The sequence below is a fragment of the Mesoplodon mirus genome (genome assembly GCF_964341445.2).
Source record: "Mesoplodon mirus genome assembly, chromosome: 12".
NCBI classification, from domain to species: domain Eukaryota; kingdom Metazoa; phylum Chordata; class Mammalia; order Artiodactyla; family Ziphiidae; genus Mesoplodon; species Mesoplodon mirus.
The window spans coordinates 66,680,458-66,820,986 of NC_138988.1; the positions used below are offsets into that span (position 1 = coordinate 66,680,458).

Sequence of the window (140,529 nt, forward strand, 5' to 3'; positions counted from 1 at the left end):
TACAAGAAGGAACTGGAGACCCAGAGAGGTCTGAACCCTCTGCAAAGTCACACAGCAGAGCTGGGGAGAAGTCTCCAGAAGGTAGGTGTGGTGGTGGGGAGCAGGGGAGCATGCTGATGAAGGGGGCCTAGGATTCAGAGCTGGCAGCCCCCCCACACCCTCCAGTTGTCTTATCGCCCCTGCCCCCAACACACACACAAAGTTCCCTCTGCTTCCAGGGGAAGGGTCTGAGCGCCACCCCCCTTGACCCCTCAGGTCTGGGTTGGATGGAGAACAGGGGTGGGTTTCCTGTAGGTCTTCCTGCGGGCGCTTGGAGCTTGGGGAGTGAGACTTTGAATCTCTTTAGTTTTGGTTATAGGTTAAACATCCACATAGTCCAAAATTCAAAAGTTGAAAAAAGAGATACGGTGAAAAGGAATTTTCCCCACGATCCAGCCCCTGCCCCTCAGTTCCCCCTCCTGGGGGCCCCTGCAGTCACTGGCTCCCTGGGAATCCTGAGTTTGGAATTTCTGACCAGAGTGTCCCATCCCATCTGTTTTCCCTCTAGAAGAGGCCTCCCTTGGGAGAGGGTGCTGGGGGTACCCAGTCATGGAGGTTGGGGCCTGAACCAGTTGCCATGAGGATGGTGGTGGCCTCCTTTCTGGGCCTGAACTTGGCCCCAGCTTAAGAGCATCCTACTCAAGCCACTCAGAAGGGGTGCGGCCCATCGGTTCTCCTTTCCAACTGCTTAGAGCACCCCTAGAAGCTCCCACCTCCCACCTGGGGACCCAGGTGTCTGATACCCTGAGCTGAGACTCCCGTAGTCTCCTTTTATCCCCTGGTATAATTTATATACTTTCCCCATCTTCCTGCTCCTTTGACAGTTCAATTACACTCAGATTTAATGAGCACTTATGATATGTCCGGCATGGTCTGGAGACACAAAGTGAAATGGACACAGCCTCCTCCATCCAGGAATTCATGGTCTAGAGGGGGAGGCCAAAAAGGAGAGAGGTCATTACAATTCAAGATGGCTCATGATATGTTCTCTGATACTGGGGGTACAAAGAAATTCCAGGCTAAAAAGCCTGACAATAGCAAGTGTTGGTGAGGGCATGGCTCAGTGGGCATACTTCTAGTGGCCGGTGAGAGGGTGACTTAGAAAGGCCACTTTGGAGCATAATTTGGCGATTCCTAGGCAGTTGACCATGCACCTTCCCTGTGACCCAGCAAGTCCACTTTCTAAGTTTTCACTCTGGAGTAGAGTTTTTCAAACTTTTGGACAGGTATCCTCAATAAGCATGAACTGTGATCCAGAATGTGCCACACACACCTTTCACCCCAATGGTGACTCCAGTGACATGTGATGCACATTATTTTCTAATCAATTTTTTTTTTTTTTTTTTTTTTTTTTGCACACAGGGAAAAACCACTGGACTGCCAGGGAAGTCCCTCTAATCAATTTTGAGTTTTAAAAAATGCTGATCCTGGCTTCCCTGGTGGTGCAGTGGTTGAGAGGCCGCCTGCCGATGCAGGGGACATGGGTTCGTGCCCCGGTCTGGGAAGATCTCACATGCCATGGAGCCAATGCAGGGGACACAGGTTCGGACCCTGGTCCGGGAAGGTCCCACATGCCACGGAGCAACTAAGCCCGTGCACCACAACTACTGAGCCTGAGCTCTGGAGCCCATGAGTCACAACTACTGAGCCCCCGTGCCACAACTACTGAAGCCTGCGTGCCTAGAGCCCATGCTTTGCAACAAGAGAAGCCACCACAATGAGAAGCTTGTGCACCGAAACGAAGAGTAGCCCCTGCTCGCCGCAACTAGAGAAAGCCTGGGCACAGCAACAAAGACCCAACGCAGCCAAAAAAAAAAAAAAAGACCCAGGGATTCCCTGGTGGCGCAGTGGTTGAGAGTCCGCCTGCCAATGCAGGGGACACGGGTTCGTGCCCCAGTCCGGGAGGATCCTGCATGCCGCGGAGCGGCTGGGCCCATGAGCCATGGCTGCTGGACCTGCGCATCCAGAGCCTGTGCTCCACAACGGGAGAGGCCACAACAGTGAGAGGCCCGCATACCGCAAAAAAAAAAAAAAAAAAAAAAAGACCCAATGCAGCCAAAAATTAATTAATTAATTAATTTAAAAAATGCTGATCTTTACCCACTCACTTGATTTCATGACCCACGAATACATCTGAGTCCATAGTTTGAAACACTCTGCCCTAGAGACACTCATGTGTTTGCACAAGGAGACAAGAATGTTCACTGCAACATAGTTGTAATAGCCAAAACCTAGATAGGGCTTTCATGGTCACCGACCAAATAGATAAACAAATTGTGATGTGGTCAGGAAGTGGACTGTCACACCTCTGCTCCAAGTACCAAAGGATACACATGGGGTGATACTATTTATTTAAAAGGTAAAAAACCTGAAGAGTGACAGGGTACATTGTTTATGGATACATCTGTACCTGGTACAAGCATAAATCAGGACAGTGGTTCTTCCTGGAGGGAAGTGTAGTTGGGAGGCATCCATAAGGAACTTCAGCTGAATTTTTTTCACTTTTTTTTTTTTTTTTTTTTTGTGGTACATGGGCCTCTCACTGTTGTGGCCTCTCCTGTTGCGGAGCACAGGCTCCAGACGCGCAGGCTCAGCGGCCATGGCTCACGGGCCCAGCCGCTCTGCGGCACGTGGGATCTTCCCGGACCGGGGCACGAACCCGTGTCCCCTGCATTGGCAAGCGGACTCTCAACCACTGCGCCACCAGGGGAGCCCTTTTTTTCACTTTTTAACTGAATTTTTAAGGTTTAGTTTAAAAATATATATACTGGGACCAAATTTTGCCAAATATTAAGATTTGACAAAGTTGGAGGAAAGGTACAGGGTGCTCACTATATTTTTGATATATTATTTTAAATTTAATAGTATTTCTAAAAATATTTCATAATAAGACTTAAAAGATTGCTGCTCCAGGACATCAGGGAAGGAGACTTTTTTCTGACCCTGGGAATACAAAGAGGGGGGTGGTGGAGGGAACCCCAGGAGCCCGGCTACAGAAGTGGGACTGGACGTGATCCTAGGGAAATGAGGTTGAACATACTCAGTTCTTCTTAACTGGGGGATGCTGTGCTGATGGCTTTATCCCACTTCCCCCACATGTTGGTACAATGTTCTCCCCCATTTAACAGACAAGCAAACAGAGGCCTTTAACAGATGGAAATGGAGGCTGAGAGAATTGCCTCTGGAAAAATGGCAGAGTTGGGCCTCTAACCCAGGCCTATGAGAGTCAAAGCCTGCACAGTTCACAGCTTGGTTCTTGAGGAGTGACCTTTGTGTCTGCCGAGGGTGCCAGAGTGGGGAGGGGAGGGGACAGACAGGGTCTGGTGTGTTGAGCTAAGGCCTGTAGGCTTGATTCTGTGGGTGATGAGGAAATGCAGGAAGGTTTCAAGCAGGGGAGCAGGACAGTGAACTCACTGGAGCTGTATCATCAGTTTCTTAAATTTTATTATTATTTTTTTGACCAACTTGGCTGTGTTGGGTCTTCGTTTCTGTGCGAGGGCTTTCTCTAGTTGCGGCGAGCGGGGGCCACTCTTCATCGCGGTGCGCGGGCCTCTCACTGTCGTGGCCTCTCTTGTTGCAGAGCACAGGCTCCAGACGTGCAGGCTCAGTAGCTGTGGCACACGGGCTTAGTTCCTCCACGGCATGTGGGATCTTCCCGGACCAGGGCTCGAACCCGTGTCCCCTGCATTGGCAGGCAGATTCTCAACCACTGTGCCACCAGGGAGGCCCTGAACCTTTCTTTAAACAAACTCTAACTCAGAACCCAGATACATAAAAGCGCTTACAGTGGAATTGATTTTGCAGAGGCAGGTGACCAGGGGTCTAGAGCCCAGGGGTGGCTCCTCTGGGAACACAGCATGGATGTCGTGGTTCCGAGGAATACACAGAAGCAGTGTGTGTGGTAGGAGGCTGCCAGGGGCATCCCTACCAGGGTTTCTCAGTTGGATGACAGTTGTGTTCCCCTCCTCTGAGTCCTTCTGGTTGGTGGAGGGACAGAGGCTGAGCGCTCCAGATCTGGGGGTGGAGGGAGAACCAGCGGCATGTGCTTTTGGCAAGATAGGCCTGATCTCTACTTCCTGGCTGTAAGACCTTGGCTGAGTTATGGAACCGTCCATTTGAATCTTTTTTGTTTTAATTATTATTTTTGGCTGCGTTGGGTCTTCATTGCTGTGCCTGGGCTTTCTCTACTTGCAGTGAGCTGGGGCTACTCTTTGTTGTGGTGCGCAGGCTTCTCATTGCGGTGGCTTCTCTTGTTGCGGAGCACGGACTCTAGGTGCGTGGGCTTCAGTAGTTGTGGCATGGGGGCTCAGTAGTTGTGGCTCATGGGCTCCAGAGCTCAGGCTCAGTAGTTGTGGCGCACGGGCTTAGTTGCTCCACGGCATGTGGGATCTTCCCGGACCAGGGCTCGAACCCATGTCCCCTGCATTGGCAGACGGATTCTTAACCACTGCGCCACCAGGGAAGTCCCCATCCATTTGAATCTTAGGAGAGGAAGGACATGGACCCCTGGATATGGCTGGGGCAAGGAAGGCATGTGTGCAGAGTGAAGCCACTGGAGGAGTGTTTCCAGCACATTTCTCTTCATCATCACTGTCTGGGGAAGGGGAAAGTCAATTGGGCTGAGGCCGGTGGCTTGATCAGAGCCTGGTGCCCAGCAGAAGCTGGCACATACTAGGCCCTTGATAAATGCTTATGGAACAAATGCATATATTTCCCTTCCATCCGCAGGAAATGCAGTGGAGGCCTGACTTCTAGGAGCAAGTGAAGCTGTTCCAGTGGCTGGCCCTTCCCAGCTAGGCTCCGGGGATGGACAGCTGAGGCTCCAGTGCAGTGTAAGGCAGTGGAGAGAGTACTGGGCTGAAGTCAGGAGCTGGGGGTCAAGGGCTGGGCTTCTGGCTCCAGTTGCCATGAACCGGCTGTATGACCTAGAGGTCTGGTTCATCCTTCTCTGGGCTTTGCTCATCTCTTTTTGGCAGAATGGCCTGGGTGAGGTTTTTCCAACTGCAATTTGCAACCCGTTTGGTACGTTTAAAAGAGCAATTTAGTGGTTCACAATCAGTATTAAAAAACAAACCAAAACACAAACAGAACAGAAAATATCAGAGTGCAATCACAGGTCATAAGGGTAAGTATTGTTTTGTGAAACTATTGTTCTGCTTATATATAGATGAAGGTGCCGACTGGTCTGATGTAAAACTCATTTGCTACTGTGGATCCTGGTGAAAAGACTGTAAGACACTGAATTCAGCAATCCCGGAGGTGTCCTCCTCTCCCACATTCTAGGGGTCTTTGTGAAAAAGCCACAGGCCCAGGGGCTCTTCTTTCCCTCCCCCTGCGTGTCAGCAGCTGTCTCTCTGCTCTTCGCTGCCTCACCCCTCCCCGGGTCTTTCTCCTTCCTGCTTCAGTCCTCAGTCCCCTCCTCCCTTTCTCCCAGGGACAAGCCTCCCCCTTCCCAGGAAGTCAGGGTGGGGTGGGGTGGGGGGTCGGAAGGGAGTAAACGTGATCGAATGGGGAGGGCAGTGAGCACTCTATTCCAGAAGCAAAAATAAAGGACTAGGAAGCAAACACCCAAGCACCCGGGAACAGAACAGAAAGTAGGCGAGCTGGGGACGTGCGTTTGAAGGCAGGACTTCGTGAGCAAGAGCTCAGCGGTGACACCGCAGCGGGTCACTCACGGGGGCCGGCACTGGCCTTGTCCTTGTTGGCGCTCGGGTACGCAATTAACTAGCGAAGGTAGTTTTCACTCCTGCCCCCCTCCCCCCCTTAAAAGAAAAGAAAGAAGAAGCCGGGAGTTTTGGAGCCAACTCCTGGAGAGGGAACGGCTGAACTGATTCGGAAGTTGGATCTCTTTGTACACAGGAATGCGGAGAGAAAAAAACAAAACCCACCCCATTGCTTCATTTCCCCTCCAAGCCCGAGCATTTTCTGTTGTGCAATGAAAAGGCTTTTCACGTTGAGAAAAATGAATCCCGATTTGCGCTGCGAAGGAATGAGCGCGCCTCTCGGCGCGAGACGGCTCTCAGCTGGGCGCGGAGACGGCGCGGTGGCCGCAAGGCGACCGCGGCCTGGGCGCTCGGAGGCACGTCCTCCGCGCGCGACTCAAGGTAGCGCCCGCGGGGTCGTTGGACTCCCCCTTCCGCGGGCTGCTGCACGGCTCTCGGCGACCCGAGGGCCGAGGAGTAGATAGTTCGGGGAACCTCGAGGGCGGAGAGCCCCGACTACGGCTGGGCCTCCTGGGGATGGCGGTTCCGCGAGTCTGGCTGGGGACTCGCCGGAACTGAAGACCTGTCCCGGGAGCCCGCTGGGGCCCCGGGACCCCTCGGAATCGCTGGGGGCAGGAGGCCGGCTCGGCGTCCGGGACACCGGGCCGGGACGCGCTAGGGGCACGGGAGGAGGGCCGGCACACGTGGGTGCCGGCGGGCGGGCCGCAGCCGGGTGCGGGGTGGGGGCGGGGTGTGGCTTCTCCGCCTCCCGGGCGAGATTTACATGTGTGTGTGGCGGCCCCAGACTTCCTGCTCTGCTACGCTGCAGGTACGCGCGGGCCGGGCCCGGCGGGCGGCGGGTGAGCCGAGACGCGGTCACCTCCTCACCCAGACGCCACCGCCGGCTCCCGGGCCGCGCCGCGCAGCCTTCCGCCCCGGGGGCTGCTAGCCCGCCCCGGCCGCGCCGAGCGCCCGGCTCCGAGGTGGGGGCGCGCCCCTCTCGGCCTCCCCGGTCATCTCCGCCCTCTGCACCTAGCCTGGCCGCGCGCCCCTGGGCGCCTCCACCGCCCAGGCTCCCCGGAGGGCCGCAGCCATGAGCGAGATGTCCAGCTTCCTCCACATCGGGGACATCGTCTCCCTGTACGCCGAGGGCTCCGTCAATGGCTTCATCAGCACTCTGGGGTGAGTGAGTTCGGGGCGGGGGGGCGCGGTGGGCCCTGGTGCTAGTTGCGTGCGTCCTGCTGCCTCCCGCCGACAGAGGACCTGGACATCCCCAGCTTTAAGGAGCGGGGGAGCGGCTCGCCTCCTTCTTTCAGAGAAAGGAAGTGAAATGTTTGCCCAGGTAAAGTCGGGCGCCCAGCCTGAGTTGTCAGGAGGCGCCCCCCTTCGCGAAGCCTCCACCCTGGCGCTCTCGCTCTTCTTCAGAAGGGGCGGGGAGGCTGAGACTTCCTCTGCAGGTGGTCCCTGTGCGGGGGCAGGTGGGTGGCTGGGGCGTTAGTTGGGGAAAGGCATCCGGGCCTGGACGTGACCGGCTCTGGGGTGGGGCGGAGCCGTGGGGGTGTGGGCAGGCTCAGCCCGGAGTCCTCTAGTAACAGACCTGTCGCACCTTTGAAGGGTCGCATCTTTTCCTCCTAGCTCTCTTCTGCCCTGCGCACACACCCCCCGCCCCCATCACTAGGAGTGTCTTCGCAGCCCTCCCCTTCCAGGCGTCCCAGGTTTCTGCCGGCTGCCCCCTTCTCCCCGCCTCTCCCTGTCAATTTCCTGAGTAGCTCATCTGGCACCTCTGGGTCCCTGGTCCCAGTATCTCTGGAGCACTTTACCAACATTAATTAATTCTGGCCGCCACCCCCCAGGGTCTGGATAAGCAAGGAATCAGTTCAAGTCCCTGGAGAGAGCCAGGCCTGAAGCTGGCATAGGGCAGGCAAGAATTAGAGCGAATGGGTTTTATCTTCAGAGAGCAGTTGAGTGAGTCGGTGGGGATGGGGGGTAAGACTGATTTTTCCACCTCTCCAGCCTCAGGGCAGGGCCTGTTACCTCTGTCACATTTTCAGTCTGGGGACTTGTGTTAAATGGTCTCATCTTCCCCACCACACCTAGCCATTTTATTTTAGGGTAAACCCACCCTCTTTTGCTGACCCTCCCCTCATCTGGATGCCAATGAGCTGCAAGGTGTCCTCTCCCTGGGGGCTTCGGAGGACAGCCTTGGCACTCTCAACCCAGGGCTGGCTCGCCCTGAGCTGGGGAGGTGGGAGTCACCTGGCTCCCTTGGTGTCTTGTTGCGAGTTTAGCTTTAGTCCTGTGGGAAAGATCGGGAGGGTTGGAGGTCTGGCTTAGCCAACGGGGAATGGATGCTGACTTGGAATTCCAGAATACCTGCGCTCCTTATCTCAGCACCCTCCAGGCCTTCTCATTCTCCTCCCCATTCAGATGTGGACTCCCCAGCCCTGCATCTCCTCCCTGCTACATCTGACTTGTCTTGCTCAGTTTACCAAAGGATGGGGTGAGCTGCATCCCCGGCACATAGTAAACACGTCTGATAGCGCTGAGGGAAGGAGCAGAGACTATGGGGACGTGGGGGATGCAGGGGCAGACGGTGGCCCCCTGCCTGGTGTCTGAACAGTGCTGGGGGCTTTTGGGAAATGACCTTCTCTGTTGCTCTGAGTGCCAGGCTCAGGGCTGAGCGCACTGTGGGGGCTTTTTTAGCACCTGTGAGGATCTAACAGAACCAAGGCCGTCCACACAGGCCTCATCCCCTCACTAGGGATTCCCTCTATTGCTTCCTAGCACAGCTCCCTCCCGCCCTGGCCCTTCCTGCCCCAGGAAGCTGCTTCCTCCAGTCCTGTTTGATTCTGAGGCAGGGCCTGGTGACTGCCCAGAGCCATTCTACTCCAGGGGCCAGTTCCCAGTGCAAACATCTCCAGGAGCTCCCAACTTCCACCGATACATGCACGCCCACCCTCCTGGCACTCCCACCCTGCCAGCCTGGCCTTCTAGCACTGGCATGTGCTGGCCCCAACTTAACTTTCTATTTTTTTCTTCACCACCCCCTTCACGACCCTGACACTCTGGGTGCACCACCTGGATTGGGATTCCTGGAACCTTCCCCACGCTCTTGCGGTCTTGTCTCCGTCTCTTTACCTTTGCTCCTGTTGCCCCTGCCCTTCAGCCAGTCTCCACCTGAGTAAATCTGATCCACCCTCTCCGACCTGGTACAAAGCGGCCCTCCTTTGTGAGATCCAACCCCCCTCCCCCACCCGGGCAGAATTAACCCCTTTTCCCCTGTGCTTCACACTGCTTTATACACATTCCTCTCTGGTGTTAATTGTGTTGTTTTACAATTAGTTGAAGATTTCTCTGTAGGGCCCTCTAACACTGGGCACTTTGCCAGGATTGACTGATTAGTTACCCCATTCGTTCACTGAGGCACTGTGCTGGGCACCTTCTCAGAACTTCACTCAGTGAAGGAATGGTTTCTAAACACCATAAGGCATCGCTACTCAAAGTGTAGTCCTTGGTCCAGCAGCATCAGCATCACTGAGAAGCTTGTTAGAAAATACAGAATCTCAGGGCTTCCCTGGTGACACAGTGGTTGAGAGTCCGCCTGCTGATGCAGGGGACGCGGGTTCGTGCCCCAGTCTGGGAGGATCCCATATGCCGCGGAGCGGCTGGGCCCGTGAGCCATGGCCGCTGAGCCTGCCAAAAAAAAAAAAAAAAAAAAAGAAAGAAAATACAGAATCTCACACCCCTGCCTGCCCTGCTGAATCAGAATCTGCATTTTGAGCCCCAGGGGATTTGGAGCCTTAAAGAGAAGCATTGCTCTTTGTGATTCTCTCTCTGCTCCAGCCTCACCGTAATCTTTCTGCCTCCATCCTCAGCTCTGGTCCCCTTTGCCTTCATCTTGGCTGTTGGTGCCCATGTCTGCGAACCCTGGAGGCTGATTTGACTGAGTTCCTAGGCGATCGCAATGCTTGGTGCCCAAGAGGTGCCCAGTAAGGGCTGGAGAAAATGAATTTGATGAGGACAGGGGCAGCCTTGGTGGACAGTGAGACTGGCTCAGCTGCGGGGGCGGGCATTGTTGGAGGAGGGAGTCTGGGGCAGCTTCAGATTCCAGCCAGGCTCTGCAGAGCCAAGTGGAGGAGGCCAATTAGAGCTGCCTGCGTAATTACAGCTCCTGGTGGAGATTGTACATTAACTCTGGGTTGGGAGGATGGGAGGGGTCTGGGGAGTGGATCCTGGGGCAGGTTGAGACCTCAGCCGGGGAGGGAAAGCAGGCCCACGCCTGTTCTTGGGAGGAGAGCATGGCCGGGGACACTGCCTCATCCCTCACTCCGGGTGGGAGGCAGCAGAGGCCAGGGCTGCAGCGGCGGGTCAGGGCCACTTCAGGTGAAGGATTTACTATGGCTCCCGGCCAGTGACTGTGGGGAACCGGCCCTGCGTGCAGGGTAGACCCCTCAGGGTCTCATGTCCAGGTCCTAGAAGGTCTCTTTTGAGTGCCCAGAGGGGCGGCTCCCAGACCACTGGGATAAGCTGGGGAGTGCAGGTGAACTGGGTCTTGCAGTTGAGCTCCCAGGATTTGTCAGATTGCCTCTGCCTGCACATGGCTGGGCCTTGGAGCACCATTTGGGGGCTCTCAGGGCCTCTGGACCTGTGTCACCCAGGGCTGGGTGATCTCAGGGAGTAGGGTCAGAAATGACCTTGGGATTCCGTGTCTACCTTCCAGCCTGATCTGCTTCCCCAGGAAGGTGGTAATTGGAGGTCAGGACCCAGAAAACGTGGAGGTAAATGTGGAGGAAGTCCCAGGTCCCCAGGGTCAGGACCTGCTTTGTCACTAACTGGATGGGTAATTTTGGCAAGGCCCTCCCTCTCAGAGTCTGTTTCTATCAGCCTGGTTGTCCTCTAAGGTGCTCTGTTTGCACCCGAGAATCTCCCTGTGGGTACTTAAAAAAAATTCCAGCTCCCATGTCCCATGTCAGACCAACTGTAGTAACATTTCTAGGGGTGGGCGTCTGAGGTTTGGATTTTTAAAGCTCCCCAGTGCTTCTAATGTGTACCTGGGGTGGGGGGTCCCTTCTCAGGGCCCTCTCAGGCTGACAGGCTGTGAGGAAGCCTAGCTGTTGGGTCTGCCTGCCCCTTGGTCCAGAGAGCCCATCTCTTAGCCTTCATCAGACTTCATTAAGTCATTCAACAAACATCTAATGAGCACCTACTATGTGCCAGACACTGTTCTAGTCACTGAGGAATTAGTGGTAACCAAGACAGAGTCCAGCCTGTTCCAGTCTGTACAGCAGAGAGCTGGGAGTGATGGTCCTTAAGGGCCCTTTGTGCCTTAAGTCCCTGAGACTCATGTGATTTCAGGAGGGGGCGCTGCCCCTCCCGTGCAGACGACATTCCACGGGCAGATTTCAGACCTGCCCTTGGCTTTCACTTAATTGTGATTTCACTGGAACGAGATGTTGGACTTAGCCCTGTCCTGTGCCCCAAGGCGGGGTCTCAGCCTCCACTGGCCAATCCATACAACTCATGTTTTTTTGGGGGGGGGGGAATGTATATTTTTTTCTTTCTTTCTTTTTTCTTTTTTAAATGAAAAAAATTTTTTGGCCGCGCCCCGTGGCTTTTGGGATCTTAGTTCCCTGACCAGGGATTGAACCCAGGCCCCGGCAGTGAAAGCTCTGAGCCCTAAGCACTGGACTGCCAGGAAATTCCCATACATATTTTTTTCCTGATTAAAAAATAATATATGCTCCATGGAGAAAACTTGAAAAACTAAAATAACATATTATCTGTAATACCACTGTGATTATATTGACAGCCTCTATATGGGCTTTCTAGCCTTTTATGCGCACAAATAAAGATTTACAAAACAATATCACATTGCACATCTGGCTTTGTATCCTGTCTTTTTGGGGGAATACATTAACCTGTATTTTCCCATGCGTGCCAGCCTACGACTGTTGTGGCTACAGTGCATCCCCTGGTATGATGTACCTTCATTTATTTAAGCAACTCTAGTATTGGCCATTCAGCTGGTCTCTAAGTTTTTTGCCGTTCCAAACAATCTGCCCTGAACATCCTAGTCCATACATGCCCGAACACTTGTCCAGTTATCCTCTCAGGATAGATTCCCAGAAATGGAATTCTGAGATCAAAGGGAAGGCACATCTTTATTTATTTATTTTTTCCTGCCGCGCCGCGTAGCTGCGTGGCTTTTGGGATCGTTCCCTGACCACGGATTGAATCTGGGCCCTCAGCAGTGAGAGCTCAGAGTCCTTACCTCTGGACCACAAGGGAATTCCCAAGGCACATCTTTTACCTTGCTGGCTCCCTCTAACTCTGCACATTTCTCTGGTGGTGGAGGAGGGGGAAACGGGGACCCTGCGCCCCTGGAGGTCTGGCCCACTTCACATCATGAGTTTGAGAGAGTTGTGCTAGGGGTGTGGGGAGTAATACCAACCTCTGCCCTCAAGGTTGGGCCAGGTTGGGCGTGGCGGCTGCAGTGGGGAGGGGGTGAAGTAGAGAGATGGGTGGTGTGTGGGTTGCCTGAGGACAGGATCAGCCCCAAGGTCCCACTGAGGGACTCCAGGGACCCAGGCTGCATGCAGCTCCCGGGCCTTAAAGAATCCTGCTGTAGCCACTTGCTCACACTCTGTCCTGCCCTACGTTCCTGACCCCACGTCCCCTCCCCTCCCCTCCCCTTCCTGACTTGGCTCAGTGGGGCTGTGGGGTGGAGGCTTGGGTTGGAGGTGGGGTACTGTGCTGGATTTTAGGGTGGGGTCACAGGAGCTTTCTGCTATCAGTTTAGGGGCAGGTGTCTGGGTTTGAGTTACCCCTGAGCACACGTCTCCTGCAATCTACCCCGAGGCCTGCTCGCCACACTTCACCCCACGTGGAGCTGGGGGTCTCCTGCCTGGAAATGGGGGGCTGTGAGGGAGGTGGGAAGGAGGCCTGGGAGGGGGGGAGGAGAGCAGACCCCAAATCTCCAGTAAGTTCATCACAGGCCTCTGAATGTCAGCTCTGAGCTCCCCCAAGTGCATCACGCGGGTCATGCCCAGTAGTGGCAATGGTTCCCAGCAGTTGTGCCTGTAGCCAGCCTGCTGCAGGGAGGACCCCTCCCTGGCTTAGTGGGGCTAAGCGATTTGCTGGGGGTTGGGGTGGGGGTGGGGGCTGTAAGCCAGCAGGAGCCCCGTGCGCGCCACCGGAGAGGAGGCTGCAGGACTCTTCACACCAGGGCGGAGATGAGACTGGGCGATGAGACTGGGCGCTGACAGCACAGTGCGCCTGGGGTGTGGGCTGGGGGGCGGGAAGGACACACTGCAGAGGGCTTCCCACCTGAGGAGACAGACAGTAGGGACTCCTTGCAGGGGATTGAGTGGGGGAGTAAAATGATTACAGTGGTGTGTAAAGGTACATATTTGTTTTGCTGGCAAGTGGGCAGAGCCAGGAGAGACAGTGAACATAAATCTTAGCCCAGGGGCAGCTGCAGGTGTTTGAGGCAGACACCTGTGCATATTTGGTTCACAGATCCCTCTCCCGTCACTCAGCCGGCCAGCCATCACCCGCTTCTTCCAGCCTGCAGGAGAACCGGCTCTCCATGGTCCGAGTCTAGAAATGGGTGATGGGGGTGATAGAGGTCAGGCGAGGGAGAATTAAGTCTGTGTCTCAGAGATCCTGCTGCTGACGATAGATGGACTTCACCGAGTGTTTACAGCTCTGGCCTGTGCTGTCCCTTTGACCCCTTACCACCAACCGGAGGCATATATATAATTTATAAAAGTAGAGAGAGGGACTTCCCTGGTGGTCCAGTGGTTAAGACTCCATGTTCCCAATGCAGGGGACACGGATTTGATCCTTGGTCAGGGAACTAAGATCCCGCGTGCCCCGTGGTATGGCCAAAAAAAAAAAAAAAGAGAGAGAACCATTTAGAACACCCATATACCCACCACCTAGACTTAATCATTGTTTACATTTTGCCCTATTTGCTATGTTTCTTCTTTGCTAAAGTATTTTATGGTAGATTACATGCATTGTGTTTTTTTCACCTCTACATCCTTCATTTTACAGGAAATAGGCTATGTTCCTGCGTAGCCACAGTGCTGTTATCATACCAATTAGTAATTTCCTAATAGCGTCCGATACCCAATCCATAGTCCAATACACTCAGTTGTTCTCAGTCTAGCCTTGACCGCTGGTTTCTTTAAATTAGGATCTACTCAAGGTCCACGTGTTGATTTAATTCTTATGTCTCTTAAGTCGCCTTTAATCTAAAGCAACGCCGGGCCCCCACCTCTTTCTTCCTCCCCCGATAAGCGGAAGGCTGTAGACTTGTCTCACTTTCTGGAGTCATCAGGGCTGCTTTGCTGCTCTGTTTCCCAGAGAGCCGTGCAGGGGTGTGGAGGAGGGCGGCCTGGGCTTCAGGGCTGCCCTGCTAAGGCTCCTCCAGCCTCAGTTACTATGTCAGGTTTGCGGGACTGAGAGCCCAGTCCCCGCGTGGAGAGCAAGAGAGAGGCCTGGGCAGGGCAAGGCCGACCTGTGAGGGAAGGGTGGGCTGGGTGGCCCAGGGTTGCCCCTCTTCTCGGCCTTTTCTCAGTTCTCTCTTGTGTCTCCTGCTCCCCATCCCTCTTCTCCTTGGCCTAACAGAGACCCCAGGACTCACCAGAGCCCACCCAGTCCTGAGAGCCAGAAACCCAGGCCTGCAGGCAGAGGCAGTGCCCCGAAGGCTTGCGCCCTGGCCAGGGGCCCTTATTTCTGTCGGGCCAAGTTTAGTCACTTTTGCTGCCTCTCTTCCTCACTGGAGAGGCTCTTAGGGGTTCCCTGAGTGTGTGGCTTACTGTCCTTCCTAGACTTAAGCTCTCTGAAGGGATGAGCCATGCTTGTTTTAAATTCCATATACTGGGGGCTTCCCTGGTGGCGCAGTGGTTGAAAGTCCGCCTGCCGATGCAGGGGACACGGGTTCGTGCCCCGGTCTGGGAGGATCCCACATGCCGCGGAGCGGCTGGGCCCGTGAGCCATGGCCACTGAGCGGGCGCGTCCGGAGCCTGTGCTCCGCAGCAGGAGAGGCCACAACAGTGAGAGGCCCGCATACCACAAAAAAAAAAAAAAAAAAAAAATTCCATATACTGGTCCCTCCGGTGGCTCAAAGTGGATCCTTGGCAAAGACCTGTAGAAGTCAAGTAAATGGATGCTTTTGCAGGGATGCAGAAGTGATGTTCTTTTCTCCGACGGGCCAGTGATCCCAGCCAGTGAACCTGGGCTCCTCTTCCAACATTTCTCCCCACCTCTACCTAGTGGATGTGACTTTGGTTATTTGGGGAGGGGGAATCCAAGGCCCCCATCCTCCACCAGCCATTCCCAGTGTTCTGACAGTGCCTGCTTTGGGAGTGGCCTTCTGTGGGTCTAGCCTAGATCTGTGGGGTGGTGGCCAGTGCCCTGGGCTGGGAGTCAGGAGATCTGGGGTCTGGAACTGGCTGTTCTTTAACTTGTTGTGTGACCTGAGCTCGTCAGTTTCCCCCTCCACCCTCTTTTCCACGCTAGATCAGGGAGGGGCAGTCTGGGGACTCTTTGGGATTTCCCTAGTCTGGTGTCCTCCTCCCTTGACTGATTGTCTGATAGTCACTTGCCCCACTTCTAGCGCCCTTCTTCCTCCTATTTATCTAATCTTTCCGGACAGCACTGACCTGCCCCACTGCCTTTTCCATGGCTCCCACCTGGATCTCAAAGTCCACCCTGGTCAGAATGGGGCCAGCCAGGCCCCTGGATGCATGTGCCTTTCCCTCTTCCTTCAGACCAAGGTCTTGGGGTGCAGACCCCAGGGGCATTTCAGGGACAGCGCCCTTCTCCACATCTTTCTAGAGCAGAGATGTCCACCAGCTCCTGCTCAGAGGGTCCAGGGCAGGCCTGCCCACAGGCTTCCTGCCCGACCCTCCCTACCCCTACTACCCCCTCCCCTTGCCCACTCTACTGATGCCCTATTGGGCCCTGCACAGTGCAGGCTCCAACTCATCTTGTGTCACCCAATGGATAGAAGGCTTACAGCAGACTGTCCTCAGGGCTCCTGAGTGTCCACTGGGCTGGGGGGTGGGGTGGGGTTGGGGGGTGGATTGCACAGGTGAAGGTCGTGGCTCCTGTCCTCACAGCACACAGCATGGTGGACGTGAGCTTCCAGAGGGTGGGGACCACACCCAGCACATAATCCCTTTGCAGTAAGATTTTGTTGAACCGATGGAGACCTAGATTGTATAGGTGCCATCACCTGACCAGCTGTGTGGCCCAGTGGTCCCTTTAACTCAGTGAAAGTCACACTGGACTGTGGTAAGAATAGAACGAGGTATCGGGTGTAATTTATAAATTAAGTGTTCTGCACATCGGAGCGTCGGTTTTTCTAAGATGATCTTGGCTGGGGTGCCTTTAGTTAAGGGATGATGCCTCATGTGGTGGAAACGGGGCAGGGAGCTCTGCAGGAGCCTAAGCGCGGCCTTGAAGATGGCAGGACTCAGAGGGGGCTTCTGCGTGTGCAGAGGCGTGGAGGCGGGGACAGCGAGATCAGAGGGCTGGCGGGGCGCGGGAGTGGGCCCTTCCCTGGACCTTGGGCGGAGATGGACGCGCTCAGGAGAGGAGGGGGACAGTGAAGCGACGCGGCAACTTCTCCCAGGAGAACCCGGCTCTGGTTACAGCGCCAGGTGCGCATCAGAAGCCGGACACCAATCCACACAGATACCCCCACCATGAGGGAGAACGGGGGGAGCTACGGCCCGGGATGTAGGTGCCACTGGGTGGGGAGGGGTATTCCGGAGCCGCCTTCCGCGGGCTCCCGGGCGGGGGGAGGAAAGCGCGGGCGCTGGTGGCTCGTCCCGCGCCCAGCCCCTCGCGTCCGCCTCCCACCGCCCCCGGGCGCTCCTGGCACAGGCCCAGCGTCCTGGCAGCGGCTTGCAGTCGGAGGCAGGCCGGGGCGAGGCCGCGCTCGCATCCCCTCCGCGACGAGGCTGGGGCGACGGCCACACACTGGGAGGCGAGTTTCGCTTCTCGGCGGGGGCGGGGCTCGGGCGGGCGGAAAGCTCACTGCAGCCTCGGCGCGTCAGCTGGGTCTCGGCGGGCCGGGGCGGGGTTTCGGAGGGGCGGGGGCGGGGCGCTCGGCGACCACCTCGCTGCCGCTCCCTCTACCCAGAGGGACAGAAGTTCCGGCCGCGCCCTCTGAGGCTCCTCCTCCATCAAAACTTACCTGTCTGCTGTCCCAGCCCTTGCAGCCCATCTGATAAGGGCTTTCCTGCTTATCTGTTAATGGCTTCGCGGGACACTCCTCCCATCCCCTCCCGCCCAGTAGCACCGTCTTGGGATGCCTCAGTCCTAAGGAGTAGGTTCAGAGGAATGGAGGGGAGGCTTGTGAGGGGGCGCTTGGGGACATTTTGCGACTCTCTAAACATCCTGCTGCTGGCTGCCTTCTTTGCCTACGGACTTGGTGGAGGACTGCCCTAAGCTACAGCTAAGAAATGAAATGATGGGGAGGGCGAGGCGCCATCCCTTAGAGGTTGCCCGGGAGGGGTACAGACCGTTCCCAGGGAAGTTGATTTTGCTCATCCAGAACCCACACTTGGAGGAGGGAGGGGGTGGAATATTGGATCCATGAGGAAGTTCTGAAAGTCCCATCTTCCTGACCTTGTTTTCCTGATACCTTGCGGGAGCCCCCTGCCTTTTTTTTTTTTTTTTTAACCGTCCACGTGGCTTGCTTCTCTGTTCTTACCATTCCTGTCCCCTCTTGGCTGCAGGTCTGGGATGTTCTCCTTCCCAACCTTGCTTGAAATTCTCCTCCTGGAGGCCATGCTCCCTTCCTGCCCAGCCCCTCCCCTTTTCTAAGTGGCTTCAGCTTGCGCTCCCAAAGCAGTGCCCTGCTTTGTAAACCACTGGGCACTGGGGAGGGGCTGAGTTGGAGACAGCAGGGTTTCAGAAGCTGTGCCAGGGTGGGCGGGGACAGAAGGACATCCACATAATGACCAGGCAGATTGGTGCCAGGGGGATTAGGAAAAGCACGCCAGGCATCCACTTTTGCATGTCTTTTTCCTGCACTTGTGACCCAGGGGAGGGATGGAGGGCTCGGGGTGAGGATGGGTTTTCCTCACACAGGGAGTCTCTGGGGAGGTGGCCTACACAGGGCCTTGTGCACTGGTCAAGATGGCGGCTGTGGGGACTACGCCAGCCTCTCCTCAGTTGCACCAACTTCCATGATGCCCTGTGGTTGTCCAGCACCCCCAGCAGTGCCAGGTGCCAGGCCCTGGCCGAGGCTTCCTCCCCTTCCCTACCAAAACTTACCCATCCTGTGTCTCCTCCCCTCAGGGCTTTGCCAAGAGACAACCAGCTAATCTGATTCACTAATCGCTTATAGGAAATTCTATGGATTATTCAAGGCTTTGCACAGCTTCTGCCTCTTCTTTGACACCTTGTCTGATTGGCCAAGCTCTGACCTCTCCCTTCCCTGGACGAAATCCGCAGATTGGCACCAATGCATATTCCTTATATCATGAACTCTTTGGAGTATGTGACTTGTCTTCCTGATGAGATTTTAAACTCTCTTAGGGACCTTATCTTTTGCTTCTTGTGGACTTCCCACAGCAGCTAGTAAAATGATTAATTCACTCAATATGTATGTCATGTGTGCCTGCTCTGTGCCAGGCAGGTGGTCCAGATGCTGAGGATACAGGAGGAAGCAGAACAGACACATCCCTGTCCTCATGAATCTTCCATCTCAGGTTGGGGAGGATAGGAACCAAAATAAATAAAATATATAGCAGGCTGGGTGGTGATATGGAGAACAGGGAGGAAGAGGAGAAGTGTGGGAGAGAACAGTTTACAGTTTTTAAAAGGATAGGGAGGGAGGGTGTCCATGGGAATGGGTCATTTGAGGTGAGATCTGAAGGAGGTGAGAGAGGGAGTCAGGACGGTGTCTGGGGCAGAGAGTTCCAGGCAGAGGGAGAAGCCAGGGTCAAATCGCCTGGAATGTTTGAGGAGCCTGGAGGAGGGCTGTGGGCTGGAGCAGAGTGGGCCAGGGGCTTGGGGAGGAGATGAGGTCTGAGAGGTAAGGTGGTAGATCATGTGGGGTCTTTCAGGCCATTGTGAGTTCTTGGGTGGGTGGTTCTCTGAGATGGGTGCCTCTGGAGGGTTCTGAGCAGAGAACTGCCCTGATTTGACTGACCTGTTTTGTTGTTTTGTTTTGTTTTTGCGGTACGCGGGCCTCTCACTGTTGTGGCCTCTCCCGCTGCGGAGCACAGGCTGCAGACGCGCAGTCCCAGTGGCCATGGCTCACGGGCCCAGCTGCTCCGTGGCATGTAGGATCCTTCTGGACTGGGGCACGAACCCGTGTCCCCTGCATCGGCAGGCGGACTCCCAACCACTGCGCCACCAGGGAAGCCCTGACTGACCTTTTAAAGGGATCCCTTTGCTGCTAAGTGGGGAACAGGCTGTAGGGAGATGAGAGGGGGGGCCAGGAGACTAATGGGGAGGCAATTACATCCAGGTGAGAGCTGGTGGGGGCCTAGACAGGGTGGTGGTGGCGGCACGATGAAAAGAGGTCAGATTCCATACATATATATTTTTTTAAATTTTTTAACTTATTTAATTAAATTAATTAATTAATTAATTTTTTATTTTTGGCTGCCTCGGGTCCTAGCTGCGGCACGCGGGCTCCTCGTTGTGGCGTGCGGGCTCCTATCTAGTTGTGGCGAGCAGGCTCCAGGGCTCGTGGGCTCTGTAGTTTGTCGCATGCAGGCTCTCTAGTTGAGGCGCGCGAGCTCAGTAGTTGTGGTGTGCAGGCTTAGTTGCCCCGCGGCATGTGGGAGCTGAGTTCTCTGACCAGGGATCGAGTCCGCGTCCCCTGCATTGTAAGGCGGACTCTTTACCACTGGACCACCAGGAAAGTCCCATCATATGTATATATTTTAAAAAATTTTATTGAAGTATAGTTGATTTACAATGTTGTGTTAATTTCTGCTGTACAATAAAGTGACTCAGTTATCTATATATATTCTTTTCCCTATTTTTTTCCATTATGGTTTATTACAGGATATTGAATATAGTTCCCTGTGCTATACAGTAGGACCTTGTTGTTTATCCATCCTGTATGTAATAGTTTGCATCTGCTCATCCCAAACTCCCAGTCCATCCCTCCTCCATCCCCTCCACCGGCAACCATGTCTGTTTTCTATATCTGTGAGTCTGTTTTTGTTTCGTAGATAGGTTCATTTGTGTCATATTTTAAAGTCAGATTCCATACATATTTTGAAGATAAAGCCCACAGGGTTTCCTCACAGATTAGGTTTGAAGGGTGAGGGGAAGAGAGGACCCAAGGATTGACCCAAGGTTTTTGGCCCAAGCAATTGGGAGGATGGATCAGCTGAGATGGGGAGGACTTCAAGAAGAGCAGGAGCTCAGCTTGTAACATGCTGAGTTTGTGATGTCTGTGGACATCCAAGTGGAGACGTGGAGTAGGCAGTTAGATATACTAATCTGGAGTTTGGGGGAAGAGGGATGGTAGAGGTGGAGGTGCAAGTCATCAGTGAATGTATAAGTGGTGCTTTGAACCCAAGCTTGTGGCCGAGATGGCCAAAGGTCAGTGCTGATGGAGAAGGGGAGAGGGCTAAGGACTGAGCTAGAGGCTGGGGACGGGGAAGGGGACCAAGTGAGTCCTTGCAGCAAGCTGCCCTCTCCCCTCCCCTCCCTGTCACGGAGAGGTCCCCCACAGCAACCCCCCCCCCATGCTGCTGGGACCACCTCTGTAGAGATGAGAGCCCCAGGGACCTTGAGATCAACCGGAGGTTTAGCACAGCTGGGACAAGGAGGTTGTGAGGCTAGCTAGGGAGTGGGTGGAGGTCAGATCACAAAAAACCTTGTTGGCCAATCCAAGGAGGGGAGGCGCAGAAGGAGGCTTTGGAATTAGCTCTGTGGCTTCAGACAAATTATTTAATGTTCAAACCCAGTTTCCTCCTCTGTAAAATGGTGCTCATGACTAGCCCCTTGGGGAAAGTTGGTGAGAATTCAGAGGAAGTGGTTGTGAAATGCTGAGATAGAGTTGGCCTCTGATATGGTGGGTCATCATCATCATCACTTTGTCCTAGAGGCTGGGGTGGCATTGAAGAATGTTAAATGCAGGAATGGGTGGATGGATGGAGGAGTGGGTGTCCTCCAGAGCCTCAGGATTAACCTCAGCCATGGCTGGAAGGGAGGAATTTCAAGCCCAAGGTGTGACCAAAGCAGAGAGTATGAAATGGGCCTGAGTGTGGTCGGGAAGGTGCAAGGTTCACTGTCCTGTCTTTGAGACCTGGAGGCCTGTCCCCGTAGTTTGGTGTCTCATAAGCTTCCCTCATCTGTTTGTCTATCTCTAATCTCTTTCTGCTTCTGTTTCTTATCCTTTCTGACTCTGTCTTTTCTGTCTCTCCCTTCCTCTCTGTGTCTCTGTCTCTCGGTCCCCTTCTCTCTTCCTCCTCCATCACCTGCTGCCTTTTCAGGTCTGGGCAGGGTCTCAGGGCTATGACAGGAGTTATATCCGCAGTGTGTGACAGCCCAGACTGGCAGCAGATCCCCATGGGACAGCTCCAGCTGGGGGGTCAGGGGTGGGCTGGGTGTGTCTCTGAGCTTTTTGTGGGGTCTCCCACATCCCCACCCAGGAGACCTCGCCTTTTAACAGTGGTGCCAGGAAAGGGGATGACCTGATGGCAGGGGGTTGTCAGTGATGCAGAAGTTTCTGTTTTTTTTTTGTTTTTTGTGGTACGCGGGCCCCTCACTGTTGTGGCCTCTCCCGTTGCGGAGCATAGACTCTGGACGCGCAGGCTCAGCAGCCATGGCTCACGGGCCCAGCTGCTCCGCAGCATGTGGGATCTTCCCGGACCAGGGCACGAACCCGTGTCCCCTGCATCGGCAGGCGGACTCTCAACCACTGCGCCACCAGGGAAGCCCTGTTTTGTTTTTTTAATTGAAGTATAGTTGATTTACAATGTTATGTTAATTTGTTCTGTACAGCAAAATGATTCAGTTATACATATATATATACATTCTTTCTTTTTTCATATTCTTTTCCATTATGGTTTATCACAGGATACTGAATATAGTTCTCTGTGCTATACAGTAGGACCTTGTTGTTTATCCATTCTATATATAAAAGCTTGTATCTTCGAACCCTGGCCTCCCTTGAGAGGTTTCTTTGGAGGCCTCCCTGGTGCCCTGGAACCCCCTGCCCTGAGGGAGGGACGCCCGGGGAGGTGGGTGTCTTCTTTCTGCTGACCCAGCTGCCTTGTCCCCCAGGTTGGTGGATGACCGCTGTGTCGTGGAGCCCGCGGCTGGGGACCTGGACAACCCGCCTAAGAAGTTCCGAGGTGAGACCTCTGCTCCCCCCACTAACTCCCCTCCCCCTCCTGGCTGCTGAGTCCTGGACCTCCGACAGAACCCATTCAACCCAGGGGCCCAGTGGGCGGGTTAGGCAAAGTGCCACCCACAGCCCCCTCACACTGCTGTCTGTGGAACCCCCATCGGCTTGAACGCTGCCATCTCGGCAGGATGGCCTCTGCCTTCATTTTCTGGGGGCCACACCCCACTTCTCAAGGGCACACCCACTTCTGGCTGGGGGCCCGTTCTCCCCTGACTTCCCCACCACCCACAAGGCTTTCTTTGTCTGTGTGACTGGGCGTTTTCTGAGGGAACAGGGGAGGAAAAGAGAATCTCCTCAGGTGTTAGGAGGTCCAGGGTAAGAGCCCTTCTCTGTGCCGCACGGTGAGGGGGTTGGACCCCATGGTCCCCGGGCAAGTGCCTTCCCTCTCTGTGTCCTCCGAGGTCATTGCGCACCTCAGCCCTGCCCCACAGGCCCCGGGGCCCTCGTGAGGATGAAATGATAGCCTGTTGTCACTGCGCCCCGCAGGAGAAGGTGTCATTGTGGTGATTACTTGTGAGGCTGAGACAGACAAGCAGACGGAGCCTGGGCGTGGTGGGCAGGTTGGGAGCAGGCAGGAACATGCTAGGCTGTGCCACCTTGGCTGCCCACGTGGCTGCTCCTATGGGGAGAGATCAGCTGGGATTGTCCTCGAGAGGGATGCGGTTGAGGGAGGGGAGTGGCATCCTTGGCGCTCTCTGTCTGCTGGGGGCCTTGCTTATCTGTCGGAGTGTGGAGGAGATAGAAGGGCTCCTCCCAGGCTGCAGGGGGGCCCCACATCTACTGTTCTGCTTCCATCGTGTGCCTCTGAGTGGGGTCTTAGGTCAGGACGTGCCTGGCTCTGTGGGGCCCGCCTCTGGCACTGGCCCTTCCTCACCACTGCAGACCCCTCTGTCCTGCCCCATCTGGCCACACTGCCTCTCACCTCATCACCTACCCCTGGCGCTCCCTTGTTCCCTCTAGCCACACCAGGCCTGCTGCTTTTCCTCACGTTTATTAGCCATGCTCTGGGTAAAGATGGAGGTTTCGGGTGGTCGTGTGGGCTGCCTGCTTGGAGGCACAGCTCTGGCACTTTCCTGGAGCCGGGAATAGGAGAGCTTTGATTTCTGCTCTAGCTGAGGGTTTTGGGTGAATTCTTGGGAAGAACTTAGAACGGAAGAGAGTGGTTGAGGTCCCGAGGCTGGGCTGTGCCAGGGCAGGGAGGGGACCGGGGCTGAAAGGAGAAGGTGGGTGGTGGTGTGTCTCGGTGTGTGCAGTCAGCTGTATGGCATGATCGGTGGTGACAGGGAGGTGGGTGTGGCAGAGGAATATTTGCCCTCGAGTTCCGGTAGACAGAGTTTGGGGCCAATTTTTGACAACAAAACAGCTACTTAGCAGAACAAGTGCTGCTTTGACTTCTTGTCCTCCTCCCACTCCCTCCTTTCTCTTCCTCTTTATTTTCCCAAAGCCCGTGAGCAGGACCCACCCCAGCATCGTGGGCTGCTCCATGTTCCCCGAGGCTGTGCTGGGCCCCACCAGCTCCGGGAGATGCCAGAGGGGCTCAGCCTCCAGCCTCCTCCCCACCCACCCTGCTCTTGGCCTGGCCTGGGTGTCTTGGTGAGGCGGGCAGAGGCCCCTGTGGACCCCCTGTGGCCCAGTGTGGACCTGAGAAGAGCCCACCTTCTGGGACAGAACCAGGTCTCTGTGCAGCCCCTTGGCTGGCGAGTAAGTTGGAGCGTGAGAACCTGGGACAAGAGACACAGACTCCAACCTCTTCAGCTTTGAGGTTGAAGCCCAGAGAAGAAAGGTTGAGCTTGGCCTCCAACCCAGGAGTCCCGGTTCTGATTGTTCCATGTTTCTCCTGCAAACAGCCCCGCCCTGGAGGGAGGTCCCAGCAAGGGCATGGGGACCATGGCAGGCATTTTAGAACTTGGTCAGAGTTCATCAGAGATGGCCAAGGTGTCCTGAGGCCACCCTGGGGTGGGCCCGGCCTTGGCTGGGAACTGTGGTGTCTCCCTCTCTCCCCACATGGCTCGCGCCTCCTTCACCTGACCCCGGAGGCCCCCAGGCTGGGTCGGCCAAGCCCGTGAAGCCCCCGCCCTGCCTCCATCAGCCTCTGGTTAGCTCCCTGTTTGTGGTTTCAGCTCCTGCACCTTCCAAGGCCATCCCAAGCCCCGACATGTTCAGGGAATTTTTTCCAGAGTTTGCAGGGCCCTGGGAGGCCCAGGCTGCCAGTGCCCCAATGTGTAGGGCACCCCACGCCAGCCTAGCCTCCCTGACCTCTGCTTTGTTGTAGGGGTCTTGGGTTATGGCTGCTCAGAATCCTGCTCTCCTGGCCGGGCCGGGTCTGGGCAGGTCCCCTCCCACAGCATGGGCGCGGGAGACCCACTGCAGAAGGACGCACCTCCCCATCCACCTGGGAAGCTCAGTGCTCACACCCCCAGCTAAGGTGACCCCACGAAATGTGTAGCAGTCACTTACCCACATAGTGGGCGGCAGGTGCCGGGGAGGGGGCTGATGAGGGGACCTCCCTGTGCTTGCACCCTGGGTGCCCTCCGCCCCCAGCCTCATGCCTCTGCTCTACCTGCCCGTCTTCCAAGCCCGGTTTATTGTTACTTTTATTAAGATCTGCTTCAACTACTAAAGTGAAAAAGTAAAGAGAAAGATAACACACACCCATGCACCCACTACTGAGCTCTCTCAAATCCTTTTTCCTGTGTTTATTTCAGGTCTTTTTCATTTTTAAAGAGATAGCATCTTATGCATGTAGCCAAAGCCCCCTGTGTCTTCCCCTGACCTCTTTCTCTTCCCCCTCCCCAGAGGCAGACACTCTCAGAAATTGGTATGCCTCATTCAGGGGCCTGTTTTTATGCTTTTGCTTTAATACGTAGAGATATTTCTATGATGAATTATATAGGGTATTCTTTTCCATTTTTCCAACCCTGTATGTTGAAGGTAGCCTTCTGTACAAATCTTTCTGCACTTTTTTCATCGGTGGCTTCTCTTGTTGCAGAGCACAGGCTCTGGGCACGTGGGCTTCAGTAGTTGTGGCACATGGTCTCAGCATTTTGTGGCTCATGGGCTCTGGAGCACAGGCTCAGTAGTTGTGGCACATGGGCTTAGTTACTCCGTGGCATGTGGGATCTTCCTGGGCCAGGGCTCGAACCCCTGTCCCCTGCACTGGCAGGCAGATTCTTAACCACTGCGCCACCAGGAAAGTCCTCTGCACTGTTTCTGAGACTTATCTGTATTGACCCGCATGGCCCTAGTTCATCTGTTTAATTGCTACGTCATATTCCACTGAGTGAGTAAACTGCAATCCTTTTATTGGTTCCCCCGCTGATGGACGTTTATCTCATTTGCAGTTTTTGGTAATTGCCAACAATGCTGCAGTGAGCACCCTGTACACATATGTCTCCCTGGGCTCGTGGGTAAGAGTTTCTTGGGTGTGTTCCAAGGGAGGGTGACCTGGGTGAGAGGCATCTCTCCTGTCTTGCTAGGAACGGCCCTGCCGCCTTCCACGGGGGCTGTGTTTACCCCCACTCCTTGTCCCTGTTCACCCCTGCCAGACTGTGGGTGCATGGGGTGGGGGTGCCCTTGCTGCACCCCTATCTGGCTACACTTGGTTTTGTCCCACTTAAATGTCTTCCAGCCCGCTGGGTGTGAAATGCCCATCTCACTGTGGGTTTTTTTTTTGCGGTATGCGGGCCTGTCACTGTTGTGGCCTCTCCCGTTGCAGAGCACAGGCTCCGGACGTGCAGGCTAAGCGGCCATGGCCCAAGGGCCCAGCCGCTCTGCGGCATGTGGTATCTTCCCGGACCAGGGCATGAACCCGTGTCCCCTGCATCGGCAGGCAGGCGGACTCTCAACCACTGGGCCACCAGGGAAGCCCTCACTGTAGTTTTAATTTGCATTCCTCTGACTACTAGTGAGACATCTTTTCATATGTTTATGGGCCACTTAAAATCTTGTTCTTCATCTTTTCTTTTTCCTCTTCATAAAAGTAATACAAATACAGGCTCTAGGATCCAGATGGGAGCATCCCACCCCATCCTCACTCACCTCCTGTCCCCGTCTCCAGGGACAACCCTACTAGAGAATCCGACTAGGTAGTTTATTCATCCGGTTACACCTCAAAACGTTGTGCAAACATCCATCGAGAATCTGCTCCCACTGCCCTCTCCCATCTCCACTGTTGTCCCTCCAGGTAACCACTTTCTTTAGTTTCTTAAGCATCCTCCCGTGGTCCTTAATGCAACTGCAAACATATGTTCAGACTTCCTTGATTTTCTTACACTGGGGTTAGCATTCTATATGCACTGTTCTATTCTTTGCTGTTTTTTTTTTTTTTTTAAATAAATTTATTTATTTATTTATTTGGCTGTGTTGGGTCTTCATTTCTGTGCAAGGGCTTTCTCTAGTTGCAGAGAGCGGGGGCCACTCTTCGTCGTGGTGCACGGGCCTCTCACTGTCGTGGCCTCTCTTGTTGCAGAGCACAGGCTCCAGACGCGCAGGCTCAGCAGCTGTGGCTCACAGGCCCAGTTGCTCTGCGGCATGTGGGATCTTCCCAGACCAGGGATCGAACTCATGTCCCCTGCATTGGCAGGCAGATTCTCAACCACTGCACCACCAGGGAAGCTCCTCTTTGCTGTTTTTACTTTATGAGTCTTACTGTGGATAGATCCTACTGGAGAGCTTTCTAAATTAGTATACAGAGGTCTTGAACTCTCTTTCTCTCTCTTTTTTTCACTTAAAAACTCATTTTGTCCATATCCTGGACAACTGTGAAAACAGTGTTCCTATGGTTTACATAGTTTTAAGCATTTCAAAAATATTTTTTTTCAACTGTGGTGAATAGCCACGTGAAGTTTACCATCTTAACCACTTTTAAGTATACAGGTCAGTGGCATTAAGCAGTCTCATCAGCCATCACCGCCGTCCATCCACAGAACTGCTTTTCCTCTTGTAAAACTGAAGCTCTATATCCATTAAATAATAACTCCCCATTCCCAACCCATCCCTCACCCCAACCACCATCCAACTTTCCATCTATATGAATCCAACTAGTCTTAAGTACCTCACAGAATCGTACCTTATTTGTCCTTTTGTGGCTTATGTCACTTAGCATAATGGCTTCAAGGTTTACCTGGATTGCAGCCTGTGTCAGGGTTTCTGACCACCCCCCACTCACAGCTCCATAGCTGTCCTTCATGTGGCTCCATCGTAATTTATTTAACTAGTCCCCTCTGATGGGCACGTGGGCTGTTTCTAATCTTTATCATTCCTGACAGTGCAGTGAAGACCCTTGTCCCTTGTCATTTTGTACAAATGCAGCTGTGCTCTTGGAATGAAGGACCCGTGGGGAGATTGCTGTGTCCAAGGGAGGGGGCATCTGTGGCTCTGATCTTTTGTCTTGCGCCTTGTCCAACAGTGTAATAGGAGAAAGCAAACTCATTCACCCTTCTCATCGTTTCTTCTGCTTGCTACCCCAGGTTTTGCTTATTCTGGGAGAGTTTCTCTCTCGGCCCATCCCTCCACTTTCTCCCCTCCCCCTGCCCCCAGCAGCATGCTGTCGCTGTTGTAGATTCTCCATGGTCACCTTTATTAACCCAAGTATCATAGTTGCACCTTAATTTCTCATCCTGTCAACTCCTGCAGTGCTCCGCCTCACGTCTGCCTTCCACCAACCACGCGCCCTTTTAGTTTTACATCAAGACTGAATAAGCTTTGCATTCTCTTCTGTAACCGCAATGGAGCCTTTGTTGTTCTATAAGTTGAGCCTAACTGTTAAAGATTAGAAACAGATGTTTACATGATTTATACAGAGTTTATGTGTAATTGTGGCTGGATAACTTTATTCCCTGTGCTCTCTTCTTGTCTCGAAGCCCCTGCTAGTGCTTTGCAACCTTGGTTGGGCAGCAGAACCATTTGGGATTGGGGGTGGGGGTGGGGTGTGCCTTTCACGATGCATATCTGCAGGCCTTGACCCCTAACAAGATCTATGGGGGAGTTGAGAGGTTTTTTTTTTTTTTTTTTTTTTTTTTTTCGCGGTACGTGGGCCTCTCACTGTTGTGGCCTCTCCCGTTGCGGAGCACAGGCTCCGGACGCGCAGGCTCAGCGGCCATGGCTCACGGGCCCAGCCGCTCTGCTGCATGTGGGATCTTCCCAGACCGGGGCACAAACCCGTGTCCCCTGCATCTCCAGGCGGACTCTCAACCACTGCGCCACCAGGGAAGCCCATGAGAGTTTGTATTTTTTAAATCTTCCCCCGCCCCGATGATTCTGTGCAGTGGTAGTGAGTTTTGGAGTATTGCATACCTTAGTTTCGGGGAATGTCAGCTGACTTTGATAAAGGAATATCCTCTTGTCTGCAGCCTCACCAGCCCTGTGCCCCCGCACCCACAGGTGCATTCCCCCCAGCACACACAGTCCTTACGGTAGGACACCCCCCTGGACCCAGACTTTTCTCTTGGCCTTTGCTGCTGCTGGTCCTACGTGGGCCCGGTCTCCTGGCTACCCTTTCACCCTCTCTCCTCTCTTCCCTTCTGCCCCACGGTTTTGTGAGAAGGAAGGTTCTGGCCCCTCTTGGGTTTTGGACAGGGCTGCCTTTGGGCAAAGAGCACAGCAGAGTAAAAGCATGGAGATGTGCATTGCTCATAGGGGTGGGCCACAAACATTTTAGAGGGCTCAGATCATTTATTCATTTAACAAGCATTTTTTTTTGACTTGTGTTTCTCTTCTTTTTTTTAAACCATTTAAAAAAATTGAAGTATAGTTAATTTACAATGTAGTGTTAGTTCCAGGTATACAACACAGTGATTCAGTTATACATAATGTGCGTGCGTGCGTGTGTGTGTGTGTGTATATATATTCTCTTTCAGATTGTTTTGCATTATAGGTTATACAAGATATTGAATATAGTTCCCTGTGCTATACAGTAGGTCCTTGTTATTTATCTTTTTTTTTTTTTTTTTTTTTTTTTTGCGGTACGCGGGCCTCTCACTTGTTGTGGCCTCTCCCGTTGCAGAGCACAGGCTCCGCGGCCATGGCTCACGGGCCTAGCTGCTCAGTGGCATGTGGGATCTTCCCGGACCGGGGCACGAACCCGTGTCCCCTGCATCGGCAGGCGGACTCTCAACCACTGCGCCACCAGGGAAGCCCCTATTTATCTATTTTATTTTTTATTTTTTTTCTCAGGAAAGAAGTTTTCTTTCCAAACCCCTAGGAAGGCATTACAAATAATGGAGATAGAAACCCAAATTAAACCCTGAAACAAACAGATGGCTGGATATGGGTGGGCCTGCAGGAGCAGAAAGTAGGGGAGATGTGTTCTAGACAGGGACCTCACCCTGGAGCCTGAGTCTGTATATTAATGCGACTCTTCTGGGGAAGGGGAGTTGGGAATCAGAAATCCTCACCCCACCCACCCACAATGTTGCCTGAGATGGTTGGGAGGAAGAGGAGGCAGCACGTGAGGGCAAAGACGTCACCAAGTCTGACCTTGGCATTTACTGCCTGCTCTGATCCCCAACATTACATTAATAAGTTATCCTGCATATCTCAAGTTGAGCTGGGGAGCAAGCAAAATAGCCCCAACCTCTGAAAGCGGAGGCAGGGCAGCCTGGAGCTGAGCGGGGCTACAGGAGGACACAGGCGGACTCTTGCTTCGGCCTTTGCCACACTCGGCAGCTGGGCGTCCAAATGCGGCTCCTGTCCCCTGCGGTGACAGGGCCCGTGCTGACGCGGGCTGGGCTGCTTGGTGCTGTTGGTACACCTCTTGCTGAAGTTGCTGGGCCAGCTCCAGGTCGCTAAGACCCAATGTGCCTCGCGACGGCTGCTGCTGCTACAGGGACAAGGCGATCATGTAGTCCTGGTCCACCTGCTGCTGCTTTTCTGGGGAGCCACTCCCACCTTCTGCTCCAGGTCCCTTGCCCAGGGAGTGACTTAGGTGAAAGCCAGAGTCACAGGAACAGCTGTCTCCGTCCACGTTGTGCAGGCTCTCCCACACCACTCGCTCCTCCTGTAGAAAGCCTTGGTCGGTGACCAGTAGGTACAAGTGACCCTTGTGCTTAGTCATAGTGCTGAAGTGGTTGTTCCGGAAAAAGACGCTAAGTTTGCCCTCCTTGGCAGCTGTTGTTAGCTCACACAGACCATGGTCGGTCAGCTGTGCGGCGGTGGTCTGCAGTCAGGCCTTCTGTCACGAGGTTGGTGTCACTGGAGTGCTTGCAGGTGATGATCTTCTCTACCAGTTGGTTGTAACTCAGTTTCCCAACTGCGCTCACAGCCTCAGGACTCTGTGGATCAACAAGCCAGCCATGGTACAGAGGTATGCCTAGTAGGTCAAAGACACTGCACTCAGGTGTATACTCAGAATCAGAGACACCTGTGAATCGCACATTGACATCCAGACCTGTGGCCAGTTTAGGCAGCACTGTCATCGCATCGTCCACATTCTGCTGAAAATTAAGCTGAAGTCCTTCTGACTTCTCCTGGGGCTTGATGGACAGAAGGCAGTCTCCAAGATGGGCCATGACCTCATCTGATGTGATCACTTCCTTCTGAGGTGGAGCTTCTATTTATCTATTTTATATATAGTAGTGTGTATATGTGAATCCCAAACTCCTAATTTATCTCTCCCCCCAACCCCCCCCATCCCCTTTGGTAACCATAAGTTTGTTTTCTGTGTCTGTGAGTCTCTTTCTGTTTTGTAAATAAGTTCATTTATGTCATTTTTTTAGATTCCATATGTAAGTGATATCGTATGGTATTTGTCTTTCTGACTTACTTCACTTAATATGATAATCTCTAGGTCCATCGATGTTGCTTCAAATGGCATTTTTATTCTTTTTTATGGCTGAGTAATATTCCATTGTGTATATATACCACATCTTCTTTATCCATTCATCTGTTGATGGACATTTAGGTTGCTTCCATGTCCTGGCTATTGTAAATAGTGCTGCTATGAACACTGGGGTGCATGTATTTTTTCAAATTAGAGTTTTCTCCTGATATAAGCCCAGGAGTGGGATCAACAAGCATTATGTGACATATAAATAAAGGAGGCATGAGGCAGGGCCCTGTCTCTGTGATCTGCTCCCCCAGGGGCCCCTGTCCAGGTTCCCAGCACAATAGTCCTGTGTTTCTGCTGCGGGAGCACTGCTGATTGTGGAGGCACTGCGGCCTGGGAGGGGTCTTAGAGGCTGTGAGCCCAGCCCTGTGCCCTCCTGGGATTCCCTCCTGTGACGGGGAGCTCACTGCCTCCCAGCACGGCTCATGCTATCGTCAGGCCCAGTCCCCGTGCCAGCGTTTCACCGGGACCCAGAATCCTCTATCCCTTCACATCACACTTTAGAATAGGATTTTCCAACTCATGCCTCCTTTCCAGAAGTAGAAAAATCTGACATCCTTTCTGGAGTTTGGGCTTATGAAAATCACTGATACTTTATCTGTGTCCAGAATAAAAATCAGGTAATAAAGAACCTGTTTCTGGAATTTTGATTGGCGCTCTCTTAGGTTGAGTTCCCTAGAAGCAGAGTCTACAACGGGAGAATTATTGAGGAGGGGTCCCAGGAGGAGTGTGAGGGCGCCGAGCAAGGAGGTGGTTTCGGGGGAAGAGAGGCCTCAGGCCGATCCCACAGGGACCACTGCAGGCGATCCCCTCCTCCTGCCAGTGGATGGAGGACACCCCTTGGGGGCTGGGGGGAATGTAACTTCCCAGGCATCTGTGGGCAAGATGGGGGTGGGCCAGAGAAAGGATGCTGATGTGAATGGTCAGCTTCCAATGTCCACAAAACCTGGACACAGGGCATGGGGTGGTGGCCCAAGGGCCTCTGATGAATCTCCCGTGGGGAAGAGGGCATGCGTCCGCCTCCCAGGTGAGGTCCCACTCTCAGACCTGCTTCTGGGCCCCTCCATTCTACTCAGCACAATCCAGGATGCTCCGAGTTCCACGGGGGTCTTCTGACCACTGCCTCTCTACCCAAGAATGGGTAGAGCTGGGCTTTGGGGGCAGGGCTGCAGGCCAGGGATTTCCCCTGAGCCCCGCATGAACCGAGCTCCCTCCTTTTGCCCTCCCTCCTCAGACTGCCTCTTCAAGGTGTGTCCCATGAACCGCTACTCGGCCCAGAAGCAGTACTGGAAGGCCAAGCAGACCAAGCAGGACAAGGAGAAGATTGCCGACGTGGTGCTGCTGCAGAAGTTACAGGTGTGTGTGCACAGGTGTGTGCACGCGCAGGTGTGTGTGCCCTGTCCCAGGGCACATGGCTCAGTGAACTGTGGCCTACACTTCAGCTGCCAGCCAGGCCTTCAGCTGGACACCACAGTGCAGTGAACGACCTGTGCAGCTGTACATGGAGTTACCAGGGGCTCCTAGAGACAGTGGCTCCAGTGAACCTGATTTAAGAACTAGTCTTAACCTCACCCCTCATTTTATAGAGTTGGAGCGTGGGGCCCTTCAAGGGGACTGGGCCATTGTGGTCATCCTACGAGTTGGCAGTGGGGCTTAGACGGTCCCTGGGTCTCTGGGCGACCTTGGTGTGTGGTGTGAGGGCCTGGTGGTTGCTCTCAGGCCTCGCAGTTTACATCCTGGGCGGTTCTCTCTGGACAGAGCTCAGGGCGTCCAGCCCAATCCCCATGGAAAAGAGAGTGGGAGGATTGGCTGTGGTCAGCAACTGTTGCAGCCTGCTTCTGAGACCCTCCCCCGGACCTGGGGCCCTGCCCCCCATCAGGCAGACCTTGCTTCCCGGTATCCCTTTCTCTGAGGAGGTGGTGTGAAATGGGGAAAGAGTGGGCCCGGGTGGGCCCCACCCACAGCTGTGAACTGGGCTGGAAAGAGGGGGCTGGGTGTGGGCTCCTGAGCTCTGTTATAAATAAGGCCGTCTCTCATCCTGGGCTGGGGGCTGTCACAGCTTCCTCCTGCTGCCGCCACAGGCCCAGGCTGAGCTGTGGATCTGGCTGGGCGTAGGGCATTCACGTGTGCGCAGACACTCAGAACCACACGTGGTCACACAGCCGTACACTGTAGGTTTGTGGAAAGTCACATGGTACCTGGCATGGCTCCCCAGCAGCCATCCTCCCACCAGCCTCCGGCATGAGGCCCGGATAATGGGAGTGAGGAGATGAAAGGGGCAGAGGGGCCACTGCCCTCAGAGAGAGCCGGTCTGATGGAGGAGACGGAGCCCCCACCTCCAGGACCCCCCAATCTGATGGAGGAGACACAGTGTATCCTCGGGCAGCTTCCAGTCTAATGGGACAGAAGAACCTAAAATGGTGTCCTCAGTGGGATGCAAACCAAATCCTGGAGGCCTCAGGGTTGGATCTGTCAGAGTTGGATGTGGCTTGTCAGGGAAGGCTCCCTGGAGGCAGTGGGCTAGGAGCACACACAGTTTGGGGAGGGAGGGTCACACAGGAGTGAGGGTGGAGGGGAGGAGGAAATGACGCCAAGCACACCTGCCGGCGTCTGGGCTGGGCCAGGGGTCCCCTGTTGGGGCACCAGGAGTCTGGTGAGGCAGGGGAGTGAGGCACAACCTTAGGTTATCTGCTGGGGGTGTTGGGGCGTAGGGGGCTCACAGGCCAGCTGGCTGCCCCTTCCAGAGGGAGGTGGCGAGGAGGGGCCCGAGGGGAGGAATCTGGTGCCGCGGGCTGCGTACTGTACACACTCTGAGCCTCTCGTCGGTAGTGGGAGGACCAGGCCAGATGGCCTCAGGAGGGTCACTCTGGGTGCAGTGCCAGGACCTGCATGTGTGTGTGGGGGTGGGAAGATGTGTCCCTCCAGGAGCAGGCTTCTGGGCCCGCCCTCCACCTCTGTGTGTGTCTGTGCAGCATGCGGCCCAGATGGAGCAGAAGCAGAATGACACAGAGAACAAGAAGGTGCATGGGGACGTCGTGAAGTACGGCAGTGTGATCCAGGTGTGACGCCGGGGCAGGTGTGGGGGTGAGGGGTGCCAGTGCCATGGCACCAGCCAACCCGGGACTGTCTCTGTGACTGCGTGTCTGCCTCTATGTGTGCCCGTTGATGTGTGGCCTGGTTGGCTGTGTGCACGGGTGTGTGTTCAGCACTGTGGCCACCAGCACAGATTCTGGAGCCCTGAGGTCCGGGTTCACATCTTGGCTCTGTGACCTGGGCAAGTTACTTCACTTCCCTGGGCCTCTGTTTCCCCAACTAGACAATCAGGCCAGTGACAGTACTTCCCTCTGGTTGCTGTAAGGTTCCTTGAGCTAATACTCGTAGGGTGTTTAGAACAGCGCTAGCTCTTTGTGTGATCACCCGCGTGCTGGACTGGGTGTGTCATTGTGCGTGTGGCCATGTTTGTCTCGGTCTGTGTGTCCAAGGGTCCAGTGTGCCCCCCAGTCCCCCCCTTTATGATGGGCTGGCCTCCTGGGGTGACCTCACCGCCCCCCCGCCCACTGCTTGGCCCCCCGCCGCCTCGCAGCTCCTGCACATGAAAAGTAACAAGTACCTGACCGTGAACAAGCGGCTGCCGGCCCTGCTGGAGAAGAACGCCATGCGGGTGACACTGGATGCCACGGGCAACGAGGGCTCCTGGCTCTTCATCCAGCCCTTCTGGAAGCTGCGGAGCAACGGGGACAATGTGAGGACAGGGCTGGGGGAGGGGCCTGCTGGAAGGTGCAGGCCACAGCGCCAGGGGGGCTTCTCCAGGGTCTTTGGTGTGGGGGCTGCATGAGCTCATGCCTGTTTCTTAGGGGGCAGACTGGCCAGAGGGAAGCCTGGGGGCCCGGCCGTCCCCACCCTCACTCTGCTCCATCTATCCCCATAGGTGGTTGTGGGGGACAAGGTGATCCTGAACCCTGTCAACGCTGGGCAGCCTCTGCATGCCAGCAACTATGAGCTCAGCGACAATGCTGGCTGCAAGGAGGTGAGCGGGGCGCTGGGCTGAGATAGGCTGGGGTCTGGGGCCCCTCACGGGAGTGCTTGCACCTGGACAAATGTCTCCCGAGCAACAAAATACAAAGAAACTGTAAGGGACTAAACCTACCCGCACCCATGCACAGTCAGGGCAACGATGAACAATAAGATACAAAAACACCAAAAACCAACTGCCACTTCTGAGGTCCCAGGAGCAAAAGCCAGGTACTGCACATGATCCCTGCACCACCAAGGGGGCGCCACCGAGGGGGCGGGCAGATCGCCTAAGCCACGCCTCCGACCTAACCCATGGATCCGCCCCTGACCTCAGCCCATTTAAGGGACCAGCTTGCCTGGCCTCAGGGAGCAAGCAAGGGCACCTGTTCCTTGTTTTCACTCCTCGTGCTGTAGCCTTGCCTGAATTTCTCATCTGGCCTCTTATCTATTCTCCTGATTAAAGAGGCCAAGAACCTGGGTCGGTAACAGGGTGGTGGGCTGATATAGGCTGGGACCTAGGACCCTTTATGGGAGTGCTTGCCCTTGCACCTGGACAAACATCTCCCCGGGCAACAAAATACAAAGAAACTCTAAGAGACTAAAAGGAACTGCACGCGTGCACAGTTGGGGCAAGTTGTGAACAGTAAGGTACAAAAAGGCCAAAAAAACCAACTGCCATTTCTGAGGTGCTGGGAGCAAAAGCAGGGTACTGTGCATGATCCCTGCGCCGGGCACCACCAAGGGGGTGGGCAGGCCACCTAAGCCGCCCCTCTGGCCCCACCCATGAATCCGCCCCCCCATATAAGAAGAGTGAGCAGGGCCACCTGTGACTTGTTTTCCCTCCCTAGTGCTGAAGTAGGAGTCCTGCTAAAGCCTCGCCTGAATTTTTCATCTGGACTCTTATTAATTTCTGTTGATTAGAGTCCAAGGACCCTGGTTGGTAACAGGGCCAGCCCGCAGCGGATGGGTGTCCACGTACCCCCTCCTCCCAGGGTTGCTTCCTCCAGTCCTGTCTACAGCTGGAGGGGCTGGGTGGGCCTCCCTGCTCCCTGCTCCCTGCTCCCTGCCTGTCTCCCAGTGTCTGCCCACATTCTCCACCCCACTGGGTGGCGGCCTCAGGGCAGCTGGGCTGGGGTCTGAGGGCCCTGGTTGGGAGAAGACACCTCCCTGTGCTCTAATGGGGGCTGGGCCGGCCTCCCCTCACCCCCTTCGGGTCTTAAGCACCGGCCCACTCCCCAGCGGCTGGGGGCCTGCCGGGCCTCACGGGTCTCTGTGCGCTTCCGCAGGTCAACTCTGTGAACTGCAACACCAGCTGGAAGATCAACCTGTTTATGCAGTTCCGAGACCACCTGGAGGAGGTGTTGAAAGGGGTAAGGACTGGGAACTCCCCGGAAACAGCCCCGCCCCACCCCCACAGGCCCCCTGCCTGCCTGCCCCCACCTTCCGAGCACCCAGCTCTGCCCCCTGTCTGGCCCTCCCCTCCATGCTGCCCCTTCTCTGCCTCTGCACCCCCATCCGGCCTCCCTCCACTCCCACAGGGCCCTACCCAGCGGCTCCAGCCGGTCCTCCCCTTCTCTTGTCTCTGGCCTCACAACCCCCCTGTCCATCCTTTCCCAGTCCCAGCTGCTCTCACTTTGCTGTCTTGCTAAGGGGGTGGCAGTGGACTGGGGGTCCCCATTCCCCCACCGTGGTGTGGGTCCAGATTCTTTGAGCACCCTGTGCCCTCCCCGACACCTCTCCATGGTTCCAGGCCAGGCCCCCTGCCCTTTGCCCTGTGCCCTCTTGGGCAAGGATGCGAGGCTGTCGGGTCGGGGCCTGTAGGACATAAGGGGTTGGCAGGAGGGGCCGCCCTCTCAGAGGGCTAGGTGTGCACCCCACCCTTAGCTTGCTGGCTCAAGAAGGAGCTGCGCCAGCATCTGAGACAGGTGGGCTCCTCCCCCGGGAGGGTCCTTGTCCACCCTGAGCCCACACCCCGCTGCCTGCAGGGAGACGTGGTGCGGCTGTTCCACGCGGAGCAGGAGAAGTTCCTGACGTGCGATGAGTACAAGGGCAAGCTGCAGGTGTTCCTGCGCACCACGCTGCGCCAGTCCGCCACCTCGGCCACCAGCTCCAATGCCCTCTGGGAGGTGGAGGTCAGATCCCTGCTTCCGGCGCCTGGGCCCCAGCCCTCCTCTGCAGCCCTGGGCTTCCCCCGCTTCTCCTCCCCCTCTAGGGTGGGAGGTCCACCCCCATCCGTCTCTCCTCTGAGCCCCTCTGCAGCCAAGGGGCCAGAGAGGGTCCCAGAGCCATCCACCCAGAGCTCTCCAGGCCTGCGGTGCCCCTCCCCCCCCATGCCTCACCCTCCCCAGCCAGCCCCTCCTTCCCGCCTGACACCCCTGCACCCGCCAGGTGGTCCACCATGACCCCTGCCGTGGAGGAGCTGGCCACTGGAATGGCCTGTACCGCTTCAAGCACCTGGCCACGGGCAACTACCTGGCTGCTGAGGTGAGTGGGGAGGCAGAGGGCATCCAGGGAGCTCTGGCTGTGCGTGCACGAGCATGTGTGCCTGGCACACGTCTGCACAGAGATACATGTGTCTGTGGACCCTGGCTTCTCTGCACTCATGCATCTACTTAACAAATATTGTCAAAGACGTGCATGACTATGAATAAGTCTCACAAATATGACTGTGTCTCCTACTATGTGCCAGGAGCTATTCTAGGCATGGAGGATACAGCAGTGAGCACGACTCCCAGCCCTTGTGGAACTTACATTCCACATCCATGTCTGTCCGTAATGCACAGGCTTGTGTATATTGGGGCATTCATGTGTGTGTGTCCGTGTCCATCTGTGGGTCTTTGGAGAGGGGCGGTGGAGGGCAGGGCCTGGGGCTCTTGTTGGTGCCTCCTCCATGTCAACAAGGAGTGGCATGAGTTTTGGGGCTGGAATGGGCACCCTTGGGAGGTTGGGGGGGTTCCTGACTGCCCCAACCCAGGGCCATATGTAGACTATATTTTGGAGTGGGGGTCATGTGGATAGCCCCCCTATCTTGTATCTCTGAGCAGGAGAACCCCAGCTACAAGGGTGACGCCTCTGATCCCAAGGCAGCGGGAACGGTGAGGACCAAAGGAGGGTTCCAGGGCCGGGAGGAGTGACTGTGCACAGCTCTGGGGTGGGCGGGGGTGGGGCCGGGGAGCCCGCGAAACCCTGGGAGGTGGGCTGGAGGGAGACGGCCTCTCAGGTGGGATCCTGGGTGGTTTCAGGGGGCCTGAGAGGAGGGAGGGGCTCCTGCCTGAGTTGAGGTCCTCACCACAGGGTGCCCAGGGCCGCGCAGGTCGCCGGAACGCTGGGGAGAAGATCAAATACCGCCTGGTTGCTGTGCCCCACGGCAACGACATTGCTTCTCTTTTCGAGCTGGATCCCACCACGCTGCAGAAAACTGACTCCTTCGTGCCCCGGTAGGTAGGCGCCGTGTGCCTGGGCACCGGCGGGGGTGCCCAGGCTGGCACCTGTACTCCCTGCGCCCCCCACTCCTCTGTCCTTCTGAGGTTCTTTGGCCTCAGGACCTGCCATGAATTTCCCCTCTGGGGATGCAGCTCTGAGGTCTGTAGGCAGCTCACCACCACTGAATGTTTGCCATGTGCCCCGCCCTGGGCCCTGCACCCTGGGTGCCGCCTTGTGCTAGTTCTTTATCAAAATGCCTTTGCTCCAGTGTTCTTTAAAGCCAGTTGGCCTGGGGCTCAGGCACAGGTGGCATGACAGCTTGTCCAGGGCGCATTGGGTGCGAAGGCTGGACCTCCTGACTTTTAAGACCCCCCCCAAACCCCGAGATTCTAAAATGTAACATCAAGAAACTTCCTGGGTGTCAGGCAGGCTTTAGCATTGACTGGCTGGCTGATCTCAGGCAGCTGATTCTGTCACTTTGCCCCAACTTCCTCACCTGTGAAGTGAGGGTATCAAGTTGCCTGTCAGCAGGGCTGATGGGAGAATTAATTGAGTCACTGTAGGCCCATGATCCCTTATCGGAAACTCGGGGCCAGATGTATTTGGAGATTCAGATTATTTTTCATTTCTGAATGTTAATTGTATTTCATAATCAAAGACATGAGTATTTCCGCTGTGAAACGCATGCGTGTTGACACTAAATGGGATAGTTTAAAAGTACTTTTATTATTTATTTTGCGGTACGCGAGCCTCTCACTGCTGTGGCCTCTCCCGTTGAGGAGCACAGGCTCCGGAGGCGCAGGCTCAGCGGCCACGGCTCACGGGCCCAGCCGCTCCGCGGCATGTGGGATCTTCCCGGACCGGGGCACGAACCCGTGTCCCCTGCATCGGCAGGCAGACTCTCAACCGCTGCGCCACCAGGGAAGCCCTAAATGGGATAGTTTAAATAGCCTCATTTGTCCCAATGAATTTGGGTCCTGAGCTTGTAATTAAGCCTGGGCTTTCAGAGCTTGGTTCTGGGGAGAGTGGGCAAGGCATGTGGGCCTGGGAAAGCACAGCACGTAGTACAGGGCCTGGGGGCCGTGTTGCTGGTCTCTCTTCTCTGGCTCAGGCTCCTCACCTGGAGGGGACCCGTGCCCCTGTCCCACGGCTGCTGGGTGTGGAGGCAGGTGGAAGATGGGAAGCCCCAGGGGTTAGAGCGGGCAGACTGCTGGGTCGCGCTCTGTGGCGCACTCCCCCTGCTGTGTCCACCCCCCTGCCTGCAGGAACTCGTATGTCCGGCTGCGGCACCTCTGCACCAACACGTGGATCCAGAGCACCAACGTGCCCATTGATGTCAAGGAGGAGCGGCCCATCCGGCTCATGGTGTGGGCCCACCGGGGCTAGGGGGCTGGGCTGGGGGCTGGGCTGGGGCCCAGGCTGGTCCCTGAGTGCCCCGCTGACCTCTGTCCCTGCAGCTGGGCACGTGCCCCACCAAGGAGGATAAGGAGGCCTTCGCCATCGTGTCGGTTCCTGTGTCCGAGATCCGAGACCTGGACTTTGCCAACGACGCCAGCTCCATGCTGGCCAGTGCCGTGGAGAAACTCAGCGAGGGCTTCATCAGCCAGAATGACCGCAGGTGGGCCTCAGGAGCAGGGTTGCCGAGGTTTCCTGAGAGCCTGTGTCCTCCTGGGGCCTGTGTTTCACAAACAAAGGAGTCACAAAGCAGAATCTGGATAGGCTGGGTGGGGGCAGGGTGACAGAGGTGGGGACTGGTCCCTGCGGGGCCCTGGCTGACCTTGGGCCCCTGCCTTACTGCTCACATACTCCAAGAACTAGCCTTGTGATGGAGCCATCATTACCCCTGTTTTACTGATGGTGGGATTGAGGCTCAGAGAGGTTAAGAGACTTGCCCAAGGTCACACAGCTAGTAAGTGGTGGATGGAAATGCAGAGCCCTTCACATCAAACACCCTGCCTGTGCCCTATTGGTTCTTTCCAGATCGGAGTATCCTGAGATTCTTTGTCTAGAGGGCACTTTGGATCCAGGGTGGGTGGGGTGAGGGGTGTGTTTGGAAAGTAGTTCGGGGTGAAGCTGGGAGAGAAATGGAAGGCAGATGATGGGCTCTGTGCTGTGACAGCAGGGCTGGCGTGTGCGGAAGGGCTGGTTGCCCGGGGGGCATGTGACGGGGGTCCTGGGGGGTGCCCAAGGTCGGCACCTCACACTCGTCACCCCTGGTGTCCCTTCATGAAGATTTGTTATCCAGCTGCTGGAGGACCTGGTATTCTTTGTCAGCGACGTCCCCAACAACGGGCAGAACGTGCTGGACATCATGGTTACCAAGCCCAACCGGGAGCGGCAGAAGCTGATGAGAGAGCAGAACATCCTCAAACAGGTGGCCGTGCACATGCATGGGGGGTGGGCGGGCCTCGGGGAAAGGCCAGTGACCAGGGAACAGGACACTTTTTTTTTTTTTTTTTGGCTGCGTGGCATGTGGGATCTTAGTTCCCTGACCAGGGATTGAACCTGTGCCCCCAGCATTGGAAGCACGGAGTCCCAACTGCTGGACTGCCAGGGAAGTCCAGTCCTGCTTTTTTTTTTTTTAATTTTGTGAACAGGACGTCTTGTGAACATGAGCTTGCCTTTTCCCATCTCCAGCTGAGCTGCAGTCTCCCTGATGTTTCTCATCAATTCTTTTTAAAAATTAAAAAAAATATAATAATAATAATAATTATTATTATTTTTTGCGGTACACGGGCCTCTCACTGTTGTGGCCTCTCCCGTTGCGGAGCACAGGCTCCAGACGCGCAGGCTCAGCGGCCATGGCTCACGGGGCCCAGCCGCTCCACGGCATGTGGGATCCTCCCGGACCGGGGCATGAACCTGTGTCCCCTGCATCAGCAGGCGGACTCTCAACCACTGCGCTACCAGGGAAGCCCTATTATTATTATTTTTAAAAAGTGGAGGTATGGTTGATCTTATCACCTCTTTAAAAAAAACCAAAAACACCCGCAATATTTATTGCACTCTTACCATGTACAAGGCACTGCCCTAAGTGCCCTACACGAATCGACTCATTTGTTCCTCTCAACCTGGGGGGAGCTTATTTATTAATCATTATCCCCATTTTACCCATGAGGAAACTGAGGCACGCAGAGGTTGGAGTAACTTGACCGAGAATCCACAGCTAGGAAGCAGCAGGGCCAGGATTTGCACTCAGATATCAGGCTGAGAACTTGAGCTTGTTTTTTTTTTTTTAATAAACTTATTTATTTTATTTATCTATCTTTGGCTGTGTTGGGTCTTTGTTACTGCGCATGGGCTTTGTCTAGTTGTGGCGAGCGGGGGCTTCTCTTCACTGCGGTAAGCAGGCTTCTCATTGTAGTGGCTTCCCTTGCTGCGGAGCATGGGCTCTAGGCACGCGCGCTTCAGTAGTTGTGGCACGCGGGCTCAGTAGTTGTGGCTCGCAGGCTCTAGAACGCAGGCTTGGCGTTTGTGGTGCACGGGCTTAGCTGCTCCGCGGCACATGGGATCTTTCCAGACCAGGGCTTGAACCCATGTCCCCTGCACTGGCGGGCGTATTCTTAACCACTGCGCCACCAGGGAAGCCCAAACTTGTGCTTTTTAAAAAAAAATTTTTCTAAATTTTTATTATGAACATTTTCAAACGTTAAGAAAGTATTGAAAGAATAGTACACCGAACACTGCCTGAATTCACTTGTTACCACTTTGCCAGCCTGGCTTTATGTAACCCTACATCCCCACATCCATCCTTTTGGACAAGGCAGGCCTGTGTCTGGTCTCTTAAGCTCTGGCCACACGGGCCTGGCCTGCCTTTTCTCTTAGCCTCAGACCCCTGAGCTGCAGTGAGCCTCAGCTCTTCCCCCAGAGGCTGAGCCAGGCCCAAGATCTGAGTTGGGATTAGAATTCACGTTGGGGAGGCACAGGCTGAGGCCAGCGTTGGGATTCCAGCCAGGAGAGGGGAGTGAGTAAGGGGTGGGCGGGGGTCATGGTCTAGCTTAGAATCAGCTTAGGGTTAATGTCAGGGTGGCTTCCAGGCAGGGTCTGTTTGGGGCTTAGGATTCCTGGGACAGTTAGGTGTGCAGGCAGATGTGGGGATCCCTCCTGACTCTCCCTGCTCCCCTAGATCTTTGGCATTCTGAAGACCCCGTTCCGTGACAAGGGGGGTGAGGGCCCCCTGGTGCGGCTGGAGGAGCTGTCGGACCAGAAGAACGCCCCCTACCAGCACATGTTTCGCCTGTGCTACCGTGTGCTGCGCCATTCCCAGGAGGACTACCGCAAGAACCAGGTGGGCTGCCCGCCGCCCTGGACTGCTGCCCCTTCACCTGTTGGCCGGCTCACTCCCTCCCTCACTCCTGCTCTCATTCACTCAGCACGTATTCACCAAGGCGCGCCCGTGGTGTGCCAAGCGCCGTCTCAGGCCCCAAGGATGAGGATGCTGCAGGGAACCAAACCAGATAGTAGGGCCGTCCTCACAGCACACAACCTGGCTCCATCCTTAGAGGGACCTCGTGCTGGGTTTAATGCTCCACTGTGGCTGTCTTGAAATTCTTAATTTTTGAACAAGAGTCCTGCTATTTCTTTTTTTTTTTTTAATATTACCTCTAGTTTATTTATTTATTTATTGAAATATAGTTGATTTACAATGTTGTATGAATTTCTACTGTACAGCAAAGTGATTCAGTTATACATATATATACATTCTTTCTTTAATAGTCTTTTCCATTATGGTTTCTCATAGGATTTTTTTTTTAATTAATTAATTAATTAATTAATTTTTGGCTGCATTAGGTCTTCGTTGCTGCACACAGGCTTTCTCTAGTTGCGGCAAGCGGGGGCTACTCTTCGTTGCAGTGCTCAGGCTTCTCATCGAGGTGGCTTCTCTTGTTGCGGAGCATGGGCTCTAGGCACGTGGGCTTCAGTAGTTGTGGCATGTGGGCTTACTTGCTCCACGGCATGTGGGATCTTCCCGGAACAGGGCTCGAACCCGTGTCCCCTGCATTGGCAGGCGGGTTCTTAACCACTGTTCCACCAGGGCAGTCCTATCATAGGATATGGAATATAGTTCTCTGTGCTCTACAGTAGGACCTTGTTGTTTATGCATTCTCTATATAAAAGCTTACATCTGCTAACCCCAATCTCCCACTCCGTCCCTCCCCCAACCCCCTCCCCCTTGGCAACCACCAGTCTGTTCTCTATGTCTGTGAGTCTTTCTGTTTCATGGATAAGTTCATTTGTGTCATATTTTAGATTCCACATATAAGTGATATCATATGATATTTGTCTTTCTCTTTCTGACTTACTTAGTATGATAATCTCTAGTTGCACCCATGTTGCTGCAAACGGCATTATTTCGTTCTTTTTATGGCTGAGTAGTATTCCATTGCATATATATACGACATCTTCTTTATCCATTCATCTGTTGATGGACATTTAGGTTGTTTCCTTGTCTTGGCTATTGTAAATAGTGCTGCTGTGAACATAGTGGTGAGCATATCTTTTTGAATTATAGTTTTGTCTGGATATATGCCTAGGAGTGGGATTGCTGGATCATATGGTAATTCTGTTTTTAGTTTTCTGAGGAACCTCCATACTGTTCTCCACAGTGGCTGCACCAACTTACATTCCCACCAACAGTGTAGGAGGGTTCCCTTTTCTCCACACCCTCTCCAGCGTTTGTTATTTTTAGACTTTTTAATGATGGCCATTCTGACTGGTGTGAGGTGGTACCTCGTAGTTTTTTTTTTTTTTTCGGTATGCGGGCCTCTCACTGTTGTGGCCTCTCCCGTTGCGGAGTACAGGCTCTGGACGTGCAGGCTCAGCGGCCATGGCTCACGGGCCCAGCCGCTCCGCGGCATGTGGGATCTTCCCGGACCGGGGCACAAACCCGTGTCCCCTGCATCAGCAGGCGGACTCTCAACCACTGCGCCACCAGGGAAGCCCGGTACCTCGTAGTTTTGATTTGCATTTCTCTAATAATTAGTGATGTTGAGCATCTTTTCATATGCCTATTGGCCATCTGTATTTCTTCTTTGGAGAAATGTCTATTTAGGTGTTCTGCCCATTTTTTGATTGGGTTGTTGGTTTTTTTTTGTTGTTGGGTCGTATGAGCTGTTCATGTAGTTTGGAAATTAAGCCCTTGTCAGTCGCATCATTTGCAAATATTTTCTCCCATTCTGTAGGTTGTCTTTTCGTTTTGTTTATGGTTTCCTTTGCTGTGCAAAAGCTTTAAGTTTGATTAGGTCCCATTTGTTTATTTTTGTTTTTATTTCTTTTGCCTTGGGAGACTGACCTAAGAAAACATTGGTACGATTTATGTCAGAGAATGTTTTGCCTGTGATCTCTTCCAGGAGTTTTATGGTGTCATGTCTTATATTTAAGTCTTTAAGCCATTTTGAGTTTATTTTTGTGTATGGTGAGAGGGTGTGTTCTAACTTTATTGGTTTATATGCACTGTCCAACTTTCCCAACACCACTTGCTGAAGAGACTTCTTTTTCCCATTGTACATTCTTGCCTCCTTTGTTGAAGAGTAATTGACTGTAGGTGTATGGGCTTATTTCTGGGAAGAGTCCTACTATTTCATTTTCACTGGGCCCCACCAATCATGTAGCTGGCCCTGCCAAACAGACAGGGTCCCTCCCTCATGGGGGTTTCACTCTGGTAGGGAGATGGATGGTGAGCTAAATAACTATATTACATAAAACTACCCTCTGCCCGGAGCTGGCATCCTCTTCTGGATCCCTTAGCTTCCTAGGGTCGGGGTCTCCTGCCAATCTCAGGTCCTTGTCTGGGGCCCTGGGAGCAGTGTTCTGGAGCAGAGCTGGGCTCCTGTGACCCCCAGCCCGGCCGCCCCCCAGGAACACATTGCCAAGCAGTTCGGGATGATGCAGTCCCAGATTGGCTACGACATCCTGGCCGAAGACACCATCACGGCCCTGCTGCACAACAACCGCAAGCTCCTGGAGAAGCACATCACCAAGACGGAGGTGGAGACCTTCGTCAGCCTGGTGCGGAAGAACCGGGAACCCAGGTGGGCCCCCCTCCCCCACCATACCACCCCCCTCCCCCCCTCCCACTGCTGCCCGGGGAAGAAAGCTGCTGGTGCTGGCTGTTAAATATTGAAATCCTTCTGCACTTGTTGGTAAACTCCCACCTCTCTGAGGTCCTGGCCCCCCCAGCCCCTCCCTATGTCCCCTCCCATATTTGGCCCAACCTAGCAACAAGGGGGTTGACTCCTGGTAGAGCAGGAGGCCCCCAGACCCTTCTCCAGCGGCCAAGTCAGCGCCTGCATTGGACCAGTTAAATATTTTGAATATCACTCCTTCCTTGTGTCTCCTTTCCTCTGACTCCCTGGACTCCCATGTAGCCCCAGGGTGATGACTGTGGGTCATCCCTCCCCAGGCAGCCGGGAGTCCATATCCCTATCTACAAGCTTTGAGAAGGTTGCAGGAGCAGCAAACTCCAAGTGCCAGGGAGCTGGTGCTGCCAGCTGGGGAAGGAGGAGGGTGGGCTTTGTCCCCACTGGGGGGCCACCTCTGAGTCCCTCACCCCACCCCTGCTGTCACCACTCCAGGTTCCTGGACTACCTCTCTGACCTGTGTGTGTCCAACCACATCGCCATCCCCGTCACCCAGGAGCTCATCTGCAAGTGTGTGCTGGACCCCAAGAACAGTGACATTCTCATCCAGACCGAGTGAGCCGGCTGCGCTGTCTCCTACCCGCAGCTCACGTCCCCCCCAGGGCTCCACCCTGCCCGGACCCCCCGCTGCCTTAGAGCTGGGGCCCTGTCTGGGTTCACGCTAGAACCTGCAGGCTCTCTGCGGATACCCAGTACCTGCTGTGTGGCCAGCTCGGTGCCCGGCACTGTGTGGGGAAGGGGATGGGGGCACAGGAGAACGAGCCAAGGCCCCTGCCTTCCAGAAGCTCATGGTCTGTCTGGGGTCGCAAGCTGGAGGTGGGTCCCACAGGGGAGGCAGCCTGACTGGCCCTCAGCCCAGCTCTGGGAGGGGAGGTCTGTGTGGCCAGGGGTGCTCGGGGAGGGCTCTGGGCCCCGCTCCCTGTGATGGGTTCCGTCGCTCTGCAGGCTTCGGCCCGTGAAGGAGATGGCGCAGTCCCTTGAGTACCTGAGCATCGAGTACTCAGAGGAGGAAGTGTGGCTCATGTGGACCGACAAGAACAACGAGCACCATGAGAAGAGCATCAGGCAGCTGGCCCAGGAGGCACGGGCCGGCAACGCCCACGATGAGAACGTGCTCAGCTACTACAGGTGCCTCATGGGGCCCATGGGGCCTCGCCAGGCCCTGCCCCGGGACGAGCCCCAGCAGCTTCGAGGGGGCTCCTGCCTCCGCCTTCACCAGGAAGGCTAAGTGACGGGTGACTGGGCGGCCCGAGGAGCACTGGGTGGCCTGAGGCCAGGCTCAGCACAGCGATGAGGCCTGAAGGAAACCCACACCTGTCTCCATACATACATATTTAAAAAATAAGAATACTAGATAACACTCATCAGAGGCTCACTGTCTCCTGGGCACTGGTCAAAACACTCACCCAATCACTCATTTCAGCCTCACGACAACCCTGTGAAGTAGAGACTATCATTACTCGCATTATAAAGTTGGGGAGACAGGCACAGAGAGGTAAAGGAACTTGCCCAAGGTGACACAGCCGTAAGCAGGGAGCCACGATCCAAACCCAGGCTGCCTGGCCATGGAGCCTGGGGTAGGTAATGCAGGGCTCTGAGGAGGAGGCAGAGGGCATGACTCGGTGGAGAACAAAGCTTCCTACAGCCTTCATTTCTGTAGCTCTTCCACCCTGGTCTTGCACCCTCCCCTCCTCTGCCTCCCAGTCTTGCCCTCAACCCCCTGCCCGAGCAGGGTTTCTCTTACCGAGCTCTCCTCCCTTCCCCCTCCCAGCCTTTCTCCATACCATCCCTCTTCCCATGAAGACCTGTCCTGGCTGAGCCAGAAGCACCTTCCTCCTTAGCAAAGAGGGGAGGTTTGCTATTATTCCATCCCAGACTGTGTTTCTGTCCACCTGGCTTGCTCAGAATTGTGTCCTGTTACGGTGGCTGGTGCGTGGTTTAACCTAAGTCCCTTTGCCACTTTCTCAAGTCCTCAGCAGGCCCAGGCCTGTGCCAGCAGCCCTTGCGAGCCCACCTGCCATGTCCTCACTGTCCTCCCTGCCCCGCAGGTACCAGCTGAAGCTCTTTGCCCGCATGTGCCTGGACCGGCAGTACCTGGCCATCGATGAGATCTCTCAGCAGCTGGGCGTTGACCTGATCTTCCTGTGCATGGCGGACGAGATGTTGCCCTTTGACCTGCGTGCCTCCTTCTGCCACCTGATGCTGCACGTGCACGTGGACCGTGACCCCCAGGAACTGGTCACGCCCGTCAAGTTCGCCCGCCTCTGGACTGAGATCCCCACGGCTATCACCATCAAGGAGTGAGCTGGGTGGAGGTGGGTGGGCAGGGTTCGGCTGGAGGGGGAGGATCTCAGGGGACCCTCATGCCTCGCCGCCTCCACCCCCAGCTATGATTCCAACCTCAACGCCTCCCGAGATGACAAGAAGAACAAGTTTGCTAGCACCATGGAGTTCGTGGAGGACTACCTCAACAACGTGGTCAGCGAGGCCGTGCCCTTTGCCAATGAGGAGAAGAACAAGCTCACCTTTGAGGTGGGCTGGGGCTCAGCAGCACACTGGCTTGCCCCCTCCTGGGTCTTGGTCACTCCCCAGGGTAGGGTGTGGGGTATACGACCTCACTTCCCTCAGTGCCCCCGCCACTGCAGGGAGACCTGCTGGGAGGGAGGCTTCTCTCCTGATGCCCCGGAGAGGGCTGCCTCCCCCTCGTCCACTCACCACATCAGCCCAGGGCTGGGTCACGGGTCCCTGGCAGGAGCCACTCACCACTTCTTGCGTTTCTGCCCTGTCCTCCCCACAGTTGCCTCCTCTGCAGGCCTCTCTTCCCTGGTAACCCTCTTGGGTCAGGCTGCCCTTGTCTGGGACCCTTGGTTCTGTGTCCATGCAGCCCTGACATCCTAGAGCCTTTCCCGAGGAATCTGTCCCTCATTATTCTCCCTGGGCTGGCCCCACCCCCACAAGACCACGCCCTTCGTGAGGCCCCACCCACCACACTTTGGCCCCACCCACACTCACCTCGGCCCCACCCCCTCTCCGCAGGTGGTCAGCCTGGCGCACAACCTCATCTACTTTGGCTTCTACAGCTTCAGCGAGCTGCTGCGGCTCACACGCACTCTGCTGGGCATCATCGACTGCGTGCAGGGCCCCCCGGCCATGCTGCAAGTCTATGAGGACCCAGGCGGTGAGGCTTTGCTCCGCCGGGCCATCCGCTACCCACCCTAGCGTTTCTCAGTCTCCTCTTACCTTTCCCATCGACCCTCCTGTGCATCCTGCCTCCTGGCTTTCTGCCAGTGAGTGTCTTAGGTCCCAGTCTCCTCCAGCCTTGGCTGGACCAGAGAGGCCCCCTGCCCAGGCACTGTGGAGACCCTGGAGTCTGGGCGAGTTGCCTTCCTACATAGCCTGGTCTTGAGGGAGATAATGAGGCCCTGTGGGGGAGCACCCAGTCAGATGGGGGGACACACCCTGCTATCAAGAGGAAACAGCCCAGCTGTCAGGGACACCCACTGGTGGCATAAACTCATCCAAACAAAAAGTGCACGGAGGCTGACCCCTGGCCTTTAGTGCTCTCCACACAGTGTCTCCTGAGTCCCCCGTGCTCTGTAGCAGCTCTCGTGATTTCCCACAAGAGAATTCTCACTGATCTCCCCACACAGTTCACCTTTGCCCTGGCCCTCCCTTCTTTTCCCAGCTTTGGCTGAAAACTCACCTCCCCCAGGAAGTCTTCCTGGGGTGGAGGAAGCCCTGCCCCTTCCTTAGGGTGGCTTTGCCCTGCAGCTGAGAGAGACAGTCAGGCCAGGTGCCCCTGCTGTGTGTCCTCTGTGACCCCCTCCTGCTCCCCGCTCTGCAGGCAAGAATGTGCGGCGGTCCATCCAGGGAGTGGGGCACATTATGTCCACCATGGTGCTGAACCGCAAGCAGTCTGTCTTTGGCACCCCCAGCCTGCCTCCCGGTGCTGGTGCCCCTGAGCCGCTGGACAGAAGCAAGTTTGAGGAGAATGAGGACATTGTGGTGATGGAGACCAAACTGAAGATCCTGGAAATCTTGCAGGTGGCTGGGCCAGGAGCATGGCGGGAGGTGTTAGGAACAGGGCAGGACAACGGGGGGCAGGTATGGGGAGGTTGGTGAGGTGAACCCCCCTCAGATCATAGTATCTAGTGCTGGGAGGCTCCACAATGAGCCGTCTAGCCCAGTGGGTAGCCCAGTGGGTCTCAAAGTGTGGTCCTCCGACCAGCAGCATCAGCCTCACCTGGGAACTTAGAAATGCAGGTTCTTGGGCCCCACCTGGGACTTATGGATCAGAGACACTGGAAGTGGGGCCTGTTGTCTGTGCGGTAACAAGCCCTCCTAGTGGTTCTGGTGTGCGCTGTCCCCTCATTGTACAGATGAGGGAAGGGAAAGTGGGGAGGGGACTTTTCTGCAGTCACACAGGTTTTGAAGCAGAGCTAGAGATCTGAGGGCTTGTTTCCTGGTGGGGTGGACACAGTCATCCTTCTTCTGGGTGTCTTCTGGGTCTGAGGTGCCTCAGCAGCACTTGGGGAAGGGGCTTTATAGGGTCCTGAGAAGGGATAAGGACCCTTTGCTTTTGCTGTGCTTCCACCAGAGGATGGGAAGGGTAATGCAGTGATGTCCCTGGGGATCCAGTCTGGGCCGGGTCTGTTTAGGGGAGTCAGAAGAGGGGACTTCTAACTCATTCTGGGGGCTGGGGGCTTCCAGATCTGAGTCCTGGGTGTGGCCAGAGGCTCTGTGCCCCATGATGACAGAGGATAGAGGCCAGTCAAGGGTGTCTGCAAACCCTGTGTCCTCAACCCCAGCCCCACCTCTCCTGCTCCCCCATAGTCCTTGGTTCCCTCCTACTCCCAGGAACCCCAGGGTCTGTTTGGCAGAGCAGGATAGGAGGACAAGAGTCGGCCTTTGGACCTGGGGAGCTGCCTTCCCATCCCTGTCAGCGTCCAGCCTGGGAAAGAGGGACTGAGTGGGCTGTGAGTGGGGGGTCTCTGCCTCATTCTGAGAGGAGGTACCATCCACCATCACTGAGGCAGGAGCTGGGGAGAGGGCGCCCTGGACCTCCCTGGGAAGAGGAGTTATTGAAGTATAGTTGATTTACAACATTGTGTTAGATTTCTGCTGTATAGCAAGTGATTCAGTTATACATATATACACATTCTTTTTAAATATTCTTTTCTATTATGGTTTTTCACAGGGTACTGAATATAGTTCCCTGTGCTAAACAGTAGGACCTTGTTGTTTATCCATCCTGTATATAATAGTTTATGTCTGCTCATCCCAAACTCCCAATCCTTCCCTCCCGCACACCCCCGTTTCCCTTGGCAACCACAAGTCTGTTCTCTGTGTCTGTGAGTGTGCTTCTGTTTTGTAGGTAGGTTTATTTGTATTGTATTTTAGATTCCACATATAAGTAATATTGTATGGTATTTGTCTTCCTCTGTTTGACTTAACTTCACTTAGTATGATAATCTCCTGGTCCATCCATGTTGCTGCAAATGGCATTATTTCGTTCTTTTTAATGGCTGGCTTATATTCCATCGTGTATATGTACCACATCTTCATTATCCATTCCTCTGCCAATGGCCATTTAGGTTGTTTCCATGTCTTGGCTGTTGTGAATAGTACTGCTATGAACATAGGGGTACAGGTATCTTTTTGAATTATATTTTTGTCCAGATAATATGCCAGGAGTGGGATTGCTGGATCATACGGCAGCTCCATCTTTAGTTTTCTGAGGAACCGCCATACTGTTCTCCACGGTGGCTGCACCAGCATGCCTCCCCTGGGGAGAGGAGTCTTGATGTTGTTGTTTGTGTTGTCCCATAGGGTCCTGAACAGCCATGCTGAGCCTCCTGAGTGCTGGAACTCATTCGGGGTGGCCCCTCACTCCTCCTAGAGCGAGATTGGCCTCCTGACCTCAGACCGGTCCTCACCCCATCCTCTCCTCCTTCTCCAGTTCATCCTCAACGTCCGCCTGGATTACCGCATCTCATACCTGCTGTCCGTCTTCAAGAAGGAGTTTGTGGAGGTGTTCCCCATGCAGGACAACGGGGCTGATGGCACAGCCCCGGCCTTTGACTCCGCCAGTGAGCCCCCACCCCTCCCTTCACCCTGACTTCATGCCAAGGCTGTGTGACTTGCCCAGGTGTACACAGCAGTGGGCTGCGGCCTGGGGTCACTTTGGGCCAGCTCCCCAGCCCTGCCCCTGTTTCCCAGTCTGCAAGGGCCTTTCCTCTCCATTGTCTCATTTAATTGCCCCAATGAGGGCACGGGGCAGGGGTCATCCCCTCCATTTCCTAAATGGGGAAACTGAGGCCCACAGGGGGGCAGGGACTTGCCCAAGGCCACAGTTGGTCAGAGGCTGAGCCGGACCAGCACCCCCAGCCCAGAACTCTGCTCGCCCCAGCAGGGCAGGGTGGCTGCTCTGGTCCCTGCCCTGGTTGGTTCCACCTCTGCCACCAGAAGAGGCAGGCAGAGGGGCTGCCAACCAGCCAGTGTGGGGAGGGGGTGGTTTGGGCGTCTCCCTGCCCCCTCTCCCCAGTGCTCCCCATCTTTCCTGGACATGGACCAGCCACTTGCCTTCATCTGCGCCCTCTTGCTCCCCACAGCTGCCAACATGAACCTGGACCGCATCGGGGAGCAGGCGGAGGCCATGTTTGGAGTGGGGTGAGGCCAGGGTTGAGGCTGGGGGTTGTGGATGGGGTTGGGTGGGTGATGCCGACACAGGCTTGAGACCCCTCCCCCCTCGGTTAATCCTCCTGCAGACCCTTACCAGGCTCTGGGGCGGGGTGCCCCGGCTTTGCGCTCTGACCCTCCCTTACCTGCCCAGGCCCAGTGATATCAGGACCACTGGGCCCCACTGTCATCCTGGTCATCCCCCTGCCTCCCCTCAGGGCAGTTGTGCCTTTGTGTGTCAGGACTTGGGCCAGGTAGCTGGAGGGATGTCCCTGTGTCCCACAGCAGGGAGGGTAGCCTGCTCTTCAGAGGGCTGGAGCAGGGTGGGGAGGGTCACCCCAGGAGCTGGGGGCTCCTAACTATTTCTGTGCCATGCCTTTGGCATCTGGTGAAGACTTTGGCTCCCTTCTCAGCATGGCGTTTTTATTTTTTATTTTTTTTTATTTTTGGCTGCGCCGTGCGGGATCCTAATTTTCCGACCAGGGATTGAATCCGGGCCCACGGCAGTGAAAGTGCCGAGTCCTAACCACTGGACTACCAGGGAATTCCCAGAATGGCGTTTTTCTTTTTTCTTTCTTTTTTTTTTTTTTTTTGCAGTACGCGGGCCTCTCACTGTTGTGGCCTCTCCCGTTGCGGAGCACAGGCTCCGGACGCACAGGCTCAGCGGCCATGGCTCACGGGGCCCAGCCGCTCCGCGGCATGTGGGATCTTCCCGGACCGGGGCACGAACCCGTGTCCCCTGCATCGGCAGGCGGACTCTCAACCACTGCGCCACCAGGGAAGCCCCAGAATGGCGTTTTTAAATTCATAAAATAGTGCACACAAAATTATAAAGGAAACCAATGGCACTGAGATGCAGGTATCAAAATACTGGAGAAGAACAATGTGAAGTGACAGTTATATATGTGTGCCTCTCTGTTAGCACATTAAATAACAATCTGTGCCTGGGGTGTAATTAGTACCACTACTTGGAAGTCGTGATGACTGTAAACAATAGTTTGCAATTTCTATAGCAACTCGTAGGTGATGGGAAAACATCTGTGATTTTTTTATTGGTGACAAAGTCACAGGTACCTCTAATTTTTTCTCACTGAAGGAAACTACATTTTGGTGAGAAGTCGGTGAAAAGAAAGATGGAGGTTTCCCCCCACCTCTGTTCACAGCCCCAGCCTCTAGCCACGAATCCCTTGGGGGTGTCTGTGGGTCCCCTGTGAAGAGTCCTTGCCTCAGCTGCTTAATCGAGGGGTGTTGTGTGGGACCTCAGGGGACACAGGGATCCCTGGGGTGCTTAGGTTGGCAGCTGTTTGCAAAGTGAGGAGGAAATATCAATATTTTTAGCCAGCGTGACATGAGGCACCACGGCTACCTAATGGGTGGCAGGGAGCCTGCTTGACCCCTGGGCCCCAGGAAGGCGCCGGCCATGCCCCCCATCACCCTCCCCCCACACACACAGGAGGACGAGCAGCATGCTGGAGGTGGACGACGAGGGTGGCCGCATGCTCCTGCGCGTGCTCATCCACCTCACCATGCATGACTACGCGCCCCTGGTCTCGGGGGCCCTGCAGCTGCTCTTCAAGCACTTCAGCCAGCGCCAGGAGGCCATGCACACCTTCGAGCAGGTGCTGGCTCCCCTGCCAGAGCGCCCGGCCCTTGGGGAGCGGGAGGAAGGCCCGAGGGGGCTTCTCGGGAGCCAGCAGGCACCGAGCAGGCGGGCCACAGACTGGACGCTAGTGGGGGATGCCAGGACGGAGCAGCTCACAGCCCAGGGGCAGCTCGAGATGCCTCCCTGGGGTGTTTGGCCTTGCTGAGCTCCTTAAAGGGGGAGCTACGTCTTGGCCACCTCAATCTCCTCTCAGCTTGGCTCCAGGCCTGTCGTGTCTTATGAGGTGGACAGCACTTTACAGATTGCACGCTCTATCACGTGCACCTTTGCTAATAAGTGCTTTGCATCATGCCTAGTGTGCACTCAGCCTTCACCAAGGGGACTGGCTTTGTCACTGTGATGTCATGTGGTCTCGACCGCTCCCTGGGAGAGGGGAGTGGTATTTAATGAGTGAGCGCCATGTACCAGGCACTGAGCACTGGGCTTGCATTCATGGAATTCTCCAAGCAGCCCCGACAGTGTGGTTTCTACTCTCATTCCTGTTTTACAGGTGGGGGAAATTGAGGCCCAGGGGGCTTTAGCTTTCTTCCCTTACCCTCTGACCCAGAGTGGGTAAGGTGGGATCGGAGTCAGGGTTCAGTTCCCAGCATTCAGTGATGTCAGTATGCCTTGCCCTGCCCTGTTCAGGTTTTGCGTGAACAACTGACAGGCCACAGCAGCACGTGACACGAGTCCGTGAATAACTGAAGCCAGATGATGATGCAGTTCATGACCTGGGGTGCAGGGAAGCCTGTGGCCATCAGGGAAGGCTTCCTGGAAGCAGTGGACTTAGAACAGAGCCATAAACTCTGAGTAGGATCTGGCTGGGTGGAGAGGAGCAGTTGTAGAGTGGAGATGCCAGGAGCAGAGAGGCCGGGATAGCGCAGCGCCGGGAGTCTCTATGAGGCAGTGGACCTGGGGATGCTCTCTCACCAGGCACGCCTGTCCTTGACCTTCAGGTGCAGCTGCTGATCTCAGCCCAGGACGTGGAGAACTACAAGGTGATCAAGGCGGAGCTGGACCGGCTGCGGACCATGGTGGAGAAGTCGGAGCTGTGGGTGGACAAGAAGGGCAGCAGCAAGGGCGAGGAGGTGGAGGCAGGCGCCGCCAAAGACAAGAAGGAGGTGCGCGGGGTGCGGGAGCGGGGCAGGGCCCCCGTGAGGGCTGGGCCCGGCTGACCCCGCTCCCTGTGCCCCCAGAGGCCCGCGGACGAGGAGGGCTTTCTGCACCTGCCTGGGGAGAAGAGCAGTGAGAACTACCAGATCGTCAAGGGCGTGAGTGGCCGGGTCCTCGGGCGTGGGTCTGCGGGCCGGCCTCTTCCGCCTCTGCTCCCCGCCGCCTTGGAAGATATCCTCCAGCTTTCCTTGAGTGTTGAAAATGACTCTGCCAAGGTCCAGATGGAATTATTTTAAAGCTGGAGGAACTTAATGAAATTCCATTTCACAGTCATGTTGTTCTGTTGGCTTTGATGGGTGGAATCGGGCTGTTAGTTCTTTCCTGCCTTGCTGCAGGGATCTGATTCAGCGGCCGTGGCCTCCTTCCCTCTTCCTGTCCCCGGTGTGAGCTGGGGCTCGGCTGTGGTCGGCTGAGGGGTGGGTCGGGCAGAGGGGAAGCTTGAGGAAGTGGGAAGGGGCCCTGGACTCACCCTCCCCTCCCCCAGATCCTGGAGCGGCTGAACAAGATGTGTGGCGTCGGGGAGCAGATGAGGAAGAAACAGCAGCGGCTGCTCAAGAACATGGACGCCCACAAGGTCATGCTGGACCTGCTGCAGATCCCCTATGACAAGGTGACACCCGACTTCAGACCTCTGACTCCCCAGGGCAGCTTCACCCTGAGCCCAGACCCAACCCAAACCACACACTAACCCCTGATGCTGACCTAACCCGGCCTCACCCTGACCTTTTACCTTGGCCTGCCCCACATACCTTGACCCCTGAATCCAATCTTAGTGTCATCTTGACCTTTGACCTTCCACCCCTCATCCTGATCCACTTTGACCTTGAATTGGCTCCAGTCTCACCCTGATTCTTGACTCTGACCCCAGCTTCTGTTTCCCTCTCTGGTCTAATCCTCATACTCTCAGCATCATTTTAACCTTTGACCCTCAACTTCCTTCCCCTGACCTATGTTAACCCTAATCTGACTCCAGTCTCTCCTTGGCCCATGACTTGGATTCTATACCCTAGCCTCACCCTGACCTCTTACCCTGACTGTCCCCAAGCCCACCCTGGCCCGTAACTCCAGACATAGCCTCATCTCAACCATGGACCCCTCCCCTTGACTGATCTTGATATTTCTCCAGCTTCACCCCACTCTTGACCCTGACACCCCCTCAGTGTTCACCTGACTCTGACCCGTTAGCTTTGCTCCCCGACTTTCCGGCCTCATCTCAGCCTCTGACCCTCAGTCCCTCACACGTTTCCATATCCTGACCCACCTTGAACCTGGCCACCTTGGGGTCCCAATCTTGAGCCCTGACCCACCCCCACACCCATCTGCGCTCTGGCCCCAGACCCAGCCTGGCCTTCACACTGTGGCGGCCCCGGCACCCTCTCCCCTCCTGTCTGCGTCCAGGGCGATGCCAAGATGATGGAGATCCTGCGCTACACACACCAGTTCCTGCAGAAGTTCTGCGCTGGGAACACCGGCAACCAGGCCCTGCTGCACAAGCACCTGCACCTCTTCCTCACGCCAGGGGTGAGGGCGCGGGGCCCGGGACTCCAGGGCAGGGCTGGGCTGCGCGATCCCCCTCTCTGACGGATGCCCTGCCCCGCCTGCAGCTGCTGGAGGCGGAGACCATGCAGCACATCTTCCTGAACAACTATCAGCTGTGCTCTGAGATCGGCGAGCCCGTGTTGCAGCACTTCGTGCACCTGCTGGCCACCCACGGGCGCCACGTGCAGTACCTGGACTTCCTGCACACCGTCATCAAGGCCGAGGGCAAGTACGTCAAGAAGTGCCAGGACATGATCATGACAGAGGTGAGGGCGGCCGAGGGGTGCTTGGGGAGCTCGGGCAGCGGGCAGGCAGGACCCAGACTTGGAGGAGTCAGACAGTGGGTCACAGAGGGGCCCTGGGGTGCTGGGCTGTGGAGGGGACTTGGGGGAGAACTGAGGACACAGAGGCTGGTCTAGCAGAACTTGGGCTGCGGCCTAACAGGACTCAAGCAAGGCCCAGGAGAAATTAGGCGCCTTGTAGAACTCAGATAATGGGCCTGAGAGAACTCAAACACTCATTCCTTCATTTATCATTTATTGTCATTTATTTACAAATCATGAAGCACCTGCTATGTGCCAAGGACCATGTATCCCTGGGGGAAATCAGTCAAATGAAAGCTCCGAGGGCAGTGTGCCCAGGGGGACAGGGATCACAGCTTTTGTGCTCATTGCTAGGGCCCCAGGGTCTGGCACATAGTAGGTACTCAGTAAACAAGTGGAGGGGTGAAGGGCTGAATCTAAATCTGGAACAGACATGCTCTCTGCTCTGGAGCATCTCAGAGTGGGAAGGAGCAGGGAGAGAAAAGAGCAAACACTCAAGTGAGACGAGGGACTTATCAATGAGACGTCGTGTCTGGACGTGCTGTGCAGTGTCAATTATTAATTGCTATTATTATATTACCGTGACTAACCTAATCGTCGACACCAGAGGGATGCAGTATATGCTCCTCGAGGGTTTAAATTACAGCTATGGGAGCACAGGGGAGAGAGAGGGTAAGCCGGGAGAGGGTGGGATTACGAAGGACTTCCTGGAGGAGGCGCCTCTGAGACAAGCCCAAGTGGGATTTCTTTCCTTAGAGGAGGGGGGACTTCCTGAGTCTGGGGTTCAGTGTCCTAGCTAACAGCAGAGGGCCTGAGACATCAGCCTGGGGCCCCAAGGGCCAGGGAACCCCAGAAACTCAAGCAGGGGAGGGTTTTCCTGAGTGTCGGGTGAGGGCTGGAGTCAGAGTCCCAGAGTCCCAGTCTCTCCCTGGGAAGCACAGGAGAGGGCTGGGGCCCCGAGCCTGCTGGACTGAGGGGGTCTGATGTGCCCCCTTCCCACCCACAGCTGACCAACGCAGGTGACGATGTGGTCGTGTTCTACAACGACAAGGCCTCGCTGGCCCACCTGCTGGACATGATGAAGACTGCCCGGGATGGCGTGGAGGACCACAGCCCCCTCATGTACCACATTTCCCTGGTGGACCTGCTGGCCGCCTGCGCCGAGGGCAAGAACGTCTACACCGAGATCAAGTGCACGTCCCTGCTGCCCCTGGAGGATGTGGTGTCTGTGGTGACGCACGAGGACTGCATCACCGAGGTGGGGCCTGTGTGCACATGGGGATCCTGGGGGCTGGGGGAGGGTGCGGGGGTGGGGAGCCAGCCCCTCAGCCCTGCTGGGTGGGGCAGGGGAGGGAGGGAGGGAAAGTGGGGGAAGTGGACAGGGCTTGGGAGGTGGGGAGGTGGTGGGGACTCGGGCAGAGGAGCAAAGGGAGGGTCGGGAGGAATCAGGGAAGCGCAGAGAGGGAGACCCGGCTCGTGCCCTGACCTCCCGGCCCCGCCTGCCCAGGTGAAAATGGCCTACGTGAACTTTGTGAACCACTGCTACGTGGACACAGAGGTGGAGATGAAGGAGATCTATACCAGCAACCACATCTGGACGCTTTTTGAGAACTTCACCCTGGACATGGCTCGGGTCCGTGCCTGTCGGGGTGTGGGCTGGCAGGCAGACCATGGTGGGGGGTGCAGCGGCCTTCCAGGGGTTGGGAGTGGAGGGGCCCCCAGGCATCAGTCTCTCCTACCCCAGGTCTGCAGTAAGCGTGAGAAGCGCCTGTCTGACCCCACCCTGGAGAAGTATGTGCTGACCGTCGTGCTGGACACAATCAACGCCTTCTTCAGCTCCCCGTTCTCTGAGAACAGCACCTCCCTGCAGGTGAGCTCCAGCTGCTGGCGGCTTCTGTGTGGGCGGGGGGGGGGGGCGGAGTCAGAATACATATATTCATATTTGCTTGTAGCTTATAAAGATACAGCAGAAGAATATAAACGTGTATTAGTTATCAATGCTGTGTAGCAAATTATCCCCAAATATAGCAGTTTAAAACCACAAACGTTTATTATCTCACAGTTTCCGTGGGTTGGGAATTACAGGGGAAATTACCATAGAACAGGAATTCCTAAATTCACTTGGTATGATGGGTCCCAGGGTGGCCGGGGACACCTGGCAGCCCTTATGCACTGAAGACAGAGTGTGGCAATTACTGCAGTGGATAGCAGAGCCGAAGCGGGAGAATCCGATGCACAGAATCATCAGTGTTGGCTAGTTGGTCGTGGTGTCCCCAGAACTGAAAGAGGTAGACAGTCTTCTTAAAGCCTTTCTTATCTGTAGAGGCAGAAGAGCTCTAGGCTGTGAACAGGTGTTGGACTTGAATCCCTGAGAGTCACAGCCCCTCAATCCCCAAATTCCCAGACTCGAGCCAGGTCACAGCTCAGAGCCCCTTGAAAGGAAGAGACCCAGGTTCCCTTGAGGAAGGACCCTGCTACACCACCTAATTCATAAAGAAACACTGGAAGGCCACACAAGTAACCAATCAAAGGGCTGCCTATAGGTAGAGGGACTGAGGGTGGAGCGGGGATAGTGCTTCTGAGCGAAAAAACACTGGGTCCCACCCTCCCAGCCAGGATGGGCTTGTTTTGACACATATGTGTTTGGACCCTGGGACCCCTTTGGGACTCCGGTGATGTGTATCAGCTTCCCCCACCTCTCATGAGCCACAGGGTAGAGCATGGGAGAATGGGGGTGACGGGGTCAAGACTTCTTTTTTTTTTTTAAAGATTTTATTTATTTATTATTAATTAATTAATTTATTTATTTTTTGGCTGTGTTCGGTCTTAGTTGTGGCACTCGGGATCTTCTTTGAGGCGTGTGGGATTTTTCGTGGTGGCACGCGGGCTTCTCTCTAGTTGAGGGTGCAGGTTTTCCCTTCTCTAGTTGTGGCGCGCAGGTTCCAGAGCACGTGGGCCCTGTAGTTTGTGGCACGCAGTCTCTCTAGTTGAGGCACACGAGCTCAGTAGTTGTGGCGCGCGGGCTTAGTTGCCCTGAAGCACGTGGGATCTTAGTTCCCTGACCAGGGATCGAACCTGAGTCCCCTGCATTGTAAGGCAGATTCTTTACCACTGGACCACCAGGGAAGTCCCAAGACTGCTACGCCGGCCTCACTGTTGTGGCCTCTCCCGCTGTGGAGCACAGGCTCCGGAGGCGCAGGCTCAGCGGCCATGGCTCACAGGTCCAGCCACTCCGCGGCATGTGGGATCTTCCTGGACTGGGGCACGAACCCGTGTCCCCTGCATCGGCAGGCAGACTCTCAACCACTGCACCACCAGGGAAGCCCCCAAGACTTCTTGAAGTATTCTTTCTTATAACCTTTTGGTTTTTGAACCATGTAAATATATCCCCTTTCCACAATATTAATTTATTTGAAATTTTTTTAAAGGAAGAAAAGGGTCGGCAATAGGGTTATAAGCCCCAGGCTCGGACCTCGGGGAGTTCTCACAGGGCTGCCATGTATGGTTGCGCAGGTTGTGCACTGCTGAGAGGAAGGGGTGCCTTTTTCCAACCGGCACAAAAGCCCATGGTAGCTGTTGGAGGCCTTATCCCTCCGCCCACGCCCAGACTCAGTAGGCTCTGGTCGCCGGCCTGGGGCCGCCCAGGGTGGAGTGTGGGCCGGGCTGTGGCAGCAGGCACGTTGCCTCTTGCAGACACACCAGACGATCGTGGTGCAGCTGCTGCAGTCCACCACACGGCTGCTTGAGTGTCCGTGGCTGCAGCAGCAGCACAAGGGTTCCGTGGACGCCTGCATCCGGACCCTCGCCATGGTGGGTGAGTGTGCCGGGGCGCTGGCCAGCCCCTCCCCTCCCCTTCTCTCTCCTCCCTCGGGATGCCCGCCCTCACAGTAAACACCTTATCCCGAAGCTCGCCCAGCAGCTGCTCCTAGGTGGTGCTCAGTAAGTCCTTCTTGGTGTCTCACTGGCGTCTTGGCAATTGAGAAAAGGCTGTTTTCTCCTCTGAGGCAGTTTCCCGGAGGAGAGTGCTGGGTGACCTCCCCCGAGCAGAGTTTCTGGGGCTTACAAATGGTCTCAGGCAGGAGGGAGGCTGTAGATTGTTAGGGAGAGTTAGGGAAGGGGAGAGGGGAGGCGGGAGAGTGGAGGGGGGAGGGGTCAGAGTGGAGCCAGGGTGGAAACGAAGAGGCAAAAGTTCCCTCTTTTTACCCTAAGAAGGGAAGAGGGCACCTCATTTCAAGTGGGGGCCAGGGTGGGGGCCCCTGCACCCCAGGCCCTGTCCCCCAGTGCGACAGACGCTGAGCCTGGCCCCTCGGGCTGAGCCCTCACCCCCCACCAGCGCCCCGCCCCCTCTCCCCTCAGCCAAGGGCCGGGCCATCTTGCTGCCCATGGACCTGGATGCCCACATCAGCTCGCTGCTCAGCAGTGGTGCCAGCTGTACAGCTGCCGCCCAGCGGAACGTCTCCAACTACAAGACGGCCCCACGGGCCTTCCCCCGTGTCACACCCACCCCCAACCAGTGGGACTACAAGAACATCATCGAGAAGCTGCAGGTGGGCGTGGGGCTGGGGAGTGTCCCTCCCTGTGCTGCCCACGCTCTCTGGGAAGGGGCTGGTCAGCTTGTCCACTCCTGGGGGCTGCTAGGGGCAGGGGACTGAGGGGCACCATTCCAGGGCTGGTGCTCGTGAAGGGGGCCGGTACACCCCTCGCGCCCAACAGCACCTTCGTGTTTAGAGAACACACTCTGTCCACTGTCTCACTGGCCTCTAGAGGGGGTATGGTGAGTTACTATCCCCATGTGGCAGAAAATCGAGGCCCAGAGGGGGCAAAGGGTTTGCCCAAGGTCACACAGAGCTAGAGAAGGGGCTGGGAGGGAAGCCAGGGTATGCCCAGGGGCTCTGAGCAGACAGACATCATGCTCTGTCCTGGGTGGCTCCGTGGGCCCAGGGCCCCTCAGACAGGCACAGGCCAATCCGTGGGGCGCTTTGGCGTTGGGGTGGGGGGAACGGCAGTCACGCCCTGGTCATCCCTTGGGCCTGGGTGGCCTGCACCTCGCCCAGCGGTGACCCTGCCCTCCCCACGCCACCCACCCCAGGACATCATCACAGCCCTGGAGGAGCGGCTGAAGCCCCTAGTGCAGGCCGAGCTATCCGTGCTGGTGGACGTCCTGCACTGGCCCGAGTTGCTCTTCCTGGAGGGCACTGAGGCCCACCAGCGCTGTGAGAGTGGAGGCTTCCTGTCCAAGTGAGTGGGATGCGGGGCCAGGGCATGGGGGCGGCAGGGACACAGCGGCCCAGGACGGGGAAAGCCCATGGGGTCAGAGGGCCGTGGTCAGGAAGAGGAGCTGGAGGGGGGAGGGGTCCACCCCAAGTGTGCCCTCCTTCCCCGCCGGCCAGGCTGATCCAGCACACCAAGGACCTCATGGAGTCGGAGGAGAAGCTGTGTGTCAAGGTGCTGAGGACGCTGCAGCAAATGCTGCTTAAGAAGACCAAGTACGGGGACCGGGTGAGTGCCCAGGTCGGCTGGATGCCGGGCGGGCCTGGCCACGAGGTCCAGGGGCTCAGGACCAGGACCGCTGGGCTGGGGGGTAGAGGGTGAAACGGGCTGCTGTAGGCCTTGCTCCCTTTCCCTGCAGGGCAACCAGCTGCGCAAAATGCTGCTGCAAAACTACCTCCAGAACCGGAAGTCCAGCTCGCGGGGGGACCTCCCAGACCCCATGGGCACTGGTCAGTACCGCGTCTCCCCTGCTGTGCCTCCGGGAGGCCCATTCGCTCTGGGCCCTTCCTTCCCCTCCCTCCACCTGCTCCCCCTTAGGCGAGTTTGCCCACTCCAGGCCTGGACCAAGACTGGTCAGCGATCGCAGCCACCCAGTGCCGGCTGGACAAGGAGGGAGCCACCAAGCTGGTGTGTGACCTCATCACCAGCACCAAGAACGAGAAGATCTTCCAGGAGAGCATTGGCCTGGCCATCCGCCTGCTGGACGGTGGCAACACCGAGATCCAGGTGTGGAGGGGGGCGGGGCTCCAGGGGCTCACCTCCTTGGGTGGTGCCCCCTGCTCAGGAGGGGGACAGTGTGCCAGTCCCCAGTCCATGGGGGTGGGGCTGCAGGGCTGGGTGCTGGCGGCCAGTGCGAGTCCGGCTACTCGTGGGAGGCTCTGCCCTCCCATATCTGCCCCCGTGTCACGTGGCCCTTTTCTATCCCACACCCCCGCCCTGCTCCAGCCGGGCCTGGGCCTGTCGCCCACCATCCCGCCCCCTATTAGTCCACCATTCTTGCCTCTCAGCCTCTGCTCAGGTCTCCTCCCTCCTCTTCCACATCCTCAGCCTTTGGTGTCCAAGTAAAGGGCTACTATCTCCAAAAGCCCTCTCTGATTATTTTATCTCCACTCATTTATTTATTCACTCATTCATTCTTCCCGTAAGTCTGCATTTAGTGAGTGCCTTCTATGTGCCTGGCAGTGTTCTAGGCGCTAAGGATTCAGCAGTGAAGGAAAGGGACAAAACCCATGTTCTCTTGGTGCTCGTATCCTAGTGGGGACAACAGTCCCGAACTGCAGTCCCTGCGTAATACGGAGAGCATGCTGGTTGGTGATAATTCAGGCAGGGGGCTTCAGGAGTTCTGGGCCAGGGGTATCTCAGAAGGAGTGATGGGGAAGACCCCTGAGAGGGGACCGTTTGAATGAGGACCCAGAAGTGAGCACGTGAAGTGGGGCAGGGCGCCCGGGGCAGAGCGGGCAGCAGAAGGCCGTGAAGGGGAAATGGCTGATGTGGTTGGAGGGGGTGGAGGAGGGGTGAATGGGAGGAGCTGGGGTCAGGGGGGTGGCAGGCCATCACGAGGCCTTGTGGGCACCGTGAGCCCAGGCCTGCCCCTGGGGGAAGATTCAGGGTTTTGAGCAGAGAAGGGACGTGACTTAGACTTCAGAGACACCCCTCTAGCTGCTGTGTGGGGAACTGACGGAAGGTCAAGGGCAGAAGCAGGTGGGTAGGAAGCTAGTGCAGGCCTCCAGCATCACCGGCACTGGCCCTTCCTCCTCCACCTCTGCTGGTCCTGACTGCCCCCCACCCCAGCCTTAGGCGCAGGGCACAAGGGCGTCTCGGTCTTCACCACCTTGTCCCTGAAGCACAGCATGGAGCCCCCCGGGTCTCGCCGAGGGCTGCTTAGAGCCAGGCCTGGTGCTGAGGCTGCCCCCCGTCTCACTGTCCACCCGCAGAAATCCTTCTACAACCTGATGACGAGCGACAAGAAGTCAGAGCGCTTCTTCAAGGTGCTGCACGACCGCATGAAGCGGGCCCAGCAGGAGACCAAGTCCACAGTGGCCGTCAACATGAGCGACCTGGGCAGCCAGCCGCGCGAGGACCGGGAGCCAGCAGACCCCGCCGCCAAAGGTCAGGTTCAGAGGGTGCAGGGTGAGTGGGGTCATGGGCCCCAGGGATGAGGATGTGGGCACAAGGCAAGGTGGGCAGGCTGGGGACTGAGGGTGGGAACGGAGGGTGAGGGTGAGGGTCTGGCTGCTCCCAGCAGCCCCAGCCTAACCAGGCCTCACCCTGCAGGCCGCGTGGCCTCCTTCTGGATGCCCAGCTCCTCATCCCGCTATTCGCTGGGCCCCAGCCTGCGCCAGGGGCATGAGGTGGGCGAGCGCGTGCAGAGCAACGAGATGGGCACATCCGTGCTCATCATGCAGCCCATCCTGCGCTTTCTGCAGCTGCTGTGCGAGAACCACAACCGGGACCTGCAGGTGAGGCCCTGCCCAACTGAGCCCGCCTCCCGACCCCGCCCATACTCTGTGCCCCGCATCCGGCCTGGGCACCACTGCTCTGAGGCCGGCAAGGCCCCCACCCCTGCAGCCTGCAGCATCGCGGTCCCCAGGCCGGCCCCTCCCTCCCTGCTGCAGCGGTGTCACGCCCCCCCCCCCCCGCCCCCCGTGCTCTTCAGAACTTCCTGCGCTGCCAGAACAACAAGACCAACTACAACCTGGTGTGCGAGACTCTGCAGTTCTTGGACATCATGTGCGGCAGCACCACGGGCGGTCTGGGGCTGCTGGGGCTCTACATCAACGAGGACAACGTGGGCCTCGTCATCCAGACCCTGGAGACCCTCACCGAGTATTGCCAGGGCCCCTGCCACGAGAACCAGGTGAGCCGTCGGAGCGGCGCATGGCAGCGTGGACATGGGGGAGGATGGAGCAGGCCAGGCAGGGGACAGACCGTGGCTCCTGGAGCTGCCACGATTCTGAGGGGGCCCAGGCCCTGTGTCACCCCCCACCCCTGCCTCCCGCCAGACCTGCATCGTGACGCACGAGTCCAATGGCATAGACATCATCACCGCGCTGATTCTCAATGACATCAGTCCCCTGTGCAAGTACCGTATGGACCTGGTGCTGCAACTCAAGGTAGGGCCCTTGAGTGCAACTCAAGGTAGGGCCCACGTGAGCATGCGTGGGTGTGCATGTGATGTATATGTTGAGTGTACATGCTGGTGTGTGTGATGTTAGCATTGTGTGTGTGTGCGGTGTGGGCATCGTGTGTGCAAGCATGGGTGATGTGCAGGTGTGTGATGTGTGCATGTTTGTACACACAAGTGCATGTGTGAGCAAACGTGTTGGATGTACACTTGCTCTAGAAGCAGACATGTTCTGGGTTTATCCGAGGGCCTCCTGTGTCCGTGTCTGCTGTTTGGGGGGTGCACAGGGTGGGGGAAGGTGGCCTGTGGGTGGACCGGATACGCAGCACCCTTCTCACCGCAAGCCCTGGGGGTAAGTGGGGAACAAGAGGGCACGGGACTTACGGGCCAAGAGAGGCTGTTACGGAGTAGTCAGTGGAGGGGGTGGCGGGGGCCCTCAGACTGTGGCCTGTCCCTCCCTCCTCTCCCCCAGGACAATGCCTCCAAGCTGCTCCTGGCTCTGATGGAGAGCCGGCACGACAGTGAAAACGCCGAGCGCATCCTCATCAGCCTGCGGCCCCAGGAGCTGGTGAGGCTGGGCTGGGGGTCAGGTGGGGAGGCGGACCAGGTGGGGTGTGCGGGGCTGGGGATCAGAGCCCAGCCCGCCCTACGCCCCAGGAAGAGGGCATTCAGCAGCCCCTGCCCCGGCAGGTGGACGTCATCAAGAAGGCCTACCTGCAGGAGGAGGAGCGTGAGAACTCGGACGTGAGCCCTCGTGAAGTGGGCCACAACATCTACATCCTGGCGCTGCAGGTACCGGCCCCACCCCACGGCCCCGCCCTAGCGGCCACGCCCCCACCGGCGACCACGACCCAGTGACTCTCCGCTGCCATCTCACTCAGCTCTCCAGGCACAACAAGCAGCTGCAGCACCTGCTGAAGCCCGTGAGGCGCATCCAAGAGGAGGAGGCCGAGGGCATCTCTTCCATGGTGGGGGCCCAGAGGATAGGGCTGGGCGTGGGGCGGGGCTTAGATCTAGGGGCGGGGTTGGGTGGGAGGTCGGATGGGATAGTTGGAGGGCGTGACTGTGACTCGGGGGCGGGGCTGAGGGCAGAGCTGAGACCTCATATCCTGGCTGGAGTCTGGGATGTGGCTGGGGGCGGGGCCAGGAACTTAGGGCAGACCTGTGGCCCAAGGCCTTGGCTTGAACCTGAGTAAAGAGCCAGCTCAGAATTGGGGGGCGGGGCTGAGGACCGGTGGGAGCCGGCCTGGTGGCCAGGGATGTCACCGGGACAGAGGAGTGGGAGCAAGGTTGCTGTGTGGGTCTGGGGCGTCTGGCACCTGGAGCAGGACCCAGGGGTGCACCTGGGCAGGACTGTGGAGGGTGCTGGCTGTCCTATAGGATTGTCTCCCACTTTGGGGCTGGGTCTGGTCTAGTTGGGGGTCAGTCAGTGGGGTGTAGTTCAGAGCTGGGCCCCGGCATGGAGGTGGGGGCGGGCCTGACCTCGGCATCCCCCCCGCCCCCAGCTCAGCCTCAACAACAAGCAGCTGTCACAGATGCTCAAGTCCTCAGCACCGGCACAGGAGGAAGAGGAGGACCCCCTGGCCTACTATGAGAACCACACGTCTCAGATAGAGGTGGGACCTGAGAACAGCTGGGGGCCGGGAGTGAGGGCTGGGCCATCGGGGGCCACGGCTCAGATGTGAGCAGGTGCCCGTGTGCGTCCAGATCGTGCGGCAGGACCGCAGCATGGAGCAGATCGTGTTCCCGGTGCCCGGCATCTGCCAGTTCCTGACGGAGGAGACCAAGCACCGGCTCTTCACCACCACCGAGCAGGATGAGCAGGGTAGCAAAGTGAGCGACTTCTTCGACCAGTCCTCCTTCCTGCACAACGAGATGGAGTGGCAGCGCAAGCTCCGCAGTGAGGACCCCTCGGGCCGGCAGGAGGGCGGGGGTGGGGGGCTGGAGCTGCTCACTGATGCCCCTGATGCCTCCCTCGCCTACTGGTGGGGGTCCCACCCCTGCCCCAAGGAGGGCTCCGATCACGTTTTTTTCCTCCTGAAGTGGGGCCTGGAGCTTGTGCAGGCTCTGCGGCCTGGTATGGGGTGGGCAGATGGTGTTAATCAGGGGCCCCCCTTACCCTGGCCCCGCCACCTCCTCCCCCAGGCATGCCACTCATCTACTGGTTCTCCCGCCGCATGACCCTGTGGGGCAGCATCTCCTTCAACCTGGCGGTTTTTATCAACATCATCATCGCCTTCTTCTACCCCTACGTGGAGGGCGCATCCACAGGTGAGGACACAGGGCTGGCAGGTGGCGGCCCTGAGCCTTCCATGCTCCCTCCTCTGATGTGAGCTGGCCAGGCTCTGAGGGGACTGGATGCAGAGTGGGGAGAAGCACCCCCTTCACTGGCCTCTGGGTTCTGCACCTCATCACGGGGATGGATAGGGTCCTTGACCTCTGGAGACAGCACACACGCATACAAGGCAGAGACCAGTTACGGTAGCAGCAGATGGAGAGGGCCTCCTACCTTAGGCCTCCAGATGCAGGTGTGATGGGCAGGGCCCTACAGCCAGGCGAGCAGGAACTTACAGGGAAGGCTCCCAGAAAGGGGTAGCTTCTTGGGGTCTGTTGGGTGGGTGGGCTTGAGCAAGCCGCCCTGTCCCTGCTCCCTGGCCCCCAGGTGTGCTGGGCTCCCCCCTCATCTCGCTGCTGTTCTGGATCCTCATCTGCTTCTCCATCGCGGCCCTGTTCACCAAGCGCTATAGCATCCGCCCCCTCATCGTGGCGCTCATCCTGCGCTCCATCTACTACCTGGGCATTGGGCCCACGCTCAGCATCCTGGGTGCCCTCAACGTGAGTGCCAGAGGGCCCCCACCGCCCACCCCCAACCCCTCCTGGGCTTGTCGTGCAGCTGGAGCTGAAGCTGGCCCGCTGCTCTGCCCCTTCCCCCTGGTCCCCGTGTTGGGATCCCAAGCTCATTATAGACCCGAGGTTGGGACCACTCTGTGTCTCCTCTTTCCTCTGGACAACTCGGGGCAGCAGGCACTGAGAGCCAGCCAGCCAGGAGCCGCTTTGGAGCACCAGCTTCAGGGCTGCTGGGTTCCCAGTGTTAGCTGTGCACTGCCTGAAGGCGTATTGAGGACATCAAAGATTTATGTGTTATGACAGTTTCCTGACAGGTAGAAATAAAGTGTCTCGAGCACGTGGGGGGTGCCTTTTCCTAACTTACCTAGGCACCGTAAAGGCTAAGGACGGTCTTCTCTGACCCGTTCTCCTTTATCTGCATCTCACTTTCTTCCTGGAGCTGGGGACCCAAGGGACTTCTCCTCTATTCTAGTCCCAGAAGCCCAGATGCATTTCAGGAAGCATTTCATTAAGGCTGTGTTTGCCAGGCTGAGCAGGACCAGCTCAGATCACTCCCTTGAAGACCCAGCCTTCGCCTCTGCTCTAGGCACCGGCTGGGCCTGGCAACAGGGGTGGAGATTCAGGGTGGGTGGTAGGGCACTGACCCCCATGCCCTGCACTTGCCCACAGCTGACCAACAAGATCGTGTTCGTGGTGAGCTTCGTGGGCAACCGTGGCACCTTCATCCGGGGCTATAAGGCCATGGTCATGGACATGGAGTTCCTGTACCACGTGGGCTACATCCTGACGAGTGTCCTGGGCCTCTTTGCCCATGAGCTCTTCTACAGCATCCTGGTGAGGCGTGAGTGGGGCTGGGCAGGGGCAGGGGCAGGCAGTTGGGGCTTCCTGCCAGTTGCTAACAGTTCCCCATCCCCAGGCCTCTTGCTGCTGGGCTGGGAGGAGTGGATTTCCAGTGTCCTCCTCCGCTGGACCCCATCCTGGCCTTCAAGGCCGTGATATCTACTCATGGCCCCATCTCCCCTGTACAGTGGGAGTCCAAGCCTGGACTCTTGAGCCAGACCATCTGGGTTTACATCCCAGTGTGGCCCCTCCTAGCTGTGTAACTTTGGGTAGGTTTCTTAACTGCCCGTGCCTCAGTTTCCTCATCTGTAAAATGGGGATAATTAACGGCACCTGCCCTTTAGAATAATTGTGAGGATGAAGTGAGCTAACACACAACAGTTGTGTAGAGTGTGTCCTGGCACGTAGCAAGCACACCGTAAGTGTTGGCCATCCTTCTCCTGCTGCTTGTGGTATGCACTGCCCATTCCACCCTCTAGCCTTCTCCTGGACCTCTCCGTTTCCTGGGCCTTGGAACTCCAGGTTCCTCGGAGACGACGGCCCCAGCAGGCCCGCCAGCCTGGTTCCACCTGCCCAAGAGCAGACGCCGCTGGGGGAGGCGGGGGGAACCACTGGTAGGCAGGCAGCCCGTGGGTCCAGCGGCGGCCCCATCTCTGCCCTGCAGCTCTTTGACCTCATCTACCGCGAAGAGACGCTGTTCAATGTCATCAAGAGTGTGACCCGCAACGGCCGCTCCATCCTGCTGACCGCCCTGCTGGCCCTCATCCTGGTCTACCTCTTCTCCATTGTTGGCTTCCTCTTCCTCAAGGATGACTTCATTCTCGAGGTCGACCGGCTGCCCAGCAACCACTCCAGAGGTCTGGGGGCGCCTCTCCTGGGCGGGCGTGTGGGGATGAGGGGCCTGCACAAGTGGCTGGAGTTGGGACCAGGGCCTGGAAGCGCTTATCCCACCAGGCCTCCTGCCTCAGTTTCTCCTCTTGGGTTCTGGGTGGGGGTCTAGCTCACTGCCTCCCTCTTCCCTGGACAGACTGAGGGAGTGGGAGCGCCTTGGGTCGCTCTTGTTTGAAGACCCTGTGGTTCATGTTAAACTCGGTACTTGTGGGAGCTGCCGGTGCACCAGGGCTAGGGGTGCAGACCCCCCTCCCGGCCCTTGGAGCACAGCCCGGCGGGGGCAGGTACATGGAGACCCTTCACTGTAGCCAGGCAGTGGGGAACTGGTAGGATCAGGGCAGGCTTCCTGGAGGATGTGATGTTGGGCCCAGAACTGGGGAGATGATGAGGACAGTCCTTGGACCTCCTGATCTTGATCCTGTCCCCTCCAGCCAGCCCCCTGGGGATGCCACATGGAGCTGCCACAATTGTGGACACTTGCAGTGGGGACAACATGGACTGTGTCTCAGGGGTCGTGGTGCCCGAGGTCCTGGCAGGTGAGGGCAGTGCGTCTTGGGAGTCAGGTGCGGTGGGGGCAGAGGCAGGTGGCCTGGCCCAGGGCTGAGCACGCGCCCTGCTTGCAGAGGATGAGGAGCTGGACAGCACGGAGCGGGCCTGTGACACCCTGCTCATGTGCATCGTCACTGTCATGAACCACGGGCTGCGCAATGGTGGCGGTGTGGGCGACATTCTCCGCAAGCCCTCCAAAGACGTGAGCGCCCCCTGCCCCCTCCCCAGTCCACGGGGGCCCAGCCCCGCCCTCAGGTCATGGCCGGCAGAGCAGCTTGGCCTCCCTCCATCTTCAGGGTTGCGAGTCCCTGCACCTTTGCGTCCCCTTCTCCCCGCTGTCCCTCGCAGTCCCGTGCGGTTATGGTGTAGCTGAGCTATCCAGGCCCCTGTCTACCCAGGCATCCCCACCAGCTCACTGTAGAAGCTCTGAGGAAAGACCTTGGCATCCGGCTTTCCCGGGCTAGGGAAGCCGTGAGTCAGGCAGCGGGCGGGTCCCCGGCCACAGCGGCTTCAGCTGAAAGGCAGAGCCCTGGCCCGCAGCCAGGGTAGGCAGGGTGGGGAAGCCGGGCTGGCTCCATATGGAGGCCTCAGGGTTTGGCTCGGGCAGCCCCACGTTCTCAGAATGGCAGTCTGTCCCTAGTGGCACGAGGGTGAGAAGCTTCTCCTTGGCCAGAGGGTTTCTAGAACGAGTGAGACCAGGTGTCCTGAGGGCAGGCAGAGGAGTTCAGAGCTGCTCTTCCCCTAACCAGCAGTCAGGGGCGGGCCACGTCCCCACCCCAGACTCCTCGAGGGCCTCGTCCCGGCCGCTGAGTCCTCATCCACACTCAGGGCCTCTGATTGTGATTCTCATTCTGTGTGGTGAGGCTGGGTCCTCTCTGCCATCTTCAGGGCCCTGGGAGCCAGATGCCCTTATTCCTTTCCAATGGGGGCTGCTGACCCCAGCCTCCCTGCCTTCCCCCCGTAGGAGTCTCTCTTCCCGGCCCGCGTGGTCTACGACCTCCTGTTCTTCTTCATTGTCATCATCATCGTGCTGAACCTCATCTTTGGGGTGATCATCGACACCTTTGCCGACTTGCGCAGTGAGAAGCAGAAGAAGGAAGAAATTCTCAAGACCACGTGCTTCATCTGTGGTGAGGCTGGGCTCCTGCCTGAGGAGGCCGTGGCCGTCGTCGTCGGCCTCAGTCTGGCCCTTCCTAGATTCCTGTGGCCGCCGGGGAGCCCTGCCCTGGGGCCGACGGCTTGGTGGCTGTTCGCTCATCCCAGAACTGGGGAGAACAGGACCCTACCCGAACTTGGGAGTCATAGAAGGGAGTGGGAAAGGGCCTCAGAAATCCTCCCTTTAAACTCTCTGGGTCTCAGATGAGGAAACGAGCCTGGTCAGTGGCCTCAAACCTCTGGTCTCAGGCCAGGGCCTTTCTCCCCACCCCCTAGGTATGAAGTGCAGGTCCCCTCACAGCCACCACAGGCAAGCAGGTGGGCCCCTGTAGGACAGGACCCTCATCTAAGCTTTTCCGGCTCCCCGGCCCCCGGGATCCTGGCGTCTGCTCCCATGGTCCCCTCTGTGCTGCAGCAGGGCAGGGGCTCCACGGCTGTGTGGCTGCTGCTTTAAATAGAAGTGACCTAAAGAGCCCAGAGTGGGCTGTCGCCTGCATTCATCAGAACTTTCAGCCCAAGAACAATGTCCCCACTGCATCGGGAGGCCATGCCTGCCCACCGGGTCTCTTGGAGGCAGGGGAGGGGGTGTACCCTCACCCCCACCTCCTGCCTCCGCAGGTCTGGAGAGGGACAAGTTTGACAACAAGACGGTGTCATTTGAGGAGCACATCAAGTTCGAGCACAACATGTGGAACTACCTGTACTTCATTGTGCTGGTCCGTGTGAAGAACAAGACGGACTACACGGGGCCCGAGAGCTACGTGGCCCAGATGATCAAGGTGTGGGCCCGGGGAGGGGGGTAGTCAGGACAGCTGTGGACACTTGTTAACAGGCAGCAGGGGACAAGGGACAGCTGGAGCCGACCTCGGCTACTCGGGAGCCCCGCCAGCTGCTGTGCTGCAGGGGGGCCTCCGGAAAAAAGCCCCCAGAGGACGTGCGTGGTGTCCGGGGCCTGTGGGTGCCTGATGCGAGGTGGCCCTGCTTGTGGCGGCTGCTCAGTGGCCCTTTCTGAGGGGCCTTTTCTAGCTGGGCGAGAGGGAGGGCAGCTTGCTGAAGCCTGGGTGGTCGCAGGCCAAGAGGGCGCCTGGATGAACTTTAAACTGTCAAACTTAGGAGAAATCAACCATCACTCCAATGCAGGGGCGAAGGGAGTGAAGGCAGTAATAAAGGTCTGGGTGCATTTAGGGTAAAGGATGCCCATCAGTCCCGTCAGACGTAGTGCATCTTTAGATTATCGCACATCAGAGAAAATGCAGCCTAAAAGGCAAGAAAGGTGGGGAGGAGGTTCTATGCATCTTTGGAGTCTGTATTTGGATTGGTCTTTGAGCGCAGGTATTATCTGTTGATCTGAGAATTCAGAGCTTGCCACAAGGAACTAGAAAGCTGCTCGGTGTCCCCTCCCGCTCTGCCTCTGTCCCGGGGAACGTGGCTTTGCCTCATGTGTCAGATGCCAGCCACCCTCGGCAGAGCCCTGCTCCCTCAACGCACCATCTGTCTGACTGGCATCTTCCTGGGGTGTGGGGCGTGCTGTCGGGGCGGGAGGAAGGAAGGGAGGGAGGGAGGAGAGACAGGGTCTGGGTGCAGAGGCCTGCCTTCCACCACTCGCAGGGTGTTTGTTAGGAGAGTAAACAGGTGGTGTTGGTACCAGGGAGAGACTCGGGCTGTCTAACCGAGGTTGGCCTGTCTCAGTGCTGTGGCCTCCCCGCCCCCTCAGGGTCACTGCCAGCTCACTCTGGCCCCGGGGAGGACCCAGGTCAATTCAGATTTTCCCGTGACACATCCCTGGGGATTAATTTGGCCAAGGGTGTGGTAGCAGGCTCCCCCCCACACAACTGCTTTTCTAAACAAGGCCTTCCTAGGCTGGACCCAAGCTCGCTCACCCCACTGGTGATGTTTTTCAGAACAAGAACCTGGACTGGTTCCCCCGGATGCGGGCCATGTCACTGGTGAGCAACGAGGGGGAGGGGGAGCAGAACGAGATCCGGATTCTTCAGGACAAGCTCAGCTCCACCATGAAGCTGGTGTCCCACCTCACTGCCCAGCTCAACGAGCTCAAGGAGCAGGTGTGCCCCTAGCCCTGTCCTGGCAGCACACCGGCAGCCTCAGGGCCTGCCTGGTGGCATGGGGGAGGGTGTTGGGGCCTTCACGCTCCCCCTGCCCCCTTTCCTGCTGGCTCCTGTTCTTGGGTCTGGGGTGGAAGACAGGTTCCAAACACTTCTCCCCTCTGTGGAAAGCTAGACGGGGTCGTGGCCCCTATCCTTGCGCCCCAGAAAGACGGCTGAGCGGAACCTCGTGCCGGTGTTGGGGCCTCCCTTGCTTTAGCGAGTCCCCCTCAGGCGTTGACTGGTGATGGCTGGGTAAGGCTTCTTTCCGCTTCTCAAGATCGATCCCCTCTTGCCCAGAGCATCCTCCGCTCCATCTGGCAGTGACTAACTGACATCGGCAGCCCCTCTTTTAGGTGGGGTGCTTTCCCAGCTGCACCAAATCAGTGGTTTGTGACGCGCTGAGGACAAGGGTTTGGGGCTGACATCCATGCTACACCCTGGGGGTGCCTTGGCCTGCCGCCAGGGCTGAACCGCAGCTGGGGGGAGGGTGGACTCTGGGCGGCCTGATCCAACCTGATGGCATCTGTTTAAATCTAGATGACGGAGCAGCGGAAACGCAGGCAACGCCTGGGCTTCGTGGATGTCCAGAACTGCATAAGCCGCTGAGTGGAGCCACGGAAGGCCCGTCAGGCCACGTGCGACACTGGAGAGCTGAGAGTGGGAACCCCGCCCCTCAGCCCCTCAAGGCCAGGTGCCCATCCAACCCCCAGCTCCACCTCTGCCAGACCCCGCCCCAGGCCAATGTAGACTCTGACCAGCTTAGAGGGGAAACTAGAGCTGACAGTCCTGCCCAGACCAAGCTCTTAAAAAAAACCTCAGAAACTCGGTGGGACTCGGCTTACCTTCATGCCTCAGTCCTCTTAGAGGACTATTGCTTTGTCCCTTGTGACTGGCGTGCCTTTGTACTCCTCCTGGTGGGTGGTGAGGACTGGGGCCTCCAGTTCACTCCAAGCACTACGTTGTGGTCACCGCCGCCTCTGGAGGGGCGCGGTGATGGCGTCGCTAGTGACTTTAGGGCTTTGTTATTTAACTTATTCACGGGGCCAGGCTCAGCCCTGGCCAGGGCCGTGTGGCCCCCGTGCCTCCGAACTGCCGTATACAGTGCGTAGACCTCAGTGTCCAAGTCCACGCCACCCTCTCCGCACGGCCCCGGCTGGACTGGTGACCATAGGCTTGGTCCTGAGACCTGCCTCCTCCTGGGCCTCCTGGGGAAGAGTCACACGCCCAGGTGACAGGGCTGGGGCGTGTTAACAGGGGCTGTTTTTGACTGCTTGTGTTTTCTCCTTTTGGTGTAATGTTTTACAAATCCTTTGGCCCTAGAACTAATATGTTAATTACCTTAAATAAATTAATAAATCTAGTCCGTTAGAAAGGGAGGCTGGCTCCCGTGCTCCCCAGGGGCTGGGGTGGGTGGTAACGTGGCGCTGGCAGAGGACAGAATACGAGCCCTGCCTGCTGGCCTAACCTTGGGCTCGTGGGAGATGCTGAATGCCAGCCTGTCTTGCAGCGATTCCGGGACAGAACTGTACTATGGGATGACTGGTTTCTATCATAATCCTATGAATTTTATTTTATGCATTTCCAAACACACTGAGGAGTCCAGGTACAATGAGGTTAAGAACCCACTTCCACTTCTCCCCAACAAGGGGTGCTGTCGGCCCTGCCCTACCCCTTCTCTCAGCTCTGTTCTTGACAAGAAACCTGAAGTAGAGAATGTAGACGTCTACTGGTAAGAGCTAAGGTTCCGTGGAGTAATAAGGTGACGCTGTGCGTGTCCCCGGCCAGGGGAGGGGGCCTGCCATGTGGCCTCCCACAGAACCCGCCCCGAGTGCTGAAGCCGACTCAAGCCGAGGCCCTGCCTGGCCTGTTGGTAGCTCTACTCTGCCCCTTAAGCCAACTTGGAACATGGCTTTTCTGCAAGGTCAGGGGCAGAGGACCGAGCTCTGGCCTTCTGAGTCAGTGGGGAGGAGGGCCGAGCAGGCTTTTCTCATCCCTCTGTCATACAACTCCTGCTGCTTTCTGTTTGCAACAGGACGCCTTCTTCAGTACTGACCGCTATTTTTGGCTCTCTCCCAGGAGCTCCTACAACAAAAGGGAGCCTGTGGATCTTGCCAGGAGCCAGCCAGACCTCTGTTGGCAGGTGGGGCTCCTGTGGCCATGCAGGAAGCACCTTGCCCAGAGGCCCCGTCACCTTCCCTTCTCAGGCCCAGACGGAGACCCGCACTTCCTCTCCTGGAGGACATCCTAGCCTGACTGGTGGGCGGGTGGATGCTCAACTGGCGTCCCTCCTCAGGCCAGAGCTTTCTTTACAGCAACAAGGGCTTCCTTTCTTGTGAAGGCCAGATGAGATTCCCGAACTACAAGGACAGGGAAATCAGGGCATTTTATTGATAATGGCAACGTCCATGACTTTACGCTTAGGTACGTGGGCGTGCTAAGGCCCGAGCCCAGGCCTTATGCTTCTCCTCGGGATCCCTCGGGGCAAACTTCTCCTGCAGTTTCTTCCACATGCCCTTATTCATCTCCTTAAACTCTTTCAAGGTATCTGGCAAAAGGAGAAGACAACAAAAAAAGGCTGAAGTCTAAAATGATTACACAGGTTGGCCCCACAGGGCTTTCGCCACACAGGCATGTCTCGCTTTTCACAGTATGTTGCTAAGAAAGGGAAGTATAGCCCCAACTTCTGATCAGCAAATCAGGCAGAGTAACAGACAAATAAATGCAAGTGTGGATGAGCACTTGTGTACCAGAGACCGTCCTTACAGTGGCCTCTGTTCACATCCAATCATCATTCAGCATCCAAGCAGGGCCCTCTCCGCTGTGCTCCACGTGAGCAAAGAAAAGGCACTGTAGCATCAGCTACACAACCCACAGGCCCAGAGGATTATCTCAAAACTTGGCCTGAGCCACACAGACCTTACTGTCTCCATTTTACAGATGTGGAAACTTGAGGCAGAGTGAGGTTAAGGAACTTGAGCAGGCTACACGGCTAGGAAGTGGTGGAGCTGGGATTTGACCCCAGACACTTGGGTCCACCCCACGCTGTGGAGTTGAGCAGGCACCCGGGAGGGAGCTGGACCTGGGCCCCCATCCCTGCCCACCATTTCCACACTGGATCCCCTCAAGCAATCAGTTAACCCTCTGAGCCTCGGGTTCCTCATCTGCAAAGTGGAGATCAAAACACCTGCCTCAAAAGTTGTGAGTCTTAATAATGGAGGTGACGTACCTGGCACCTGGCCCACACTCAAGAAAACGTAGCCATCTTCACAGGCGTGAAGGCAGCAGGAGCTGGTGGGAGCCAGTGGGGCCTCTCTTTAAAAACATACATCCACCCCTCCCCCCTCACCCCTAAAGGAACCAAGGCAGGGTTTCTCAGTCTCAGCACCAGTGACACTTGGGGCCAGATAATTCTTTGTTGTGGGGCTGACCTGGCACTGCAGGAGCATCTTGGCTTCTACCCACTAGATGTCAGTAGCAAACTGCCCTTTCCCCCGCAAGCTGTGACAACTAAAACGGTCTCCAGACATTGCCACAGGTCCCTGGGGGACAAAATCGCTCCCGGGTTGAGAACCACTGGTCTAAAGTCTGTCCAGGGCTAAAGTTCTATGATACCTAATTTTACTTGTATTTTAAGTTTAGATTTTCACATTATTTAAATTTCAGAGCCTGGATTTTCATCTCTTAATAAAACTTCTGGAGAAAAAGAATAGCTTTTCTGAACAAAAAGGTAACTCACATCATCTATTAACATTTATTGTCAGTGGGCTCTTGACTAAATTAGGACACGCACTGTACCCCGGCCAGCATTCCACCCTGGGACTTTTCCAGAAGTGCAGGTTCCTTCGTGGGGCACAAAACAGGATGCCGAGGCCTCCTTCAGAGACTCCCGGGACCCCAAGCCAGGATGGACACACTCGGGACGTAGACTGTGGCCACATTTCAGACTTGCCAGGCCCTCAAATCCTCATGACAAACACTGCAAGGTGTCCTGCCCTCAGAGGAAACACTCAGTAAGCTTATTCCACAGAGTCACAACAAAAATAAGAGGCTTGCTGTGAAAGCAAATTATCAGCTAATTTCCTAAGGCTGAACTCCCAGCCAGGACAAGCTGCAGCACAGGCCAGTGGTGGGGAGTCGTACATCTCCCACTCCTTGGCTATGGCCCGTTGTCTCCGAACTCAGCCGTCCCGAGAGTTAACAAAGAGGCAGAGGCTGAGCCTCTGGAACTTCTTTCCATTCTAATTCCAAGTTCAAACTTTGCTCAAACTCTTCGGGGTCCTCACAATGACATTGTGCATTGATGCTGGTAATTACACGGGCCCAGGGACATGGGGGTACCATTTGTTTATATGTGTATGTGGGTGTGTACACACACACACACACATTTTTTTAAAAAATTGCCAATAAAGTGATTCTGCCTGGCCAAAATATCTCTACCCCAGTTTTCCAGAGAGTAAATATAAAAATAGTATCAGAGTCAACCCACAATAGCAGATGACACCACCAGGTTTTAATCTGTTCAGAAGGTTAAGAGTTTTCTGGAAGCCTAAATTCTCAAACCTTAGTTGCTGAAGGCTTCCAGAGGAATAGGAAAGAGAAATTTCTAGAGTACCAGGAGGCAATGTTTCAGGGCCATGCCCTCCCAGAAAAGGTTAGCCTATTTTTATATGTGGTATCCTTGGCAATAAAAATAGTTAATTTTCCAGAACCTGCCTGTTTCAACCCAGTCTTCCCCCTGCCACCACCCCCCACGTCCCCCTTCAGTGACAATGGAGAATGGGGAAGTAAGGAGGGGCCGGGCTAGACAGGGTTTTTCCTTCCTTGTTAATCAGGGTCTATCAAGGACTCCAAAACATACCTAGTTAAACCCATATCTAACCCACAGACCACGTCCCCTGGGTCAGATAGCTCTTAGGCGGATATCCCCATACACGTCTATTGAATGGCTTTTTGTTTTAATTAAAACCCTCGTGTTTATAAAGCCCCCTTAGGACCATAAAGATAAAATTATTTTCCTTCCATCCTGATTTCAACTACTTCCATTTGGCAAATACATATTCCCTTGTTCCCTGCTGCCCAGCCTTGAATTTAAAAGCTCTAAAGATGGATTTGCTTTTTTTAAATAATGCCTCTGACCTTCTCCATGTTCTGTGGCCAAAAAAGCATGAGCCCTGTAGCTTCAGAATTTCCTGTGGGCTATTCCACAAGACTTTCCATCAAGCAAAACTGTCTTATTAGACAATTCCCCTTGGCCGCTCAAACACAAAGACTCATTTGCAAACCAACCAGAAAGGGCAGCAGCTGTGCTTTCCATACCTGTGGACAGGATCAGTTTGTATTCTTCCAGGGACAGACCACTGAAGCTTGTGTCTCTAGGGCGAGGGTACTGGTCACACGGGGCAGAGGGGAAAGAGAGAGGGAGGGGAGAGAAGATTAGTTCTGCAGCACAACCTGGGACTGGATGATCCTGGAGAGAAGCCACGCTCTAACTGCAGTTCACAGGCCATGGGTGTCTGGAGGCCAGAAGGAGAAGCGCAACGCCACCTGGAGGCCAAACCAGTCCGGTCTGGAGAGGCGGCTCTGACTTGAACACGCACCTGAACCCTGTGGAAAATGCAGGCTGGGCCTCGGGAGCCTGGGTGGGGCCTATGATTCTGCATTTCTAATCAGCCCCCGGGTGGTGCCCATGCTGCTGCTCACGGACCACACTTTGAGCAGTGAGGATTTAGAAGAAATCCCCTCTTCATACAGACTAGGCATTTGGCCATGTAAATCTGTGGTTACTGAGCACATTTTTCAAGCCTGGGGAAAAAACACACTAAACAGAATTTGACAGCAATCATGTCAGGGCCGAGGAGAGGTCCAGCTTTGTCTGACAGGACTTTCCCAGTCACCCCATCTTTATCACCAGAGTGTGGGGAAGACCAGTTCCATCAGAGGGGGTGGGAAAATACGTGTGAGATCCAAGAGTTGTCAGACACACCCGGAAGCACCCACTGGCATATAAAACACATGGCTTTTCTTCAAAATTAAAAATGGCTTTCATTTAGGTGACCTAAAAGCCTCTACCAGGTGCCTTAGTTGGCTTGGTTGAAATTACTGGTTACATTTGAAAGTAGCAAAACCACAATTCTTTACAGAACATCGTATAATCAGATTTCACTCACTCTTATTGGTCATCTCCAGTCGAAGGGCTGGGGACAACACAAAAGACTGTGGCCCACTCACCTTGTGTTTGTAGTAGTTTGCATGGAGCCGTGCTAAGCTCTGGTACATCTGATCACAGGCCTCAGGCTCTGAAACCTGAAAAACAAAACCTCCAAGAAAGTGAGCAAATGAGCCCTGCCCCCACACGGGTCTGTACCGTATGCCTCCAGGAAGGACAGGAAGCAGGCCTGCGGCTCAGAGCTGGCTTCTCTGACCACAGGTCCCACGGTCAGAAATCACCTTTTTGGAATAATGGCTCCACCTCAGCAGCTCCCCAACCTGCAGGAAAACTCAACTGGCAAACAAACATTTGCTGAACACCTGTGACTTGTGAACCAGCAAGCCCCACGGTAAAAACAACACTCCAGGAGTGCCAGGGGCAATGTGGGCCACAAGAAGTCAGAGGAGGTTAGCGGATCATGGAAGTGAGACTAAGCTGGTTTCTGAAGGATGCACAGGCGCCGGGGAGAGTGGAGAGGGCCTTCCTGGTGGGGGCGGTCGCATGAGCAGGGCAGAGGAGGCAGGGATGCTATACCTATGCCTCACACCAGACCATCTGGCTGAGGGCCTGAACATGCAGGTAAAAGAGCCTGGGTGGGAGAAAAAGAAAGAGCTTTTTGAGTTAAACCTTCAATATGAAATGTATTAAATAAAGATTCTTTTATGAAAGGCAAAAAAAAATCATCTGAGCTTTCATCTGTGGTTAAGTGGGGAGCTGTTGAATTTTACAAGGAAAGAAACATGAAGAAAGTAGTATTTTAGGATGAAACAGGTGAACTGAGGAGAACCAAGAGGGAGAACCCAGTTAGGTCCTGTTAGGAAGCCTTGCAAATAAAAAGGGGGAAATAAAGCAATACTCCGGATGGCCCTGCTGGAAATTCCAGGGAACGCGGGCAACATGCAGATGAGAGGTGGGTTTTTCCCTCTCATACCTCTTAAAAAGTTTTCCCTTCCTTCTGCCTTTGCCATTATTTAGCTACAGTTCCTTACATTATTCTGCCAAGAATTCTGAAAGCTCCCCAGAATGAAACTTTCTCTTCAATGTTTTTTTCCCAGAATTCAAATGATGGATTTTTCCAACTTAAATCCTTTCTCGAAGAAGGCAGAGCATAAATAAATCAGTAGTTAAGCATTTTAATAGGCAGCTCCACTTCTGCCTCCATGTGCATGTCAAATAAGGTCCCCACTTTACAGCAAACAAGAAAGACAATCCTGTCATTGAGTTCTACTCAATCCATCCCCAGGTTCAGGCCACCCATCATGAGAACGCCCAGGTAGCCACATCAGAAGAGAAAGGGTGACTGGCTGAGGAGGCAGCCAGTGTTTGTTGACTAATGATCAAAGGCATTATTTGAGTGCACTGGGGCTACAGGCTGAAAAAGAAGAACGGATATTAACACATGAGTCTGACTCCCCATCGGGCGGCACTTCCAAGCAAAGTCCAGCTGGAACAGAATTCTGCAGCATACACTTTGGGGGAAAGCGTTTTGAATGTTCTGTCTTCAGCAGGGCATGCAAAACTAAGAGCTAACCAGACGACAGACGAACAGAAGGCACAAGACGCAAAAGGAAAAAGAGGGTAACACCAGCCAAACTTTTAAAGAATATTATGTAGATTATCAAGAGATAATTGTGCATTTCATCATTTGCTTGCCCTCTTCATACCTGTACAGATGTGTTTGCTTATAAATTTAAGAGAACCTACAGTGTGCCCGGCCCATGTCAGAGTAGGTGTGCACAGCTGTGGGGAGCTGTGGAGTCCAACTGCCTGCATTTGGATCTCATCCCTTACCAGCTAAGGGGTATTGGGCAAATCACTCCATCTCCCTCTGCCCCTGACACTTAAAAAAAAAAATTCCTACTTTTCCTTTATCCTTCTCTATATCTATATATACATAATATTTCAGTATGTTTCCTAAGAATGACATTCTCTCATATAACCACAGTTCCATGACCAAATTCAGGACATTTAACATTGATACAACACTTCTATCTGTTCCATTGTCCATATTCCAACTCTGTCAATTGTCTCAGTAAAACTCTTCACAGCAAAAAAAAGTCCTTTAGGCCCAGGATCGCCTCCTGCACTACCTGTCACGTTTCTTTCTCCTTGCAGCCGGGACACCTCCTCGGCCTTTCTTTGTCTTCCCAGCACTGACATTTTTGAAACATACTGGCCAACTTAACTTTTCTTTTAAAAGAAAAGATAATAATTGTCCCTATTTCTGAGGGCGATGTGAGAGTAAGTAAGGTAATGCCTGGACTGCTCTGAATTCAGGGCCAGGAACACTGATGAATGTGAGGGATTAGTCTTGGTTACTATTAGTAGTAAACAGTTATAGTAGACACAGGCCTTTCCTGCACTAACTACAAGGCGAAAGAAGACTTCAGGATGATCCCGGTGACAGCGGCATGAGGGGTGCGTGGAGGGCCCCTGACACCATCAGCGGAGCCAAGGAAGCCCTGCCAAGGGTCATGGCGAGGGTGGGCGGAAGCTACCGGTAGGACGTGGGGGCTCTCCAGGCACAGGACCAGCTCATGCACACGCCCAGGGGACAGCAATTAGGACGTATCAGCGGGTCAGTGCTGCTGGCGTGACTGCAGGGTATGGCTGGAGGTGGAAGTGATGAAGGGATGGAAAATCACCGAAGCTTCACTCTGTCCCTGACTGGACCTCCGGCCCTGAGCCTGATGGCTCTCAGTGGTCCCCAAGTGTTTCATGATCAGCTTGGCGGGGATCATGCACTGACCCTTGGTCTCTGCAGAGCGAGCGGCTGTCTGCAGCACCTGTCCTCCACCTGATGGCCGTGCAACCCGACCTTCCCCTCCCACCACCACCGACCACCCTCCCAACCCAGCTCTTAATTAAGAAAGGCATTCACAGCACTGACTCTGCCCAGCGCCTCTCTCCCGGGCTCCCTCACTGCCGGCAGACCACCAACACATCGCGTCCTCACCAGACCTGCGCTCCCACCAGATCCTCACCTTCAGAGATGCTGCCAAAAGGAGTCCCCTCCTGCCTTTCCTCCAAATCTAACAGTGAGAGCTGGCAGGAGGGCTGCTCAGCCACCTCCGTCTGTACCCTCGGTGGGGTGAGCAGGGTGTCTCATTCCTGCCCAGCTTTTCCCACCTCCGACAGAGAAGTAGGGCTGAGGGGAGGGACACAGAGAGAGAGGATGGGGTCACCGTACAGAGCATTGCTCAAAAACCAAAGTGACCCTCTGTGTTCCCTGAACCTCTCAAAAGTCCTTCAGTATTAAAGAGACAGTCTCCCAGATACTTTCCATAAAGCCTGGAGCCTCAAAGAATAATCTGAGAAGCACCTATAAATAACAAATCACCAAAAAATGACCTTGTCACCCAATTTCTCATCTGAGGTCAGAAGATGTCTGTACGAGGCTGTAAAAGTAGCTCAGTGGAGGTGATGAGAGTTTGAGGTACGGCAACTTCAAGCCAAGTTATTACTGCCTAAGCAGAGATGGAGCCAAGGCCAATTCTGGGTTCCTAGTCACACCCAATCCAAGCTCAGCAATTACAAAATAGTCTTATTTACTACTTAAAAGTACATCAGTAGAAATACCTAATTCCGGAAGCCTCACCACATACCTACATCCTACACTTTATTCACAGACTCCAGTGCAAACATCGCTGAATTTTGAAATACAGTTTTCCCAATGAAGTGTACTGTGCACTTTTAGAAATATTCTCATATACAAGCTTTCAACTACCTGATTTTGCATTCACACCTAATGAGATTATGGACATTTTAGGACGAATGGCAAAGCTGGGTTTAAACAAGGCAGCAGTTGGGATATTACGAAAAAGTCAGCTCTGCTCCCTAAATGTGAATAAAATAGATGCTCAAGTGACAAAGTGTCCTTTTGGGCTCTATGTTGGCTGCTTTTGCATTTCCCCCGCTCAGTAGTCAGTAAATTTCTCTTTACCGTATTAAACTTTTATACATACAAATCTACATCACTGCCACAGGCACTGATGTTGATTTTCAAAATTGAATTTTGGGTGGTGACAGCAATTGGTACAGCGGCCCCTATTCCAGTCACACAAAGGGATGCATAAGCACTTTTGGGAAAGTGTTGCAAATTGCTTCGCTAATTAAGGTAGAGCTGGATTCAGTCCAGGAGGATCTATGAGAAAAGGTTTTCATGGCTTGGTAATGAACTTCCGAAATGAGTTCATTCCATTATGGGAGTCTATTCCCTTGAATTCAACTGAAAATCTATTTCTTGAGCATCTACTATGTAGAGAGCTCTGCTAGGCGGCTGTGAGGGGACATAAAGACCCAGCCTCGGCTCCAGAGAAGTTGGCAATCAAGCTGAGACAAGATACATACACATTAAAAATAAAAAATGACCAGGACAGAGTGTAACTGAGTGCCAAGAGTTACAGGAGATCAGAAGCAGGAGCTAGTTACCAGGCCTGGCTCACATGGCAAGTGTGGTTCCCTTACAGGACAGGTTTGCGTTTCACTGCAGTGACAGGTCACAGAGTGATGGGGAGTCAGAGTCCCTTACTTTGAGGAGTGTAGACTTCAGAGCTGGGCAGAATGGGGATCAGAGGAAGGACTGGGAGAAAGAGGCATGAAAAGGCAGAGGGACAAGGATGGTCCAGGCAGGCAGGGTCTCAAGCTGCACCAAGGAGTGCTTCAAGGCCTGGGAAGCCACCAGATTCTTGACAAGCTGTGTGTCTGGGCTTTGGTCCACAGTGCACTAGGTTCTCAAAGGTTAAGAACCTGGGAGCAGAGATCAAGATGGCAGAATAGAAGGACGTGGAGCTCACATCCTCCCACAAATACATGAAAGACACATCTACATGTTGAAAAATTCTCACAGAATACCCACTGAACACTGGCAGAAGATCTCATACAACCAAAGCTGCAAGAAAGATCACCACATAACCGGATAGGATGAAAGAAAAAAAAAAGCAGGAATCAGGACGGGACCTGTGCCCCGGGAGGGAGCTTTCAAAGGGGAAAGGTTCCTTTACCCTGGGAACCCCCTTCACCGACTGGGAGGTCCACTGGGACAGATAGGGAGCCTCAGAGGAGAGCACAGCAGCTGGCCTGTGGCAGGCAGGACAGAGGGAGACCAGCACAGACAGTCCACGCTACCTTGCTGCACTTCCCAGCCCAAGACACATGCCTGCTGGTGTGCGGAGCGGCTGGGGGCTGGAACTCGGGCTTCAGAGGACTCACTCTGGCTGCGCAGAGACAGCCTGAAGGGCCTGGAGTGTGGTCCAGGGCGAGGCTGGGGGTGCTGTGCGCAGGATGGAGCCCAGGTCTACTGTCAATGTGCGTGTGAAGCGGGGGGGCATGACCCCACCACAGCGGCCCCATTCTCTGGGTGCTCATGGCAGGCACGGCTCCGCCATTATAAGCTCTGGGAGCACACAAGCGCCCGTGGGTTGCCAACACGCAGAGGTAGGGCTGAAATCAGAACCGATTCCTGGCAGGTGTGTGACTTCAGCAAATTTATGCCAGCGGCAGCTTCTACAGGACATCTGAGCTGATTACTGGCACTCCCCTAGCTGAGGCAGGTCTAGTGCCAGCAACAACAAACTTTGTGGGCATGCACACGCAGAAGCAGGGCTGATATCTGAGCTGATTACTGGTATTCCCACAGCAGAGGTGGGGCCAAGGGCAGTCTCAACAACAGTGTACTTTTTGAGCATGCACACCAGGTGACAGGAGATGGTACAAAGTGCATGTCCAGGCAGACAACTCCTGGGGAGGAATACACAGCAGCTCCTTTCCCAGTGGGAGCGCTCCTGTCCCACCAACCTCACACCACAGTTTAGGACCGGATCTGGGGGCTTCTACTTCAACAACTGGGGAGCAGACCCTGCCCCTGATAGGGCTGTGACAACCACAGAGCAAAGAGGAGGCCCTGCCCAACATCCAGTGAAGGCTCTGGCCACCACAACACCAATCACACCCCTTATCAAGGGGAGAAGGGCCAGCACACCCTGAGGAAAGACATGGCAGGCATCCATACCAAAAACAGCCTTTGCACCAAAAATATTAGACTCAGGCTACACAGGGGTGTTTCCACATATAAACAGCCCTTCATGACCACAGTAGATAACTGTTTCCCCTAAATTCATAGAGTCAGAGTAATATAAGTAAAATGAAAAAGCAGAGGAACCACTCCCAATTATAAGAAGAGAAATCCCCTAAAAGAACAAACAATGAAACAGACCTCTCCAGTCTACCAGACCCTGAGTTCAAAAAGAAGGTAACAAAAATGCTGAAGGAGCTAAGAAAAGCTATCGACAGTAATGCAGATCACTGTAACTAAGAACTATAAAGAGGAGGCAATCAAAATCAGACAACTTAATTGCTGAGATGAAAACTGAGCTAAAGGCAATATACAGAAAACTAAATAATGCAAAATGAATAAGTGATCTGGAAGACAAAATAATGGAAATCACCCAATCAGAATGGCAGACAAAAAGACAAATGAAAAAAAAAAATGAAAGCAACATAAAAGACCTATGGGACACAAAGCATGCCAATCTAGGCATAATAGGGATCCCAGAAGGAGAAAGAGAAAAGGGGATCGAAAATGTATTTAAAGAAATTATGGCTGAAAATTTCCCAAACCTAAAGAAGGAAACAGATATCGAGGTACAGGAAGCACAAAGGGTCCCAAACAAGATGAACCCAAGCAGACCTACACCAAGACATATCATAATTAAAATGGCAAAAGTTAAAGATAAAGAGAGGATTTTAAAGGCAGCAAGAGAAAAACAAAGAGTAAGTTACAAGGGGACCCCCATAAGGCTATCAGCTGATTTCTCTATAGAAACTTTGCAGGCCAGAAGGGAGTAGCAAGATATATTCAAAGTCCTGAAAGAGAGAAACCTGCAAACTATGATACTCTACCCAGCAAGATTATCATTTATAATAGAAGGAGAGAGAATGAATTTCTCACACAAGCAAAAACTAAAAGAATACAGCAATACTAGACCTAACCTAAAAAGAATACTGAAAGGTTTTCTCTAAATAGAAGAAAGAATCTATAGGGAAGGTAAAATCACAATAGGAAAAGCAAATATATGAAAGGGTTGTAGATCACTTAAATAAACCAGAACATACATTAAAAAAAAAAAATCAGGGCTTCCCTGGTGGCGCAGTGGTTGAGAGTCCGCCTGCCGATGCAGGGGACACGGGTTCGTGCCCTGGTCCAGGAAGATCCCACATGCCGCGGAGCGGCTGGGCCCGTGAGCCACAGCCGCTGGGCCTGCACATCCAGAGCCTGTGCTCCACAATGGGAGAGGCCACAACAGTGAGAGGCCCGCATACCGCAAAAAAAAAAAAAAAAAAAAAATCAAAAAAATTTGTGGAAGCAATTATAACTACAATGAATGGCAAAAGGATAAACATGAGAATGTAAAATAGGACATCAGAACCATATTGTTCTTACTTGGGAGAGGGGAGTAAGAAAATGTAGATTTTTTGGAATGTGTTTAAGCTTATATGACTACCAGTCTAAAGCAAGCAGATACAGTAATGGGTTAACATACTTGAAAACCAGGGTAACCACAAATCAAAAACATACAACAGATTCACAAAAAAACAAAAAGAACTCAAGTGTAATACAAATGAAAACCATCAAACCACAAAAGGAAAAACAAAAAGAAAGGAACAAAGAAGAAATACAAAATCAACTGGAAAACCAGATTTAAAATGGCAATAAATACATACCTGTCAATAATTACCTTAAATGTCAATGGACTAAATGCTCTGACCAAAAGACACAGAATGGCAGATTGGATAATAAAACAAAAGCCTACAACACGCTGCCTACAAAAGACCCACTTTTGGGCGAAGGACACCCACAGAATGAAAATGAGGGGATGGAAAAAGATATTTCACGCAAACACAAATCACAAGAAGCAGGGGGTCACAATATCATATCAGACAAAATAGACTTTAAAACAAAGGCCATAGGGACTTCCCTGGTGGCACAGTGGTTAAGAATCCACCTGCCAATGCAGGGGACATGGGTTTGAACCCTGGTCCGGGAAGATCTCACATGCCGTGGAGCAACTAAGCCCATGAGCCACAACTACTGAGCCTGCGCTCTAGAGCTCAAGAGCCACAGCTACTGAGCCTGTGTGCCACAACTACTGAAGCCAGCATGCCCAGAGCCGTGCTACGCAACAAGAGAAGCCACCGCAATGAGAAGCCTGCACACCACAATGAAGAGTAGTTCCTGCTCGCTGCAACTAGAGAAAGCCCGTGTGCGGCAACGAAGACCCAACGCAGCCAAAAATAAATAAATAAATAAATAAATAAATAAATTTAAAAGAAAAACAAAACCCAAAACACAGGCCATAAATAAAGAGGGATGCTATATAATGACAAAATGATTGATGCAAGAAGAGGATATTACACTCATTAACATATATGAACGCAATATATGCTATAGGAGCACCTAAATACATAAAACAAATACTAACAGACATAAAGGGAGAAATTGATGGGAATAAAATAAAAGTAGGAGACTTTAACACCCCACTGACATCAACAGACAGATCTTCCAAACAGAAAATCAATATGGCAACAGAGACCCTAAATGACACAAGAGAACAGTTAGACTTAATTTGATATTTTCAGGACACTACATCCAAAAAAACCAGCATACACATTCCTTTCAAGTGCACATAGCACATTTTCTAGGGTAGACGACATATTAGGACACAAAACAAGCCTTGATAAATTTTAGAGGATAGAAATTATTTCAAGCATCTTTTCTGACCATAATGGCATGAAACTAGAAGTCAACCACAGAAAGAGAAACGAGAAAAAAAACCGATTACACAGAGACTACACAACACGTTATTAAAAAACCAATTGGTCAATGATGAATTCAAAGAGGAAATTAAAAAATACCTTGAGACAAATGACAATGAAAATACAACCATATAAAATCTATGGGATGCAGCAAAAAGCATTTCTTAGAGGGAAGTTCATAGCAATACAGGCCTTCCTCAAAAAAACAAGAAAAATCTCAAATAAACAACCCAACCTACCACTTAAAAGAATTAGAAAAAGATGAACAAACAAAACCTAAAGTTAGCAGAAGGAAGGAAATAATAAAGATTAGAGAGGAAATAAATAAGATAGAGATTTAAAAAAATAGAAAAAAATCAATAAAACCAAGAGCTGGTTCTTTGAAAGAAAAAAATCAACAAACCTCTGGCTAGGCTCACCAAGAAGAAAAAAGAGGGGACCCAAATAAACAAAATAAGAAATGAAAGAGGAGAAATAACAACTGATACCACAGAAATACGAGAAGCCATAAGAGAATACTATGAACAATTATATGCCAACAAACTGGACAACTCAGAAGAAATGGACAAGTTTCTAGAAACATACAGCCCACCAAAATTGAATCAAGAAGAAACAGATAATTTGGGGGTTTTCTGGCCATGCTGCATGGCTCACGGGATCTTAGTTCCCTGACCAGGGATTGAACCCGGGCCATGGCAGTGAAAGTGCCAAGTCCTAACCACTGGACCGCCAGGGAATTGCCAAGAAGAAATAGATAATTTGAACAGACTGATCACTAGAAGTGAAACAGAATCTGTAATTAAAAAAAAAGCTCCCTGCAAACAAAAGTCCAGGACCAGATGGCTTCACTAGGGAATTCTACCAAACATACAAAGAACTTAAACTGATCCTTCTCAAACTCTTCTTCAAAAGACTGAAGAGGAGGGAACACTCCTAAAGTCATTCTATGAAGCCACCATCACCCTGATACCAAAACCAGACAAAGATACCACCAAAAAAGAAAATCACAGGCCAATATCTTTGATTGATATAGATGTAAAAATTCTCAATAAAATACTAGCAAACCAAATCCAACAACATACAAAAAGGATCATACACCATGATCAGGTTGGATTCATCCCAAGTTAACAAGGGTGGCTCAACATATGCAAATCAATCAGTATGACACACCACATAAACAAAGGAAAAGACAAAAACCACATGATCATCTCAACAGATGCAGAAAAAGTATTTGATAAAATTCAACATCCATTCATGATTAAAAACTCTCACCAAAGTGGGTACAGAGGAAACATATCTCAACATAATCAAAGCTCTTTATGACAAAACCACAGCCAATGTAATACTCAACAGTGAAAAGCTAAAAGCCTTCCCAGTAAAATCTGGAATGAAACAAGGATGCCTACTCTTATCACTTCTATTCAGCATAATATTGGAAGTCCTAGTCACAGCAATCAGACAAGAAAAAGAAATAAAAGGTATCCAAATTAGAAGGGAAGAGGTAAAAATTGTCATTATATGCAGATGACATGATACTCTATACAGAAAACCCTAAACACTCAACACAAAAACTTTTAGAGTAGATAAATGAATTCAGCAAGGTAGCAGGATACATATTAACATAAAGAAATCAGTTGCATTTCTCTATATCAGAAAGAGAAAGTTAAAAAAATCCCTATTAAAATCACATCAAAAAATATATATATAAAATAAAACCACCTAGGAATAAACCTGACCAAGGAGGTAAAAGACTTATATGCTGAGAACTATAAAACACTGATATAGGAAACTGAAGATGATTCAAAGAAATGGAAAGATATCCCATGCTCTTGCATTGGAAGAATTAAAATTGTTAAATTGGCCATATTATCCAAAGCAATCTACAGATTTAATGTAATCCCTATCAAATTAACCATGATATTTTTCACAGAACTAGAATAAATAATCCTAAAATTTATATGGAACCACAAAAGACCCAGAATTCCAAAGCAATCCTGGGGAAAAGGAACAAAGCTGGAGGCATAACCCTCCCTGACTTCAGACAATACTACAAAGCTACAGTAAACAAAATAGCATGGTACTGGCACAAAAACAGACATACAGATCAATGAAACAGAATAGAGAGCCCAGAAATAAGCCCACACACCTACAGTCAATTACTCTTCGACAAAGGTGGAAGAATATACAATGGAGAAAAGACATTCTCTTCAGCAAGTGGTGTTGGGAAAGCTGGAGAGCCTCATGTAAATCAATGAAGTTAGAACACTCCTCACATCACACACAAAAATAAACTCAAAATGGCTTAAAGACTTAAATATAAGACATGACACTATAAACTCCTAGAATAGAGAACACGGGCAAAACATTCTGCCATAAATCATACAAATGTTTTCTTAGGTCAGTCTCCCAAGGCAAAAGAAATGAAAGAAAAAATAAACAAATGGGACCTAATCAAACTTACAAGCTTTTGCACAGCAAAGGAAACCATAGAACAAAAAGACAACCTATGGACTGGGGGAAAATATTTGCAAACAATGCAACTGACAAGGGCTTAATTTCCAAAATATACAAACAGCTCATACACCTCAACAACAAAAAAAAACAACCCAATCGAAAAATGGGCAGAAGACCTAAACAGACATTTCTCCAAAGAAGAAATAAAGATGGCCAATAGGCACATGAAAAGATGCTCAACATCACTAATTATTAGAGAAATGCAAATCGAAACTACAGTGAAGTGTCACCTCACACCAGTCAGAATGGCCATCATCAAAAAGTCTACAAATAACAAATGCTGGAGAGGGTGTGGAGAAAAGGGAACCTTCCTACACTGCTGGTGGGAACGTAAATTGGTACAGCCACTATGGAGAACAGTGCGAAGGTTCCTTAAAATACTAAAAATAGAATTGCCGTATGATCAAGCAATCCCACTCCGGGGCATATATCTGGAAAAGAGTAGAACTCTAATTAGAAAAGATATATGCACCCCAATGTTCATAGCAGCATTATTTACAATAGCCAAGACATGGAAGCAACCTAAATGCCTGTCGACAGATGAATGGATAAAGAAGATGTGGTACGTAGATACAATGGAATATTACTCAGCCATAAAAAAAGAATGAAGTAATGCCACTTGCAGCAACATGGATAGACTTGGAGATTATCATACTAAGTGAAATAACTCAGAGAAAGACAAATATCATATTACTTATCTGTGGAATCTAAAAAATGATACAAATGAACTTATTTACAAAACAGAAACAGACTCACCTACATAGAAAACAATCCTATGGTTACCAAAGGGGAGGCAGGGGAGGCATAAATTAGGAATTTGGGATTAACAGATACACACTACTATATATAAAATAGATTAACAACAAGGACCTACTACATAGCACAGGGAACTATATTCAGTATTCTGTAATAACTTATAATGGAAAAGAATCTGAAAAAGAACATATATATAGTATATACATATATAGTTTATATATAGTATATAGGGGGTAACAGGTAACATCTTACAGAAAAACCTGAATGAACTTTTTGGCCAACCCAATATAACTGAATCACTTTGTTGTACACCTGAAACTAACACAACACTATAAACCAAATATACTTGAAAAAAAAAAAAAAAAGAACAATTTACATTATGACCAATTTGGGAGGCAATGAGAAGAAGCCCTCATTGGGGCCGGGGCACACGCTGGAGTGTGGTGAGGGGGCGGGACACAGGCTGGATCAGACAACAGTGAAGGCCTCACAAAGCTGCATTACTCCAGGAGGCAACAGGCAGACCCAAAGATCTCTAGGTGGTGACCCACTGAAAGTCGTGGATAATCTAGCCCTCCAGGAGGAGCACCTACATCTCTAAACATGCCTGGAAAACTGCCATGCCTTGGTCTAAACACTACCTTAACTCCCTCCAGCTCCATCCGGAACTGGGGGAGAAAAAGAGATGGAGATGCCTGCGTTCCCTCTCTGACATGATTCTCCTCACAACAGCTGTTTTGCAGTGGGCTCAATATTACAACTAAAAATTGCATAATCTGTTCTCAGGCCCTTCCTCAAAAACTGGACTTCAGAGGACCCACACACGGGGGTGGGTAACGCTGGATGGCATCACCACTGCCAACACACACAGGGCTACACCCCGCCACACTGAGCCACAGACCAGGCCCCAACTGGATGACTGAGAAAACAGAATCACAGAAAACCTTTGAATTCCCCTCTGAGGAGTTGGACGTATCACCTACATTACTGCCAATCCAAGACAAAGTTCAACTCCTTTCAAACGGGGCTGATTATTATTTCAACCTGGGTATTTAATACAAGAACTCCCTGGTGGGCGAGCCCCTTCCTGGGTGGCTCCTCAGAGCTGTGCCCTGTGCTGGATAAGTGGGTGCTGCCAGGGACCTTTTAGGAAGCTGCCTGTGCATCTAATGAACTCATTAGAAGAGTTTGCACCTTCCCCTGTACTTAAGTCAACAATTACTGTTGTTTTGCCACCTTCCCCCATGTTGTGATTCTTTTATTAAGCTCTTGGGGCTGCAGGGAACACGCGTTCTCTTAGGGAAACTGAATTGAAAGGGAGCAAAATCCATAAACATTAGCTTTAAAAAACTGCACAATAGGATAGAGGGTGTAAGAGGTGTTTAGTGTGTTTCTGCTTCCAACCTCCCTCTTGGTGGGTTTAGGGTGGAGTGGACTGTGAGACTCCCCAAAGGGCAATCTGTGGTGGAATAAATGGAGGCAGTTATTTTGGCACCCTGGTTTCAAGTCTGAATGATTAATTTGCTTTCTAGTGGTTCTGGCTTTTCTGTGCTGCTGTCCCACCCGAGGACCATCTTTCTCCCCATCCACACTGGGTAGGCAGGGGCTGGGCCAAAGAAAAGCAGGTGGGTTAACAGAGGGATGTTTAATTCTTTGCCATAACTGTCCATGGTCCAAAGAGGTCTTGAGCAGGAAGTGAGGGGAAGGGAGGGCTTGAAGTTCACGGAACAAGAGGCCTTTCTAACAAGAAGAAGTAACTTGGGAGGAATGGGAGCTGAGGACAGTTCAGGCACAAAGAAGACAACGCTCACTTGTCTTGCCATTTAACTCCTGGGGAACCCCGAATAAGTTGTTTTTCTTTTCAGATCTTGTTTCTTCACCTGTAAAATGGGAACAGCGATGGTGACCTCAACTCAGCTGCACTAAGGAATAGACTAAATGAGACCATGCATGCAAGTGTGCCATGCATGCGTTCAGCGTTATTGTTCAGATGCAGGAAGCCACAAGGCCGAGAGCAGGACTGCCTGCTCCTCTCCTCTACAGGAACAAACACACGGCGGAGGAGAGCTGCCTCCCTCTCTAGTCCTGTCTTTCTGGCACATGGCGTAACCGAGGGGGAGCTCCGCACCCATCAGTTGACTGGGTCGAGTGCCTGCCCCTGGCTGCCAGCTTAATGAACGACCTTTCTTTCTCAAGTTCTTTATAAATGATCCGGGGGTGTCAGTGGGAGTGACTCACAGCACTGTTCTCAATTCCAGCAAGGGACTGCTCCTTCTGAAAATTACCACCAAGATTTACTAAGCCCAGGTGCATTCTTGGATGACATCAGGATGAGGTACCACAACAGTGGTCCCGAGTCATGTGCCTGCTGCCATCATGATGCACTGGTTCACTCTACCAGGGATGCATTCATCAGCTGCTCTGGAACCATCAACCGAGCCATGACTTGCATCTGCAGCCATGACTCAAATTCGTGTGGGCCTTCTACTCATCAGAACTATCTCCCTAGGTGACGACAAAAGATGACAACTCCAAAAGAGAAAGCTCTACCCTCCTTTTCTGGCTCCTCTTACACTAACAGTCAAGTAGGTGAATGTCATACTCTCACCTCCCCAGGGATCTAGCCTCTGTCAGCTTCTCTGCTGGCTGGTTTCACCATCCGAGTTTCATTAAAGCAAGTCACGTGTCTGTCCAACTGTAGGCTCCTTGGTGATAAGGACCAGGTTATGTCCCTCTTCTGTAGTTCCTGCAATTCCCCACACAGAGTAAGCTCACAAATTAATTCTCACCACTCAAGGCACAGAAATATTCCCTTCTCACTCTTCACTACTTCCTTCCATCTAGTTCTGCTACATCTGCAACTATATTCAAATGATTTTTGTCTCATGAGCCATAACCAATCATTTGTTTACCCATTCATTCAGACATTTACCGAGTGTCTTTTATGTGCCAGGAACTATGCTAGACACTGTGGGGAGAAAGATAAAAATAGCACCGTCTCTATTCTCAGGAAGCTCACACTGAAAATATGAAGGGAGCATAGCCCTAGAAAGTCTATGGGCGATGGGATTTGCAGAGTTGGGACTATGACCCCTGCCTTCAAGATCTTTATACTACGGGCCAGTGAAGACCACTGTAAGAAGTGTGAAGGCCCTCAGTGCTGTGTGACACCCCAACCCCCCCCAACAAAGCCCTGAGCCAGACACTCCGTCCATGCCCACCACCCAGTCAGCACTTGGTTTCGATGATGCCACTGGGCATGTTGTTCTTGCTCCATCAGGTGGGCTGGTTTGGGTCTGGGTTGGGCTAAGTTGTCGAAAAGCCATGTTCCTGCTTTGACAGGTTGTGGCCAAATTTCGCAGAAGTCATTTCTTCAGGCTGTGTGTGTATGTGTCACATCTCAGGTGTCTGACCTCTTGCCTGAGCCCCAGGCTCAAATATCCCACTGTCTACTTTGACATTTCCACTTGGAAGTAAATCCACTTTGCATCTCAAGTTTAACATGTCTTAACACCAAACTAAAGATGTTCTTCCCACACCCCACCTGTTCCTCATCTCGTCTTCCCCATCTCAGTAAACGGCACCACCTTGCACCGAGTTGCTCAGGCCCAAACAATCTAGGTGTTATCCTTGGTTCCTCTTGCCCTTTACCCTATATCCAATACATCAGCAAGTCCTGTTGATGCAACCTTCACATTGCAACCCCAATGTGGCCACTTCCATCTCCTGTGCTGCCATCTTCATCCAAGCCACCACCATTTCCTGCCTGGGCTACCAGAGTGACTGTTTCTATTCTTGCCTCCCTATAATCCATTCACTGGTACAACCAGAGTGATCTTTAAAAAAACAACAGTAAACTAGGTCACATCAAACCCCTGACCAAACCTCCCCAGAGGCTTCTCACTGGTCTTATGATAAAATCCAACCCCTAACCAGAGCCTGCCTATAAAACCCTACCGTGCCTGACTCCTGTCCTCCTCTGACTCAACTCTTAGAAAATGGCATTTCACTCACTACCCTTCAGCCACTTGGGCTTGCTTTCTGCTTCCTGCCTCAGGACCACTGCACTGCCTGAAAGAACACCAAGTGTTCATTGTTGGCTCGTCGTCTTCCCTTAGGTCTCATCTACGTGTCACCTCCTCAGTAAGCCTTTATCTATCCTAACTAATATTACCCTTTTACCATGCTACTCTATTTCATATCCATCACAGTACTTCTCTGCCCTGCCCTGTGTGTGTCTACTTGCTTACTGTGTCCTGAACTAGGACGTAAACTTAAATTTCACGTGGGCAGGACCTCATCGAATTAACTACTGTCTCCCCAGCACCGGGAACAGTTCCTGGCACATGGTGGGTGTTCCATAAGTATGTGCTGTATGAATGAACAAATCCCAGAAGTGCAGCGCCAACCTGGAGGAGAGCAAGAACATAGGTCTACTACTCACACACATGGGCACGGGGTGAGGACTCAAACCTGTCGCACGGGCTTACAAGGGCCCGGGAAGCACACCAAGGCTTAGTGGGGACCCTGCATAGGTCCTTGGGCATCAGCTCAATCACTGCACAACACTTCGAGGTTATGGCATCATGTCAGGGGAGTAATAAGCCTATGACTGTCACCACCTAGGACTGGTGTTGTGGGACTCAACCCTGGCTGCACCCTGAATCATCGAGAGCTTTTAAAAACACTGAGGCCAAGGCCTCACCCCCAGAGTTTCTGATTCAATAAGGTCGTATGGTCCCAGGTATCTAGATTTTTAAAAAGCTCCTCAGGAACCTCCAACGTGCAGCCAGGTGAAAGTACTGAGTAGAAGATAGGATCACCGCTCTCCGCAGTTTCCCTGGGCGTTAAGAGGGTCCCCGGATACGCGCGGCCACAGAGGAAAGGCGCGCGCATGCGCGGGGCCCCGCTGCCAGCCCGCTCGTGGGCCCCGCTCTGCCTCCTCCTTTCCTCCCCTCGCCCCAACCGCCTCCCCGCCGCAGGCGGACCCCACAGTCTGGTCACCTTGGTGTTCTCTCCCTCCCGAAAGGCCTGCGCTACCCGCTGCCGCAGATAAGCGCCCAAGTCCCGGCCTCTTTTGGTCTCGTCCACTGGCCATTCCTCACAGAGTTTAAGAAAACGCCTGTAGCGGCTAGACGCCATTTTGGGCCCTGCTTGTCTCCGCCCCTGAGGGAGGAGTCGGCGGGGACAGATGGAGCTTGCGCACTAAGCATCGCCGGCTTCCCGAAGAGGTGGGGTGGGAGGGAGGAGTGAGCATGCGCCATTTAGCCGGCGCTCCGCCGCTTTCTGGGAATGGCCGCTTCTCCCCTGTCTCTGCAGGGCCAGCTGATTCAGTCTTCGTCCTCCTGGAACCAGACTGGTTCCCAGGGGGAAGTCAGTCGTGGAGTATACCGGGGATAGCTTGCTTCTCTTTTTCAGTGACTGCACAAGCTCCAGACTAAAAAACCCTCCTCTGAGACCTCTGCTAATTGCATAAGCGAATACATTTGCATGTAAATACAAGTGGTTATTCGATGAAGATGTGTTTGAACTTAATCGCGTAGCATGCACACGTGGTTCGCAGCCCCCCTTCCCCTTTCTCGCAGTCCCTGTACCTGCCGCTACCATTTGGTGATCTGCCACAATTCCTTCTTTAGTGCTACTCAGCTCTGTCCCTCTTTCCCCAGCTTCTATCAGTATCCTTTTGAGCACCCCCTCCCCAAGCCAGCTACCTTTCCCTGCTTGAGCAACGTCATCTGGGTTGATTCAGCCTGGAAAAACTTGTCTTACCAAGCCTTCTCTTCTACATCTCCAGCTGCATATCATGTGGGATGCTCTGATTTTTCTTTTCAAAATATACCCCCACTTTCCAGATTTTCCTTAAGAAAGCCTCAGCTCCCTTTTGCATCTTTACTGCCTGAATTTAGCCAGGACCATCCTGTGCACACACTTGGCTTTCCGCAAACCTCTTCCTTCTCACCTTGCCTAATTCATAAGTCCAGGAGACTCCTGCCCTGAGTCAGGAAGTGAATACATAACCAAAACACAAAGTTAAAAGTGACAAGGGCTTTCATTGAAGTGTTAGGGAATACTAGGAGTTTGGAGAAAGAACTAGTACTTCTAGCTGTTCAGGAGATTAGGAGGTGGAAGATCAGGGATTGCTTCCGAAGGAGATAGCATTTGGGCTGGGCCTTGAGGATGGTTAGAATTTGGATAAGTGGGAATAGAGGGACATTCCTTCCATGGCAAGAGCCAGGCCTGAGGCAGAATGGGAGAGCTGAAGAGGGAGGAGGAAAAATCAGTGAGTGGTTTTAACAGAGAACAGCTCTGAACTGTCTGGAGTCCTTAAGGGTAAAGACCTATGAATGAGAACCTTTGGGGACCCAGGGTATGTGATGCCCACTTGAGGTGAGTTCAGGGGGAGTGGAAACGAGGCGCTCAAGGGCACCCCCAACGCATTCCCAGCCCAGCAGTACCTACCTGCTCCACTCTCACCACAGCTGTATTTGTAATAGGGAAGAACAAATCTGAGTCCACATTGGATCTGTTTCTTTTACTTTAACCTTTGTATGTATTGCTTTTGCTACAAGAGTGTTGCCTATAGCCTGAGATATACAGGATAGCCCATTCTCAAGGCTCTAACCTTTAAAGGTCTAACACTTTCCACTCATACAAAGGTAAAAAGTTGCAGAACAGAGAATACCATTTGTCTTGTTGGAGGTTTACAGGAACATTACGACTGGACCTATGTGGACAGCTGCAAGAACAAAGGATTCCGGCACCAAGAAGTTTGCAGCAACCAACCACACCCATTTTAGTATAAAAGAAGCCTGAATTCTAACTCTGGGAGAGTGGTTCTTTGGGACACTACTTCACGATCTTCTCAGTCTGCGGGCTTTCCGAATAAAGTCACCGTTCCATGCCCCAACAACTCGTCTCTCGATTTATTTTAGTGAGCTTGGACTGGTTAACATATTTATAACCACATAGTTTTGATGGCTGTCCCGAGGCCCAAAGAGGAGGGTTACATCTATTTACTATCAGTATCAAGCTCCAAGCACCTAGGGCTGTGCTGGGTGCCCCGAGGCCTGTGGCTTTGAAGAGCACCTGGCTGGCCAACAGGTGTCTTGGGAGGCAGGGACAGAGGTCCCTCTGTCTTCAGCAAGAGAAAGAGTAACATGGCTTTCACCTAACTTGAGGCACAAGCAGAAGCACAAGGAGAGGTTGAGAAGAACAAGTGGAGCAGGGGAAACCCGAACCAGTGCCTCTGTCTAAGGCTCTCCTTTCCCCAGCACAGCATCTTCTGGATCAGCCTGTGGTTGCCTTTGTTCAGTGCCCACCTCTCTTCCCCCCACTGCAGCCTTGTCTGACTTGATGGTTCAGTAGTGAGGCTGTGGAGGCTGATAGACGTGGGTTGGAATGTGGACTCGCTCATTCATCCAGGACTATCTATACAATTTGTGGGGGCCCAATGGAAAATGAAAATGTGAAGCTCCTTATTAAAAAATTACGAAAAATTTCAAGACAGTAAGAGCAGAGCATTAACCTGGGGACGGGGTGGGGGTTGGGGGCTTGCCTTCAGATCACAAACCCACGAAGCCAGCCCTGAGCTCCTTCCCTGTGGTCGACGAAACAGGTGAGGACCCTGATCCCACGGATTTTGCATTTAAGTGGGAGGAAACAACCAAGCAAACATACCATAACCATAACAATAATAATCATAATGCTTTATATGTATTCAGTCCTTTAGTAAATGAACAAGATAATCAGATGTGATAAGTGCCAGGGAGGGGTCAAGTCAGGGTGCTACATCCACAGTGATTGGGATGGGGGTGGAGTCTGGGTGGCCTGGAGGGGCTTGTGTTTGAGAGAGATCTGAGTCACACGAGGGGCAAAAGCGACTTCCAGGTAGAGGGTCAGCAAAGGCAAAGGCCTTTGGAGCAGCCAAACTTGGGTGGGCTATTTAATCACTCTGAGCCTCAGCTTGTCATCTTAAAATGGGAATTATAATGATAAATTGACACGTACTGAGTGTTTGCTGTGTGCCTGGCACTGTTCTAAAGGCCTTCCTATTGACTCATTTGGTCCTCACAATGGATCTCAGAGAAAAGTATCACTTTTATCCCCATTTTACAGAGTTGGAAACTGAGGCACAGAAAGGACAAGGACTTGCCGAGGTCACCGGGTGGGTAAGTGGCAGGGCCTGGACCTGGACCCCAGCTGACTGACTCCAGAGCCTGTGCACTTACCCCTCCATCAGATGCCTCTTCAGGCCTCCGAGCAGCATTATCGTTGTGAACTGCATGCATGGTGTGTTTCTGTATTTTCCCAGTGGGCACTGGGGGCCTCTCTGGCCTTGTTTTACCTTGTCACCCCCGCCCCCGCCATGCGTGTGGGTGATTGGAGCCAGAGTCTGGGCTCACTGGCTTATCAGTCACCGGGCGCCATTCTGTGCACATTAATAGGCGTTGCCTGGAATGTGGCTTGGCAGTGCCAGCCCCTCCGGGAGTTGATGACCATGTTAACACCCACCTGCTGACTGTCGCTCATTCCACACTGAATGCAGCCTCCCCTGGCTCCTTGAAAAACCCCAGCGGGGCTGCACCTCCCGATCCATTTAGGATGGGTATTTGGGCTTTATGGAGCCCTACTAGCTCTTTATAGAAGCCAGGCACCATCAGGGGGAGGAGAGCAGAGGGAGGGAGCGCTGCTTCAGTTTTTCAAATTATAATGATCCCAGTCATTGAAACACAGAATCGCACATTTAAATCGCTTGAAAGTAAAAATATCATTTTGTAATGCTGCTGTTAATAATGTAAACATTAAAAACGAATTAAATACTTAGCTGTATTGTGGGGCACGATTGCCTGATTTTTCTTCTTTCAGCTTCTTCAACTGGAGGAAATGATCGGCTGCAGTACCCAGATATGTTACCATTAAAAGTGGGTCCAGACTTGCACTGGAGGACCTAGTCATTTAATGCCCCTGGAAGGGTCACGCTGGCAGCAGATTGCTGCCTTTTTCTGGAGGTGAGCTTTTTTTCAAGATACGTACGTGTTGGAGGTGTGCTGGGAGATGCTGGAGTCTTCAATTTCAGCCTAATACATCCAGACCCCTCAGTTCTGTTGAGATATCTTGTCATCTGCCCCAGGGACCTGCCTCCCCACCTTCACTCTGCTCTGTACTCAATGCCACCTCAGAGAAGCTTTCCCTGGTCCCCAAAGTAGCAGCCCTATCAGTTTTTGTCCCCTTTTCCCTCCAAGCACTAGTCACTATTTGACAACAGTTCCTGGCAAACAGTCATCTCTCACCAAAGGAATCTGAAGAGAAAGGATGTTAGAATAAACCAAGGTCTCCTAGCCTACCTGTCCCCCCCTCTTTTTTTTTTTTTTTTACATCTTTATTGGAGTATAATTGCTTTACAGTGGTGTGTTAGTTTCTGCTTTATAACAAAGTGAATCAGTTATACATATACATATGTTCCCATATCTCTTCCCTCTTGCGTCTCGCTCCCTCCCACCCTCCCTATCCCACCCCTCTAGGTGGTCACAAAGCACCGAGCTGATCTCCCTGTGCTATGCGGCTGCTTCCCACTAGCTATCTATTTTACGTTTGGTAGTGCATATATGTCCATGCCACCCTCTCACTTTGTCACATCTTACCCTTCCCCCTCCCCATATCCTCAAGTCCATTCTCTAATAGGTCTGCCTTTATTCCCGTCTTACCCTTAAGTTCTTCATGACCTTTTTTTTTTTCTTAGATTCCATATATGTAAGGCCAGAAACTATCAAACTCTTAGAGGAAAACATACGCAGAACACTCTATGACATAAATCACAGCAAGATCCTTTTTGACCCACCTCCTAAAGAAATGGAAATAAAAACACAAATAAACAAATGGGACCTAATGAAACTTAAAAGCTTTTGCACAGCAAAGGAAACCATAAACAAGACCAAAAGACAACCCTCAGAATGGGAGAAAATATTTGCAAACAAAGCAACAGACAAAGGATTAATCTCCAAACTTTACAAGCAGCTCATGCAGCTCAATAACAGAAAAACAAACAACCCAATCCAAAAATGGGCAGAAGACCTAAATAGACATTTCTCCAAAGAAGATATACAGACTGCCAACAAACACATGAAAGAATGCTCAACGTCATTAATCATTAGAGAAATGCAAATCAAAACTACAATGAGATATCATCTCACACCAGTCAGAATGGCCATCATCAAAAAATCTAGAAACAATAAATGCTGGAGAGGGTGTGGAGAAAAGGGAACACTCTTGCACTGCTGGTGGGAATGTAAATTGATACAGTCATTATGGAGAACAGTAAGGAGGTTCCTTAAAAAACTACAAATAAAACTACCATATGACGCAGCAATCCTACTACTGGGCATATACCCTGAGAAAACCATAATTCAAAAAGAGTCATGTACCAAAATGTTCATTGAAGCTCTATTTACAATAGCCAGGAGATGGAAGCAACCTAAGTGTCCACCGACAGATGAATGGATAAAGAAGATGTGGCACATATATACAATGGAATATTACTCAGCCATAAAAAGAAACGAAGTTGAGTTATTTGTAGTGAGGTGGGTGGACCTAGAGTCTGTCATACAGAGTGAAGTAAGTCAGAAAGAGAAAAACAAATACCGTATGCTAACACATATATATGAAATCTAGCTATCTATTTTACATTTGGTAGTATATATAAGTCCATGCCACTCTTTCACTTCATCCCAGCTTACCCTTCCCCCTCCCTGTGTCCTCAAGTCCATTCTCTACGTCTGCATCTTTTTTTTAAATTAATTAATTAAATTATGGCTGTGTTGGTTCTTTGTTGCTGCTCACAGGCTTTCTCTAGTTGCAGCGAGCAGGGGCTACTCTTCGTTGCAGTGCGCGGGCTTCTCATTGCAGTGGCTTCTCTTGTTGTGGAGCACGGGCTCTAGGCACGCAGGCTTCAGTAGTTGTGGTTCATGGGCTTCAGTAGTTGTGGCTCGCAGGCTCTAGAGCACAGGCTCAGTAGTTGTGGCACATGGGCTCGCGGGCTCTAGAGCACAGGCTCAGTAGTTGTGGCTTAGTTGCTCCACGGCATGTGGGATCTTCCTGGACCAGGGCTCAAACCTGTGTCCCCCGCATTGGCAGGCAGATTCTTAACCATTGTGCCACTAGGGAAGTCACTATGTCTGCGTCTTTATTCCTGTCCTGCCACTAGGTTCTTCAGAACCTTTTTTTTTTTTTTTTTAGATTCCATATATATGCGTTAGCATACGGTATTTGTTTTTCTCTTTCTGACTTACTTCACTCTGTATGACAGACTCTAGGTCCATCCACCTCACTACAAATAACTCAATTTCGTTTCTTTTTATGGCTGAGTAATATTCCATTGTATATACGTGCCACATCTTCTTTATCCATTCATCTGTCGATGGACACTTAGGTTGCTTCCATGTCTTGGCTATTGTAAATAGAGCTGCAATGAACATTCCCACCCTCTCTTTAGAGGTCTGAGGAAGAAAGGTGAAGGGCAAATCGGGGGCGGGTAGATTTCTGGAGTTTGTTCTAGGATGAGCTCTCAAACTTCCTGTCCCATCTCAGGGCAGCTTAGTGACAGGGGTTCTGAGCAAGGCCTAATGGAAAGGAGCCAACCTGGGTGCAAGTCAGCCTGTCTGGCCAGAGCCTGACTTGGTGTCATCCCAGAGCTGCTTTCCTCCCTCCCTCCCTCCCCTCTGATTCTTGGCACCCACACTTTCACTTTTGTTCTTTCCCTCATCTTCTCTTTTATGTTTTGGCCACAGAGGATGCAGATTTAAATCAAAAGTCCAAAGTTTAGATCATTCTGAAGAGCTGCTGAGAGTGGTCTTGCCTTGCCATGTGTTTTATTAGACTGCTTCCTGCCCTTTCCAGCATGGTCTAAAAGGCTCCGTGCAGCTGGGAAGAGTGATGGGGCTGCCAGTGTGCTGCCCAGAGGCCCAGGCCTTCCTGATGACATTGCATTATGGAAAAGCTGTAATAACACGCTGCTTTTGAGCTTCCTCTTCAATCACACAGGGGACTCCAGAGGGACAGAGTTGGGGCTGGCTGACTGTCTCCCAGGCTGCCCTTGTCCCTGCACCCCAGCCGGTGGTGGGGGTTCAGGAGCAGCTGCTCCTCCCCATCATTTTTCTTGAGGACCGAGTCAGAGGTCCCATGGGACAGATGAGGAAACTGAGGTTGGGGAGAGGCTAAGTCAATCTGCCAGCACTCTGGGCACACTCATTGTGTGAGGACACGGCCTGGGGGAGGATCTGGGTCAGAACCCACAGTTCTGGTGCTGCCAGTCCCCTGCTAACCCCACACGCCCCCCACTTGCTCTTTATGTCTCTGTTTCTCCCCTCATAGGTCAGGTATCAATTTGACGTGAGGTTTATGGAGAAAGAGGTTACAGTAGAGACACACTAGGTTCTCATCAAACCCATTTCCTCATCCTGTGCACACAATTAAAGTAATCTCAGACCCCCCACTCCATCTGGGTAGGGCCACAGGATGGGATGTGAGGGTTGCCTTCTCCATGCTGTCTAAATTTCAGGACTGTGGTTGAAGATGGTGGTGTCACAGGATGGAAGGATCCTGGATCCCTGGATGACTGTGTGGCGCAGAGGCTCTCTGCCAACCCAAGTGGATCGAAATGTGAAGCCACTGATATTTGGACGTTGTCTGCAAATAGTTATCCTCCTCTGACTACTACCTGTGTGTTTCTCAGTTCAAAAAAGAAGAGCGCTCCCCAGTCTGGGGAAGAGAGGTTCTTGCAGTGTTCCAGGTGAGAGCTAGCAGTAGAGGTGGAAGGCTCAGAGGCCCTTTCTAACTCTCACATTCTGGGGTTTCTCCATTTCCATCTTAATCTCCCTCGGTGCCCCGTACATCATCCTTCTGTGGTCAACACAGGCCACTCATTGTGCCCCGAGCAGAATGCTTGATTCCCCATTCCTGTGGTTGTTGATCCTTTTCCTGGAACACCCGCTCTTCTTGATCACCTTTCAGACCTGCCTCCCTTTCAAGGCTCATCTTCACCTCTGTGATCACCCCATGTGGCAGGGAGTCCTCACTGCCTCTGCTCTCCTGTGTAGCACTCTACACTGCTAAGCAAACGGCCTCCATCCCATTGAAGCACCCGTGATATTTTCACATGAGGGTCTTTACTCTCTCATTAAGCCATAAGGTTCTTAAGGATAACACCACAATCCTCACACTTCCTGGTTTCCTATAAGGCCCTGGCACTGTGCGGCATGTACCAGGCACTTGGAAAATATCTGCTGGGTGGATGAATGGAGGGAAGGAAGGACAGATGAATGAAATCATGAACAAATGAATGAGATACTTGGCCAGATTTCCAAGGGTCTCCACCACCTGGGCTCACTCCATCTTTCTACTCACTTCTACTCCCAGACACAAACCACCCCCACTCTGACTGGGCTGGTCTGTCAACAGACTCACACGAGCCTGCTGGATTTTCCCCTCCTTCCACTCCTCACCCCTCACCAATGCCCCAGCCCCTTCCCACTCCTGTCACGTTTCATGGCCCAGATGAAGTCTCACCTCCTCCAAGTTTCTGTGATGACTCAGCTCTCCGCAAACCTGTTCAACTTTATTACAGGATGGATCCTCTGTACCATGTGGATTAATCCGCTGTATCATTGGGTATGTACTGTATGGTTTGTGGTCGGTTCATTTGTGTTTTTCTTGCCTCCTCAACTAGAATCTAAGCTCCCAAGAGCTGGATCATCCATAGCACTTAGCGAAGAGATCAGCAGGGAACAGCTGAGCAGGACAGGGATGCGCTTGCCGATTGCTGGATACCTGAGGCTCCCTCACCCTTTTGCCATTTTTCAGTAAACTCAGATTGGAGAGCAAACACATACACACCCATCACTTTCTCTTCTCTCTGAATCTTTCTGTTCTTCTCCCTCTACCCAGATTTGCAATACTTGGGTGGACTCATTCAGCCAAGTTGCTGAATCTGCAAAGCCTCACACAAGCTTCTAGACCACAGTTGCCCCTCTGAGTCCAGGAGTCTAGGAAGAACAGTCTAAAACGGTAGCCAACTTTGTCCCTTGCAACAAACTGCACTATTGTTGGTGACATCTTCAGGAGGAGGAGAGAATCATTTGGGCTGAGCCTCGGAAGATTTGCAGAGGAGGAAGAAGGCCGCCCGTGAAGGGCACCGTGGGGTAAAGGGGTAGCGGGTCATCACGTCGGCAGGAAGGAGGAGCCAGCCACGGAGAGCCGTTGCAGCATGGTTAGCCACATGGGTGGCCAGTCCTAAAAGACTTAGATTCCAGCTGACATTCCCCTCAGGCTCAGGCAGCTCCCACAGTACAAAAGGCAGAGAATGGGGACAGAAATCAGAAGCTCAGCCAGGGAGATTTGGACTTGGTTGATGTGGTACCAGGTTCTCAAGCAAGGAAGTGACCCAGAAAAAGCAGTATTTAGGGCTCCCTTTTGTCATTAGCAAATATTTTGTTTTCGGCTGACTTGCTTTTGCCACTCAGCGTGCTTTGACTCAATTCTCCACCATGGATGCAGGGCATGCACATCAGTCACAGCCAATCATGAGTAGGTAAGTTACCTTGCTTGGAAATCCATATAATGTAAACTAAAATTAAACAAAAGTTTTTACTGTGCAGGCATTCTTTCCTTCTATTGGTGTGGATTTTTTTTTTTTTTTGGTGCGGATTTTTGAAAGTTGATGATAATTAGCTATGAGAATACAAAAATGGTTTCATTCTGCACTGCATAAGGTTCACGTGAAAGGACCATTTACTTCTCAGGTCTGGTGCCCGCCTTGTGATACACGCAGATATTTTATTAGCCACCATTTCTCACCCAGGTTCCCCAAAGGATTACAGGAAATCGGTGAAGTGTTCTTGCTGTGTATACTTTAATCACCCATAAATGGGAATTACCATACAGTAAGATGATCAGAATCAACAAACAGAAAGGGTAATAATGCACACCAAATAATCACTGGTGACCTCAGCAATTTTATTAACAAATTTATTTGCCTAATTGGGTAATGTATCTCAGTGCTTGACTCGAGGGCATTATAATAGGTCTCCACGCTGCAGAAGAAGGAATTAATTAGAAGCGTTTGCTCTCAGCTCTGTATTTACACTTGTCCACCCATCTCGTAAACATTGCCTGGTTTCCTGGGTCCTCCAGGCTCCTCTCTTCGGACTCCCCCACCCCACCCCCTAAATAAATAAATAGAAAGCGGAGAGTAGAAGTTCACATCTTCCTTATGCGCAATTCACCCCCACGGGAAGCTGCATTTCAAGGTCAGAATCTGACAAAATCATCACTTCCCATAGGACCCGCCTCTCCACGGGCCAAAATGGGGAAGCTGGGGTCTTGGTTTGCCAGTACTGTGACTGGGATTGTCCTTGTCCATTCAGAACCTGGGGACAAAGCTGGTGAGATGGGCAGATCTGTCCCAGTTCAACCTGCCCCACCAACAGTGCCTCTGAGGAAGGTAAGAGACATTCGTTAGCTCTGTCTGCCCTGGGAGCCAGCAGCCCATGTGAGCAGAAAAACGATAACTAGGGAACTCATTCTTCCAGGCTTCCTCAAGTAAGGTTTTGTTTTGTTTTGTTTTGTTGCCTTACAGCTTGTGAGACTGCAACATGACAACAAGAAAGCATCTTTCAATGCAAATACTCCAGAATCTCACTGTAATGCTGGCCTCTAACTCTTCTGCACCCCACCCGTTACTCCAGAAAGGCACCATTTCATCCTGCTGTGCAGCCTACGACGACTGGCGTGAGTGCAAGATGCCAGGGTACGTGAATCACCTCCAGAGCTGGTTTCCTTAGCAGCTGTTCGTATAGCCTGCCATGTATAGAGATGGCTTTTGAATGTAGATATAATTATTACAGACACATCTCAGGGGTGTGTAGGCTACCCTAGCTACCAACAGGCCCCTTTAGAGAACTATCCTTCCGAAAAATCTGGATGGGCCCAACAAGCCTCATTCTCCTTCTTGAATATCCTGAAAGATCTGGATGAGGTTTTCCAGGCCAAAGATATAGCCTGGATCTGGTCCATCGTAGGTGGTGTGTTCATTCCAGGAGCCTTTGTATGTTGTGTGAGCAAAGTCGATCATCCGGATGTCAACTTTGACGACATTGCTGCCGTGGGGCGTCTGCAGAGTCTCCTGCCCATCATAGATGATGAGGAGAGAGCTGGAGTAGAACCGGTATGAACTCTGGCTCCTAATGACTGAGAGGAGGGCCCGGAGCTGGCGCTGGATGGGCTCTAGCAGCTCCATCCGGAGCCGGGTCCCATCGTGCAGGAACTGATAAAGCGCTTGTCTGAAGCCCTCCACTGAGAGTTTTCTTCCATAGTACTTGTCTTTGAAGAGAAAGTGCTTCTTATCGGTTTGATAAACCTTACATTAAAAAGAAGATAGAAAATGTGAAGAATTGCAAACTTAAAAAAAAATCACATCTGCTACAGTGGCAGCATTACAAGCTACCTAATATATAAACAGATTTCTAGAGGTGCAGGGCAAGAATGGCTGCAGTGACTGGCAAGATGGTCTTTCATCAAGCACCAGTGTAACTTTTACATGTTAAAATGCTTTCTGTGCAAGCCTTTAATAGGAATCCAAGGTCTAAAGATCCTTCATCCTATGAAGGTGACCCTCCGCCCACCAGGAAAAGGTTTGGATCTCCTTTCTTGTGAATTTCCAATGCCAACCTCCAAACCATGATTTAAACCCTGGCTTCTGGCCCTCTTTAAATATTAGCAAACCCAAGCGAGAAAGCTTTAGTGGGAATCTGAAATCACAGCCAATGGCCTTGGAAAGCCAAGTAGATTAAAATTTCCCCCAACAAAGTTTATGAAGTCCTTTCTCTGCAGATTCTAAGAAAACCATAATGGCTCTGGGGGTAGAGTGGGGTGAATTGTTTGGAGATGAAAAGACAGGCTAGATCAGGTGTGGATGGAGTTTTCAGGCAGCCAGTGAGGTTGAGGGGAGCCTGGATGAAGCAGGGAAGGTTCACAGCAGCTTTGCGGGGTGGGTGGCTCCTCTCCTTAGCATCAGCCCTTCTCCCCTCCCCTGTCATGGCTTGGCCACCGGAAGGGAGCAGATGGAGGAGAGATGCTGAGGGGGGGAGACAGTGGCAGCCGCTCCCATTTCATTCAGATGGCAGAGGCAGGCAGAGGCTGAACGGAGGTCAGTGGCTGGCATGACCAGAGGGTGAGTTGGCACACCTCTGCCTGGCACACCTGGGAAGGGCTGCCCCTACCTGACCAAGACAGTTTCTCAGGTCTTCCCTGCCTTCAGATTACATGATATGTTTACAGAAAACAGGAATTGAAAAAAAAAAATCAGAAAGGTACCACAGACTTGGTGTTGCCTTTGGAGGGCTGGAGATCATCTGTTACAATTAGCCGTCCTAAGCATAAGACAGGCATCTCTTTCTAAATAAATCAGATCAATTTCAGAAGGTTTGAGGTCCAGAGAGAGATTCCATGTACTCCACAAATTGTCACACTCCATTCTCTTGAGGACTGCATTCCAAGCCTTCCTAGGGACATCTGTGCCACACATTTATAGACTCAACTTCCAGCTTCAAGGGGTGGCAGTTTCAATTAAGGAAAGCGATAACGATTACCTTCAAATCCGTGTCTGGTTTTGCTTTAGTAGATAGACTCTAAGAGTGAGCCACTGGAGGAAGTTTATTTCCTCCTGTTCTCCTGCAGCCCTGGCTATAAGCCACATCAGAACAGCAAAAATGAAGTGTGGAGTCAGGGCAATAAAAAATTAACCGTTCCTTTGCTGGGCTATGCAGGTTACGACCTTCCCACTTTGTTAATGAGAAGAGGTAGCAAGAAGCAGCAGAAAAGGCAGAGAAAGAACAGGGAATGGCTAATAAGGATTCAAAGAGCAGGTTGCCTGCCAGCATCTGAGAAGGAGAGGGTTCAGCTTCATGGTTCAAGAGAACGAGAAACCAACGGAGCACGCAGAGAAACTTTCTCTCAGTTCTCTCCCAGACCTGCTTGCACACTGCCATCAAAGGTCTGCTCTCAACATGGGCAGGACCAACGTGGTCACATGGAGAGTTCCAACTGCCAGAGACCCTGAGATAAGTTTTAAAATGGTGGTTTTTAAAATTTTATTGACGTACAGTTGATTTACAATGTTGTGTTAATTTCTTCTGTACAGCAAAGAGATTCAGTTATATATATTCTTTTCCATTATTGTTTATCACAGGATATTGAATATAGTTCCCTGTGCTATACAGTAGGACCTTGTTGTTTATCCATCCTATGTATAATAGTTTGCATCTGCTCATCCCAAACTCCCAATATGTCCCTCCCCCCACCCCCTCCCCCTTGGCAACCACAGGTGTGTTCTCTATGTGAGTCTGTTTCTGTTTCATAGAAGTTCATTTGTGTCATATTTTAGATTCCACATATAAGTGATATCATATGGTATTTGTCTTTCTCTGTCTGACTTACTTCACTTAGTATGATAATCTCTAGGTCCGTCCGTGTTGCTGCAAATGGCATTATTTCATTCTTATTATGGCTGAGTAGTATTCCACTGTATATATATATATATATATATATATATATATATATATATATATACCACATCTTCTTTATCCACTCATCTGTCGATGGACATTTAGTTTCTTTCCATGTCTTGGCTATTGTAAATAGTGCTGCTGTGCATATAGGGGTGCATGTATCTTTTTGAATTACAGTTTTGTCCGGATATATGCCCAGGAGTGGGATTACTGGATCATATAGCAATTCTTTTTTTTTTTCTTATGGCAATTCTATTTTCAGTTTTTTGAGGAACCTCCATACTGTTTTCCATAGTGGCTGCACCAATTTACATTCCCCCAAAATGGTGGGGTTTTGATATCACTATCCTGAAAGGCGCTCTTTAAAAAACCCAGTGTGTCCTAGACCAGGATACGCGTTTTCTTGGTGAAAGAGGTGCTTGGCCGCCGTCTCTGTTGCTCCCACAAAATGAAGGGTCCTGCGGGGGGCAGCAGCATCTGGATGAGAGACATCCTTGCCCCTAGTGGGCATCCCAGGTTGCCCATCCCCGTCCCCCACCTACCTGCATGCCGCAGATGCGCACGCCCAGGCAGGCCGAGGTGCTCCGTGCACACTTCCTCATGTGGCGGGCCTTCTTCTCCTCTGATGCATCGTCCCCGTGCTGCCGGGTCCCCATCTTCAGGTCTAAGATGCAGGGATGCTTGTACTGTGACACGACGTTTTCCAGCAGCAGGAACCCTGGTCATGCTACTTTAAGGAAGGCTTCTGAGGACATAAAGGCCACTGCCCCACAGGAGGCAGTTAGCAGGCCTCTGAAGCTGGCTGGAGATTCCCTCCTCTGAGCCCCATCCCTTCACTCCCATTTCTTTCATTACAGACCAGCCTGTCAGTCGCTGTGAAGAATTCAAGGTATTAACTTTGCAGGCTGCTTTCATAAGTCCATTTATTTAGGGGGAGTTGATGAGAATGTGAGCTTCTTTTCCTTTTCCTTTTTGCTCTGAGATTGTAATTTAAATGCAGGAGTGAAATCCCTGGCAGACCATGCCCAATTTACATTTTATGGCAGAAAATCATAAGGCTAAAACCTCGAGTCACTGAAAGGGCCAATACCTTTTGGGAGAAGTGGGTTGATGTTAGCTTCGGAGATGAGTTGCAGGAATATTAATTTCAGCGGAGTAATTACCTTGCAAAAGCTTCTTAGGGATGAGGGTTGCAGATGTGTCTTAGTAAATACAGAGAAACCAGCCACCGGTTTGCGGGAAGGAGCCCAGAGGTAACAAAAGGGGGGCATTTCAAGCCTGAATTTGCTCACTGAGTTTGTGGGAGGTGTAAAAGGGAGGTTGGGCGTAGGGACCCACCCACCCTTTGAACCCGCACCCCTACCCCCATCCAGCATGGCAGTCATCTTTCCTATCTGTCCACAGAGACCCCAGCCCTGCCCATCCCCACTGCCCAGGTGGCAGAGACACAGCCAATGGCCCAAACAGGGGCACTCTGTTCAGCTTTTCCCCCAGTCCTCCTTCCCCAGCTTCTGGCTTTTCTTTTGGAGAGATCTGCTTTCTCCTAGGTCCCAGGTGGGAGGGCTTGTGCCTCCCACTCTTCCTCACATCAGGCTCTCTCTCCCTACCCACACCTCCCTTGGCCCTGCCCCCCAACGTCTGTCTATCACCCCCTTCACAGCCCCGCGCCCCTGACAGCACCGTGGGAAGTGGTGCTGTGGTGCCTGGGCGGGCGGGTGGGTCATGGGCAAGGATACGGTGCCTCTTGTTCTCAGGGTACTCAGCGCACAGGCGGCTCAGGTGGGCCTGGTGGCAGTGCAGGCCCCACGGGTTAAAGCTTCTCCTCTCTGTCTGGTTCCCGTTCACAACCTCCACCAGGGAGGGGACTTGGGCCTTGAGGTGGAGCTCGGACCTCAGGAGCGCTGTGGCTGGGCTGCGGGCAAGGGGAGCACACAACAGTCAGGGCCCCTGTGACTGGCTGGGCTCTCCTGGCTGGACCCTGATGTGGACTCTCCCTGGCTACTCTCAGGATGCCTGCAGGACCTCCGAGTGCCCTGCCAGCCCTGCTCAGGCCCCGGGGCACCAGATCAGGCCACGCTGCAGGCCTCTAAGCGGTCTCTCTAAATTCCGGAATAACTCACCGGAGCATGTCACCTCCTCAAGGGGCTGAGGCGGTTTAAATTCACTTGTAAATGACCTGGGTCATTACCTCCCTATGGAGGCAACACAGTATAGAGGCGGCGACCCTGCCTGGAATCAGAAGGCTGGGGATTAGGCTTTTACTGTGGCTTCAGATGCCATGGCGGGGGGTGGGGTGGGGGGAAGAATCATAGGTCTTTGGTCCACCCTCTCCTGCCCTCTGCATCTTGGCTTCCCCGTCTGTAACATGGAGATAATATGCACCGCTTCCTGACGCCAAGCCAGGAGGCTTAATTAGATCCTTGGGGAAGGGAGGTACTTTCATTGTATTAGCTCCCTTTTGTTTCCCATGAGTGTTTAAAAAAATCCCCAGGGATCCTTTTCATCTGAGAAAGGTCAGCTAATCTGAGAACTCTCCAAGGACCTTGGGCATCCTGAGCCGCCGGAGCCTCCAGGGCCCCACTGAGCACTGCAATTGACCTCTCACCTCTCCAGTCTCGACCGCTAAGGAAGATGACTTTAGAGAGGCATTAGCCACACTTTTCCTTTATGTCAACTATTCTGGGGTTTCTGCTCTGCACATTTTCCCCCTCCAGAGACACCTCATGGTCTCAGTGAAACAGGTATTTGATGAAACAAATATACACTGAATGTCTGCTCTGTATAGGATTCGGCGTGTGCATCCACTTCCGAGATGAAATGCATTGAAATCCTCCCTCTAGAAGTGGCACCAAAGAAAATGCATTCCTTTTTTTTTTTTTTTTTTGGTCACGTGGCTTATTCTAGACAGAGCCTTCATCCGAATTTCTCCTTTTCTCGGCTCTGGCCCTAATGGGGAGCCATCGGCCTGGGCACAGGTGGGAGCAGTGCTGGTCCCTGCTAGGGACGTGCTGCCCGGGTTCTGTCATCCTGCCAAGTGGCCCTCACCTCTCCTTGAGTGAGTGTGCCAGCTGGGTGTGCTGCCACTGGGGGAGGGGGAGGGCACCGCCGCCGCTGGTGGTCTGCTGGAGGGTCTGCCATATGGCCACGGCCGCCGACTCCATGGAGACCTTGAAGGGCCCCCGGCTCTCCTTCAGTGGGTTGGCAACCAGGCTGAGATGGCCTCGGCTGTCTTTCCGGAGGTGCACTGTGATGGTGCCTGCAGAAGGGGAGGGATGGAGAAACCAGATGACATTTACGGAGTGGATGCAGTGTAATGTCCTTTTGAACTATAGTTTAATGGCAGTGGTCAACAGCCCCCCCTCCCCCAACTTGTCTCTCAAGGAAGAGCTACGGGGACTGGCCTGAACCCGATCCTGTTCCAGAATGAGCTCAGAGCTGCGGAGCCTGCAGAAAATGGCCTCGTATGGATGCTGGCACAGCTTCTGCTTCGTCACCTCTCCCTGCCCCTTCATGCTTGAAACAAAGCAGCCGCGTACATTTCGTCCTCACATCTCCACTCCTCTGTGCGCGAGCACACCACCCAGGCACCCCGCAGCACCCCACCGGGGCCCAACCTGGGGGCATCCGAGCTGGTCCTCTGCAAAGAGGGGCCCCGCCTCTGAGTGGCAGTGAGGGAAGCCGGGGGCTCCTCTCATTCCTGCCCCTTGTCCTCTGCCTCCTTCGACACCCTGGCTCTCCCCTCTGTTAACCTGTATCTGAGCAGCTTCTTCCAGGAAGCCTTCCTCTAACAGCCTCCTGGTGCTAGGGTTGCTCCTTCATTCATCCTCCCCGCCCCATCCCAGGCTTTCACACTGACGCTCGCCATTGCCTTTGGTTAGACGCACAGCACGTGAAGATTATGGACAGAATGTGGTTCTTTGATAGAAAACAGAAGGCGTGTGAGATTTCTCCAGTGGTACCTCCTAACCACCGGTGTTTGTAATCCAGGCATGACATCCGACTCCAGTCGCTGGCTGTGATAGAGAAGGATGTGAGGACACCCACTGAACCCATGCGCTCGCCGAGCTTCTCCTTTAGGACATTGACCAGGTCAGGTCATTGGCTCTGGCCTGTATGTTAATGGCTCTGTGGTGTTCTTTGGACTTCTCGCTCTGGTGGCAGGGTCCAGCCCTCCCTCTGTGGGTGCCCAGCCTCACCAGAGTTCTGGTGAAGGTGGAAGATACTCATGGTTGTGGCCCAGGAGACGGCCACGTGAATTTTATTTTATTTTATTTTATTTTTTTTTTTTTTTGCGGTACGCGGGCCTCTCACTGCTGTGGCCTCTCCCGTTGCGGAGCACAGGCTCCAGACGCACAGGCCCAGCGGCCATGGCTCACGGGCCCAGCTGCTCCGCGGCATGTGGGATCTTCCCGGACTGGGGCACGAACCCATGTCCCCTGCATCGGCAGGCGGACTCCCAACCACTGCGTCACCAGGGAAGCCCCACACGAATGTTTTTGAGAGAACCGGCTCTCTACAGAGTCCTTTGTTCCCTGTTCTTCCTGCACCTGATGCCGTGAGGACCCTCTCTTTGCTCCTTCTTCTACCAACCCATTCTCCATCCATCTTGTGCCTGGGGGCTGACTCTGGCATGCACCAATGGCTCTTTTGCCTGACATTTGGGCCAATGAAGGATACTGGCTGGAGATGGGGGGAGGGGAGGAGAAAGGTTGGGGCTTTATCCCACTTTTTCCCTCCCTGCTGCGGCGTGGCTCTGCCGTGGCTGTGTTTCTCTGCAGCCTCCCTCTTGCTCAGCTCCACCATGCCCTCATCTCGGCCCTTCAGGCCTGGGGGTGGTTATAGTCTTCCAGTCGTGCCGCTCCCTGGTTGCCTCACCATCCTGTTATTCCCTTTTTTTTTTTTTTTTTTGGCAGCCCTGCATGGCATGTGGGATCTTAGTTCCCCAACCAGGGGCAGAACCCTTACCCCCTGCAGTGGAAGCATGGAGTCCTAATTCCTGGACCGCCAGGGAAGTCTCCCCAGTTGTCCCCTTAATCCTGTGTGCGATTCTGTGAACAGTCCCTTGAAAAATTCTCTTTACTTAACTCCCTTGGTATGTACTGCTCATTTTCCGCTGGGACCCTGACATATGGGAGGGTTGTCTGTGGTCACATCCTCCCAGGTGTTGCTTTCCTCCCCCGGCCACTTGGTCACCTTCTCAGCGTTTAAGTGGTCATTTCTGCTGAACCAGCAGCCAAGGCAGCTGATTTCCCCTCGTGTGGCCCTGCCCGGCTCTCCTGGGCTGCTCAGAGCAGACACTCATTTTCAGGGCTGCTCTATAAGTCAGCGAGTCACGCTCCAGGCCTGTCTGTGCCTAGCTCAGTGGTCTCCCTGGGCCAGGCCTGTCATCTCAGGTTCCCAGTGCCCTAATTCTGCAGCCTGAGCGTGACCTTCGGTTCCCTCCAGTTCCTTAAAAAACTCTGCTCTTCCTTAGCTCATCCCAGGCCCCAGTGTCCCGTGAAGTAATCATGATCGTAACCATAACAGCGCACTTGAACCTGGCATTCTGTAGTTTACCTGGACAGTAGCCTGCATCCCTAGACCGAGCCCACCAGGGCTGTCCTGCTCATGAGACCAGGGGGCTGATGGCAGGTCAGGGACACAAGTACAGTAGTAATAACCACTGCCTGGTCTTTTACACCTACTGTGTGCCAGCATTATGTGCATTTTGTTGATCACTAAGCCTGCAAGGCACTTGACTGTGGTCACTGAGGCTCAGAGAGATTGATAACTCACCCAAGGTCACACAGTTGGTAAGGGATGAAGGCCACGCCAGCCGTGAATATGGGAGACGGAACAGGCTGTCACACTGAGCCTGGGACTTAATTGGGAGACTCCTGTGTCATCACGCTATGTTTACCCGTGTGTGGATGAGGCACACTCCTGCTGTGTCCCCAGTCACATTTGTTCTGGTCATTCTGTTCCACAGGAGCGAACGGAGAGGCTACGATGCCACCACCTCGTGAGAGTGCCGAGGGCCGGAAGCGCCAAGAAGCCCAAGGATACGGTGTTACATTTCCAGCCTTGACTTCTTGGTGGGAGGGTCGCTGTGCTTGTTCCAGGGAGGAAGACTGACCTGGGAACCACCCGCAGGCCCCAGAGCCTACCCTCCAGGTGTGAGAAGAGGGGGAGCTGGCTGGTCTCTGTGCTTGTCCTTGGGGGGCTTGGAGCCTCCTGGCTCCTGGGGAGGCAGGAAGGGGTTCTGGCCAAAGACAAGGCCCTTTTGGATCTTGTTAAGTCCAAGTTACCCTCCAGCCTGGCCTTTCCCACTTGTGAGGCGAAGGTGACAGGCCTGCCAGAAACCACGGTCCTGGGGAGCCCTGGGCCCAGGAGGCCTCCCTGGAGGGACAAGAAATGTGACCTTCACCCACTTCTCCAGGCTCCAGCTCTTGTCTCATCTAATCCATTCTGAATGTCTAAATAGATGGAGGCAAGCAGAGGTGCAAATAACCCCAAACCAATAAGATACGAAAGTCTTTTCTATTTCTCATATTGTTAGAGCTACCCAACAAGACTCCATGTCTCTGCCTTCCCGCTCGGTCTCCCTGCATGCCTCTCCCTGGCTCTGTGTCTCCGTTGGTCTGTCTTCCTCCCTCTCACACACTCTCGGCTCAGCCCAGCCCTTCCCTCTGAAACCTGGGACCATAGCACATAGCGGCCTTGCAAACAATCTCGGGTTGCCTGCCCTTGACAAGAGCAGCAAGTCAGTTGAATCCAGACTCCCTGGGGCTTGGATTGTTCTTTTAGTCTAGAGCCTTGTTGGCTCCAGCCTGGCCTCCAGCTTGCCTTGGGTGTCCATGGGGACTTGGCGGCCCACGGGCTCCCAACACTCTGCTGCCCCTGCCTGGCCAGGAGAGTGGGGGACCCCGGCCCTGTCTGCCTGCTCACTAGCCCCCCAAGCACCTCCATTGTGACCATGTCAGCTGGGCAGATATGAGTGCTCACTGCCTTGGCTGACGTGCCCAGAGCATCTCAGCAATTTCGATTTGGCCGAGCAGCTTCCGTGAATATTCTGTCATGTATTTATTTTTAAGCTCATGAGAACATTTATTTGCCGCTGTCTGTAATATGAATCTGGCTCATCCACTACCAACTTGACCTAGGAGTATGTCCTCACTCACCCAAAGCCGATGGGCAGACTGGGAGGCAGACGGACACAGCCTCAAGACGCTGTCATGCCCAAGGAACCCAGCAAGGGGTCCAGGATGAGCTCCGGGCGCAGGGAGGCTGCCCTTGGGAACGACGTGCCTGCCCAGCAATCCGCTGCCATCACCGTGCAGGGAGTGAGAAGGAAGAGGGTGGGCTCCGGGGCATGCGGCGGCCACGTCAGGAACAGCCCCTCTTTCTGGGTTGTTCCCACCAGAAAGAAAAGGGAGACCCCTGTGGCAGCTTTGTGGGTGTCCGAGTTCCCCTGACCTGCGGTCACTAGCTGAGTGACCCTGGGCAAGTCACATCCCCTCCCACGTTGGGCTGGGTGACCCCTGAGCACTGGCACCCGAGGAGTTGTCTCTTCACTGATCGTCACTGGTGGAGCCGGCCTCGGGGGCCGAGAGCCCACACGTGGGAGCCAAGCTTGCATTCGGGCTCTGCCTCACTAGCTGAGTGGCCTGAGGCAAGTTGGGTAACCTCTCTGTGCCTCAGTTTGCTAACCTGTGAAATGGGGATGATAGAAATACCTTCCTCAGAGGACTGTTGTCAGGATTAAACGAGTCAGTCAGGGAAACTGCTTCCAGTGTGTCTGGCACTGAGTGAACACTAAGGGTTGGCTGATATTACTTTTCTGGTGAAACAAGATGCCCGCACAGCCTGAGGTCCTTCGAGGGACCTTTTCCCATCCCAAACCTGACTTCAGCTCCCTGCCCCTGGCGTCTGAGGGCTTGAGGGTCCCAGTTCTGAGCCCTTTCTAGTGTGTCCTCAGAAGTACGTTTCCTTGGGTGGTGCCTGGATGCTGGCACCACGTGGATGTGTTCGGGCAGGTGAGGGAATCAGCGTTTCTGCATCATCGACACCTCCTGTCACGCGAGCCCACGGGCTCTGCCACACCCTCACCCTCGGCCAGGCTGTGTGGTCTCACCTGAGAGATGTCCTGTGGTTCCCTGACCCGGCCCCTCCCGACTTTGTTTGCAAACATCATCTCCTGAATGAAGCCCCAAGGCAAAGACTGATGCAGGAAGTGATGACTCAAATTAATCTAGCAAGTTAGCAGGGCCCCAAGGCGGGTGGTACCAGGATGGGCCCAACCTGAGAGGGAAGCAGGGCAGAGGAGGGGTCTGGAGAGTCGACAGTGCCCAAGACTCCCCAGAGAGAGTGATGCGGTCCTAACCCACCCGCGCCCCATCCCCCCAAATTGGAGGATGGTTCGTGCAAACGGGGAATGGGGAGGGCACCGGGATGTGGTCCTGGAAACCCACCGGCCTCTTTCACTTCCCCACTCTGCCTGGGGCTGCCCTGGCAGCCTGTCTCAGCTCCAGAGCTGTGTTGAACCAGCGTGAAATGCTGTGGGCAGGAGGCCACCCCACCCGAGATCCTGCTGCCCCTTTGCTGGCTTGAGTTCAGTTGTGGAGGGCCAGATGTTAGTTCCAGCGGGTGCTCAGACAAGATGGGCAGTGATCCACAGCTGATGGACAGCACTGGCCTGTGGCCCCAGAAGGCCCCCCCGGGAGGCCTGCAAAGGCTGTACACCAGCCATCCACCCCTGTCTCTCATTTGTCTTATCTCAGACTCTCAGAGGTGCTGGCAGCCCATGACTGAAGCAATGCCCAGGGCTCAAGGTCTTCGGCCCCTCTCAGTGGGTCTGAATCTGGAGCATGCTGAATACGGATTCCAGGGCCCTGACCCCAGGGATTCTGATTCAGAGGTCTTGAATGGGGCCTGGGAGCCTGCATTTAAACACACACACACACACACACACACACACACACACACACACACACACGAGCAATTCTGGTAAAGTTGGTTGATCCTGCATCCCACTTTGAGAAACAACGATGAAGACAGGCCCCATCCTTCCCAGTTATCCACATCACTGCAATGCAGGTAAGTTTTTTACTGACTTATTAGAGGTCTAAAATCCTCTAAAGGAGGTCTCTTCTCTGAGTATGTATCCCTTTGTGGGCCCGCGGCTGGCAGAGTCCTGCCCTGAGCCCTGTGAACGGCTTTTACCGAAGGCTGGATGTAAACAAAACAGCCTGCCCCGCGGATGCTGGCAGCCCACAGAGTGCCCCTGTCCAGAGGCCAGCAAACAGCAGCCCTCCCCCCACCAGCCTTCTCTGCCCAGAACCCACTCTGTGCTCAGATCCAGAACACACACTGCTCCGTGCACCGTTTCCCCAGCTACACCGCGGAAACGCCCCGGCTTTGCCCCTCGATGAGGGTGGGAATTCTGGTTTCCCAAACACACTGTGAACCAGCCCCTCCATAACCTGTCTCAGACCCGAGGCTCCTGCCATGCACCTGGGTCACCTGAGGGAGGTGAAGGAGGTCTCCACCTGTCCTATGTTTACCAACCACAGTCACAGGACCCAGCCCTGGCACTCCCAAAGCACAGACCAGGATGCCCCATCAAGGCGGGGTGGGGCTGGGGAATCACTTTATCCCATTCTCAATTCCTCGAAGCCTGGTGGCTTGAGCTAATTTGTAGGACGCCAAATGGCATAACACTCCAGGCCTGGAGCCTCAAACAGTTCAGAGAAACTGGGGCTGTGAAGGCCAGCTGGGCTGTGGAGAGGGGCAGGTCTCCACGGCAACACTTCAACACACCACTGTGCTTGAGGAGGTGGCAGGTGTGTGCGCCCGCCCCGTGCTGGCCCCATGCGGGGATACTGAGCACAGGGGACTGCCCAGACACTCACCTTTGTACTGCGGAGTGAAGCGCTTCATGGCCAGTGGCAGGGACTCGTAGAACCTCTGCTCCTGGGAGATGAGGGGCTTGCGCACCGTGTGCTCATCATACCTCAGTACGCTCAGGTGACCTCCGACCTGGTGCAGGAAGGGCTCCAGTGGCACGCCAGGGGTGTCCATGCTGTCCTGCACCACCATGCTTCAGCGTGGGAAGGGGGCAACTCGCAAATCCACAAGAGGAGGGAGGGCCCGAGGTCGCGGTAGCAGCTCCCGGACAGAAGGCGGGGCTGTCAGCAGTCCTCAACTTTCTCCTTCTTGGCCTTTATCACTGTCATAGCACAGGTGTCTTCCTGACTGAGGGCTCTTGGCGGGGTTCCCTGGAAAGCAGAGGAGGAAGGGGAAAGATGTGAGGGAGGTGGTGTGCTGGTGGGGGAAGCACTTGAAGTCGCCAGCCAAGACCCCCAGGTAGTTAAACAAGACTGTAAATAGGCATTGATTTCTTCTGGAATAATCTGTTACAAGCAACTGGTAACAGTTACTGCCTCTGGGGAGCAGGGCTGAGATGGAGATTTTTCACAAAACACCATTTTGTGCCTTTTGAATTTTAATATTAAAACGTTCAAAAAACAAAAAAACAATACCTGAAACTGTAAGCTTTCAGAGTGCAGTGAATGTGTCTGAACTTCTCATGTCCCGTTGCCTGCCTTCCTTTGGGAACTTTGATCCCAACCCAACGAGAACAGAGTCCCTGCTGGTGGGGACTCACCATCCTGCAGGGGCTGGAGGGGTACAGGAATGCTTCATTTTAATATTGCATATACATCTGCTGTGCACCATCATGGCTCCACAACATCATTGCTGTGTGACCTGGGGAAGTTACTAAACCTCTCTGGGCCTCAGTTTCCCCATCTGTAGAACAGGATAATTATGATACCCATCTCATGGACTTAGGGTTCAGAACTGAGATATAAGCCCATGAAAAGGTTAGCCCAGTGCCCGGAGCTAAGTGCTCAATAAATGTGATTTATCATGATTATTTCTAGCATTATTGCCATGGTGGTCATATTTTCCTACCGGCCCTGGGAGGGCCGACTTTATCCCTGCTGCTTGCAAATGAGGAAAGCAAGGCCTTCGATGGCTTGCTGGGGCCCACCTCAGGCCAGGAGCACAGGCAGAAGTTAAGCGGGGGCTCCTCGTCTGGTCCCCCACCACGTGTGCATCCTTCACCCTCCCTAAGAGAGGGCCTGCCAGACCTCAGGCAAATGCTGGAACTCTGGGCTGGAAACATGGCCCCTAACAACATCCTGACTTTGTCTCAGGAGAGTGCCAAGGAGACACTGCAAGGGGAGGCTCTTGTTGTCGTATTCATCCTGTTCGAGAGGACATTCCCGCAGTGGTGCCTGTCACCACGGAGTTATTAATACTCTCTTCTCTGCTGGACTCCTGGCCGGCCAAGGATGCAACTAGGCTAGGCAGTGCTGGGCGTGATTAACCCTCTGTTGACCTTCAGTCCAGACCATGGGCATGGCAGGCTGGCTCCACACACAGCAGTACCTGTCACTTGGTTCAGGACTCCAGCTCAGAGAAGCTCCCACCGCCCACCTGGACCTCCAGCACCAGGCGGCGTTGAAAGCCTCAGCCCGGTCCGACACTCCCCTCCACGGTGCCGCTCCCGAATTGGCTACTATGTGGCAGGCCATAGAGCTCCCCTTTAGGAAGGGAAAGGGGGTCGCTTCTGCCTGGTTTGTGCATTTGCTTTGCTGGATGCGTGGCTGAAGCGTGACTGGGGAGGCTGGGGTGCTGGGGTGAGGCCTTGGGGCGAGGAGGACTGGAGCCTGATGGTGAGGGGCTCCCCCCAGCCCTGCTCTGAGACCACCCAGAGGTGAGCCCTGCTTGGGGTCTGCCCCCAGGAGCTGAGGAAAGAAGTTGGGAGGCATCTAGATGCGAGGAAAATCGGGAATCAGCCCTAGGATGAGTTGATACCTTCAGTCTGGTCATCAGACAAGACATCACAGTTCCTTGGCAAACCCAATCCTCCTTGCAAACTTGGCTGAAGCAGGAAGGAGGAAGGAAGAGAAAAACCAAGGCAGCCCGACACCTCTCCTCTGACCGGGCTCACTTGTGTGTCAGACTTTGCCAGCTCACCTGTCCCCGGGTCAGGGAGGAAGAGGCACTTCTGGTAAGCAGAGGGACAGCCAGGTTGTAAAGTTTATTTATAGCCACTCCTGGAAGGAGCCGAGACCCCATGCACCACGCTGTCTCCTCAGTGCCTGGCGCTAACCAGGCCTGGCCTCACCTTTGCAAGCCCAGCTCTGGCGGCGTCCAGTCAGCGTCCCAGTCAGGCCCTCATGCTGCTGTGCTGGGAGGCCCACCGCCCTTCTTTCCCCACACCCCCTGTCCCCCCGAGGAGCTCTAAGGACATGGATGTCACCTACCAGTGGTGGCATGGGGAGAAAATAACAATAAATGGTAACAAACACACAGCCAGGCAGTGTTCCAGGAGTTTTACATAGATGAATCCATGTAAGCCTCACAACTGCCCTATGAGGTAATTAGTTATCGGCCCCATTTTACAGATGAGGAAAATGAGGCACAAAGAGGTTAAGTAACTTGCCTGTGTGTACCCAGCTATTAGGGGGAGAACAGGGATTTGAACCCAGGCACACTAGCTCAGAGCATGCTTACCTACCATGATGCAGAGGGTTTGGGGGCTGCTGTTTCTCTACTTTGAGAGTCAGGAAACTGAGCCTCAAGGAGGCTGGGGCTTGGCCAAAGTCACCCGCAAGTCACTGGCTGTGCTGGGACAGGGACTCAGGTTTTCTTGTCCCCAGGCCTGGTTTCTCCTACCCTGATGCCCCCTGGCCTGCCCTCCCGCTACCTGATGACAGTGATTGCATGTCCTAGTGGTGGCTGGGATCCATACTGCTGCAGAAGCCATCGTGAGGGGTCAGGTGAGGCTCCCCTGGAGCTGGGCCTTGGTATTGACCTGCTTGGAGCTTTCTGCCTGGGTGGGGGGTGTCAGCCAGACCCAAGAGGCACTGTCATTCCTAGCGCCTCTGCCTCCCATCCCTGCCATCCCCAGGGTCGGATGTTCTCAGGAGCCCTGGCCAAACCTTCTCAGGGAGCCAGGATCAGCCAGAAGACCCCAGGCCTCCGAGACGGCTCACACACAGCAACGTAAACTCCCCTGCCCCAGACTTGGTGTGGGTTGGCATTGGTGGGGTGTCTGCTGGGTAACCAGTTTGTACTTTTAAAAAAGCTGGGGGTAGGGCTTCCCTGGTGATGAAGTGGTTGAGAGCCCGCCTGCCGATGCAGGGGACATGGGTTTGTGCCCCAGTCCGGGAAGATCCCACATGCCGCGGAGCGGCTGGGCCCGTGAGCCATGGCCGCTGAGCCTGCGCGTCCAGAGCCTGTGCTCCGCAACGGGAAAGGCCACAACAGTGAGAGGCCTGCATACCGCAAAAAAAAAAAAAAAAAAGCTGGACTTGAATCTGGGGAAAGTGAGGCCCTTCCACTCAAGGGTCATCTTAGGGTGTAGCTTAGGGGATATCTGAAGGTCCTCCAGCTCCAGAGCTGTGTGGTCTGAGGTTCTGAGGCAGGTAGTGGGAAAGGGCGGAAGGAGGACGGGTGGGCAGTGGCTTCAGCCCCCGGGGTACCTGCCTGAGGCAGGCAGGTGGGTTTTGCTGCTGCTCGGAGAAGCACTCTGCAGCTTCCCCTTGGCACTGATGCTGACCTTGGATTCCCAAGGAATCTGAGGTTTCCTGTCTGTTGCTGTGGGATTGAGCTAGAGAAGACCTCCATTCATCCCATCCTTCCTGCCAAGTCCCAAATGAATAATTCAGGTTGACAGACATTTCTTAGCCCAGACCTTCCTTTTGCCACACGTAGGCACTCCTGTCATTGACCCAAGCCTTGGCCTTTGAGCAATGCCTCTGGGCCCCGTTCTGTTTCCCAAGAATAATGGGCAAGGAGTCAGGTGCCCGGGTCTGTTCCAGGCGTCCCCACCAGCTTGCTGAGGCCCCTGGGATGAAGTGGGTAACTGTCTGAGTGAGTCTTGGTTTACCGCCCATTGCCACAGCCTTGTCAGGACGCTCAGATGACAGAATGCACAGCCCTCCTTTGTGGAGTCCTCTTCCCAAGCGTCTCTACCACTTGAGCTTTGTCACCGTGTGGGCTGTTCTCAGGACTGACCCTTGTGACTCAGCTTGGGTGCTGGGAAGTCAGGTGAGGCGGTCACCAGAGACAGGTGACCCCTCTGACACACTGAAGGGCCCCCTTTAGTGCTTTGAACGGAGACAAATGTCCCTCTCTCCAGCCCATGCCTCCTCCCGCAGACCCACAGCCCAGATCTCTTGGCCAGCATCCTTCCCTAGTGCTCCTTGGAGAGGGAGAAGTGGGAGGAAGGATGAAGGAGGGAGGGAGGAGGATGAGATGCTCCCAGCCAGAGGAACTCGGCCTAGTGCCCCCTCCCCTGGGAACAGTTGTCAAATGCCCCTAGATCCCTGTGTCCTCCTGCCCTGTCATTGGGTCATGTCCTGAATGAATGAAATGACTCTGGGCATCACCCCAGGAGACTCAAGGGCTAATTTCTCTGATGGGGCCCGGCCATCAAGCTGGTCGTTAAATAAGGCCCTGGACCGTCTGTGTCAGTGCAGCCCTGCGGGGCCTGAGTGACAGCAAGCCTGCGCTGGGTTGCAAGACACTCCCTGGTTTGAAAGGAGGGTCACGGACAGCAGGGCCTGCAGTTGTATTTGGCTCCCAGAGTGGGGACGGATGACAGTACCAGGGACGTCAGGCACAGTGACAGATGTCACCCATCAAGCTGAGGTGGATGAAGGCACTGTGGCTCGTCACCACCAGTCGGCACATTTTAGTTCCTCTTCCTGAGATCCTTTCTGTATATAAAACCTCTCCCCACAGGCTAAACCAGAGTTCATTAAAAATTACGGAAGATACACCTCTTTTAGAACTCGCCTCTCCCATTTCAGGGAAGGTGGCAGGTGAAACCACAAATCAAACTTGTAAGGGTTCAGCTTGGACTAAATGAGTCATGATCTCTATCTTATCAGAGGCTGTCAGCTCCTTATATCTGGAAGCTAGTTGGTTGACTGTGGTTACTGGCAAGACTGTTCACAAATATTCTGTTTTTTCCTACGGGAATGTGGTATGATTTCACTTCCCTTTGAAGGTACGTTGGCCAAAGTGTGATTTGCTTTGGCCGACGTCGCATGGAGGGGAGTGACATATGCCACTTCTGGTGGGAGCTTTTAGAGAAAGCAGTGTCCTAAATCCTCTTTCCCTGGCCAAGGTGATGTTGGAAGCACAGTCACTTCCTGAGTGACTATGCATGACAGAGAAAAAAATCTGGGCTATATTAGGCACTGAGGTTTGGGGGTATTTTGTTATGCAGCTCAGCCTAGTCCATCCTGACTAATTCACCAACTCACAGCCGGATACCCTGTATGGAGCAACCTCAGGCACTCAAATATTTCACTGCACAAATATATCCTCTATGATCATAGTTACTCCTATGAAGCATCTACTATGGACCACTGGCCTTACAATGCCCATCTCTGTTTCTCAGGAGAATAATTTTCAGATGGAGACAAGTAGAAGAGCTTTCCCGGGGTCCAGAGCCAGTGAGCACTGGTGCTGGGATTCAGCCATAGTGAGTCTGTCTCATTCTAAGGCCGATGGCTGCTCTGCCCCCAACATGCGGTCTCCCTTGTAAGGGAGGGGCAGCCGCTCTGGCTCCCTCTGGGAGTCCTGAGCCCTAAGTGGGGGCCAGGGTCCTGTCTGAGGCGCTCTCTACGCTGTGTTCTCAGGTGTGCACATCAGGAACGGGAGACTTGTCTTTGACTGGGCGGCGGGAGCGCCACCCTCGGGGGGTAGTGTGGATTCACCTGCCGTGGGTGGACGGCTCCCATCCGTGGGTCTCTTGAGCCCTGACCGAAAGCCACGTCACCACCACCAGCATTATCTGCAGACTAGAAAAGTAAGACCCACGGAGCTCGATCATTTCTCAAATGTATCGAAATGCTTTGGTTTTTACCAAAATACAAATTGATTTAAAGGCGTTATTGAGTTCCTAGTATTTTTTTTTATCATCATCTGTTTTCTCAATCAACAGATATTAAAAGTCTAATGAGTATTGCAGGGGGACTCATAGGGAACAAATTATGTTGAAAAATGAGTCTTAGTTGAAAAGGTTAGAAGAGATACTGCTGTCGGCCAAGACAGGGGTGGAGTGAGGGGTCCAGGAAGGGGTCTGATACGGGAGAGATGGAGGCTCAGCCTGGGGGAACTTGAGGAAGGCCTGTTTGGGGGCGTGTGTGTGCAGGGAGCGACAGGGAAAGGCAAGGACAGACAGGGAGACGGGACTAGAGGGAGGGTTGAGTGGGGAGGCCGAGGTGAATGCTGCTGGGGGTCTGGGCATGGAGTGGGTGCAGAGGAGGTTGGGCCACGTGGACTGGAGGTGCCTGTCTGGCCCCCTCATCAGTCTAGGCAGGAGGGGGGTTGCCTGAGATCGCCAAGGTGTGGAAGCCTTCGGGACCGCATCCCAGTACATCCGAGGGGGAGGGGTGCGTTCTGGGGAGGAGATAATTGAGAAGCGGCTTGCAGCAAAAGAAGACTGCAAAATAAAATGTGTTGGGCTGCAGACTCAGAAACAGCATGGTTTATGGCCTGCCCTCTCGCCTCTGAAGCTCTAAGGTACGTTTTGCAGGTAGCTCAGAGCCAGAGGTTTGGTACAAGTACCATTCAGTGTATCTGTGATGCCCAAGGGAGCATTTTTTAATCTATTAGAGACGAGAGGACCAGAAAACCATTTAAAACTGCTGAGGTCGTAACGGGCAGGAGAATTTTGGAGTTTCTCATACAGCAGAGGGCTGTGTATCATCTGGGGCCATCAGGGCCTGGAAGGCACAAGATTATTTTCTGGGGGGGAAAAATCAAGTTTTAAAATCCATCCTATGAATGACTCAAGGGCTGTGGGGTGGTGAGCTCCTCCATCTGCGCAGTCCCGGCCCAGTAGGATCAATACTGAACGCTGGGGGAATTCACACATCACCTTCTCAGCCATGGCTGAAAGATGAGGCTTTGGAGAGCATCTATTTCCTGGGGAAGGCTTGATTTACAGAATCACAGAGCAATACTTCATATTCCTGACTTATTTCCAAGCCGATGTTATCCTTTGAGGGAAGGTTTCTTTTCCCCCCCTCTCCTTTTCTCTTAACATTTAAAATTTTCCAATGTTCCTCCAGCTTGAGGACCAAATGCGATTTTAATACAGCGATTATTAGTTTAGAAGCCCTTCATCTCCTGACAAATGTCCTTAGCCGCAGCAGTGATGTTCTGAGCTTGCTGTCAGGGCGGGAGACGCATGGTGTAAAAATGACTCAGAAGCCGAGCGCCCTGGAAGGGCTGCCCCGGGGGAGGGCTTCTCCCTTCCCAACTCCGACAGAGCCAGACCTCATGACAGCACCTTGGGACCTTGGGCCCCCCTGGCCGTGGCTGGGAACAACTCCAACGGCCCCTCCCAGGCAGGCTTGGCTCCTGGGGACCTCTCCACCTGGAAGCTGTGCCTAGGGTCTTGGATACTGCTAAACATCCAGACCTGCACATTTCCCAGCCTCTGATATCCTTCCCCACACCTTTCTCTAAGTCACATAACCAGCCACCTGCCTTATGAGCCAGAGATAGACAGTCTTGCCAGTGGTTAGTATGGCATCTTTAGGACTCTAAGAAGAAACAGCTTTTTAAGGTCAAAACACAATAGTGGGGTGGAGAAGCGTGTGTGTGTGTGTGTGTGTGTGTGTGTGTGTGTGTGTGTCTGGGAGTGTGTGGTCACCACGGGCCACAGGGCTGAGCTGGTCAAGTCTGAAGGGTGAGCCTTTGCCCAGCAGAGGGCAGCAGCAGACGGGCCAGAACCTCCCAGAGAGGAGGCCCTTGGGCCAGCAAGCACCTTGGCCCAGCCATCAGGGGCCGCTTTCCCCAACTGCCCTGGGTTTGCCAGGCCTGTCTTCAGAGAGCCTGGACGGTGGCTGAAGTGCCCCTGCCTGTCCCAGATGGCTGTTTTTAAAGAGCTTAGAAGTTACCATCAAGGTGGACATCCCCCCACGTTCCCGTCTCTTCCTGTCACCTACGGGCTTTTTCTAAAGGTTGTCTGGCAGGGGCCGGGGCGCTTCCTGACATGGGTGAGGCACACTTTGAGGAGTGCGGTGCCAGTTTCGATTCACAGGGGAGGGACCCCAAAACCGGAGACAGGAGCTTGCCGAGGAGGTGGGGCGAGGGTGATGGAGGGTCCATCCGAGCAGAGCGGAAGTGGTCTTCAGCATCTACAACCCACCAGCTCCTCCCCTGGGGGTGGATGGACCCCACACCCCCTTCGTTGGCCATCTGGGCCAGCGTCCCCCTACCCCCAGGTCCCTGAACAAGCCGATGCTTGATGCTCACAAAGTTGATTGCTGTTCCCTTGGCGGCCGCTGATGAACAAGATAGCAGCCGCATGGGAAGGATTTCTTTAGGGACTCTGCTCAGAGCAGGAGAAAGCAGGGGCAGGCTGCCGGCCATGGGTGGGCTCAGCCCGGCCTGCCGCCCCCAGGATGCCCTGGGACAGAGCCACAGCCCCTTTGCAGAAGAGGAGCTTCTCAGATCCCTGATAAGCAGCCGTCCTTGTGGGAGCACTACGGGGCAAGGGTGCAGGAAAACTGCACAGTGGGGGCAGGAGACGCGGTTCTGCCTAGACTCCCCGTCCCTTCCTCTCCAGGACTCAGTTTCCCTCTCTGTAGTGAGAGCTGCTGACCCAGCCCTGTTCTTACCCTCCCATGGGACAGCTGGCCTTTCAATTCAGCAAGTCATTGTGGTGGGGGGAGAATGGGGGAGCGGAGAGTGGAGGCTGGCAGAGATGCTACCAGATTGAAAGAGGCTCGGAAGACACACTGACCTGATGCCCCCTGATTGAATCCTGGTCCAAAGCATTAAAAACTATTTAGGGGGCAATTGGGGAAATTGGAATGTGGCCTGGATGTGGCCGTCTTTGGAGAGCCAATCATCTTGTGAGTGAGGTAAGGCACTGGGGTTATGTAAGGACCTGTACTGAGGTCTTTGAGGGGAGTGCGGTGATGTCCATAGATTACTTCAAAATACTTTAGCCTTAGAGAATACAGTGAAGCAAATATGGCAAAACTCAAACAACTGTGAAAATCCAGACTCAGGTTATGCACATTTCAATGTGCCATTCCCTCTATTTTTTCCTGTAGGCTTAAAGTCTTTCACAATAAAAAGGCTAAAAAATAAACCAGTAGCTTTTAAAAACTGTAGAAGCCCAGGTCTTGCCCTGTGGGATCTGAATCCCTGGGGAGGGGCACACCATGGATGTTTTCAAGGCCCCCAGAGAGTCTGAGGACCGTGGCAGGCTCAATTTCAAGTCTGTTTTACTGGAGTGGGGGAAGAAGAGCCCATGGGGAGGGTGACCCTAAAGACTCTGCCACTGCCCACGGCACTGGGGGCCCCTGGTGGTGACACATCTCTGATGGCCTTCGTCCACACTCTCCCTCCACTGGGGGCGCCCGCACCCAGGCCCCAGCCACTGCCTGTAGGTGCTGACATCATCTAGCCCTGTGGCCCCTCTCAGGCGGAAGGGTAGGGCTGCTGGGACAAGACATGCTGTTCCCAGGGCCCATCCTGCCCAGTTCTCCTGGGACAGCTGCCTCTGTGAAGGGTTAAACCCAGAGTGGTGTGGAAAGGATGGCTGCAACCTATGCACCTGACCCCACAATTTCCCCTATAGTCCCGGCTCGCCTAGGCCCTCCCACCTTCATGCAGGAGCCAAAGTTCCAGACTCCAGAACATCCTAGGAAGCAGAGGGTAGGAATGATTCTAGAGAGAGGAGGAGAGAGATGGGGGAAGAGCCTAGGACAGAATTTCTATGTTGCTGAACTGTGCCAACATCCCCACCCCCACCCCAAAGCACAGACACACACAGACACACTGGCACCTCCATAGAGCGGACCTCTAGTCATGGGGTCCTGGACAGAGATGAGGCCCATCCCTTCGGTCCCCCATGGTTTGAACAGGCCCTGTGGCCGTGAGACCCTCTCTCCCCTCACTCAGGCGCCATCAGGGCCCTCCCTGCCCATCCCTATCCCCCGAGGCAGCACTCACCAGAGCCTCACTAGTGGCGGGGCTGTGGGAATGTGTGGAAGAGGGGGTCCGGTGGAAAGTAATCTCCTCTTTCAGTGCCCGCCGTCTGTGGTGTTGGGCAAAAGCCCTTCCCAGGGTCCCAGCCTGGAGAAGTCACCATCCACTATAGCACTGGTGGAGAGGTCTGCCCAGAGGGCTGGGCTGCAGAGGCCTGGGGAGGAGAGGTCACCTGACCCTCGGGAAGGGCCTGCAGGGGCTGGCTGGCATGGCCAACTGTCAGCTGGTGTTGGGTGGCTCTGGGGCAGAGCCAGAGGGTGGGAGGGTGTGGGGAGGAAGAGGAGGAAGAGGAGGAGGCTTCTGCCTTCTGTCTGGATGGATGTCAGGCCCTGTGCACCAAGAGTCAATTGCCCCAGGCCCCTGGTTAGTTTTTGATTCCCTGTTCAGGGGGTAAGCCTGGGGTGGGGGTCATGTTCTCCCTTCCCCTGTCTCCCTGCCCCCACCCCACTCCCTACAACCTCACTGCCAGTTTGACCCAAGCAGTGGCTGCTGGAGAGAAGGAAAGTCTCGCAGCAAGACATTTAATCAACAATCAGCTTGAGGACAATCAAGCATTTTTTTGAGGCCCTTGTGGGTGCTAGATACTCTGCTTGGCCGACCCAGGAACCTGCCAGAACAGTGCCTGTTGTTGGGAGATTACAGTCAGGGGCTTCAGCAAGTCAAAGGGCAGTTCCAGGTTAAGTGTTTGGTGGGAGGACAGTGGGCTTAGGGGAGGCCCCTCACTAGCCTGGGGGAAGCAGGGAAGGCATCCTGGGAGAAGTGACCTGTGCAGACCTGAAGGAGAAGGAGGGTCATCCAGGTTTGGTTCAGGGGAGGGTGGTGAGAAGAGCACATGCAAAGGCCCAGAGGCAGCCGGGGTGGAGGTGGGGGGCGGGGAGGTGGAGGCACTCAGGGTGGCTGGAGCAGGTAGGGAGTGGGGCGTGATGACACATGAGGCTGGGGGGTGGGAGGGGGTGGGGAGGCGGGCCTCACAGTTCTCTGTCCTCAGCTTGTTGGGAGGCCCTCAAGGGCTTTATGCCAGGGGTTGGGGGGAGGGCCAGGCCCCGGTGTGTGTGTAGAGGGCTTGCTCCGCTTTGAGAAGGGCGGACTGGGGAGGAGTGGATCACAGGTGGGCAGGCAGGTGATGAGGCCCCAGGTGCTGTCCTCCAGGTGAGTCCCAGCCTGGTGCGGAGAGCGGGCAGTGGGGTGGAAGGGAGCGGGAAGGTCCCTGAGGTGTTGAGAAGGCAGGCTTGATAAGGTCTGATGACGAGTGAGAGATGGGGTGGGGTGGGGGCAAAGGGCAGAGACTCAGCAAGGGACAGGCTTCAGGTCTAAGTGACCCTGGGCCAAGTATTAGAAAGGTCTGACGTCCGCCCTTCAGGTGACTCCAGCTACCCCACACTTCTGGCCGCCGTTCTTCTGGGCGCTGAGCAGCCCACTTGCCCTGACCCCAGCCTGCCCCTTCGGGGCTTCTCCATGTGTGGGTGCTCGGTTTTCAGAGCCTCCGCAGCAGCCTTGGGGCTAGAGGCTCTGCCCGGCCCCCTCTGCCAGCTTCCCCCTGGGGGCGTCCGGCCTCTCTCTGATTCTGGGCCGCATTCCCCAGGGTCCCCTCCCCCACCCCCTGGTCTAACAAGGACCCCCGCCCCCCCTACAGATCTGTTGCTGCAGCACTGAGGCACATGGCTTGCCCCGCCCCTCCCCGAGTTTCCACACGTCCGTGGAGCACGCACTCGGGGCAGTCTCTCCCTCACTGCTCACTCACGCAGCAGGTGAGCACGGAGAGGAGGCAGGACTAGAACCTGGTCTCCTGGTCCCTGTCCCAGAGGTGCCCTAGGTCACTGTCCACTCAGTGCCCACCGCACCCACTCTGGGGCCTGGCACAGCACGTGCTGCTCAGTAGATGTATTGTAGGCAAAAGAAGGGGCGTGGGGCTGGCCGCCCACAGCCCAGCTGCCTTTCCTGTGGCCAGCCTCCTTTCCCCTTCCTGCCACGGGTCCTCCCCCTGACAGGGCAGGACAGAACAGGGATTCCCAGGGCGCCCTGAGGCCTGGTTTAAAGTGGAGTGAGGATCCCGTGCACCCCCAGTTGCTGCCCAGCCCAGGCCGGCGGATCCCATTTCACTAGGGAAAGCAGACGGTCAGGCTGCCTCTTGAGCCTCCAGGGTGCTTGGCCCCTCACTGCCCAGCTATGCTCCGGGCTCTGGTTACCTGGCCGTGACCTCCCTTCCTCCCAGCCCTCCTCCACTTCCCCTCTCCCTGCTGGCTGGACTCAGATCCCTGTTCTGGGAAACTTAGGGCCACCACAGGCTGAGCAGGAGGCCCTTAGTGGGGCAGAGGGGAAGGGACCTCCCCCCAAGACGGCTGGTGAGGGGCAGATGCTGGGTGGACCCAGGGCCTCAGGAGGGTCGGTTCACCTGCCAGTACCTGGTTTCTGTTTTTGTTTTGCTGTTGTAAAGAGCAAGATTCCACGCTGACTTCTCATTCACCCACTTTTTGAGCCCCCAGTATGTGATCCGAAACACACAGCAGTAAACAAAAGCACCCATGATCTTGTCCTTTCTGTTATGCAATTGGATACGCTGCTCTATTTCTGTTTTCTGACTGCATCCAAGTTCTCTCCATGGTCATTTCCCTGAAGCTTGGCTTCCCCTGCAAGATGCCTGCTGCTCCGCCTTTTTCCAATGCCACCCCGTCTGGGACCCTGTGACACTGGGTCTGGCTCTTAACTCTCCTCCAGGAAATCAGTCCTGACCAGCAGCCAGGCTCTTCCGTGCACTGAACGTTCCAGACTAGCTCTCAGATGTCACCATTTGAAGGCAGAAAATGCCTGGGGCTCATAAGCATACTCCAACTATTTGGGGCCCATCCTCAAGGCAAAGGGGTGGGCTGGTCCCTTCCTGACCTTTCCCCCCCACAGACTCGACTGACCTTTTAGGACACCCCCACCCCCATCCCTACACTGCTCCCTTCCCCACCAGTTCATCCAGCTCCACATCTTGTGGATTTCATATCCCAAACTGGTCCCCTTTGCTCCATCTCTGTGGCCACCACCCTGTTGTCTCCGGCACGATGGCTTCAGTAGCTCTTCGTGCTGTCCTCCCTTCTCCTCAACTCTCACAAGCCATTCTCTCCAGACTGATGTTTTGGAACAATTTGGGTCATGTCATTTACCTGCTTAATGCTCTTCAGTGGCTCCTGGTCCTAAGAATAAAGTCCAAATGCCTCCCAGGGCCCAGCTCCCCCAGCCCCATCTCGCCTCTGTGGTCCAAACAAACCTTGCACAGGGCCTTTGCATCTGCTGTCCCGTCTGCCCGGGATGCCCTTCCTCCACCTCTCTGCCTGGTTAACTCCTCTTCACCCTTCGGATGCCAGCTCAAGCATCACCTCCACCAGGAAGCCCTCCCTGACCTCTCCAACAACGTCACCCACCCAGTACCTTTAGAAGCACTTATCCCAGATGTGGTCTCACTCTTACTTGTGTGATTATTTGCTCTTGTGCGTTTCCCTTCCTTGAGGACAGTGACTTGGCTCATTTTGTTTCACACTATGTCCCCAGCATGTGGCACAGTGCCAGCCTCCCAGTATGTGTTTGATGAATGAATGAATGCATGAACTCATTCTGCGTCTCTGGCTTTCACAGCTGGGGGTGTGTGGAGTCATGAGCTTTCGGGGATTTCCTCTTCTCTTCCTGGCCCCAGGCATGGAGTCCTTGGCCTGGTCACTGTGACATCCTTCCTTAGCAGCTCCCCTCATGACCCAGTTTCTTGTTCTAGAGACGACAACAAGCCTCTGTGTTCCAGGACATGTCACCACCCCGTTCCCACAGGGTAAACATCATGGCGGCCACAGATGCTGCTGAGCTGCCCAGGTTCCAGCAAAAGCCCCTCCTCCCTCTTGCTGCACCCAGGCTTGGCATACCGCCCTCCCCTTCTTCCCCTTTCCCCTCCCTGGTCGTGTGGGAGCCTCCAAGACAAGTGTGCAGACCACCTCCTCTACCCACCGCCCCCGCTCTGTGTGAGGAGCCCCATTTTGCAGGCCAGGATGCCAAGGCTCAGAGCAGAAGCACCCTCAGTTGCGTGATCCCCTCCACAGTCTCTCTCTGTCTCCCTCCTTTTCCTGCCTGTCGGTTATTACCTGGGCTGTCTTGGCTTTTTCTGTCTCTGGTTTTTCTTTTTGTCTCTTGCATTCTCTTGTTACCTTTTCTGTTTCTGCTGACACTTCTTGTTCTCATTCTGCTGTGTTCAGGCCATATGTGAGTGTAGTGTGAGTGTGCATGCGTGTGAGTGTGTGCACGTGTGTACTTGTGTGTATGTATGAGTGTGAGTACGAGTGTGTGAGTGTGCATGTGTGTATTTGTGTGTGCATGTGTGTGTGTGCATGCCGGCAGGTGCAGGTGAGCATCCAGATGTGGGTGTGTGAGCACGTCGATGGTGGGGGAGCACGCTGGGCTGAACAGGTATGTCCTAATTAGTGGGCCTTTGGGATAGGCTGCTCTGGGGAGGACAGGGGTATGGGATTCTGCCCAGAGACTTGGGCCCTGAGGGACATTACATAGGCCCTGGGTGCTCCAAAGGGAACCGCAGAGCAAGGTCCCAGGCAGGGAGCCCCTCGGCTTCCTTTGTGGTTGATGTGTGGATCTCTCTCACCTGCTTCCCCAGTTCTCCCTGAGTTGTCCAGAGTCCCTCCCCCACCACCACCGCTGGGCCCTCTGGGATTTGGCCGCCACCTCCTCCATCAGCTGCCGCTCCCTCCCTAGAAAGCCCAGGATGGACCACACGCTGAGAAAGGTCACCGGTCACTGGCAGCTTCTCGCTGTCAGAGGACGCTGGGCAGCTGGTGACTCCCCCTGGATTGGGTCTGTGCTGGCCTGACTGAGCTCCTGGACCCCACCTGGGAACTTGTAGCCTGGATCCCATCCGGGGCTCTGCATCAGAGGCTGCCCGGGCTTCTGTTGGGCTCCCAGATGGCTGATGAGCTATGACCCCTGGGGTGGAGGGCCGCAGGCCACGGCAGCCACTCCACTTCCTCAGCCTCCACTTGACCCAGGGAACCCTGGAATCTGAGGAGACTGCACACAGGAGGGCAGGTGTTAAACCCTCTGTCAGTAGGCTGGGCTCCCTTGACCAGGACACAGCAGGGGTGTCACCTACCAGTCCTGGGAGTAATGTCAGGGGGAGGGGAGAGCGTTGAGGGAGCCACCATCACGGCCACCATTCAGCAGGGGCAGGAGCAGTCGGTGGGCACCCGCTCTTCACACGCACACGTAACCTCATTTGACCCTCACATCCAGTGTGAGGTTGGGGCCATTATTAACCGCAGTTTTCAGCTGAGAAACAGAGGCCCAGAGAGGCCACATGGCACACAGCAGGTAAGTGGCAGAGCTGGGATTTGAACCTGGGGTCCCCCGCTCTCAACCGCTATCTTATTCACCAGGCAGCCCCACAATCACACACCCGTGGTGCAGGAACTCATCCCCCGTCGGTGGGGGGATGCCCGGGGTGATTCCCCCACTTCCCCAGCCAAGCCCAGAGCCAGGTCTGGGCTGGGGAAGTGGAAGGAGGGAGGTGTCATCCGGTCCCCCCATGGGGACACAGGGAGGGGACCTGGCACAGGGCTGGTTACGTCCCCAGCTCACATCTGGCTGGGGCTTGGTGAAGATGCCTTCGCCAGACAGTGCTCGGGGGGCGGATTCTCGTGGGCTGTTAATCCGAGCAAGAGCCAATGAGTAGCACTGAGAAACCAGTTACACGTCAGGACTGCAGCATCTGCCTCCTTTGCCCTTTAACTTTTATGAGGCCTCCCCGGTGGCTGACATCAAAGGCCATCAGAGGAAGGACCATGCCCTGCCCTGCCCTGAAGCCCGGAGACTTTGCCACCGTTTCTAGGGTGGAGGACTGCCCTCCTGGAGGACACAGGCTGCCACCTGCTTTCTGGGCGTGAGGGAAGGGGCACCGGGGGCGGCCTGCCCCAGAGCAGCTCCCCAGGAGGTGAACCCACTATTCGCGCCTTTAGTTTTCACAACTTTGTTGGTTCCGCTGGTCAGAGCAATGCTTTATAGAAAGAAATAAACTCTCAGAACATATGAGCTGGCGGGACCCTCAGAGGCCACCGGCCAACCTTTTCAGTTTACAGGAGAGGAGAGAAAAAGCAAGGCTGCAGAGAGATGAAAGGACTTGCCCAGAGTCACACAGCGGCCAGTGAAGGAGCCAGACTTGAACCCTTGGCCCGCGCTGCACGCGATGGGGGGCTGGTGAAGAGTGTGGACTGAGATGTGGACACACCTCAGTTCGGAGTTCCAGCTCTGCCATTTCCTGGTGATGTGATCCTGGACAAGCATCTTAACCTCACCGAGCCTCAGTTTTCTCATCTGTGAAGTGGGGATAATTTTCTTAGGGTTATTGTGACATTGCAATGACGTAGTACAAGTAAAAAAATGTTTAGCACAGTGTTTGACAAAAGGCCCCCCCAAAATGTTGACTATTATTATTATTATAAATGCCAGCAAGTCCTCGTGTGAACTGGGCCTCAGCTGGGGAGGGGAACCACAGTGGCCACACTTTCCAACCCTGAATTCAGTCTCATGCCCTGACATGGTTATATGGGGACAGTGGCCCAGAATAGTTGAATCTTAGGCTGTACCCCCAATGCAGGACCCATGGGTACCACAGAGACACATATGAGGTGCTGTGGGAGTGTAAGGAGGGAGAGATTAGTCAGCTTGCCATTGGGGGGTGCCCTTCAAGGCATCCAAGCTGGACCTTGAAGGGTGCATAGGAGTCCCCAGGCAGAGAACTGAATGAAGGAACAGCAAGGGGAAGAGCATCCACGGAGGCTCAGAGGCCTAGAAGCGCATGGCGTTCCCAGAAGCCTTCAGAGTGGCTGGAGTAGGGGTGGGGGCAGTGAAGAGAGGACCCTTCGTCTCTCCCCACTTTAAGGGGTGCTGCATTTTGACTGTGAAGCCAGGACCATACTTCCTGGCAAGGGCAACCCTTCATAGCTCACACAAACTTTTTCTGTCATTTCTCAGATAAGGAGCCAGAGGCCCACTGAGCGGGTGGCCTCCTGGGGACCCGCAGCTGGGTGGGCAGAGCCAGGTGGGAGCCCAGATCCACCTGCTCTCAGGCCAGGGATTGACTAGCAGACGTGGGTGGTGGGAGCTGGGGAGGATTTACTTGGAGAACTGGGATGCACAGGGTGATGGTGTGGGGCTTGCAGGAAGGGCCAGGCTGGGCCTGTAAGAGTGATGGGCAGGGGTGACAGCTGGGGGGCGACTGACACACATTATTTATGGCTGACGCACATTACTTATGCCTGTTTCTCCGCGAGTCCTTCAGGGCCGCAAAGGTAATTGAATAAGTGAGCATGAGCAAACGTGGGCGATTATTTAATTGTGGCAGAAAATGAAGTTGGTTGCAGCTGGGGGCCGCCAGCCCATTGCCGTTGGCCCTGGTTTCTGCTGAGCTGGGCAAGTGGGGCTGGAGCAGCCATCCATCCTTGGCCTGCCCCCATCTGTCCCTGGGCAGCCGACCCCATGCCAGCAGGGCCCAGGGAGGCTGGTGGTCAGGGAGTTTGTTCTTTGGGCAGCCGCTCCCCAGGCCCGCTTCTCTGCCCCAGGAAGGCCCTGGAGGCTGCTACAGACAGTGAGGGGCCTGGGAGAACCCAGGAAGGCAGGTTGAATGCCTGGGGCCTGGTGGCAAGAACAGGGGTTCAAATCATGATATTTTCACAGCAATGTCAGCAGACACGTGTAAGGCCCTTGCTAAGTGCCGGGCACTGTTCAAACCACTAATTTTTATCAACTCCGGTTAATCCTCCCATCACCGTATGAGGGAAGTACTATTGTTGTGCCCAAATTGCACAGGTAAGGAAACTGAAGCTCTGGCTCCTGACTCCTGGCCCTGGATTGAGAAGCTCTGAGATTCTGGGGGGCCCCATGGGGGGCTACAGCAGTGATCAGGTGAGATGTAGCAGGGGCCTGGCTACGAGGATCCCACAGGGCCCCGTAAGCTTTCTCTCCCTCACCTCTTGCCCTATTTCAGCCTGGGTGGCCACCTACTGCCTGTCCCTCTGGGCAAGACCAGGGCAGAAGACTGGACCCCAGGTCCTGAGGCAGGAGGAGGCCCTTGTAGGCCTGGGCCAGCTCATCCCCAAAGCTCTGGCCCTCTGGGCTTTGTTCCTCTGGTGTCCTTTCCAGCCCTTCAGAGGAAGCAGAGAAAATTAGGCCTGAAATGTGAGAAGCCAGTTCACCTTCCCCAGGCAGGGCAGCCACAGCGGCCCCAGGGCGATGCCACGAAGGCCCAGCCCAGCTGTCTGGGGGGCCAGAGCAGGGCTGGGGGCTGGGCTAGACCAGGCAAGTCCCTGCGCTTCCTGCGTTTTATCTGACGACCCTGCCTGCTTCTGGCCCCAGTCTTCCCCTCCATTCCCCTCCACTCCCACGCTGGCACTGGCCCTCACGTCTCACGTGGAGGGCATCCCCATCCTCTCTGTGCACCCAGCCTTCTTGGGGCACAGCCGTCCTCACGCCTCCACCCAGGCTGCAGCAGGGCCGAGCAGTGGGGCAGGGCCGATTGTCCGCCTTGCACTGGACCTCCCCGCCGCCCTGCCTGTGCCTGGAGCTTGGCTGCCCAGATAGCCTTGACCGGCCACCCCCTCCAGCCTCCTCTCATGCCTCCGCTGTCCTCCCCGCTGGTGCAGGTGGCATGCTCGACCTGGCAGCCGAATTCCCATAGCCTGTTGGCTGCATGGCCGCCTGCAGAATCCGTCCCATTCTGAGTTCTGGTGCAGGGATTTGTCTATCTGCTTTCCCCTCCCTCCAACCTACATCCTCCACCCCATGGGGCTGTGAGGTTTTTGAGAGTAGAGGGTCGTGTCTCTCTGCCTTTCATTCATTCGTTTATCCAGGTGGCACCTGCTACATACCAGGCATTGGGCTGGGTCTCAGGGGGTTTACAAAAACGAATCAAAGATGTCCTTGCAGTTAGTCCACATGGTGGAGTGAACACTAGGTCCACAACCCCTACTAAGTGATAGCAAAGGGGTCAAAAAGAAGGAGCCACAAGGACAGAGAGGATGAACCAGGAGAGGGCTGTAGGGGAGAGAATCAGTTTTGGGAGACGGAAAGAGACAGACGAGTGGTAACCAACTAATGTCCAGCTTTCTCCACTTTGGGGAAGGCCCGCAGTCAAGGGATTCAACAAGGAACAGGGCGGGGGGCCTCTGAAACGAGGCAACTTATACACCTGATGCAGGAGGATGGGCTGAAAGCTGAGCAGTGGCAAGACCACATCCCCTCCCCAGCTGGGCTCCAGGGGCTGGCGATGTCCTACTTCTAGATCCGGGCTCTGGACCAGGCCCTGCCTGCAGGGTCAAGGCTCCCACAGACAGAACAAGGGAGAGGCAATACAAGGAGGTCCAATGACTCAAAGCCAAGTCCAGAAGAAGCAGTCATCATTTTCACATGTATTCCAGTGACAACCTCTTGTTTCATGCCACTCAACTGTGAAGGAAGGCAAGAAACACAGTCCAGCCAGGTAGCCCCGCTAACACGTGCAAGGAGGGAAAGCAGATCTTGGTGGTTGCCAGCAGTCTGCTACAAAGGGGTCAAAAAATCTAATTCCCATGCAGCTTGAGTCAGAAAGCTCTTAAAAGATGACCTCTACCAAAATGAGGAAAGAAACCAAGAAAGAGAGCAACCCAGCACCTGGCAAGCAGGGAATCTAATGTTGGAAGGTGGTGGAGGGGAGGCCCAGGGCCTCAAGGTTCTGCAAGCTTGGAGAGCCTTGCAGGTCAGATTACCAAAGGGATGTGACCACCTTGAGAGGAGATGTTTCTTCTGTTTGTTTGTTTTGTTTTGTTTTGTTTTGTTCTGTGCTGCATGGCTTTCAGGATCTTAGTTCCCTGACCAGGAATTGAACCCAAGCCCTGGCAGTGAAAGCGCCGA

General features: G+C 53.9%; 3 protein-coding genes and 1 pseudogene across 4 annotated transcripts; 1 reads left to right on the forward strand and 3 right to left on the reverse strand.

Annotated features, from left to right (window-relative positions):
- Positions 1 to 20,320: 20,320 nt before the first annotated feature.
- On the forward strand, positions 20,321 to 75,932 carry ITPR3 (inositol 1,4,5-trisphosphate receptor type 3; the record flags this gene model as incomplete). The annotated part of the gene is made up of 59 exons (XM_082637723.1): positions 20,321 to 20,330; positions 21,271 to 21,331; positions 22,020 to 22,090; positions 32,202 to 32,323; positions 33,940 to 34,026; positions 34,551 to 34,709; positions 34,896 to 34,994; positions 36,268 to 36,351; positions 36,967 to 37,113; positions 37,370 to 37,465; positions 38,026 to 38,076; positions 38,276 to 38,418; positions 39,670 to 39,769; positions 39,862 to 40,022; positions 40,637 to 40,778; positions 42,531 to 42,692; positions 45,263 to 45,435; positions 45,979 to 46,098; positions 46,489 to 46,671; positions 47,592 to 47,843; positions 47,931 to 48,075; positions 48,580 to 48,721; positions 49,388 to 49,587; positions 51,503 to 51,632; positions 52,155 to 52,212; positions 53,675 to 53,840; positions 54,823 to 54,987; positions 55,063 to 55,137; positions 55,524 to 55,649; positions 56,438 to 56,560; positions 56,644 to 56,844; positions 57,908 to 58,159; positions 58,409 to 58,534; positions 58,646 to 58,771; positions 60,595 to 60,715; positions 61,258 to 61,448; positions 61,991 to 62,139; positions 62,292 to 62,400; positions 62,531 to 62,621; positions 62,729 to 62,898; positions 64,107 to 64,281; positions 64,447 to 64,631; positions 64,829 to 65,029; positions 65,175 to 65,285; positions 65,769 to 65,864; positions 65,987 to 66,088; positions 66,178 to 66,264; positions 66,802 to 66,912; positions 67,004 to 67,196; positions 67,442 to 67,567; positions 67,959 to 68,131; positions 68,813 to 68,977; positions 69,648 to 69,840; positions 70,306 to 70,410; positions 70,498 to 70,625; positions 71,388 to 71,553; positions 72,197 to 72,357; positions 73,480 to 73,641; positions 74,221 to 75,932. 59 exons carry the CDS (start codon positions 20,321 to 20,323, stop codon positions 74,287 to 74,289), a joined length of 7,998 nt encoding a protein of 2,665 aa, XP_082493849.1. The 3' UTR covers positions 74,290 to 75,932.
- LOC309813388 (ubiquitin carboxyl-terminal hydrolase MINDY-1-like) lies at positions 29,757 to 30,680 on the reverse strand (annotated as a pseudogene). The gene has a single exon. The product of its transcript is annotated as a ubiquitin carboxyl-terminal hydrolase MINDY-1-like (transcript).
- Positions 75,933 to 76,047: 115 nt separating the features above from the next.
- On the reverse strand, positions 76,048 to 97,139 carry UQCC2 (ubiquinol-cytochrome c reductase complex assembly factor 2). The gene is made up of 4 exons (XM_082637594.1): positions 96,980 to 97,139; positions 79,912 to 79,986; positions 79,000 to 79,069; positions 76,048 to 76,228 (listed from the first exon to the last, which is right to left on the reverse strand). Exons 1-4 carry the CDS (start codon positions 97,115 to 97,117, stop codon positions 76,101 to 76,103), a joined length of 411 nt encoding a protein of 136 aa, XP_082493720.1. The 5' UTR covers positions 97,118 to 97,139; the 3' UTR covers positions 76,048 to 76,100.
- A 10,824-nt stretch (positions 97,140 to 107,963) lies between these two features.
- Positions 107,964 to 120,609, reverse strand: IP6K3 (inositol hexakisphosphate kinase 3; the record flags this gene model as incomplete). Its single annotated transcript, XM_082638725.1, has 5 exons — positions 107,964 to 108,383; positions 111,075 to 111,250; positions 112,269 to 112,444; positions 113,578 to 113,788; positions 120,423 to 120,609. 5 exons carry the CDS (start codon positions 120,607 to 120,609, stop codon positions 107,964 to 107,966), a joined length of 1,170 nt encoding a protein of 389 aa, XP_082494851.1.
- Positions 120,610 to 140,529: the final 19,920 nt, after the last annotated feature.

Excerpts from the sequence above, each read along its gene's own strand:
- UQCC2 (XM_082637594.1), bottom strand. The coding sequence starts at position 97,117 with ATGGCGTCTAGCCGCTACAGGCGTTTTCTTAAACTCTGTGAGGAATGG. Across the intron at positions 79,987-96,979 it reads GGGAGGGAGAGAACACCAAG|GTTTCAGAGCCTGAGGCCTG; the intron begins GTGACCAGACTG and ends TTTGTTTTTCAG. Across the intron at positions 76,229-78,999 it reads CAAACTGATCCTGTCCACAG|ATACCTTGAAAGAGTTTAAG; the intron begins GTATGGAAAGCA and ends TCCTTTTGCCAG.